General features: G+C 36.6%; 9 protein-coding genes, 1 non-coding gene and 1 pseudogene across 10 annotated transcripts; 8 read left to right on the plus strand and 3 right to left on the minus strand.

Annotated features, from left to right (window-relative positions):
- Positions 1–39,292: 39,292 nt before the first annotated feature.
- On the minus strand, positions 39,293–40,465 carry LOC145121276 (octanoyltransferase LIP2, mitochondrial pseudogene; annotated as a pseudogene).
- A 130-nt stretch (positions 40,466–40,595) lies between these two features.
- LOC145106793 (PLASMODESMATA CALLOSE-BINDING PROTEIN 2-like) lies at positions 40,596–44,531 on the plus strand. Its single transcript, XM_079043723.1, has 3 exons — positions 40,596–41,041; positions 41,153–41,186; positions 44,164–44,531. The coding sequence occupies exons 1-3, from the start codon at positions 40,747–40,749 to the stop codon at positions 44,417–44,419; spliced, it is 585 nt and encodes a 194-aa protein (XP_078899849.1). The 5' UTR covers positions 40,596–40,746; the 3' UTR covers positions 44,420–44,531.
- A 1,039-nt stretch (positions 44,532–45,570) lies between these two features.
- On the plus strand, positions 45,571–48,148 carry LOC145158597 (ER lumen protein-retaining receptor-like). The gene is made up of 6 exons (XM_079077474.1): positions 45,571–45,897; positions 46,574–46,839; positions 46,929–47,044; positions 47,331–47,404; positions 47,707–47,770; positions 47,873–48,148. The coding sequence occupies exons 1-6, from the start codon at positions 45,807–45,809 to the stop codon at positions 47,907–47,909; spliced, it is 648 nt and encodes a 215-aa protein (XP_078933600.1). The 5' UTR covers positions 45,571–45,806; the 3' UTR covers positions 47,910–48,148.
- A 1,221-nt stretch (positions 48,149–49,369) lies between these two features.
- On the plus strand, positions 49,370–52,415 carry LOC145158606 (ubiquitin-associated (UBA)/TS-N domain-containing protein). The gene is made up of 12 exons (XM_079077481.1): positions 49,370–49,656; positions 49,759–49,909; positions 50,154–50,249; positions 50,440–50,516; positions 50,689–50,768; positions 50,890–50,950; positions 51,198–51,265; positions 51,357–51,438; positions 51,544–51,627; positions 51,717–51,794; positions 51,881–52,000; positions 52,100–52,415. The coding sequence occupies exons 1-12, from the start codon at positions 49,489–49,491 to the stop codon at positions 52,274–52,276; spliced, it is 1,242 nt and encodes a 413-aa protein (XP_078933607.1). The 5' UTR covers positions 49,370–49,488; the 3' UTR covers positions 52,277–52,415.
- Positions 52,416–56,045: 3,630 nt separating this feature from the next.
- On the plus strand, positions 56,046–58,722 carry LOC145158618 (uncharacterized). Its single transcript, XM_079077493.1, has 9 exons — positions 56,046–56,607; positions 56,832–56,924; positions 57,037–57,141; positions 57,226–57,378; positions 57,482–57,580; positions 57,667–57,795; positions 57,896–58,075; positions 58,154–58,270; positions 58,362–58,722. The coding sequence occupies exons 1-9, from the start codon at positions 56,242–56,244 to the stop codon at positions 58,524–58,526; spliced, it is 1,407 nt and encodes a 468-aa protein (XP_078933619.1). The 5' UTR covers positions 56,046–56,241; the 3' UTR covers positions 58,527–58,722.
- A 259-nt stretch (positions 58,723–58,981) lies between these two features.
- Positions 58,982–64,059, minus strand: LOC145158610 (O-fucosyltransferase 1-like). The gene is made up of 10 exons (XM_079077487.1): positions 63,735–64,059; positions 63,466–63,643; positions 62,982–63,060; positions 62,803–62,873; positions 62,587–62,675; positions 62,269–62,392; positions 61,847–62,130; positions 61,513–61,642; positions 59,628–60,335; positions 58,982–59,240 (listed from the first exon to the last, which is right to left on the minus strand). The coding sequence occupies exons 1-9, from the start codon at positions 63,740–63,742 to the stop codon at positions 59,727–59,729; spliced, it is 1,572 nt and encodes a 523-aa protein (XP_078933613.1). The 5' UTR covers positions 63,743–64,059; the 3' UTR covers positions 58,982–59,240; positions 59,628–59,726.
- A 6,009-nt stretch (positions 64,060–70,068) lies between these two features.
- Positions 70,069–70,154, plus strand: TRNAY-GUA (transfer RNA tyrosine (anticodon GUA)). Its single transcript is given in 2 exon segments — positions 70,069–70,105; positions 70,119–70,154. It is a non-coding gene; the product is annotated as a tRNA-Tyr (tRNA).
- Positions 70,085–72,661, plus strand: ARPC4 (binding protein). The gene is made up of 9 exons (XM_079043733.1): positions 70,085–70,148; positions 70,256–70,348; positions 70,927–70,992; positions 71,327–71,379; positions 71,536–71,563; positions 71,645–71,719; positions 71,903–72,007; positions 72,102–72,191; positions 72,400–72,661. Exons 2-9 carry the CDS (start codon positions 70,346–70,348, stop codon positions 72,487–72,489), a joined length of 510 nt encoding a protein of 169 aa, XP_078899859.1. The 5' UTR covers positions 70,085–70,148; positions 70,256–70,345; the 3' UTR covers positions 72,490–72,661.
- A 3,203-nt stretch (positions 72,662–75,864) lies between these two features.
- On the minus strand, positions 75,865–77,510 carry LOC145158627 (alkaline ceramidase-like). Its single transcript, XM_079077496.1, has 3 exons — positions 77,362–77,510; positions 76,665–76,933; positions 75,865–76,564 (listed from the first exon to the last, which is right to left on the minus strand). The coding sequence occupies exons 2-3, from the start codon at positions 76,916–76,918 to the stop codon at positions 76,051–76,053; spliced, it is 768 nt and encodes a 255-aa protein (XP_078933622.1). The 5' UTR covers positions 76,919–76,933; positions 77,362–77,510; the 3' UTR covers positions 75,865–76,050.
- A 5,635-nt stretch (positions 77,511–83,145) lies between these two features.
- Positions 83,146–85,130, plus strand: LOC145121285 (uncharacterized). Its single transcript, XM_079057061.1, has 6 exons — positions 83,146–83,510; positions 83,630–83,688; positions 83,783–83,925; positions 84,006–84,482; positions 84,552–84,648; positions 84,736–85,130. Exons 1-6 carry the CDS (start codon positions 83,146–83,148, stop codon positions 85,128–85,130), a joined length of 1,536 nt encoding a protein of 511 aa, XP_078913187.1.
- An 8,363-nt stretch (positions 85,131–93,493) lies between these two features.
- Positions 93,494–103,114, plus strand: LOC145158629 (ubiquitin carboxyl-terminal hydrolase 2-like). Its single transcript, XM_079077497.1, has 4 exons — positions 93,494–93,671; positions 94,411–97,025; positions 97,717–97,917; positions 103,002–103,114. The coding sequence occupies exons 2-4, from the start codon at positions 94,417–94,419 to the stop codon at positions 103,072–103,074; spliced, it is 2,883 nt and encodes a 960-aa protein (XP_078933623.1). The 5' UTR covers positions 93,494–93,671; positions 94,411–94,416; the 3' UTR covers positions 103,075–103,114.
- The last annotated feature ends 29,208 nt before the right edge of the window (positions 103,115–132,322 follow it).

Here is a 132,322-nt window from a genome sequence, read left to right on the forward strand (position 1 = left end):
GGTATTTCAGTTAATTGGTAGGTCAGCTCAACTCAAGGCTTGCATACAGTTTTCCAGGAGCCGCCTCCTGGTCTTTCATACAAACCACTGTTGGATAAGGTGTCTAAGTCCGTAACTATATTTGCTATGTACTTGACCCGACCCGGCATGATCCATTTGGGTTGCACTTCACTGAAACAATTTGTATGGATAATCTTTTGAGAATAGTATATTTATGATTTATTAATATATTATAAGTTATAATATATTAATATGAAATCATATTATTTAGTTAGTACTGATCAATAATTAATTTAGAATTAATTTAGTGATCAAAAGAAACTAATATGGACTCTTGTATATATAGAATGGGCCAAGTTCATTTAGGTTGGGCTAAGCTTGCATGAATAGTCCATGGAGTTTTTAACCCATGGATCCTATGGAAATGAAAGGTCATGGGTGTTAGGGTTTACATGGATGTAACTCTAATCCTCCATACTATATAAAAAGGTATTTGGCATATGAAATGGCACTAGTGTGTGCGAGTATAAAGGGTGGGCCGATTTCTACTTGGTGCATACTATTCTCTCAAGTCTTCTAAGGTGTTTTGGTGATTTGTGATTCCACTTGAGGCATCCACATTATTGGTGCTAGGCTCTCAAGACTCCAAGCAATCAACCACAAGAAAATGTATGTTATTCTACTAAAGTTTTATATTACAAGTACCCCATAACATGCTAGTTAGGTTAAGAACCTTGGAAAATGAATATTTTCATGTATAATAGAGAAAACATAGATCCAAGGTTTCTAGGGTTGCATGTACACCATAGGAGTGTTAGAATGCTCAAAACACATCAGTGGTATCAGAGCCTAGGCTTGTTTTCCTTATACTTGATGCAAACTGCTTGAAAAAGTCGAATTTATGCTCATTGTTCAGTGAACTCGCCGAGTCCATGGGGGGACTCGACGAGTCCAAGTGAAAAATTATCCTACTCGTCAAGTAGGCTCTTGCACTCGGCGAGTAGGAGGCCCTGTGTACGGATTTTCGAGTTTTGCTGTTGGAAATGGACTAGAATCATTACCCTAAACTGTTTTGGACTTATAAAACCTGTTTTTGATGTGGTAATGATTATGCTAATCCATTTACAATGGTTATTATCAAAATTTCAAGTTTTATATGTGTTTATATGATTCTTGAAATTGTTGATATGAATGTTCATGCTTATGAGTTTTAGTAGATCATAGGAATTATTTGCAAATTGTTTGTTAGTGTAATTCTTGATCTAAATGCCAATTAATGGACTCCATAACTTGTCCTCAAGTTATGGAATTCCAAAAGTCTTTTCTTTAAAACCATTAAAACTCATAAGTTATAGAGATGAAGATTCTTGAATAGTTTCAAAACTTGCCCTCAAGTCTTGGAATTTGTAAAGTCTCACACACACTTTAATTCCAAACCCTAGAGTTTTAAAAGTTAAAATTCAACCCTTCTACTTTATAGTATTATAAGTTAATAATATATATATATATATATATATATATATATATATATATATATATATACATATATGTATAAGATCAAGTCAGTCTTACCGTTAGTAGGCCTCATTCACGAAGCCGGTCTATAAGGGGGGTATAAGGTTGTTGTCTATAAAATGGCAGCTTAACGGGTGTCCACTCTCACCCACCGCTTCTTTGACTGGTGGAGGGTCGTTAGCCGAACGGGTAGGACAAAGACTATAATCCTCATTAAAAGTATAATGATTATAAAGTAACTAAATGTTTTATAAATTCCCAATCTTAGTTACTTTAGGAAAATGTGAAAATGGTGCTAACCCATGAAATTACACCTTGTACCTTACCAAGTCGTTGGTGGAGCGTGTGTGGGTAACCGACACACCAACATGGACTAGTAAGTGTGGCAAAGGGTGAATTAATGTTTATCATAGATCGGTGGAGCGCGTGTGGGTAACCGACACATTGATTAGGTGATAATATTAAGGGTACCAAGTTAATTTGCATGGTTATTCACACCTTGTTTGTGATCCTCGGCATCCCAGTCACAAACTTGAGAGGGCACAATCGAGAATTTAAACATACCATTGAAAATTTCAATGAATCTCAAAAGATATAGGAGTTTCAATCCAATTAAAACCTAATAATTTATTTCGTTTTTCATGGTGGAAATTGGTGAATCGTCATTCACCTACCTTCAAATATTTCATAGCTTGGATTACGGCATCCCTCTTCCAAGTTATGAAGTATTGTGTTGGGTTGTAGCCTTAATATTACATTTGGGTGTCTTATTAAGGATTCTATATCTAATCTAAACTTGTCTTTCTTCTTTTCAAATGTCTTCCAACAATGTTGCTTCTGGCTCAAACCCTACCGGCTCCTTCTCTCTCATGAACCTTTGTGGGAGAGTCATCTTTGATGGTTCCAACTTTAATGATTGGATCGGGAACATCAGGATGGTCACTCGTTACGAGGACAAGGAATATGTCCTCGACAAGGAGCTCAAAGAAATTGATGAGTCTATTGCTACTCCACATGAGATCGCTGACTTTAGGGCACATGAGAGAGATGCCACCAAGGTGGCATGTATCATGTTGGCCATAATGACAGTTGAACTTCAGAAGTCCTATGAGGAATTTTACCCTTTTGAGATGCACATGGACCTGATGCACCGCTACCATCAAAGTGCTCGTCAAGAGAAGTATGAAATCATCTCTTCCATGATAACAACCTGAATGAAGGATGGTGAACCCATCACGGGCCACATGCAGAAAATGCAAAGGTTTGTGGACTGTTTGCTGAAATTGAATGTGAACTTCCCCGAGGAGTTGGCTATTGATATCATATTACACTCCTTACCTACTTGTTATGATAAATTTCGGATGACCTATTACATGAACAAGGATGAGGTTACTCTCATCAAACTTCAAGGACTTTTGAAGACCGCCGAAAGTGGTCTCAAAGGCAAATCGGTTGTTACTACTCCTACTCCTAACACCACCACTGTTCTGGCAATCGGGCAAAGTAGAGGGAAGAAGAGTAAGACCCCTTCGAAGGGTACCAAGGGAAAGTATCTTGATGGATCCTCTTCGAGTGGAACCAAAGGTGGTTCTGTCACTCCTTCTTCCAACCCAAAGGAAGCTGAATGCTTCTATTGTCATGATAAGGGGCATTGGAAACGAAACTGCCCCACGTACCTGCAAGATGTTAAGGATGGGAAGGTCAAACCTACCCATGCAGGTATTTACACTATATTTTCTAATAACTCACCGCATACTAATTCTTGGGTCCTTGATATAGGTTGTGGTATTCATATATGTTCTGATTTGCAGGGCCTAAGAAGAAGTGAGGATGTGGAGCTCAGAAAGATAAACTTGATCATGAGGAATAGGAAAGCTTCACCTGTCACCAAGATTGGAGTTTATTTTTTGTTGCTAAGTAGTGGGTTAGTGTTAAATTCGAATAAGTGTTGTTACTCATCTGAAATGGCGAGGAATATTATTTCTTTTCACGGTTTGTACAAACAAGGGTTTACTTTTTCGTTTGATAATGAATGTGGTGGTATTAATGCTTTTTATAATAATGTTTTTTATTTTAAAGCATTACCTTGTGATGGTGTATATGAAACTGTGTCAGTTGTAGATAACTTAGGAAATAATGTGTTGCATATCGATTCTTCCACTAGTTTGGACAAAGCATCCTTGTGGCATTGTCGTCTTGGACATGTCAACAAGAACCGCATAGGCCAACTCCAAAAGGTTGGAGTCTTGGAGTCATTTGACTTAAAGTCGGATGACAGTTGTGAGTCTTGTTTGCTTGGAAAAATGACAAAGTCACCCTTCACTGGTACTTGTGCTAGGGGTGAAGGTTTGTTGGACCTCGTACACACAGATGTGTGTGGACCCTTCAGAACCGCCACAAGGTATGCTAACCGCTTCTATGTGATCTTTACTGATGATTACAGTAGATATGGTTATGTCTACTTAATCAAGCATAAGTCGGAAACCTTTGAAAAGTTCAAGGAATTTAAACAGGAAGTGGAAAATCAGTTGGGCGGGAACATTAAGATGCTTTGATCCGATCGAGGAGGAGAGTATCTTAGCAAAGAGTTCCTTGACTATCTTAAGGAATGTGGAATTGTTTCACAATTGACACCTCCCAGAACATCACAACTTAATGGTGTGGCTGAGAGGCGCAATCGAACCTTGTTAGACATGGTTCGTTCCATGATGAGTCGAGCTTCGTTACCAATCTCATTCTGGAGGTATGCCTTAGAGACTATCGCCCATATCCTTAATCTAGTCCCTACCAAGAAGGTTACGAAAACACTTCACGAGATGTGGACTGGGAAAGTTCCCAATTTAGACCACATCAATATTTGGGTTTGCGAGGCTTTCTTGAGACGTGAGACTCAGGACAAGCTCGAACCTCGTAGTGAGCGGTGTATTTTCATCGATTACCCACAAAATTCTTTTGGTTACCTCTTCTACAAACCCAGTGAGAATTTGGTCTTTGTGGCAATGAGAGGGGTCTTTCGAGAGAGAAAATTTATAAGCCAAGGAAACTGTGGGAGGCAAATTGACATTGAAGAGCTTCAAGAGTCAAGTGGTGAAGGAACCTCAAACCCTAGCAGTCAACCTGAGGAGGAAACTCCTGTTGAACCAACTGACGAGTCTGTACCTCTGAGGCGTTCCAGTAGAGTTAGGAATGCACCTGAGCATTACTATGGTTTCCATATTACTGCGGAAGGTGATACATTTATCAGTGATAGTACACTGGTAAATTTGGATGAACCTAACAGCTATAGGGAAGCCATGGCAGACCCTGAGTCTGCTAAATGGAAAGAGGCTATGGACAGCGAGATTCAGTCCATGTATGACAATCAAGTTTGGAACTTCGTTGACAATGTACCAGGTTGTAAGATAGTCGGGTGCAAATGGATCTTCAAGAAGAAGACCGACATAGATGGTAAAGTGCACACTTATAAGGCGCGACTGGTTGCGAAGGGATTCACTCAAACTCAGGGAGTTGACTATGATGAAACCTTCTCACCAGTAGCGAAAATTAAGTCTATTAGGGTTATGCTAGCCATTGCTGCATTTCATGATTATGAAATATGGAAAATAGATGTCAAAACCGCTTTCCTTAATGGAAAGTTGGCTGAGGATGTTTACATGAGTCAACCAGAGGGTTTTGTCAGTGCAGAGTACCCTGATAGAGTGTTCAAGCTTGAGAAATCCATTTATGGATTGAAACAAGCATCTCGCAGCTGGAATCTTTGTTTTGATGAAAAAGTCAAAGAGTTTGGTTTTTCGAGAAGCGAAGATGAGTCATGTGTGTATGTCAGAACTAGTGGGAGTATAGTTAGATTTTTGGTACTATATGTGGATGACATACTACTCATGGGAAATGACATCCCAACTTTGCAGGAGGTTAAGTCCTGGCTTGGGAAGTGTTTCGCTATGAAGGACCTTGGAGAAGCTGCCTATATCCTAGGGATAAGGATATTAAGAGAAATGCGTAAAAGACTAATTGGACTTAGTCAAAGCACCTATGTGGACAAAGTGTTGAAAAGGTTCAACATGTAGAATCCAAGAAAGGTGACTTACCAATCCAACATAATGCCAAAATGAGAAAGGCTAAGAGCCCGAGTACAGAGGATGAGATAGCTGAGATAAGTCGACTACCATATGCTTCCGCTGTTGGTTCGATCATGTATGCTATGACTTGTACCCGCCCCGATGTGGCCTTTGCTTTGAGCATGGTCAGCAGATATTAGGGGAATCCTGGCAAGGCTCACTTGACTACGGTGAAGAACATTCTCAAGTACCTGCGGAGGACTAAGGATTGGGTCCTTACCCTTGGTAGGAGTGATGACTTGAGAGTAGTAGGGTATAGTGATGCTAGCTTTCAGACTGATAGGGATAATTTCTGCTCTCAGTCGGGCTAGATCTTTACCATGAATGGAGGAGCAATTACGTGGAAAAGTTCCAAGCAGGAGACGGTAGCTAATTCGACATGTGAATCAGAGTATATAGCAGCGAGTGAAGCGACAAAGGAGGCGATATGGCTGAGGAACTTCATCGGAGACCTTGCAATTGTACCAGCTATAAAGGAGCCTATGGAGATTTTCCGTGACAGCAATAGCGCGGTTGCCTTAGCCAAGGAACCGAGAGATCATGGCAGATCCAGACACATTGACAGAAAATATCACTTCATAATACATAAGATAGAAGGAGGACTCCTCATGGCAAAGAGGGTGTCGTCAGAAGAGAACCTGGCAGATCCCCTCACGAAGGGACGGAATAGGGTTAGGCATTTGCAACATGCGAGGCGCATCGGGCTGAAGGACGATATTAGTTTTACAGATTAGATAGATATTTCTGAAACTTGTAAAATGTAATTGACATTTGATGATTAAATAAAAGTTGTTGTTTATTTATAAGTAAGGTGTTGCTATCTTGTGTCAATTGTATACTATTGTTTCAATTTTGCATGTTTTAACTTCTAGAATAATTACTTTATTCAAACTCTCCACAGTCAGTCATATGTTGGAAGTAGGTATGAATCAAGATTGTCATGAATTGGGCTTGTAGATGTCTAAGGTGGTTAGACATAACAAAAGTTGCTACAACATTCATGAGTGCTCATAAGTGCAGAGTATTGGATTAAACCCACGCTCACTTGTATCACGTCATGGAATTTATCTCGAGTGATCGTGAGACGGTAATATCATATAAGTCTTCAAACCTAGAGATATGAGTTGTTGCCTATGAGTTGGTTGTGCATTGATTGTACGAAAACGCATCAGTAACTTGATGTTATAAAACGTGTCTTTGTGTATGATTCAACAAGTAGTAGAACAAGCATATGAGTCGAAGTTTATCTGTTCCTTTTAGTCCTTGGAGGATTAAAAGCGATATTTGGGCCCCTTGATGATTTTGTTTTGACCTATGTGTCGGGCCCGGTCAGAACCAAATTGATGTGTTCAATTTAGTTATATGTCAAACAAATCGGAAATCGGGAAACAAACTGCTAGACAATAGGTATGACATTGTTCCATGTATTTGTCCGACTGATATCTAGAACAGAGGATTATATGATCACTTATCTAAAGTGGCACTTCATAGTTCAACTTAGTTTTAAGAGCTACGATTGGTGGTCGGTTCCTGAAGTCAAGCTTGCAGCTATAGTTATCAGACTTATCCAAGTGGGAGACTGTTGGATAAGGTGTCTAAGTCCGTAACTAAATTTGGTATGTACTTGACCCGACCCGGCATGGTCCATTTGGGTTGCACTTCACCGAAACAATTTGTATGGTTAATCTTTTGAGAATAGTATATTTATGATTTATTAATATATTATAAGTTGTAATATATTAATATGAAATCATATTATTTAATTAGTATTGATCAAGAATTAATTTTGAATTAATTTAGTGATCAAAAGAAACTAATATGGACTCCTGTATATATAGAATGGTCCAAGTTCATTTAGGTTGGGCTAAGCTTGCATGGATAGTGTTGGGTTTTGAGCATACTAACACTCCTATGGTGTACATGCAACCCTAGAAACCTTGGATCTATGTTTTCTCTAAATACATGCAAATTTGATTTCCAAGGTTTACAACCTAACTAGCATGTTAAGGGGTACTTGTAATACAAAACTTTAAGTAAAATAACATACCTTTCTTTTGTGGTTGAATGCTTGGAGTTTTAGAGCCTAGCACCAATAGTGTGGATGCCTCAAGTGGTGTCACAAATCACCCAAAACAACTTGGAAATACTTGAGAGAATATGACGCTTGCTAAAATCGGCCCACCCTTGTTTCTCACACACTCTAGTGCCAATTCTAGAACCAAGGACCTCTTTATATACTATGGAGGATTAGGGTTACACCCTAATACCCACGACTCTTCATTTACCTAGGATCCATGGGTTAAAAGCTCCATGGACTATCCATGGACTTCCATATACTCTTAGCCCATCCTAAATAAATCTTAGCCCATTCCATATATATGCAAGAGTCCATATTTAATTAGTTCCATTTGATCATTGAATTAATTCCATAAATCAATTATTGATCAACACTAATTAAATAATATTAATATATTATAATAAATAATATATTAATGGATCATAAACATCTTATTCTCAAAAATATATCCATACAAATTGTTAGGTGAAGTGCAACCCAAATGGACCATGTCGGTCGGGTCAAGTCATACCAAATATAGTTACGGACTTAGACACCTTATCCAACAGTCTCCCACTTGGATAAGTCTGATAACTATAGCTGCAAGTATAACTTCAAGAACCAACCAGCAATCGTAGCTCTTTAAAAACTTTGTTGAACTATGAAGCGCCATTTTAGATAAGTGATCATATAATCCTCTGTTCTCAAGATATCAGCCGGACAAATACATGGAACAATGTCGTACTTAATGTCCAGCAGTTGTTTCTCGATCTCTGATTTGTTTGACATAGAACTAAATTGAACACATCAATTAGGTTCTGACCGGGCCCGGTACATAGGTCAAAACCAAATCATCGAGGGGCCCAAATATCGCTTCTAATCCTAGAAGGAACAGATAAACTTCGACTCATATGCTTGTACTGACTACTTATTGAATTATGCACAAAAGCACGTTTTATAACATCGAGTTACCAATGCATTTTCGTATAATCAATGCATAACCAACTCATAGTTAACAACTCATATCTCTAGGTTTGAAGATTTATATGATGTTACCGTCTCACGATCACTCGAGATAAATTCCATGAAGTGATACAAGTGAGCGTGGGTTTAATCCAATACTCAGAACTTATGAGCACTCATGAATGTTATAGCAACCATTGCTATGTCTAATGCACCTTAGACAAATCTTACAAGCCAGATTCATGACAGTCTTGATTCAATACTTATTTCCAACGTATGACCGACTGTGGAGAGTTTGAATAAAATAATTATTCTGGAAGTCAAAACATGCAAAATTGAAACAATAGTAAACGATCAACATAGGATAGTAACACTTTACTCATCAATAAATAACGACTTTTATTTAATCATCAAATGTTAATTGCATTTTACAAGTTTCAGAAAACTATCTAATTATAAAAACTAATATCGTCTCTCAGCCCGATGCTTCTCGCATGCTGCAAATGCCTAACCCTAGTCAGTCCCTTTGTGAGGGGATCTGCAGGATTCTCTTCCGCCGATACCCTCTTTGCCACGAGGAGTCCTTCTTCTATTTGGTGTCTTATGAAGTGAAATTTTCTGTCAATGTGTATGGATCTATCATGATCTCTTAGTTCCTTGGCTAAGGCAACGACACTATTGGTGTCACAGAAAATCTCCATAGGCTCCTGTATAGCCGGTACAACTCCAAGGTCTCTAATGAAGTTCTTCAGCCATATCGCCTCCTTTGCCGCTTCACTTGCTGCTATGTACTGTGACATCCCCAATTTCACGGCCAGAAAAGACCGATTTGTTTATGCTTTGTTTTTAAAATCAGAGTGATCTTTTACGGAAAACAGTTGCGGAATTTGTTCCCAAAACAAAATGTGATAAGAATTTATCAAAGCATTTCTTTAAAGAAATGTATTTTCATTAAATAACAAAATCTCGGGATGTCATGTTCCGATACAAACCAAAAGCATAAACAGTATAAAATAGACCTTGCAACAGTTATTTATAACTACTGATCTATAATCCAAAATCTCTCGTCAAGTCCACCAACTTATACTCTTGTGCCATTACCTGTAATGCAAAGAAAACTAAGTGGGTCAGGCTTGGGAGCCTGGTGAGCATATAGGGTTTTCAACCCACAATAATATAATTATTATATTTAATCATCAAACAATCAACCCAATTACCCATCCCCATTATCTTCTTTATTTCTTAATGTTTTACCCTAAGAATCAACTATCCTTTATTCATTTGTTCCTAAGGATTGACCTAAGGAATTGGCACGAAGTCCATTGCTGCCAAAGTTTATCTATTAGGTACTAAATCCATAGCTATCAGGTGCTAACTCCATAGTCACCAAGGTTCACTTAACATGCGCTAACTCCATAGTCACCAAGGTTCACTTTAACAGGCGCTAACTCCATAGTCACCAAGGTTCACTTTAACAGGCGCTAACTCCATAGTCACCAAGGTTCACTTTAACAGGCGCTAACTCCATAGTCACCAAGGTTTACTTAACAGTAGGCGCTAACTCCATAGTCACCAAGGTTTATCTAATAGTAGGCGCTAACTCCATAGTCACCAAGGTTTACTTAACAGTAGGCGCTAACTCCATAGTCACCAAGGTTTATCTAATAGGCGCTAACTCCATAGTCACCAACTATCCCATCTACCCATGTTCTACCCAACATTTTCGTAGATACAAATACTTACATAGTTTAAATCATTTAACACCTGTATAAAACATCAATTCTATGCCCATCTCAAATAGACAAACAATATATAAACACATAACACGTATTTCATAGCAAATACTTCGTATTTATGTGTTAGAAGAAAGTAACTACACACTCACACATATAAACAACAATATACTTAATACATTCAAACAATACTTGTATTATTATCGTGTTTATGAAAGGGACTATACACTCACTTGATCAGAATATGATCGGACAACAGTACGGCTTGTAGAAGTAGTATTCTTCGGTAGATCTGGAAGATCTTCACAAAAACCGGGCTTCTCGCGGGCAGAGCTTCGGCTCGGAAACTCTTTTCTTCTCGGGATCTTCGGGCTTCGGGACTTGCTTCGGGTCTCGGGATGAAACCGGGGCTTCGGGGGGTTAAAATAGAGCTTAGAGAGGGTATCGGGAGTGGGAGAGTAAGAGATGAGCAACCAAACTCGGCTGCCCCTTGAATTCTATTTATAGGGTGAATTTTCTGGGTTCACCTCGTGAGTTTCTAATATTCACCTCGTGAGCTAGGCTCACCTCGTGAACTACATAAGTTCACCTCGTGAGCTCGATACGTCATTGCGTTCGTCATGACCACTTACCCTGGAAGACGTCCATCATCTGTTCACCTCGTGAGTCACTAATGCTCACCTCGTGAACTGACTCACCTCGTGAGCCACATATGCTCACCTCGTGAGCTCTGACACAGCCTTGGGGTTCACGCCCCGAACTTCAGAAATTCATAATTTTCGCATACGAGCTCCGTTTTCGACGTTCTTTATATCCACGTGTAGGTGAGATTATGCTCTACAACTATCGTTTAGACTCCGTTGGCTAATTTTGACTTTATTTTTATTATATTATTTTTAGTAGGCCGGGACAGGAAAACTCCGTTAGAAATTCATAACTTCTTCGTCTGACGTCCGTTTTCGTCTGTCTTTTTACCGTTGGACTACTATCAACGAGATCTTCGATTCTCGTTTAGATTGTTTCGGCTAAATATCGCTCGATCTCATATTCAAACTTCGGGCTGTACACTGCTAAGCCGAAACTTTGAAAAATCATAACTTCCTCATACGAAGTCAGATTTGGGCGTTCTTTTCATGCACGCTCTCGGTTTAACGTATTCTACGACTTTCGTTTAGATTGCTAAGGCCAAATATCTCTCTAACGTAAATTCACTATTTACATCGCGCTGTGTCGTGCCGGTTCTGTCGCGAAACTTCGACAGGTCATAACTTCTTCGTTATAACTTGGATTTCAACGTTCTTTATATGTACGGAATCCTTGTAACATATACTACAACTTAGTTAAGATTATTCATTCTAAATAATCTTCAATCAAAAGTCATTTTTGACGCTTAACGTCTCTAAATTGACTGGCCCGGATCTACGGGCGTTACATGTACTCTGATTCACAAGTAGAATCAGCTACTGTCTCCTGCTTGGAACTTTTCCAAGTAATTGCTCCTACATTTAGGGTAAAGACCCAGCCTGACTGAGAGAGAAAATTATCCCTATCAGTCTGAAAACTAGCATCGTTATACCCTACTACTCTCAAGTCATCACTCCCACCGAGGGTAAGAACCCAATCCTTAGTCCTCCGTAGGTACTTGAGAATGTTTTTTATCGCAGTCCAGTGAGCCTTGCCAGGGTTTCCCTGATATCTGCTAACCATGCTCAAAGCAAAGGCCACATCAGGACGAGTACATGTCATATCATACATGATCGAGCCAACAGCGGAAGCATATGGTAATCGACTCATCTCAGCTATCTCAGCTTCTGTACTCGGACTCTGAGTTTTACTCAGTCTGGCATTGTGCTGGATTGGTAATTCTCCTTTCTTGGAATTCTCCATGTTGAACCTCTTCAACACTTTATCCAAGTAGGTACTCTGACTAAGTCCAATTAGTCTTTTACTCCTGTCTCTCAGTGTCCTTATCCCTAGGATATAGGCAGCTTCTCCAAGTTCCTTCATAGCGAAACACTTCCCAAGCCATGACTTAACCTCATGCAAAGTTGGGATGTCATTTCCTATGAATAGTATGCCATCCACATACAACACCAAAAAGCTAACTATACTCCCACTAGCCCTAACATATACACATGACTCATCCTCACTCCTGGAAAAGCCAAACTCTTTGACTTTCTCATAGAAGCAAAGATTCCATCTGCGAGGTGCTTGTTTCAATCCATAAATGGATTTCTCAAGCTTACACACTCTATTAGGGTACTTTGCATCGACAAAACCCTCTGGCTGAGCCATGTAAACATCCTCAGCCAACTTTCCATTAAGGAAAGCGGTTTTGACATTCATTTCCATATTTCACAATCATGAAATGCAACAATGGCTACCATAACCCTAATAGACTTAATCTTTGCCACTGGTCTCATCATAATCAACTCCCGGAGTTTGAGAAAAGCCCTTTGCAACCAGTCGCGCCTTATAAGTGTGTACATTACCATCCATGTCGGTCTTCTTCTTGAAGATCCATTTGCACCCAACTGTCTTACGACCTGGTACATTGTCAACCAAGTTCCAAACTTGATTTTCATACATGGATTGTATCTCGCTGTCCATAGCCTCTTTCCATTTAGCAGCCTCAGGGCCTGCCATGGCTTCCGTGTAGCTGTTAGGTTCATCCAGACTTACCAGTGTACTATCACTGATAAGCGTATCACCTTCCGCAGTAATATGGAAACCATAGTAATGCTCAGGTGCATTCCTAACTCTCGTGGAATGCCTCAGAGGTATGGGCTCATCTATCGGATCAACAGGAGTTTCCTCCTCAGGTTGGTCACTAGGGTTTGAGGTTCCTTCATCACTTGACTCTTGAATTTCTTCAAGGTCAATTTTCCTCCCACTGTCTCCTTGGCTTATAAATTCTCTCTCACGAAAGACTCCTCTCCTTGCCACAAAGACCACATTCTCACTGAGTCTGTAGAAGAGGTAACCAAAGGATTTTTGTCGGTAGCCGATGAAAATACACCTCTCGCTTCGAGGTTCGAGTTTGTCGTGAGACTCGCGCCTCACGAAAGCCTCGCAACACCAAATCTTGATGTGGTCCAGATTGGGAACTTTTCCGGTCCACATCTCATGAGGTGTTTTGGAAACCTTCTTTGTAGGGACTAGATTAAGGATATGGGCGGCAGTATCTAAGGCATACCCCTAGAATGAGATTGGTAATGAAGCTCGACTCATCATGGAACGAACCATGTCCAACAAGGTTCGATTGCGCCTCTCAGCCACACCATTCAGCTGTGGTGTCCTAGGAGGTGTCAATTGTGAGACAATCCCACATTCCTTAAGATAGTCAAGGAACTCAATACTAAGATACTCTCCTCCCCGATCGGATCGGAGCATCTTGATGTTCCTGCCCAGTTGATTCTCCACTTCCTGCTTAAACTCTTTGAATTTCTCAAAGGTCTCTGACTTATGCTTGATTAAGTAGATATATCCATATCTACTATAATCATCAGTAAAAGTCACATAATAGCGATTGGCATCCCTTGTGGCAGTTTTGAAGGGTCCACATACATCAGTGTGTATGAGGTCCAACAAACCCTCACCCCTCTCACACGTACCAGTGAAGGGTGACTTTGTCCTTTTTCCAAGTAAACAAGACTCGCAACTATCATCTGATTTTAGGTCAAATGATTCCAAAACTCCAGCCTTTTGGAGTTGGCCTATGCGCTTCTTGTTGACATGTCCAAGACGACAATGCCACAAGGATGCTTTATCCAAAGTAATAGAAGAATCAATATGAAATACATTATTTCCTAAGTTGTCTACAATCGACACAGTTTCATATACACCATCACAAGGTAATGCTTTAAAATAAAACACATCATTATAAAAAGCATCAATAGCACCAATTTTATTATCAAATGAAAAGGTGAAACCTTGCTTGTACAAGCTATGAAAGGAAATAATATTTCTCGCCATTTCTGACGAGTAACAACAATTATTCAAATCTAACATTAACTCATTATTAAGCAATAAAGAATAAACTCCTATCTTGGTAATAGGTGATGCTTTCCTATTTCCCATGATTAAGTTTATCTTCCCATGCTCCACTTCTTCACTATTTCTTAGGCCCTGCAAATCAGTACAAATGTGAATACCACAACCTGTATCAAGCACCCAAGAGTTAGTATGCAATGAGTTTTTAGACAATATAGTGTAAATACCTGCATGGGTGGGTTTAACTTTCCCATCCTTTACATCTTGCAAGTACTTAGGGCAGCTTCGCTTCCAGTGCCCCTTTTCATGGCAGTAGAAACGATGTGCTTCCTTTGGGTTTGAAGAAGTAGGAATGGAACCTTTCTTGGTTCCACTTGAAGAGGAGCCATCAAGAGACTTTCCCTTGGTACCCTTCGAAGGGGTCTTCCTCTTCTTCCCCTTTCCCTGCCCAATTGCTAGTACATGGGCTGTAGTAGGAGTAGGTGTAACAACTGATTTACCTTTAAGACCACTTTCAGTGGTCCTTAAACGTCCTCGGAGCTTACTTAGTGTGACTTCCTCCTTGTTCATATGATAAGTCATACGAAACTGATCATAACTTGGAGGTAAGGAATGGAGAATGATGTCAATCGCCATGTCCTCAGGAAAGTCCACATTAAGCTTCAATAATCGGTCCACGAACCTTTGCATTTTCTGCAAGTGAGCGGTGAGGGGTCCTCCCTCTTTCATCCTAGATGTTATCATGGAGGAAATGATTTCATACCTCTCCTGACGAGCACTCTGATGGTACATATCCATTAGATCCTGGTGCATCTCAAAAGAGTATAAATCTTCATAGGATTTCTGGAGTTCTGCTGTAATTATGGCCAACATGATGCAAGACACCTTAGTGGCATCTTTCTCATGGGTAGTGTACTCAGCAATCTCCTCAGGAGTAGCAGTTGACTCATCGATAACCTTTAGCTCCTTATCGAGGACATACTCTTTGCCCTCATAGTGAGTAATCATTCTGATGTTCCTAATCCATTCATTGAAATTGGAACCATCAAAAGTGACTTTCCCACACAAGTTCATTAGGGAAAAGGAGCCTGTAGGGTTTGAGCCAGTAGCAGTGTTGGAAGACATCTGAAAAAGAAAGAAAGACAAGTTTTATTAGATAAAGAGTCCTTAATAAGTCACCCAAATGAAGTATTAAGGCTAGGATCCTACAAACTATTTCATAACTTGGAAGAGGGATGCCGTAATCCAAGATATAAAATATTTGAAGGTAGGTAAATGACGATTTACCAATTTCCACCACGAAAACGAAATAGATTATTAAGTTTTATTGGATTTGAAATTCCTATATCTTTTGAGATACATTGAACTTTCAATGGCATGTTTGAATCTCGATTGTGCCCTCTCAAGTTTGTGACTGGGATGCCGAGGATCACAAAAAAGGTGTGAATAACCATGCAAATTGACTTGGTACCCTTAATTTTATCACCTAATCGATGTGCCGGTTAACCACACGCGCTCCACCGATCTATGATAAAACTTAAGTCACCCTTTGCCACTCTTACTAGTCCTAGTTAGTGTGTTGGTTAACCACACGCGCTCCACTAACGACTTGGTAAGGTACAAAGTGTAATTTCATGGGTTAGCACCTATTTCACATTTTTCCTAAAGTAACTAAGATTGGGAATTAATAAAGGTTTAGTTACTTTATAATTTCATTATACTTTTAATGAGTATTAAGGTCCTATCCTACCCGTTCGCTAACGACCTTCCACCAGTCAAGGAAGCGGTGGGTGAGAGTGGACACCCATTAAGCTGCCATTTTATAGGCAACAACCTTATACCCCCCTTATAGACCGGCTTCGTGAATGAGGCCTACTAACAATAAGACTGACTTATTCTTATACATATATATAATAATTAAACTATTAATATTATAGAAGTATAAGGGTTGAATTTTAAACTTTTAAAATTCTAAGGTTCAATTTGGAAATTAAAGTATTAATGTGTGAGACTGTACAAATTCCAAACTTGAGGGTAAGTATTGAAACTATTCAAGACTTTTCATTTCATAACTTATGAGTTTAATGGTCCATTAAAGTGAAGACTCTTCACTTTATGTAACATCTTATTCTTTAATGACACTTTTAAAGAAGTGACTTTTGGTTATCCATAACTTGAGGACAAGTTATGGACTCCATCATTAGCCATTACGATTAAGAATCATACTTACAAGAAAATTACACATAATTCCTATGATCTTCTAAAACTCATAAGAACATGAACATTCATATCAAAATTTCAAGAATCATATTAACACATATAAAACATGGAATTTTGATATTATCCATTGTAAATGGATTAGCATAAGCATTACACCATCTAAAACAAGTTTTAAAACACCAAAACAGTTTAGGGTAATGTTTCTAGTCCATTTCCAGCAGCAAAACTCGAAAATCTGCATTCAGGGGCTCCTACTCGTCGAGTGCAAGAACCTACTCGACGAGTAGGATGAATTATCACATGGACTCGGCGAGTTCATGCTGCAGAGTGTAGATTTTTGAGCTTTTTCAACAAGTTTGCATCAAGTATCAAGAAAACAAGCCTAGTCTTTGATACCACTATTGGGTTTTGAGCATACTAACACTCCTATGGTGTACATGCAACCCTAGAAACCTTGGATCTATGTTTTCTCTAAATACATGAAAATTTGATTTCCAAGGTTTACAACCTAACTAGCATGTTATGGGGTACTTGTAATACGAAACTTTAAGTAGAATAACATACATTTCTTTTGTGGTTGAATGCTTAGAGTTTTAGAGCCTAGCACCAATAGTGTGGATGCCTCAAGTGGTGTCACAAATCACCCAAAACAACTTGGAAATACTTGAGAGAATATGATGCTTGCTAAAATCGGCCCACCCTTGTTTCTCACACACTCTAGTGCCAATTCTAGAACCAAGGACCTCTTTATATACTATGGAGGATTAGGGTTACACCCTAATACCCATGACTCTTCATTTGCCTAGGATCCATGGGTTAAAAGCTCCATGGACTATCCATGGACTTCCATATACTCTTAGCCCATCCTAAATAAATCTTAGCCTATTCCATATATATATGCAAGAGTCCATATTTAATTAGTTCCATTTGATCATTGAATTAATTCCATAAATCAATTCTTGATCAACACTAATTAAATAATATTAATATATTATAACAAATAATATATTAATGGATCATAAACATCTTATTCTCAAAAATATATCCATACAAATTGTTAGGTGAAGTGCAACCCAAATGGACCATGCCGGGTCGGGTCAAGTCATACCAAATATAGTTACGGACTTAGATACCGTATCCAACAGATAGTCCATGGAGTTTTTAACCCATGGATCCTATGGAAATGAAAGTTCATGGGTATTAGGGTTTACATGGATGTAACCCTAATCCTCCATACTATATAAAGAGGTCTTTGGCACATGAAACGACACTAGTGTGTGTGAGTACAAAGGGTGGGCCGATTTCTACTTGGTGCATACTATTCTATCAAGTCTTCTAAGGTGTTTTGGTGATTTGTGATTCCAATTGAGGCATCTACGGTTGGATTAGTGTCTAAGTCCATAACTATTTTGGTATGTACTTGACCTGATTATAAGCATGGTCCTTTTGGGTTGCCTTCACCATAACAATATGTAGGATGAATTAAGGAGAGAAAGGTTTAATTATGATTTATTAATATATTATGAGAATAATATATTAAAGGAGAAATCATATTGTTTAATTAATATTAGTCAAGAATTAATAAAGAATTAATTTTGTGACTAAAAGAGATTAATTAAACTTAAGGGACTTATTGTGTAATTATAAGATAATTACATAATTGGGCTATGGATCACCTTGGAATAATAGGTTGGACGAATTCTATGGGGAAGCCCATTAGAAATCGTCCAAGGCATGTTCCAGAAGGGGTCCATGGGCTGCTTAGGGCTTAAGCAGTCAGATTAGGGTTTCCTAGCTGTAAACCCTAATAGCCAGCATATATAAGGAACCCTTATGGCCCCAAAAACGTGGTGAATACTTCCTTTAGGGTTTCCAGCCGTTTTGGTGCCTCCTCTCTCCTCCCTCTTCATCCAAGTTGCTTAGTGGTGTTTGTGACTCTATTAGAGGTGCAACACTTGAGGCACTAAGCTTTCTAAAGCCAAGGTTTGATTGTTATTGCTATATAACAAACAAAGGTAAAATCTAAACCCTAATTTCAGTTATAGTTTATTAGATCTAGGGTTTATGGCTTTGGATTATCAATTGCATATTCATTAGACAAACTAGATCCAAAGCTATTAGGGTTTGCATGTACACCATAGGATTGATGTATTGCTCTAAACCCATCAGTGGTATCAGAGCCTAGGGCTGTTTGTTTGATGTATTTGATGCTATAGTTGATTATTCATGCTTAAAATCGAAAATTTTTGGTTTCTGGGGGCTGGACTCGCCGAGTCCATGGCTGAACTCGCCGAGGCCATAGTGAACTCGACGAGTCCAAGCTAGACTCGACGAGTCAGAGTCGCAGATGGAGCAGATTTCGGGATTTTGACCTGTTTTGGCTGTGGATAATTGCCTAAAACGTTTTTTATTAATAAAATCCGATTTTTATCAATATTTGGAGATTATCCTTGCCAAAATAGAAGATAATTGTCAAAATTTAGATAATCTTTTGTTTTATTAGATAAAGATTGATTATTTGTAATTTAGATTTGAATTATCTTGTGAAAAAGTTTCAATTTTCCCCTTTAGGTTTTATAGTTTAAATTTGAACTTAAAAGTTTTGTTTTTGAAATTTGAATAGTTAAACCCTAATGTTTTGAAAAGTTTCAAAACTTGCCCTCAAGTTTTGGAATTTAAAATTTTGATTAAAAGTTAATTTTGAAATATTTAAATTCTAATCCCAAATGTTTTTGAAAAGTTTCAAAACTTGCCCTCAAGTTTTGGAATTTAAAAGTTGATTAAAAGTTTGATTTTGAAATGTTAAAATTCTAAAACCCTCGCATTTTGAAAAGTTCAAATTACACCCTTATGGTTTTGTTAAATTAATTAAAGTGTATAATTAAAAGAGAGTTAATAAATCCATAAAGTTTTGGTTTACATTTAATTAAATTAAAGGTATAATTTATTAAATTAGACCACCTAGTATTTTAAAAGTGTAAAATACACCCTATACTATATATATGTAACATTAAAAGTCTAATATTATATATATATATATATATATATATATATATATATATATGAGTAAAGAGTCAGTCTTACCGTTAGTAGGCCTCATTCACGAAGCTGGTCTATAAGGGGTGTTTAAGGAAATTGCCTATAAAATGGGTATTGAATGGGTATCCACTCTTACCCACCGCACTCTTGACTAGTGGAGGGTCGTTAGCCGAACGGGTAGGATAGGACGAACCTTCCATTATAAGTATAATGAAGTACAAAGTAACTACATGCTTTTACAAATTCCCAAATCATAGTTACTTTAGGAAAAAATGTGTAATTGTATGCTAATCCATGGAATTACACTTTGTACCCTTGTCGAAACGTTAGTGGAGCGTGTGTGGTTAACCGGCACACTAATTTGGGTTTGGCATTAGTGGCGAAGGGTGGCTCGATGTTTATCATAGATCAATGGAGCGTGTGTGGCTAACCGGCACATTGATTAGGTGGTAGTAGCATTGGGTGCACCATGTGATTCGCATGGTTATTCACACCTTGTTTGTGATCCTCGGCATCCCAGTCGCAAACTTGAAGGGCATAATCGAGATTTAAACATGCCATTGAAAGGTTCAATGAATCTCAAAAAGATCTAGGAGTTTCAATTCATTTAAAACTTAAACTTCATTTTTCGTTTTTCATGGTGGAAATTGGTAAATCATCATTTACCTACCTTCAAATATTCTGCAACTAGATTACGACATCCCTCTTCTAGGTTGTAGAGTATTGTGTTGGATCCTAGCCTTAATATCTCATTTGGGTGTTTTATTAAGGACTCAATCAACTTAACTTGAATTTTCTCCCGTTTTGTAGATGTCTAGTTCTGACAATCATGGTCTTCCCAAATCCTATGGAACAAGCTTTCCAAACGAAGATGATATTCCACGATATGATCGAGGAACAAGAAATCATGCTTCACTTCCTACGCCTCCTCCAATTGTTCTCCCTAACCCACAAGTTCGAAGGCTTGAAAAGTTCAAGCTCACTCAAGCCCTTTTGGCAAGTAAACACGAAGATAGGAAACCTGTGTGTGCACACGTCTTAGAGATGAAGTCGCACATTAACAGGTTAAGGATGTTGGGCGTCGAGATTTCAGGTGAGTTGGCTGTTGACTGGGTTCTTCAGTCACTTCCTGAATCATATAGTGAGTTCGTTAGAGAGTACTATATGATGGACCACGACGTGACCCTCATTGATCTCACCTATTTGCTTATAGCTGCTGAATCTGCAATGATTTGGCGTGCTGGTCAAGCAAATTTGTCTGGTGAATCAAACTCCTAAACTTCAATGGACACTGGCAACATTGGAAGTCCAGAAAGGACTAAGTATGAGAGTGTCCCATGTGCTGTGCCAAAGGAGTCCATTTGCTTGCCAAGAGAAGGGGCATTGGAGACGAAGCTGCCCAAACTACCTGAGAGATCTAAGAGATGGGAGAGTCAAGACATATGGCTCTACTTCAGGTAAAACCCATTATCTAACTCTTTTGAGTTCCTATTCTAGACTCTTAATTCATGATGTGATAAGATTACATTTTGATGTATTGTAGGATCGAAGAAAAGAGAGGAAGCTTAAGGGAAGAAGTGAGCTGAATCTAATCGTGAAGAAAGTGGATTTTGATCGCATTGTTTGAAGATTGGATTTTTGAGCTACTACTTCGAGTTAGAATAGATTGCTTAGGAATATGTAAAAGCATAGTTTTTCAGTTGAATTGCATTGTAAGGACAAAGTTTTTCCGCAATAAAATAAAATTTGTTTTTTGTCTTATTTATTTATCCTTGCAATGGTATGTATGAAAAATTGATGTTTAATTGTTTCTATTATTAGCAATAATGGATTTGATTCTTAATTATGTTATTTGTGGAAATGTCGAGAATTTGCCAAATAAAGGAAGATTCTCATCGCCCAAGTTTCAATTGGACAGAAGCTTGGAATCATACAACTTGGTTGCGTGAAGAATGAGAAACTTCATATTTGGAAATTAGACTAATTCTTTGGCAAAGTGTCAAGAGAAGGACTAGGAGATCGAGTACACTAGGTTGTGCGTTGATCAAGTCCACCACAAGAGTGATAAAGATATGCATCATGATTTACTAAAGTTTAGTAAATATGGTTATACTTATAAGATTAAGTATAATTCTGAGTTGATCGAAAGAGTTTCAATCAATAGCAGAACGAATAAGAAGAATCAAGTAGGCAGAAAGATAAAAGTTTATCTATTCTAAGAAGAAGGGAGAGTACCTTTTATTGTGTTTTATGATAAGTCTTAATGATTAAGAACTATTTCTCAATTGGTCCTCTAAGAGAGTCTTAGTGCATTTGCATGTCAAAGAAAAGGAATCGAGAATTATGGAAATAGTTAAATCAATAAGTTAATCATACTTCGTTCCAATATCAAGTCTTAAGAGTCATACTCCAAGATTATGACTTGAGTGACAAGTCTTAAGTAGGTTTATAACACTCGTCAAATGTGGAATTTGGAAAAGTTTTCTTATTCTTGCACATTTGAAATTGGTAAGTTGTGATGTCTTGGATAAGACAAAGACCAACCAAGACCAATTGTGTGAAGTGTTAAACTTGATAAAAACTACACTAACTCTTGAATATTTGTTTTGTCAATGAATGTTTCTTGACAAGAGAATCTTATATGTCAAGGAGTTAGTGGGAGTCTTAATGGTCTTGAAAGGTTTCAAGAACAAATCAAGAGTTAAACCTAGTTGATCATCACTAGCACACGACTTGAGGTTTAAAGCCTATCGTGGATGACATACTCTTTTTCTGTGCCATTACAATTAAGTTAATTATGCATGTGAGTTCTATGAGTTCTCATGTGAATGCATAAAGACAAAGCACCTTGATCAATGGAAAGTACATTGATAAGTAAGGATGAGTTGCTAAACTACTTGGAAGGCATGGTGGGCACTTGTGTTACCATGAGGCAAGAAATCGAGATTGAGCACGTTCGGTCCATATGAGTTTGGATTTGTCGCAAACTTTGGTTTTGGCAAATTCACATGGATAGGAACACATACACTTTAAAATCTAAGTGTCATGAGGTTTCCCTCCTTCATGAAAAATGATTGTGAGGAAATGCTTTCACTAAGAGAGATTTTAAGAAGATAGCAATTGTGATAATTGTATTCTCAAATTCAATTATGATTACGGCATCCCTTTTCATAGCTCGAATTGTGAGATTTGGCAATTGGTCTGAACATTTGAGACTTAGTAACATAAATTCTGAATTGTTTAGACACACATGTGAGCTATCTAAGGCAAAGGTGTATGAGCTTAAAAAGCTTAGATAAAGGCTTATCAAAGAATTAGGTATTAGAAATATGAACTTAAGGAATTCAATAAGCATTGTTTTCTGGAAGTTCAATTGTTTTCTGAATACATGTCAAAGCTAGTGGGAGCATAAGTGTTATGCTGGTAAGAAAATAATCATCATGTTAGTGGGAGCATGATTATTATGATAAGTATTGCAAGTTAGCAATATTAATTATAGAAAACAAAGATTCACTTTGCAAAGTTGAAAAGGTTGAAAAGTTGTTTTGCTATAATTAAGGGAGAGAATATTATACTTCGTTTCAAAATTCTAAAGCTTAGATCGAGAAATGTTAATAAATTTAGTCAAGGATACATAGTGCATTCTCAAAATTCGATTATGATTACGGCATCCCTCTTCATAGTTCGAATTATGGGAACATGGCACATAAAATATTATGGCAGAAGGATGATAAAGTATCACATCTTTATGTGAGACATTATGCATCGTGTCCAATACGCTTCGAGTATAGGATCGATTGCATATGCTATAATATTTGACCATTCTAAAATTTTCCAAATGCCTAGGGCATTAAGAGGGAAAAAGGGACTAGAATCGGTTTTGACTAAAATAATTAAGCAACTATCAAAGGACGATCTGAGGTTCACTGAGGATTTGTCGCTTGTGACTGGTTGGAAGTATAGTACTGGATGGACTATATTGACATTATTATGAATAGATAAGATTCTATTAAGAATGAGATGTCATATGGCAAATATGGAAATGTTTCCATTAATGGGAGTTGGATATTAAGAAATATGTCTAGATTAGAAACTTTTATGCAAAAAGGATGTTCAAAGGAATGTACTTTGAGTGAGAGACATCACATCTATATAATTGTTTTGTAACAATTTCTGATAGAGTACCTTGTGATTTCATTGGCCGAGTCTTTGTGACTGTTGTGCTGTGACTTCACGAAAGGACCGTTGCATAAAATGTTAGAATCTGACATATTCTAAAAGTGGCAAGAATTTGGTATTCTTACACTAATGATAAGGATTGGGAATTGTGAAATGAGTTTCATTGGAAATGTCTTCAATTGATCTATTTCACAAAGTAAGGATCATAGGAAACCAAAGTGTGCATGCTTGGAGCATGGGACAATTTGTTGGATTAGGTGTCTAAGCCCATAACTATAATTGGTATGTACTTGAATTGATAGCAGCACAGTCCTTTTGGGTTGCCCTCAACCTAGCAACTGGACAAGGAAATTATGAAAGGAGAGATATTAATTTATAAGATTAATAAATTAATATATATATATATATATATATATATAAATGATTTATTAATATGTTAATGGATTAATATATTAATTAGAAATCATTATGTTTAATTAATTGTTAGCCAGAAATTAATCAGAATTGATTTTGGGGTTAAAAGAATTAATTATAAGGTGCAGGGACTAGTTTGCAATTATCTAATAGTTGAGTGGAAGGCTCTAGAACCCCCTTGGAAGAGGGTGGACGAAATCTTTAGGGGAAACCCTAATAATTTCGTCCATAGGGGCTTGGATAAGGCCCTTGGGTTTGCTTAGGCCCTAAGCAAAGGATAACTAGGGTTTCCCTTAAACCCTAGATCCCTCAGCTATATAAGGAGCCTCCTGGTTCATGTTTTTGGTCACTCTTTCTTTTGAAGAAACCCTAAGGCCGAGATTTTGCATACTCCCTCTCCTCTCTCTCTCTTCTACTTTCCTTCTTGCTAGTTTGGGTGTGATTCCATTAGAGGCATTACACTTGTGGTGCTAAAGCTTCCAAGAAGATCAAGATCAAGATCAAGGGATTATCAATTGTTTGCTATAACAATTGAAAGGTATGTAAACCCTAAACCCTAGTTTGTTAATTTCGAAATTAGCCTCTCTCCTCTAGGGTTCTTGTTTTGCAATTCAAAGTTGTATGTTCAATAGTTAAAACATAGATCCAAAGTAGGTTGCATGTGAACTTAGGAATTGTTTCTAGTTTATTTGTTGTACCTAAAACCCATCAGTGGTATCAGAGCCATTGTTGTTTTAAATTGAATTGCTACAATTGTTGAATTGCAAATTAGGGTTTATAGCTATTAAACCCTAAAGGCCAAAATTTTCGATTTCTAGGGTTTTGGATCAAAGGGTTTTTTCGAAAACCCTAGCCTCCAAAGAACCCTAATCGAAATTAGGGTTAGGGTTTTGAAAACCCTAGCCTCCTCCCTTGTAAATTTCGAAATATGCTAGAGGATAACTAGGGTTTCTTGTTTTGGATAATTGTTACTTAATTAGATTAATTGGATAATTATCCTTACCCTAATTTTCGAAATTTAGAGGGATAAGGATTAGGATTAAATTAATGGATTAATTTAATTAGATAATCCTTACAAGATTTAATAATTTGATTAATAGTTAATTAAAAGATAAATATTAAATCTAGTTAATTGGTTTATTTAAATTTAAATTTAATAGCTTAAATTTCGAAATTTATAAACCCTTGAAGTTTTAAAATGTTTTAAAACACACCTTATATATATATATTATAATTAAAAGTTTAATATTATATATGTATAAGAACATGTTCAGTCAAATCGCTAGTATGCCTCATTCACGAAGCTAATCTATAAGGGGGGTATAAGGAAACTGCCTATAAAATGGTAGTTGAATGGGTGTCCACTCTCACCCACCGCTTCCTTGATTAGTGGAGGGTCGTTAGCAGAACAGATTTGATAGGACAACTACTTCTCATTAAAAGTATAATGATATTAAAGAAAGTACTAGAACATTATTTTCAAAATCCCAACTCTAGTTACTTTAGGAAAAATGTGAAAAGTATGCTAATCCATGAAATTGCACATTATGCTTTATTGGTCGTTAGTGGAGCGTGTGTGGTTAACCAGCACACTAAAAGGCACTAATAAAGAGTAGTAATGGGTATCTCATAATTGTCATTTTGATGGAGCGTGTGTGGTTTACCAGCACATCAATAGTTAATGATAAAGACAATGAGGTTACCAAGCACATTTGCATGGTTATTCACATCTTGTTTGTGATCCTCGGCATCCCAGTCACAAATAGAAGAGCATAATCTGAGATTAAAACATGCCATTGAATAGTTTCAATGTATCTCAAAAGAATTAGGAATTTCACTTCGTTTGTTTCGTCTAATGGTGGAATTGGTGAATCGTCATTCACCTACCTTTATGAAATTTGCACTTGGATCTCGGCATCCCATTTCTAAGTTGTGAATCTTCATAGTTGGATCCTAACCTTGATATTATATCTTTGGGTTATTCTATTAAGGTATCTTGAAATCTAACTAAAACTTTCTTTTCAGATGTCTACTCCTGGAAACACTTCTGCTTCGTCCTCCTCCAACCAAAACTTCTCTTTGCTCAATATCTGCTCCAAAGTCGTTATGGATGGCTCAAACTATAACGATTGGATGCGCAACATCAAGATGGCTCTTCGTTTCGAGAACAAAGAATATGTTCTTGAAAAGGAGCTCAAAGAGCTTGATGAGAATGAAGCTACTCCTGAAGATCTTGCTGCCTACAAGAAACATTACGATGATGCTACCAAAGTGGCATGCATCATGGTGGCAACTATGTCCCCAGAACTGCAGAGGTACTATGAGGACTACTGGCCTTTCGAGATGAACAAGGACCTTATGGAAAAGTACCATAAGCGAGCTCGTCAAGAAAAATTCGAAGTAGTCAAGTCACTCATGGCTTGCAAGATGAAGGATGGGGAGTCGGTAGTGTCACATGTGCAAAGAATGCAACGCTACATAGAGCGTTTGGTCAAGCTCAATATTCACTTTGATGAGGAATTGGCCATTGACATGGTCTTGAACTCACTTCCTGAATGTTATGGTCAGTTTATTCTAACTTACCATTTGAACAATACTGAGCAGACCTTGGCCCAATTGCACAACTTGTTGCAGACAGCTGAGGCAGGGATGAAGGGTAAAAGTATACCCTCCACACCTACGAGTGCCCCTGTTTTGGCTATTGGACAGGGAAAGGGGAAAAAGAGGAAAGGTCCTCCCAAGCAAAACTGGAAGAGCAAGGCTCAAGCTGGGTCATCTAGTAATGGCCCAAAGGCTAAGCCCAATGGTTCCACTCCCCATGTTTCTGATCCAAAAGAGGCAGTTTGCTTTTACTGCAACCAAAAGGGGCATTGGAAGAGATCTTGCCCACAATATCTGCAAGATATCAAGGATGGCAAAGTGAAGCCATCTTCGGCAGGTATTTACACTATTTATGCTAATAACTCATTATCTTCTCGTTCATGGGTCCTTGATACAGGATGTGGTTTTCATATCTGTTCTGATTTGCAGGGTCTAAAGGAAAGTGAGGAGATAGAGCGAGGAAGGATAAACCTGATCATGGGAAACAGAAAGTCTTCACCAGTAACCAAGATCGGAGTTTATCAGCTTCTGCTTAGTAATGATGTTAGATTAGATTTAATAAATTGTTGCTATTCGTCTGAGATGACGAGAAACATTATTTCATTTCATGCATTGTTCAGACAAGGTTTTACATATTCTTTTAATGATTTGAATGGTTCAATTTCTGTTTATAAGAATGGTGTTTTTATGTTTGAAGCTTTGCCTTGTAATGGTGTGTATGAAACAGTGACTTGTGTTGATAGCCTAGGAAATAGTGTACTTAATATTGACTTGTCTAATAGTGTAGACAAGGCATGCTTGTGGCATTGTCGTCTTGGACACATTAACAAGAAACGCATAGCCCAACTCCAAAAGGATGGAGTGTTGGAATCATTTGACCTAAAGTCAGATGATATGTGTGAGTCTTGTCTTTTGGGAAAGATGACAAAATCACCATTCACAGGGTCTTGTGAAAGAGGTGAAGGTCTGTTGGATCTCATACACACGGATGTGTGTGGGCCCTTCAGATCAACTACAAGAGATGCTAATCGATTCTATGTGACTTTCACTGACGATTATAGCAGATATGGATATATCTACTTGATCAAGCATAAGTCAGAAACTTTTGAAAAGTTCAAAGAGTTTAAGCATGAAGTCGAAAATAAATTGGGCAGAAAGATAAAGATACTTAGATCTGATAGAGGCGGGGAGTATCTTAGTATCGAGTTTAACGACTATCTGAAAGAATGTGGGATAGTCTCACAATTGACTCCTCCTATGACACCACAGTTAAATGGTGTAGCTGAGAGGCGTAATCGAACCTTGTTAGACATGGTTCGTTCTATGATGAGTCGGGCTTCGCTTCCCATTCACTTCTGGGGGTATGCCTTAGAGACAGCCGCCCACATCCTCAATCTTGTCCCTACAAAGAAGGTTGCCAAAACACCTCACGAAATGTGGACAGGGAAAGTTCCCTCGTTAGCGCATATTAAAGTCTGGGGTTGTGAAGCTTTCGTAAGACGAGAGACTCACGACAAGCTAGCAGCTAGAAGTGAGAAATGTGTTTTCATTGGTTACCCAAAGCAGTCTTTTGGATATTTGTTCTACAGGCCTAGTGAGAACGTGGTCTTTGTAGCACGAAGAGGAGTCTTTCTTGAAAGAGAGCTCATATTCAAAGAGGACAGTGGGAGCACTATTGACCTTGAAGAAATTCAAGAGTCAGCCAATGAGGGAACCTTAGATGACACTAGCACTCAACCAGAGGAAACAGTTCCTGTTGAACCAATTGATAACTCATTACCTCTTAGAAGATCCACTAGGGTGAGTGTGCCACCTGAGTTGTATGGTTTTCATATTACTTCAGATGGTGACACATTCATAAGTGACAGAACACTGGTACACTTGGATGAACCAGTCACTTATAAGGAAGCAATGGCAGGCCCAGAGGCTTCCAAGTGGAAAGAGGCAATGGACAGCGAGATTAAGTCCATGTATGACAACCAAGTTTGGAATTTGGTTGATAGTGCACCAGGTCGCAAGACAGTTGGGTGCAAATGGATCTTCAAGAAGAAGACAGACATGGATGGAAATGTGCACACATTCAAGGCTCGACTGGTTGCAAAAGGTTTCACTCAAACCCCAGGGGTTGACTATGATGAGACCTTCTCACCAGTAGCTAAGATTAAATCTATTAGGATATTGCTCGCCATAGCTGCCTTTCATGATTATGAAATCTGGCAAATGGATGTCAAAACTGCTTTCCTTAATGGGAAGTTGGCTGAAGATGTTTACATGAGTCAGCCAGAGGGTTTTGTTGATGCAAAGTTCCCCAATAGAGTGTGCAAGCTTGAGAAATCCATTTATGGATTGAAACAAGCATCTCGCAGTTGGAATCTTTGCTTCCATGAGAAAGTCAAAGAGTTTGGTTTCTCTAGAAGTGAAGATGAGTTTTGTGTGTATATCAAGGCTAGTGGGAGTATAGTAACTTTTCTGGTGTTGTATGTCGATGACATATTACTCATTGGTAACGACGTTCCAACCTTAAAAGAAGTTAAGTCTTGGCTTGGAAAGTGTTTTGCCATGAAAGACCTTGGAGAAGCTGCCTATATTCTTGGGATTAGAATATTGAGAGATAGAAAGAAGAGACTAATTGGACTTAGTCAGAGCACATACTTGGATAAGGTACTAAAGAGGTTTAGTATGGAAAACTCCAAGAAGGGAGAGCTACCTATCCAGAGCAATACCAAATTGAGTAAGACTCAATGCCCGAGTACAGATGTTGAAATAGATGACATGAGTCGTGTACCTTATGCTTCCGCTGTCGGATCGATCATGTACGCTATGACATGTACTCGCCCTGATGTGGCATTTGCTTTGAGCATGGTCAGTCGCTATCAGGGAAACCCAGGTAGAGCTCATTGGATAGCAGTTAAGAATATACTCAAGTATTTGCGAAGGACAAAGGACTGGGTTCTTGTGCTTGGTGGCAGTGATACTTTGAGAGTAGATGGTTACAGTGATGCCAGCTTTCAGACGGATAGAGATAACTTCCGTTCTCAGTCGGGCTGGGTATTTTTACTGAATGGAGGAGCAGTTACTTGGAAGAGTTCCAAGCAAAATACGGTGGCTGATTCTACTTGTGAATCAGAGTACATAGCAGCAAGTGAAGCGTCGAAAGAAGCAGCTTGGTTGAGGAACTTCATCGGGGATCTCGGAGTTGTTCCAACCATCCAGGAGCCTATGGAACTGTTCTGCGATAATGAAGGAGCGGTTGCCTTGACAAAGGAACCGAGAGATCATGGTAAGACCAGACATATCGACAGAAAGTACCATTTCATCAGACATAGAGTTGAAGAAGGCCATCTTATAGTAAAGAGGGTGTCATCTGAAGATAACCCAGCAGATCCCCTCACAAAGGGTCTGAGTAGGGCTAAGCATATTCAGCATGCTCGGAGCATAGGACTGAAAGATGATATTAGTTTTAGTAGTTAGATTAGTTTTTGAAACTTGTAACAAAGTAAATGTAATTGACCTTTGGTGATTAAATAATAAAGTATTATTTATAAGTTTGGCTACTACCTTTTGTCGATTGTTTATTATTGTGTTTCATTTTTGCATGTTTTACTTCCTGAATAATGAGATTATTCAAACTCCACAGTCGCTCGTACTCTTGGAAGTAAGTAGTGAATTAAGACTGTCATGAATTGGATTGCAGATTGTCTAAGGATAGACATGGCAATAGAATTGCTGCAACGTTCATGAGTACTCAGAAATTGAGATTTGAGTATTGGATAAACCCTCGCTCAGAGTATTACTTCATGGAATTCATCACGAGTAATACTGAGACGATAATATCTTATAATCTTGAAACGAAGATATATGAGTTGTAATTTACAAGACGGTTGTGCATTGGTGATACGAAAACGCATCAGTAACTTGGTGTTATAAAACGTATTGTCATGCATAATTTGATGAGTAAAAGATACAAGCATATGAGTCAACGTTTATTCGTTCCTTTTGCCCTAACAGGAAAAGCGATATCTGTGGGCCCCTCGATGATTTGGTGTTGACTTATGTGCTGGGCCCAGCCAGGACTAAATTGATGTGTTCGATTAGAAGTCCTACATCATCACAAATCAGGAATCGGGAAACATAGATTCTGGACAAACAGATTGATTACATTCCATGTCTTTTGTCTGGGGATATCAAGCAGAACGAAGGGTTATATGATCACTTATCTTAGGACACGTAACTGACTGGGTCAGAGTTCGGCAGCAGCTTTTTGGAAGCTACAATTTGCTGGTCAAATTTAGAAGGCATACTAGCAATTATAGTTACAGACTTATCCAAGTGGGAGACTGTTGGATTAGGTGTCTAAGCCCATAACTATAATTGGTATGTACTTGAATTGATAGCAGCACAGTCCTTTTGGGTTGCCCTCAACCTAGCAACTGGACAAGGAAATTATGAAAGGAGAGATATTAATTTATAAGATTAATAAATTAATATATATATATATATATATATATAAATGATTTATTAATATGTTAATGGATTAATATATTAATTAGAAATCATTATGTTTAATTAATTGTTAGCCAGAAATTAATCAGAATTGATTTTGGGGTTAAAAGAATTAATTATAAGGTGCAGGGACTAGTTTGCAATTATCTAATAGTTGAGTGGAAGGCTCTAGAACCCCCTTGGAAGAGGGTGGACGAAATCTTTAGGGGAAACCCTAATAATTTCGTCCATAGGGGCTTGGATAAGGCCCTTGGGTTTGCTTAGGCCCTAAGCAAAGGATAACTAGGGTTTCCCTTAAACCCTAGATCCCTCAGCTATATAAGGAGCCTCCTGGTTCATGTTTTTGGTCACTCTTTCTTTTGAAGAAACCCTAAGGCCGAGATTTTGCATACTCCCTCTCCTCTCTCTCTCTTCTACTTTCCTTCTTGCTAGTTTGGGTGTGATTCCATTAGAGGCATTACACTTGTGGTGCTAAAGCTTCCAAGAAGATCAAGATCAAGATCAAGGGATTATCAATTGTTTGCTATAACAATTGAAAGGTATGTAAACCCTAAACCCTAGTTTGTTAATTTCGAAATTAGCCTCTCTCCTCTAGGGTTCTTGTTTTGCAATTCAAAGTTGTATGTTCAATAGTTAAAACATAGATCCAAAGTAGGTTGCATGTGAACTTAGGAATTGTTTCTAGTTTATTTGTTGTACCTAAAACCCATCACAATTGTGGTTATAATTCGAGTAATAAGTTGATTTTCTGAAACATTAAACAATGAATAATGAGTAGTCAATATGGTGTTTAAATAAAAGGTGTTTTATTTACGCTCAAAAGTTTTGGGACCATATAGGATTAAGAATTATTATTGTGTTTCACTTTGCATGTTTTGACTTCCAGAATAACTAGGTTATTCAAACATCCACAGTCGGTCATACGTTGGGAGTAGGTGTGAAGGAAGACTGTCATGAATATGTCTGTAGATTGTCTAGAGTGTTTAGACATAAAACAAGTTTGCTGCAGAGTTCATGAGTACTTTGATAAGATTAGAGTATTGGATTAAACCCACGCTCACGTGAATCACTTCATGGATTATATCGCGAGTGATTGTGAGTCGATAATATTGTACATTATTGAAACCAAGACGTGTGAGTTGTTATTTGTTGGGCGGTTGCACATTGATGATAAGTAAACGCACCAGTAACTTGGTGTTATAAAACTTATTGTTGTGTGTGATTCGATCAGTAGGTGCAAGCGAGCATTTGAGTCAAAGTTTATCCATTCCTTTTACCCAAAGTGGGATAAAAGCGATATCTGTGGGCCCCTCGATGATTTAGTGATGACACCTAAGCGCTTGGCCAAGCCAGGACTAAGTTGATGTGTTCAATTGTAGTCTGTTGTCAGTCGTCATAAATCGGAAGTCAGGAAACAGTATAGAGAGAATGATCGAAATCCATGTCTCGTGTCTATACGATATCTTGAGAATGGAGGAATATATAATCCCTTATCTAAAGGACACGCGTATCTGATAAGATCAGAGTTGACAGCGGCTTTTGAAAGCTACGATTGCTGATCAGGTTCTGAAGTTATGCAAAATAGTTATTAGACTTATCCAAGTGGGAGACTGTTGGATTAGTGTCTAAGTCCATAACTATTTTGGTATGTACTTGACCTGATTATAAGCATGGTCCTTTTGGGTTGCCTTCACCATAACAATATGTAGGATGAATTAAGGAGAGAAAGGTTTAATTATGATTTATTAATATATTATGAGAATAATATATTAAAGGAGAAATCATATTGTTTAATTAATATTAGTCAAGAATTAATAAAGAATTAATTTTGTGACTAAAAGAGATTAATTAAACTTAAGGGACTTATTGTGTAATTATAAGATAATTACATAATTGGGCTATGGATCACCTTGGAATAATAGGTTGGACGAATTCTATGGGGAAGCCCATTAGAAATCGTCCAAGGCATGTTCCAGAAGGGGTCCATGGGCTGCTTAGGGCTTAAGCAGTCAGATTAGGGTTTCCTAGCTGTAAACCCTAATAGCCAGCATATATAAGGAACCCTTATGGCCCCAAAAACGTGGTGAATACTTCCTTTAGGGTTTCCAGCCGTTTTGGTGCCTCCTCTCTCCTCCCTCTTCATCCAAGTTGCTTAGTGGTGTTTGTGACTCTATTAGAGGTGCAACACTTGAGGCACTAAGCTTTCTAAAGCCAATGTTTGATTGTTATTGCTATATAACAATCAAAGGTAAAATCTAAACCCTAATTTCAGTTATAGTTTATTAGATCTAGGGTTTATGGCTTTGGATTATCAATTGCATATTCATTAGACAAACTAGATCCAAAGCTATTAGGGTTTGCATGTACACCATATGATTGATGTATTGCTCTAAACCCATCATCTACATTATTGGTGCTAGGCTCTCAAGACTCCAAGCAATCAACCACAAGAAAAGGTATGTTATTCTACTAAAGTTTTATATTACAAGTACCCCATAACATGCTAGTTAGGTTGAGAACCTTGGAAAATGAATATTTGCATGTATAATAGAGAAAACATAGATCCAAGGTTTCTAAGGTTGCGTGTACACCATAGGAGTGTTAGAATGCTCAAAACCCATCAACTACAAAGGGTTACCCTCGGTTCTTCCTACAATACATAAACCAAATGGGCCGGAATTGGTGCCTTCGACCCATAGAACAGTGAGGAGACTCACCTCGAATGCAGAAGCTCACTGATAGAAATCCCTAGCTGCTGTCGTGACGACTTCACGAGCTATCAATACCAAAATAACACCCAATCAACAATTGGGTTCCAAACTATGATTCATAATCCATACTTGGGGTAAACTGACCATCTTACCCCTGACCCAACATGAACCAAAACCGAGGCCCAAGCTCAAAACCAAAAAGGTCCAACTACAAGATCCATAAAACCCACTAATGGCCCAATTTTCCAAATTAGGCCCTAACCCTCACATGGGCCTTTCCTTGAAGCCCATTAACATTTCCTAAACCAAAACACACATTCAAAGCTAGCCCAACAAAAACTCAAACAATACAAGCCCAAATGATAGTCCAAACTCGAAATGACACCACAAGGCCCAATTACCTGAATTAGGCCTAAATCCATCATGGACCTATCCTGAGAAGGCCCAATATCCAAAAAGGCCTGAAATATTGAATGGTTAACCTTATCCAACTCCTGGTCCAAGGTCCAAATCCCAAAAAGTCAACAAAACAAGAAGGGTCAACCAGACCGAGTACGCCCTTTATACTCAGCTGGTACGCCCAACGTACACCCTTTGGAGCCAGTACGCGCAACATACCAGATGGGTACGCCCAGCGTACTCCCCTGGACCCCAATATCCTCCATTAAGTACTTAGTCACCTCATCCCTTTCTCCAAACTCTCCAGTTTGATTCCTATGGATGACTTTTCAAGTAAAGTTGGCAACTTTACTAAAATGCATGGCTTAATGGTGCTCTAGAGCTCAAAAGAGCTTAATGGATGGTCTAAACACATGCATGAACTCAAAAACTCCATAAAGCTTACACCTTTATGAATGAGGGACCCTTAAAATGTCCAGATCTACTAGATTGAGCTCTAAAAACAAACCTAGTTCACAAAGACCAAGCAAAAGGGACTAAAATGGCCATAAACCAACCCAAAAGTAGATCTATTCAATGAGTAGTCAAGATAGAGACTTTATACCTCTAAAGTCTCAAAATGGAGATGCTAACACTGGATTTCTAGGCTCTTCTCCAGAGGTTGAGTCTTCCACATTCTTCTTCTTTTGCACAAACCACCAAGAATCTTCTTTCAAGATCCAAGCTTCACCTAAGGCACTCTAGGGTTTTATGTATGTCAAAAGAGGTGGTGGTTGACTTAAAAATATCCAAATGGGTGGTATATTGTTGTTTATATAGGGTAGGAACCCTGAAATTAGGGTTTTACTCTGAAGGGAGTACGCCCCGCGTACCCCTTAGTACGCCTGACGTACTCACAAACCACCCGCGACCATTTAACCTTCTACGCCCCGCGTTCTCAATGAGTACGCCCCCGCGTACTCTTGGAGACCCTAAAACCCTAAACCTAACTTAGCTCTAACTTCTTCGTCTTTGGTTCGTTTCCAACGAACCTCATATCCATGGAAAGGTGGCGAGAATCCCTACACTTCTAACAGCACACCCAAGCTTTAAAACCTCTCGAACAAAACCCGAAATCCATAAAAGACCTGAAATATCAAATTATGATTATACCCTTGACCTCTAAAGACGCAATCAAACACTTGGATCACTTAGACCATAATACCCACACCCCGAGAATGACCAAATTCTTCCTTTCCCAAGGCCATAGGCCTCATGGCCACTGAAGATTGGGTCGCAGCCCCGAATAAAGAAGTAAATCTGAAACCGAGTGTTACATGATTAGCACGAATATTTTTTCAGATCAGCAGTCCGAGCATTTATCTGGTGGTTTCAGCAATTGAGGTGAGTTTCCTTCAGTGTATCCGTGGGTCGAAGGCACCAATGCCGACCCACTAGTTTATGTTGTAGTATGATGGTTGACTTCGTGACAAATGTCGATTATGCTTGTGTTTGCTTGATGATTCTGTAATTCTTTGTAATGATATTATATGGTAGTGGTAGGGGTGAAATAGACTTGGTATCCGGTTGAAATAGACTGAAGGGGATTGTAAGCACCCAAATATGCTTATCAGTATCCGGTTGAAATAGACTGAATGGGATTGCAAGCACCCACATATGCTTGATGGTATCCAGTTAAAATAGACCGAAGGGGATTTCAAGCACCCATATATGCTTGACTGTATGTTTGTATGGTATGGGGTATTTTGGGGAAACTCACTAAGCTCTGTGCTTACAGTTTTAAGTTTATGTGTCAGGTACTTCCAATTCGAAGGGGAAGGGCCCAACCTGATCGCACGGCATCACCCTATGGTTTCCGTATTATGAGATTTTGGGAATTTGTACTCTGATAACATGTTGCTATGATACACTTTTGACTATTTTGATATTAGTATCATATGATTTGAATGAATTTAAAAACAAAAATTTTATCCGTATTTTTGGGTCTTTACATTAGCAAGTACAGACAATCATACATATTTACCAATCTAACAGGTCACTACAACATAACAACATCCTATATACCATGATACACAACCTAGTTGGTTGGCATTGGCGCATTCGACCCATGATGTAACGCCCGGACTCTGGTACGCATTTATTTACAAATTATTCATGTTTGAAAAGCTACTCGACGAGTTGGAAGCCCCAAACTCGTCGAGTAGAAGTTAGTCTTGAACGCGGGATTTCAGCCACCTACTCGACGAGTCAAGAGCCCTCGACTCGGCGAGAAGGCCTGGCAAAGTGAAACCCTAATTTCGGGGTTTTGCACCTTATTTAAGCATCTTAATCCCCACCCTTTGGCCTCATTTACAGCCTCCTTGTCCCAAACCCTAATCCACGAAACCCTAGAGCTTTCCTTGAGTGTGTGAGCCATTTTGAGTGATCTTTGTGCACTTTTGAAGCTTGTGGAAGAAAAAGAAGATAGAAGGCTCAAGAGGGAAGGAGTAGATCCAAGAACTACACTCCATTTGCTACATTTTCTGGTAATCAAGCCTCTAACTTGATCATTCTTTTCTTAGATCTATTTACTTCCATTTTATGAGGGTTTTGGTTCAAGAATCCTGGTCTTTGGGATTTCGACGTCCCAAGTGACTTATATTTCAGATCTGGGATCTAGGAGGGGTTCCATGGCATAAAGGTGCAAACTTTATCACCATGGAAGCCCCATGCAAGCTTTTAAGCATTAATATGGCCTTTTTAGCCCTAAGAGGCCATGCATGGAAGGAAAGCTAGGAACTTTACATGTCCAACTGATGTTTAGAGCCTAGATCTAGTATAATGTGCCTTGGTTTAGGGTATTATGGCTTGTGGACCAAGATCTATGTTCTAGAGAGTTAGGGTTTGAGCTAAACCCATTAAGAAGGAATAAGAGCGGGTAAAGTTGGAAACTTTACCCTTAAAAGTGTATTCCCAGTGTGTAGATGAAGTTTGGAGCTTGGATCTGGAGGGTAGGAGCTTAATCCATTGAGATGGCTCAATCTGACAGGGGAACTCGGCGAGTCTATAGAGGGACTCGACGAGTTGATTTGGGTTGTCCCGTTTTAGCTTAAGGTAGAACTCGACGAGTCGGTGAAGGGACTCAGTGAGTTAAATCGGTAGATCGCGACTGTGAGTAGCCTGGAAACTCGACGAGTCAGGGGGAGACTCGACGAGTTAGATCACGATTTCAGGATCTAGGACTCGACGAGTTGATGGAGCAACTCAACGAGTTGGGTCAACCAGAAGGTTGACTTTGACCCAAGCGTTGACTTTAACCAGGGGTAAAATGGTCATTTTACCCTAGGAAGGATTATCAGATTTTGATTAAGTGTTATTATGAAATTGATAGCCGGGGAGTCGCCGGAGCAGCAGTCAGAGATTCCGCACTCGAGTTTTCAGCAGTCAGCCTTGCGAGGTGAGTTTCCTTCAGTAGGAACGGGTCTACGACACCAAGGCCGACCCGTAGTATGATTATGTTAGTAGCTAAGTGTGGGCGAGGCCCGTATCTCCCAGTTAGCTGAGTGTGGGCGGCGTATCTTACAACTTAGTTTGATTATGGATATATGGTTGATTGATAGAATTAGTTATACTTGTTGTCTGTGTGATACTTGTATGTATGTTTAGTAGCTGAGCGTGGGCGGGGCCCATATCTCATAGCAGCTGAGTGTGAGCGGGGCCCGTATCTCGTAGTAGCCAAGTGTGGGCGGGGCTCGTATCTCATAGTAGCCGAGTGTGGGCGGGGCCCGTATCTCGTAGTAGCTAAATGTAGGCGGGGCCCGTATCTTCCAGTTAGCGGAGTGTGGGTGGGGCCCGTATCTCCATGAGTGTGGGCGGGGCCCGTATCTCCTAGTTGCATGATTACAGTGCACACACCATTTATTCAGCCTGAGATGTTTATACTCTGATATTTGATATAAATTGATATGATGTTTGAGATATTATGACATGTGTTTTGGATAACTACGGTTTTATTAATAATTAAAAACTAAATTTTTGGTCTGTATTTTTTGGATGTTTCACACGAGTACAGTGAGAAGAACTCACCTCACAGTCTGAAAGATAGCTGGACCGATCGATGCTCCAAATATTGTCCCTAAAGGTCACCTATACCATAAAAAGTGACCAATCCTCAATTTACCACTCAAAATAGTCTATTTGACCTAAAGTCAAACTTGGTCAACGACCAACCGTCAAAGGTCAAAATCTTTATTCAAAAATCTTACAGCCCGCTGTCACGTCGTGACCCTCTAGTTGTCACGTTGTGACCTAACGAGACAAAATAGTCGATATGGTTCATTCTCACGTCGTGAGCCATGAATGCTCACGTCGTAAGAAGCGCTCTGAATAGTTTTGGAGAATTAAATTCTTAATCCTTTCAGACCAACAACCAAAACTTCCATAATGTCTTATCTACTCCAAAACATCATAAAGATCATGGCTTTTTGGACATGCATGTCTAATGCATGTCATAAAAACAAACTAGGGCACAAAAAGGAGAAATGACATCAAGACTTATGCAAGAGTCTCAAAACTCAACCACACTTCAGATCTAACACTTATTTTATGAAAAATGGACGTTGGAGATCCATAAAGTTGGCAACTTTATGGATTCCAAACACCATAACACTAAATCCATGAAAGAAAATGTATAAAGAAACTAGATCTAAGCTCATAAACCCATAAAGCTATGATCTTGAAAACTCACAATGCTCCAGAAGGTGTGGAAATGAATGATGGAGAGGCTTAGGTGCTGAGATGATGGCTAGATGGTCTTAATATTTTTTTCTAGAAATCACCACAAAGAGCTCAAAAACCAACTATGGAGTGCTAGGGTTTCAAAGGGGAGTGTTGAGAGGTGATGGAGGCTGAGGGTGGGCTAACCCTAGCCCTCGCCTCCTTTAAATACGGAACAAACCCCCCAAAATTAGGGTTGCCTCTCAGACAGACCTCACGTCGTGAGCACCAAATATGATGCGTGATTTGAACATTCCCCTCACGACGTGACAAGCATCCCCCACGTCGTGAACCAGGTGAAACTCCAAAATTTATCTTAATGAAATGATTACCTAGACTGGGTGTTACAACAAAATAAGAAATCAGTTGTTCTTAAACCACTTCTTCATCAAGAAGCACAATATCAGTCTCTCTTCTCAAATAAGTGAGATCTTTACCAGCAATTCCACAAGGTATAATATGTTTAAAAAACTCAAATCAGAGTCAATGTTAAAAGCCAACCCATATGAGGTAATCCCAGATGAAATCCTAACTCCAATTGCACCAATCTTTCTCTCACGAACCCACACATCAGTCTCACGTTTCCTTTGACCCCATATATAACCGCTAACTCAATCATTGTTGACTCAATAGGTTCAACATATTTCCTTGCGCCAAAACTGATTTCTCTTAAAGAAAGAATATTGTATAGAATTGCTTAATGATGACCATGAAATGTAACGTCATATCCTATTTGTGTGTAGTGAAGGTCAGCACCCATGTTTTTAAATTCAGATTCAGGAACAAGTTGTAATGTGTTCTACGTTTGCCAAGTGTGTATGTAAGTGGGTGTTGTAAGGACAAAGAAGAGGGACCGACCTGCTTAGCTATTGAAGGGAAATAGGGTAATTCTCAATTTTTTGGTGCGATTGGAGGGAGAAAAAGAGTAAGAATTAAGTTATGATCGATCTTGAGATAAGGGGATACCGGATACCCACGCAAGGTTAGAAGTGTGTTCGAATGTGAGTTTGAGAGTTCTGACTTCTTTTATTAATGGTAACGTTGACATGTCAATGGACACCGACTATTACGAATGTTGATCCTTATTAGTAGGTAACTTTCGACTTTATTCCCTAGACTAAAAAAATGACATTTTAAATTAAAACATGAAAGTTTGTAGGGTTCCATACAAATAATTATAACATTTGTTTGAAAATTTATAGTAATAATTATATATTTATTACCATATTTAGATAATATTGACATTGCATTAATACGCACATTCATGGTTTCTATCAATATATTGTTGTAAATAAAAAAAAGTTGTATATTGTGAGTAAAAAATAAGACATTTTGTGTATCTATAAATCTATAAATATATAAATATACTACTATTTAATTGTGTTTGTAGATTTATTTCAAACCATAGCAAACGAACATATATTCTCTCACGAAAGTCGCTTCCATCCCTTCGTCCCACCACCTCTATACCTTTTACCAGCACACACACACACACAAGCGTGACTCTCACTAGTTGTCTCGCTTTACCTCAAAAACGCTCTCTCAAAATGGAGATTCTCTACCAGGCGGTGGTGCTGGTTGTCTTATATGGCCGGATCACGGCGGCGATGTGGTGCGTCGTCAGAAGCGAAGCTTCAAGGGAGGCATTACAGGTGGCACTCGACTACGCCTGTGGTGCTGGAGCCGATTGCGCACCGATACAGCAAAATGGACTGTGTTTTCTTCCGAACACCATACAAGCTCACGCCTCCTACGCCTTCAACAGCTATTACATGCGCAGATCCATGGCCGCCGGATCTTGTGACTTCGCCGGCACCGCCACTATTGCTAAAACCGATCCAAGTTAGTTCAATTTCACGATTCTCTCCTCTATCAATCGCTAACAGAAAATCCAAACATCTTTTTTCCATTTTGTTTCTTAACTAATTCGTTGTTTAATTTCATGTTCTAAAGGTTATGGATCCTGCGTTTATCCAGCTTCTCCAAGGTAATACATCTCATTTCATGTTGGTATAATCAATATCGTCAGTAGGATTTATATTTATTTAATATATTGTTTGGTAATTATATATATTTAAGATACAGATTTTAAAAAAATGGGCCAAAATATTTAAAAATATTACAAACGTTGTTTTGGTGATAAATCAAACTTGCATGTCACGCTTATTTGTATTAATGACATTGTGATCTGGAGGATAAATGTACAAATATTTGTATATAAATATATACTTATATCAAATTCTAATTATATATTGATGTTAGATTCTAATAATATAAATATATTTATATCTATATTAAATTTTAATTTTAATAAGGTATATGTATACGTTGCTTTTGGATAAAAATAAATTTAAATAAATCCAAAAACTACAATCAAATTATGATTTCATATAATAAATAAAGCATAAGTATTGTTTTTCAAATCGTACGAATGTAAAGGCAAAATTAAACTTCTTGAAATGTTTTGATAGGTATTTATGGTCTTTTTATATAATATATTTGTAATTTACTTGCATGTATTTGTTAAACATAGCTAACTATGCATATTACACCATATCCAGAAAGACTACTTTGAGCCATTTATTTTTTAACACATCTAACTATTTTAAGCCATTTATTTTTTAACATAGCTAACTATTTTGAGCCATTTATTTTTTAACATGGCTAACTATTTTTCCATTTTGGAATAAACATTTCCAAATTCTATAAAATCTAATATTTTTTCTGATTTAATCATTTGAGATTTTGATTTATTTAAATCACTACATAATATTTTGAAATCTTTAAAATATCATTATTTAGGATTTATTTGGTTTAACTAATCACATAATTTTTTTTATGATTTAACCATGATAACTTATAATTTTAAAAATAACAACTTTAAAAAGAAATATTTATTCTTCATATGTTTTGTAACTCATTACCGAAAAACATTTATAATGTTTTTTGAAAAAACAACTTCAATGTTTAAATAAAAAAAGTTGCATTAGATTATGAAATTTGACATATTGAATTTGTAACTGAATAGTTTAATAGAAGTTTAATATGTAGAAAACTTTTTGCTCACCTAAAGTTAATCTTTATTTTTGAAGTATATTTAATTGATATATGATATAACGAATATTCGATTATTCATCAAATTAATGTACTTTTAGAATAAAAACAACTTGTGAACTAAATTTGTATAGACGCAAAAAGAACGATTATAGCTTACAAAATATTACATACGATTTTTTATTTCGAATGTAATGATCACTTTATTCTTATTTCTTTCACTTTCCAGAAAAAAAGGAGACGAAAATGATTAAAAATTAAAAGTGATGTGAGACATGATTGTGTTTGGCCCATATTTTCTTTAACTTGGTCCCACATTATCTTTAACCGGTCAAACCGTGGAATGTTCATTTTCATATATTTTTCGTTTTATACTTTCGGCTAATTTGGATATTTCATGAATAAATATTTCTAACTTTGAATTCATTAACATGTTTGAGTTAATTTGTATATAAAACTTTTTTTTTCAAACATAACAATTTATGTTTTAATATGTTATATTGTACGGCTCTATAAAATATAAATGATTGTGGAAGATATAATTGCAAATTTGCAATACATCTACTTGAGGACCTTATAATATCCAATCAAAATTTACAAAAATATAGTTGTATTATTACCCATAGATTTAAAACTTTAGAAAGTATATATTTTCCGAGGGTAATTTGTGGGTAATATGTAAATTTTCTATGGATTTAAGCGTTTTATCCATAAATTTAATGTGAAAATATCATTTTAGTAAAACTTTATAAAGTAAGTTTTTTTTTTTTTTTGAAACGACAAACTAATCAACTCCTAATTATCACCACATATGTTTCAAACGAGACTTGAACTCATAAACTCTCAAATGAGATACTCATTTTTTATCGTTAGACCAAATGTCATTTTCTTTATAGAATAAGTAGATATCATTTATATTAATAAAAGATAAACACGTGATATCGAAATACAATGCAACAATATTATGTTTAGTTCGAAACAACGATTAAAAAAAAAGATGTTATAGTTAATTGGGATATGTGGAGATATATGATTTTGTAAGATATCAGGATAACATAATTTTATCAAAATAATTTTAATCTTATGATGACATGACATGTGCTGAGAATTAAATATAATTTCAATAATATAAATAACACATATCAGGGTAGATTTTTTGATATCACTAGTTTAATTATTCCAAAACGATTGATGTGGGTAAACAAGAAAGAAGAAAGTTAAAATGGAATTGTGCCATTATATGATGATAATGTGATAATCATATTAAAATGCTTGTTTACTATTGTTAATCTTGTATAAAAATTGTGTTTGTTAAAAATTATTTAATTAATGTGATAAAAACTCCGTATTCAAATGACTGAATATTTTTTCTCATACAAATCAGGATTTTAGTATGTATAACCAACGCAAACATAAGAATGCTAATCACAATAATTTTACCGGTCCAAATTCAATGCATACAAAAAAAAAAAAAAAAAAAAAAAAAAAAAAAAAAAAAAAGTTTAAAATTTTATTTTTCATTTAACCACAAAAAAAAAATTAGTTTAACTCTATGACTTTGTTACTTTGTTTTCTAAAGCTATTGTGAGGTTTCCTGGTAATTAATTGTAAGAAAACTATCCGATGAATATTTTCGTGGTAAAGTTTAAGTTTTTTTTTTTTTTTTTTTTTTTTTTTGGTTATACATTGAAAAAGTATTTTGGTGGTTAAACCGAACATATTTCAAACTATATTGATTTTTATATAATTCAAAGTTCTGTATTATGGTGATTTTTTATAAAAAAAATCTCAATGATTAAATTAAAAAATAGTCTTCTAACAGTTAAAGAAAAAAAAATTCAAGCTATAGTGGTTTATATGAAAATTTGGCAACTAATTAACATTCATTTTACTGTGTTTTGTATTGTCAGCACTGCGGGAGGAAGTATACCTACGCCTGGAGGAGGAGCCAGTACAACAAGCACTACTCCTATTTCAAATATTACACCCCCACCGCCATCCGCCACCCTACCACTCTTTGGGAGTGGTAGAGGGTTTAATCCTATTGGCACAGCACCTACATTGGTTGCCGGGTCAAATGCTAAATATTTAACAAAGACTTCTATTTCAAGAATACTGCTTCTAAACATAACATTCTTAGTGTTCAACCTATTGATGTTTTTATAGCATAATATGTCACATAAGTTAGACGATTTAGGACAATTTTGTTGTAATATATGCAAGTATATGTTTGCTACCGTTTTATTTATCTATTTGATCTTGACGAGTGGTTTGCTTTTGTTGAAAGTTCCTTAGTTCAATTAATTGGTTAATATTATAACTTTGATTAGTCCCGTTTGAAAAGAAGATATGTTGCAACATAAATATTACATTGTGGATCATTATTTTATACCATAAAAAACGCAAACATACGATTCTTTATCTTTATACAAAATAATATCAATTTGATGTTTTTGATACCAATCAACATCAATTTTTTCAAATAAAGAGAATTTTATCATTTAAAAAGGTAAATGTCATTTGTAGATGTTCTTATCAATCAATCTTACAACTAATATCACAATATTTATAGAACAAAAGATATCACGTCAAATCTTGAACAAAAGACTTCATGAATTCTCAACCGCCTTGATTAAAGCCATCAACATGGACTTAAATTTATCATCTAAATTTAGTCTATTTTGAATTTTTAAATAGGTATGACAAATATTTGTTTAAGGGTACAAATTATATATCATGGATGGAGTTATTGATAAAAACGACACATTTTTTTCTCACAAATTTGTTTTTATAACAAAGATTGTCCATCGAAACAATAATACTCTTTATTACTAATATTATCTGTGTAAATAAAATTATAAAAATCTTACTTATTTATTTATAACAAAATCTGTCCATCAAAAATAACCAACATCAATGTTCGAATGTCCATAAAAAATAACCAACATTGATCAATGTTAGAATAACAAAGAAAAGTCGAAACAAATGTTATACATTATTAATTTTGGCTAAATTAATATGAGGTATATACGTTAAAAATTGATGATTTAATTGGAGTATTAATTTTTAAAGTTTATAGTATAATAACAATCTTATGTCATTAAATTGTATCAATATAAATTAACCCAATATAAAAATGTGGTACATAATTAGAAATGAAGAAACTTTGGAAAAGAATATTTCTAAAAAATACTTTAAATATGGAGGGAAGTAAATGAAAAAATATGAAATAGTTGGGGTCATTTTGTAAAATTTAGTATGAAACTTCAAAATCAAGGGAAACTTTAAACTTACCTATCAACCACTTCCAATCCATAACTGATTTCTTTATGTTATTTTGCGAACCAAAAAAACCCGACCCGATTCATCTCGCATCTCCCCAATCTCCACACGCACGAACACCGAGCTCAGATAATCGCAGGGACAAAACGATCTTTTCGTCTGTTTTGATCAATCGGGGAGATCTGTTTGAAATCATTCACCCAAGCAGATCTGTTCGAGTTTTTGACGATTGATTTCTTTTCTTCAGAGCCCCAAAAACACAGAGAGAAACATGAATATATTCAGACTTGCAGGGGACATGACGCATTTGGCGAGTGTCCTTGTATTACTGCTCAAGATCCACACCATCAAATCATGCGCTGGTACCCTTCCTTGTTTAATGTTCAATGAGCAGTTACTGAACAGCTGATGATATTAGGTTTTTGCTTCATTTTTTTTCCTTCCTTAATTTGAAATTGTGGGTTTTCTGACTCGAAGGATTCATGAGGTGATCGATTTGTAGGCGATGTGGTTTTTTAGATTACTCGTTGATGAAAATTGTGGTTTTACTGAAATTGTAGCATATAGATGAAATGGGAGAGGTTCAGCTTCTTCTATAACCTTCTGCTATTTGTTAACATCATTTTCGGTTCATTATGGATTATACACAGTGCGACTCCTTCTAAATTCACCTAATATCATATCCTTGCGATTTACAAGACAAAATAGACTCTGCAATGTCAAATGACCTAACAAAAATCCGCATTTGCTTAGTTGTTTGTCAATCCTAGTACTTACTCAATGCAAAAACTCTACAGATTTTAGTATGAATGCACCACTACATTGAACATGTTAAGAACTTTCAGTTGTCATATAACGTTCGTAAATTCCTTTGATCATTTAACATTTTCGTCAAGTAAGATGAATTTCTCACTTCCATTGCATTGTTCATCTCGAATTCAGTTGATCATGTAACATTTCCATCAATGGAGAATGAATGAAAATTGTATAAACAAATACATACAACCATCTTTGATCTCTTAATTCTTTTACATACAGGGGTATCATTGAAGACTCAGGAACTCTATGCACTTGTCTTTGCTACTCGCTACTTGGATATAGTTACTGACTTTATCTCAGTATACAATACTGTGATGAAGTTAATCTTTCTAGGAAGCTCTTTCTCTATTGTGTGGTACATAAGGCACCACAGAGTTGTTCGTAGATCATATGATAAAGATCAAGACACCTTTCGCCATTATCTCCTCATGATTCCTTGTATGCTTTTGGCCCTATTTGTACACGAGAAGTTCACTTTTAAAGAGGTAAAAAAGAAACATTTTTCTATTCAAATATTAGATATTTCACTCAACTTTCAACTCATCATGCAAAAAGCCACCATTTTTTTTGATAGGTAATGTGGACATTTTCATTATATTTGGAAGCAGTTGCAATTCTTCCACAACTGGTATTGCTGCAAAGAACTAGAAACATTGATAACTTGACTGGACAATATGTTTTTCTTCTTGGGTAATAAATTTCTAATTTCTTTCATTTTCTTGATTGGAAGTACTTTTGTTTGTTTGTGTATTATAAGTTATAGCAACTCATTTTTATCTTTTTTCTATTACAGCTATGTACTTTCAATCTTTTTCTTAATAAAACATTATAATTGGTTATTGCTATGATTGAATAGATTTTTCAATGTAGAATTCTGTAATAAGAAGAAATGAAAGTAAGATGCTATAATGAACAAAAAGGTGAAAGAATGTAGCTATTTTATGTAAAGAAACTAAATATTATTGGCTTTTTGCAGAGCATACCGAGGTTTATACATTTTTAACTGGATCTATCGTTACTTCACTGAACCACATTTTGTCCATTGGATCAGTATGTCTCTCTCTCTCTCTCTCTCTCTCTCTCTCTCTCTCTCACACACACACACACACAAGTTATAGTATTATTTAGTTATAAGTATAGAATTCTTTATTACAAAAATGGATCACAGATTAATATTACAGTCTTTCATTTCATTCCATGATGGAATGGAATCAGAATGGAAGATCAGGAATAGTCCAACTCCATTCCATTCCGCCACACAAAATAAACAGCTTTTTTTGTTTTCCGATTCCATTCCTTTTTTCCAATTCCGTCATACCAAACATTACCTAATCCTGCTTTTAATGTTGCAGCATGGATAGCAGGGGTAGTCCAGACATTGTTATATGCTGATTTCTTCTATTACTACTTTGAAAGGTAAGTGCCACATCATCTATCTTTCAACAAAACATAACCAATTAACAATCACTACACGATCTTCTAAAAAACTAACTTTTAATTTTTTTTTGATGAATGTAGTTGGAAGAACAATGTAAGGCTCCAATTACCGGCTTGAAGTTGTCTTTTTTTGATGAATGTAGTTGGAAGAAGAATGTAGGACAATTTCATTCTTTTAGTTTTATTTTAAATGGTTATGTGGTTTTTTTAGCAATTTTCGAGAATGGGGATGTAAGACCACAAAAAGAGGACCTTATATGTATGAGTGATTATATAGTATTCCTTTTGGGTTGACTGGTCGTATCATATCTTCAATCTTCAATATATAATGCAAGTGTGCATTCTTTTTTATTGATATCACTTGTGGCTTGTAAGATCCTTTGATATTGTTTTGTAGGTAGCACACATGTGTTAACATTTCAAAATAATTCAGTTTTAAACCTTAAATGTTTGAGCCAACTTTTCGTTTTGACTTATAAATTTATGTTCTTGTTGATACTATTGTTGCTTATAGTGTTCTTGATAGAAGAAGATGGATGTTTAATTCATATAAGCTTAGCAGACAGATAGTTGTGCAGGTCTCGCGAACCTGCATAAACCATTCACAAGGGGTTTCATCATTCACGTTGGTGATGATTCCCTTTAAACTACTTCAATTTCGGTTAAAAAATGATATTATGTGATTATCAAACCAACATAAACTTGAAATGCTAAAACCACTTCTTAGTATTCAACTAACAATTATGATTATTGCACTAAAACAAAGGTTTATTGATTACTAACTTGTATCGTATTCATGTTTATTAACCGATGGTCCACAAGTGCAAACAAAAATGATGATCTTCACTCCTTTATTGCGGTGAAAGAGATGACGATTTGCCAAATCTTCTCCAAGAAAACCCTCTTTTGTAAAGTTTTTCTCTGTGTATACAAAATTTCAGTCAACAATTTGCAAAAAGGTGAAAAGTGATCTGGATATAGAGGGAGGATGAGGATGCAGCATTTTATCATCCCTAACGGACTTGGGGTTTTCTCCCAAACGACATTAATGAGCTTTCCAGCTAATCAATTGGTAACCGGTTGATTAAAGGGAAACCAGTCAAAAACAAACAATTTAATGCAAGTTTGAGGTAAAATCGGACATAAATTTGAACTTTGGGTAAATCCGACAATTTCGTGCAAACTTGAGGGTTTTTATGACATTAGCTCTACTAAAATTTGTAACTTCATTTTAATTTTCAAAGATTGCAGCTACATAACATGTTATTTTATATGATATTTAGATAAAAAAAACATAACATGATCATAAATACGAATCATATGTTTATAGTGAGTTTTTTTCATATTAAACGTTATTATATATTTATTCCATATTAAACTATCTTAAAATTAAATTAGAATTAGAACTTGTTAATAAAATTAACTTCATCTCGTTTATCTCATCATTTTGAGAACCATATTGAATTATTGGAAGATGGCTTGGGGAAGAAACAAAGACCAAAAAATGATCCGGGTCGTGTCGGGTGGGTATCAGTTTCATCATATAAACAAGAAAGGCCCGAATTGGTTCTTTGCCTAGCGACGGGTAAACGAATCGAACCCAATATTCCCAAACTCCAAATCCAAACCACCGTATATACGCCTCCCTAGATCGCCGTAAAATCATACCGGCAACTGCTATCGCCGCTGGTGTAACAATGGCAGGAGTATCACTCAAGTGCGGAGATTGCGGAACTCTACTGAAATCGGTTGAAGAAGCACAAGAACACGCAGAACTCACCAAGCATACCGATTTCTCTGAATCGACCGAAGCCGTTCTTAACCTAGTCTGCTCCACCTGTGGCAAACCCTGCCGCTCTAAAACCGTACGTATTTATGTAATTTAGTTTTTGTATGAGCTACTTGATTGCCATGTATCGCTGATCGATGAAGATATCTAATATCGATTTCTTATTTCTTTCTATCAGGAGAGTGATCTGCATACCAAGAGGACTGGACATACTGAATTTTCAGACAAGACTTCGGAGACGGCGAAGCCGATTACGTTGGAGGTTCCGAAGAATCAGAGTAGTGATGATGTTGATATGGTGGATGCTAGTACTACTGGCGAACCAGAGGGTACTAAACATTTGCTTCTTTGGTTCTTGATTGTTTTTTTGTTCTACTTGTCAATTCTTTCTGAAGATTTGGAGTTGATTCCACTCAAAGTTTTTGGAAATAAGAACCATTTGATTACAAAATTGTCTTAATCTTGATCTAAGTGACTAAGATGAACAAATATATGATTCTTTGGTCTTTCTTTGTTTCAGCATTCATGATTACCCCAACTAATGTCTAGTTTCCTTACATGTTTTTTTCTTAGAAATGGTTGTTCCTGATGTTGACTTAAAGCTACTAGAGGAGCTTGAATCAATGGGTTTCTCAAAGGAAAGATCAACCCGGGCACTTCATTTCTCTGGTGAGTGGGCTGAAGTCTTTGATTCAAGGTTTCTTTCCAGACTATTTCTATCCATGCTTCTGTACCATTTAACTAAGGTTACTATACTTACTGGAATTGGATTTTTGCTATATAGCAGCTGGCTAAACTGAAGTGGTTATTAGTTTAGTAGCTTTTACATATTGCTTTTATCTAACATATTTGTTTCTAGGTAACTCAAGTCTTGAGGCTGCTGCAAATTGGATTGTTGAACATGAAGAAGATTCAGACATAGATCAAATGCCTTTGGTACTCTTACTCTCTTTCTCTCATACTCACTTAACATTGCTTATTCCAAGAAATCAGTTTGTTAATATTTAACATGCATCTGTTTAAACTTCTTTTTCTTTTATAGTATCAATTGGGAAAATAATTTATCAAGCTCACTTTTTTACTAAGTTTTATGTTACTCTTTGCTAAGGTGTCTGCCAAGAGTAAATCAGAGCCTTCCAAGCCTTCTCTTACACCTGAAGAAAGAAAAGCAAAAGCACAAGAACTGAAGTATAATTTTTTTATTCTTCTTTCTTTATCCGTTTATTAAAAATTTTGAAAATGTTATTATTATTATTATTTTTTTCACTTCTTTAATTAACTCATATTTTGGTCTTTGTTTATATTTAAGGGAGAGAGCACGCAAAAAGAAAGAGGAGGAAGAAAAGAGAATGGAAAGAGAAAGAGAGAAGGTAATTATTTATTTTTCTTGAAAGATAAATAATCCCAAAACTTAATTTCAGTTTTGTAAAATTGTGTTAAATTATACATTTATACTCTTGGTTCTTAAAGTGGCCTTCATTTTGTGAAAGTTTTAACATAATTTCATCCAATATTCCAAGTAGAATGTGTAATTTGTTCTTCTCTTTTAAGTTTTAATAAAGTAGAAGGGTATTTACGTCATTTTGTATCATATACTTAATATAAAATTATCTTTAGGAGCGGATACGAATTGGGAAGGAACTACTTGAAGCAAAACGCATGGAGGAAGAAAATGAAAGAAAACGGTAACTTTATTCTTTTCTTTTTTTTTTTACTCCAAAATATTCAATTTTATATTCGTATCTCCTAAAGGAATTTTTTAATTGTATTGTGCAGTATTATAGCCTTGCGTAAAGCAGAAAAAGAAGAGGAAAGAAGAGCTAGAGAAAAAATCAGACAAAAGTTGGAAGAAGATAAGGTCTTAAATTCTTAATATAACAATAATAATAATTAATAATTAATTAATTATTACTATAAATCTGGTTTTTTCTGAAACTAATTTTGTATATATGATTTTTTCCAGGCTGAAAGGAGGAGGAAGCTTGGATTGCCTGCAGAAGACCCCACTGCACCTAAACCTTCTGCACCTGTAGTTGAGGAAAAGAAGGTATTTTTTTTTAATATATTATAAATTTTTACATTTAATAAAAATTAATATTTTTCCATCACAATTTGAATATTGTTTTGTTATTACAGAGTTCATTGCCAATCAGGCCTGCTACAAAATCTGAGCAAATGAGAGAGTGTTTAAGATCTCTTAAGCAAAGCAATAAGGTAAAGAAATAATGAAAATATATCAAATTGGGTTTTGAGGTTATATGCAAATTTTATATTTAATTTAACTGTTTGATGTATACTAGGATGACGAAGCAAAAGTGAAGACAGCATTCAACACCCTGTTGACTTACATCAAGAATGCTGCAACAAAGCCAGATGAAGAGAAATTCCGCAAGATCAGACTTAGCAATGCTGCCTTTCAGGTCTCACAACTTTTATAAAAAAATAAATAAATAAAAAGAATTTTTCACTTTAAAAAAAAAATTATAATAAACAAATTGGTATTTTTTTACGTTTAACAGGATAGAGTGGGGAAATTGGAAGGTGGGATTAAGTTTCTTGAGCTGTGTGGATTTGAAAAAATTGAAGGGGGGGAGTTCTTGTTTCTGGCTAGAGACAAAATCGACAGAGCAGTGCTGAATTCAGCTGGAACTGAATTGAACAGTGCCATAAATAATCCCTTTTTTGGGGTACTTTGAATTTTCATCTTATCTATCTATCTTATCTCATATTTTAAAATTACTAATTAACATCAATCTTGGATTGATTCGTGTTAAATCCCTCGTGAAAAACTACTTTGTTAAAAATAGTCATGATTGCAACTGTTTTTTTGGTTAATATGTGATGATGTCTGTCTAAGTAAAGTGTTGAATACATTAGCATGTCCCTTTTTTTAACCCAATAAATTGAGTGAATGAGATAATTTTAGAAACCAATGTTCATATTATTTATTAATTTAATAATGTTCATCAACTTTGATCAAAATAAGATGTGTGGAAAAAAAAATATACGGAGGGGAAATAGGTAAAGAGTTGGTGTCATGTTAAGCCATGTTTTTTTGGCTTAACCCTTTAATTTATTTTGCCTAGATTAAACCAAAAACAAAACTACTATATATTGTTGTCAAGGTCAAGTGTTTAAGCTATAAAGTTTGTTGTGTGGCTCGAGAAAAGGGAGGGACTATTTTTGTGTCACGTCATCTTTTTAGAACAACTTATATATGCACCAACTATTTTGCTCAAAAAGCTACACATTTCGTCTCATTATATTGATGTTTAATCATATTTCACTAAATATCTTACATATGGATGAACCTTTTGCCAATTATATTGATGTTTAATCATATTTCACTAAATATCTTACATATGGATGAACCTTTTGCCAATATGCAAATGGAGAACTGAATTATACTAAGGATACGTTTAGTTACGGAAAAACAGTTTTCATTTTCTATTTTTCGTTTTCCCTTTTCAGTTTTCATTTTCCGTTTTCATTTTTCATTGAAAAATTTAGAAAACGCGTTTAGTTAAAACTTATTCATTTTTCATTTTCAGTTTTAGAAAATTAGAAAACGTGTTTAGATGTGTATTTTTCTATTGGTTTCCATTTTTAGAAAACAGTTGCGGTGGTAGGGTGGGGGTGGGGGCGGTGATGGTAGCGGGTCGGCGGCGGTGGTGGTGATGACAGGCGGTGGTGGTGGCGGCGGCAATCGTGGCAGTGGTGGTGATGGCGGTGGCGGTGGTGGTGGTGGTGCTGCTGCTGCTGATGGGGGTAGTGGTGGTGGTGATGGTGATGATGATGGTAGGTCGTTGATTGTGGTAGTGGTGTTGGGTGGGTAGGTGTGTTTGTGGGTGTGTGGGGGTGGGGGTGGGTGGGTGGGTGTGGGTGTGTGTGTGTGTTTTTTTGGGGGGGGGGGTGGGGGTGGGTGGGTGTGGGTGTGTGTTTTTGGGGGGGTGGGAGTGGGTGGGTGTGGGTGTGTGTGTGTTTTTAGGGGGTGGGGTGGGTTTGTGTGTGTGTGTGTTTGTGGGGGTGGGGTAGGTGTGGGTTTGTGTGTGTGTATGTGTGTTTGTGGGGGTGGGGATGGGTGTGTGTGTGTGTGTGTTTGGGGGTAGGGGTGGGTGTTTGTTTATGTGTGTGTATGTGTGTCTGTTTGTGGGACGGGGGTGGCGTTGTGTTTGTGTATGCGTGTGTGTGTGTGTGTGTTTGGGGGGTGGGGGTGGGTTTGTGTGTGTGTGTGTTTGTGGGGGTGAGGTAGGTGTGGGTTTGTGTGTGTGTGTGTGTTTGGGGGTAGGGGTGGGTGTTTGTTTATGTGTCTGTTTGTGGGGTGAGGGTGGCTTTGTGTTTGTGTATGTGTGTGTGTGTGTGTGGGGGGGGGGGGGGTAGGTGTGTGTTTATAGGGGTGGGCTAGGGAGTGGGTGTGTGTGGGTAGGTAGGGGTGTGGTGGGTTGGAGGTGTAGAGGTGGGGGTAGGTAGAGATGAGAGTGAATGTGTGTTTATATTTTAGAAAAATTTTGGAATTAGAAAAATGTGGAAAACAATAATTATTGGTTTTCCAAAAATTTCCAACTTCTTTGTAATTTTAGAAAACGGAAAATTTTCATTTTCCGTGAAAAATTTAGAAAAATAGACGAACTAAACGTGTTTTCAAAATTCTCATTTTTCTTGGAAAAATTTTCTGGAAAACGGCCCATTTTTCTGCAACTAAACGCACCCTAAGCTTCCGCTACCAATATAGGCAATGTATTTTGTTGTCTCTCCGTAATAGCAATTTGGTTACTTACATATTCTTAGCAACGATAATAATTTTTTTTACCACAATGAGTCAATGACAATCTACTTGTATTCTTTTACCAATACTAGTAACGTACCTACACTTTACTGTCAATATGGATAAGATATGTTAATTGTTATAGTTTACTACTTATTACCGGCCAAGAACTGTAAGTGTAATGTTGTTATTGGTAAAAAATCATAAGTAAATTTTATTATATATAATAAAAGTATGTTGCCTATTATGGAATGTATAATGCTATTATTGGTATAACAAACGTATGTTTGTGGCTATTATGGATAAATTCTACCCATTTATCTATAATGGTTGTACGAGATAAGTGATTTGTATCCATATTAAAATAGGTAAAAAATGTTAGTATACTTTTACATTTCTTTCAATTTTTATCACATTTTTATCATATAATATATATTTTTTACAATTGTATTATTTCGTCATCATCTTTAACCAAAATATCAAAAAATAATGGTCGATTTGGACGCTTTGTCCATTTGTGAAGAAGAGATTGAGACAACATATCATCTCTTTATCAAATGCATTTTCATTAAAGAGTAGTGAGACAAAATTCTTAAATGGTAGGACATTACCCTATTACAATCTCATATGATTTTTGACCCGTTGAGGACGACCTATCACTTGTTGGGTACCAATACTATCAAGTACTGCTTTGATACAGTCGACCTATCATTTTTTTGGGCTTTATGGAGTTTCGGAATGAGACCTTTTTCGGTTCTTCAAAGCCAATAAAGGATGCTCTTTTCCTAATATTGTTACTCATCTTTTTTTTGGCTTTCATGTAGGCTTAAAAGATAGATTAAAACGGGTTGTTTAGCTTACAAATGGTACTTTGGTTTTTAAAACAATTTGATGTATGAATACTTTTTCTAGTCTCTCGCTAGTCCTTCTCGATAAGATCTTATTGTTGTTCCAAAAAAATAATGGTAGATTTTCAAGACGACAATGAAAAGAATAATTCGATAGAAATAATGTTATCATCTCATGTAATTGATGATATGAGACTGTTTTATTCAATATATTACATATTCAATTTTTGATTAAAAGGTAAAATATTGATTACGTGTATGGGTTGATGTCTCATATGTAGGAGATCTTCAATGTGTGCTCATGGTTTTTTATTTTGGATACACTGAAAACAATCTTGCTACCCTCGACTAGACTTGGAAACATTTTGTGTCGTGTCAAGTTGAAACATTAAACGAGTTGAAAGAGGTTAATTTTAACCTTTTCCATTTAATTACTGTGTCGTGTCAACTCGTTTCTTTCCTATTGATTTTGTATGGGCTTAACAAGTTTTTGAAACACTAAATTGATTGAAAGAGTAGGAGTTGGGATGTAGGTCACCAAAAGGAGTGGGACAAAAACAAAGATATAATAAAAAAAATGGAAAATGAAAATTTTAACATAAACATCCAATTTACCTAAAAAAAATTGAAAAACCTACATATAAATAAATAGAAAACTTTCAATTTTCAATTTAACCATAACTCTACACGATTAATTTTCGTATTGTATAATAAATCATAATTGAACATGTTAGAAATTTCTTACTCAAACTAGTTTATTTGTCTTTTTAAGTAAATTTTTTTTTTTTTGCCTAATTCTACTGTATAACATTGATTCTGTTGTTGCTAAGTGTTAAGTTTAACTGAATTTGGAGTGTCACGTGGCTGTAGAAACCAAAGTACAAACCATCATGGTATCGAGCACGAATTTGGCATGTGACCAGTTTCCACGAAGAAGACGATGACACAAAGACCACACTCTCACATCTGTCACAAAAATCGGAAGAACAATCCACACACACACAATTCCTCCAAACCCTAGCGAAGATCTCGAAAAAGATCGAAGAACATGGTGAATAAACGAGTACCTGATTGGCTCAACAATTCCATGTGGTCTGCTCCGACCACAACCACTCCTTCACCACCTAAATCGCAATCCCAATCGTCGCCGTCTCGATCACCTTCGCACGCCGATCGCATCGATACTTACCCTTCCAAACCTTCCTCCGTTACTTCTTCGGATTCTTCTATGAACGAACCGCGTGAAACGTTACCGTCGACCAGTGTAATTAGACCCGAATCCCCTTCTAAACCAGCTCCGGCTTCAGCTCCGAGGACGGAAGTTAAGGATCCGTTGACCAGTAGCGATAGTAGTGGTAATGACGTTAGTTCTTCTGTTGAAGACGATTCTCGCCAGGCACAGCTATCACAAGAGGTTAGAAATTGTTTACATACGCAGTTAGAATTTGGTTATTTAGGGTTGTAATTTGTTCATCCTTGTTGATTCAATAAGGAACAGAAGATTAATTGAGTGTTATGGTAATCTAAATGTGATCATATTGAAATTAAGAAGGAACAAGAGGAATCAGTAACGATAACAAACCAATATGTTCCTTGAGCTGTTAATTTGATTCATCTGTTTACTTCTCTCTAATGTAGCTTTCGAGGAAGATCATAAATATGGTAGAGCTGAAAAGACTTGCTTCACTGGGCATTCCAGATGGTGCTGGTATTCGATCCACTGTTTGGAAGGTTCAGTTACTTTCTGCTGTAGATATTAAGGCATCACAGCATCATTTTCTTTATGATTTCTATCCTATTTCTGGAATAGGAAGGTTAATTTGTAATATGTGCATGTTTTCAGCTGTTGTTATCATATCTTCCCAGTGACAAGGGGCTTTGGTCATCAGAATTGGCCAAGAAAAGGTCTCAATACAAGCATTTTAAAGAAGATCTTTTGAAGAATCCAGTAAGTTTTAGTTAATATTACACTACTTGAAGAGCTTTTTGATCATATATATGAAACACTCATGATATCATTATGGCTAGTCAGTCAGAAGTCACTAGAAAATTGGAAGAGTCTACATCTTCTCAAAATGGTGAAAAGACAAAAGAGGGCAAGGGTTTACTCTCAAGGTCTGAGATACCTGAGGATGAGCATCCTCTGAGTCTAGGGAAAACAAGTGTATGGAACCAATTCTTTCAGGTATAATCTTCAGCAACATACTTTTGATGAAATGATTTTTTTAGTTGTTAACATAACAGAATAACAAAGATTAATATTTTATTTACTTCTCTTAATTGTATAGGACACTGAGATCATTGAGCAAATAGATCGTGATGTGAAGCGCACTCATCCAGACATGCATTTTTTCTCTGGTGACACTGCTTCTGCAAAAGCTAATCAGGTAATTAACTGACCAAAGGTTTTGACTTTTCACACTTTTTGATCTTATCAACATATGAAATGATGAAAATAGCATTTTAATTTCAGGATGCTTTGAAAAATATACTGATTGTATATGCAAAATTGAACCCGGGGATACGATATGTGCAAGGGATGAATGAAATTTTGGCTCCTTTGTTCTATGTGTTCAAGAATGATCCCAATGAGGATTTTGTGGTAAGTCTAAATATGTAATTTTCCATCAAGGGTTTCAATTGCACCAAACACTAGAAAACAGAAGGAAAAAATAAACAAGGGCAAATTTGTAATTGTGCAGGCGAATGCTGAAGCGGACACATTCTTTTGTTTTGTTGAATTGTTAAGTGGTGTTCGTGATAATTTCTGTAAGCAACTTGATAATAGTGTTGTTGGCATTCGTTCAACAATTTCAAAAATGTCACAACTTTTAAAGGACCATGATGAAGAGCTATGGCGACATCTTGAACACACAACAAAAGTAAGAAAATTTATAAATTATTATTTAATGCTCTATTCTTAACAACAATCTTGTTCTTGTTGACATTTATAATGACAGGTGAATCCGCAATTCTATGCATTTAGATGGATTACACTCCTCTTGACTCAGGAATTCAATTTTGCAGACATCCTTCACATATGGGACACACTTTTAAGTGATCCCGAAGGTCCACAGGTATTGGTAGAAACTTAATATAATATGTTTGTGGGTATTTATAATAAATATAAAGTAAATAAATAGAAAATATATATTTGTAAAATTGCAGGAGACCCTTCTTCGGGTATGCTGTGCAATGTTGATTCTTGTGAGGAGACGTTTGCTTGCGGGAGATTTCACAGCTAATCTTAAGTTACTCCAAAGCTATCCATCCACAAATATTAGTCATTTGCTCTATGTCGCAAATAAGCTACGTTCTCATCCACTTCTTTGATTTTCTATTCCCTTTTTATTATTCTTGTATTGTTTAGACTATACATCATTTCAACGGTTTTTTTTTATTGTTTTTGTTTTGATTATTTTTACATAACCCATGTTTTGTAAATTGGCCGACAAGTATAGCACGCTGGGGTGTTATAGTAATTTACTAGTATTGAATTAACTTTATATTGACAAGACAACTTGGTATGTGTACGTGTATCGTTTTGTATTGATTTTTTTTTTTTATGTATTTTTATATGTAATTATAAGCAAAAGATGCAAATGCAAAGCTTCATTTGGTTGGAAAAAAGGGTAATAAATATTAAAAGATGCAAATATACATAAAAACCACCACGGGTTGTTTTTGCTTTTCCTATCGATGCATCAAATTGTTTTATTATTGATTGGATACTTAAAAAGATCACACTCTTGAGCCAATTTACGGCAGGAAGTCATACATCAAATTGATTAAATATTCAAAATATCACTCATTAGGCGTTATAATAATTACAAGTAACTATCATTCATAAGAAAGAAAAAAAAGTAAAATTAAAATAGAAACCTTTCTAAAATATATGTAATGTTTGTATCATGTAATCTTGTTGATATATAGCACAGTAATGCACACACATTTAAAACAACAAAAGAACACCATTATTCTCCTCCATTAATTCTCTGTAAGCTTTTGTAACCATCCATCATTTCTCCATATTTTTCTGCTAAAAACCTGAAATCGATCATATCATCAACCATAAAAAGAAACATATTTCTTTTGTCACACACCTATCTACCCTAAATTTATTTTAATTACAATTCATGGAGTTTTTATTTATAAATTAAACTTCACAAAAGCTCATTAAAACCCATATTTCAGTTAATTTTTTTTAAAAAAACTGTAAATTAAAATAACGACCTTCCTTTAAAAAATATATGTTTTACTGCAATATTTCATTCCATTTCAAGATGTAATGAAAAAGAATGACATATTGAAAGAAATCAACAAAAGCACATCCACATACTATCTCCAAATTCCAAAACCCATTTTTACAACTGATTATCTAATCATTTTTCACACACAATAAACACAAGAATAAACAATAAAAATAAAACATACCTTAGTTTCTCTACTAGATGTCAGCAAAACCCTTTCCACGATAACTTCTCATCACCATTTTCCTACACCAAAAAGACTAAAATAACCATTACAACACATCTATTCATCACCACTAGAGCCAGAGCTCACATTCATCAACCTCTCCTCCAACACCTCCATCATATTCTCCTGCGGACACCCATCCTCCCCCGTCACCACCCCCGCCCTACAAAAACACTCCGGCCAAGAATTCGTATAAAAACTCTCCGGCGACACCCGTTTATGGGGCCCACCAAAATTCGTCCGCCCCATCACCCGCCTAACCGCCGCCTCAAACCCCACAAACTCCCCCTCCTCCCTTTTAATAAAAAGCGGTGCAAGATTTTTGCGGTCAGGCCGGATGTTTGAGCGGAAACCGTAGTACAAGCGGTGGCCAAGAAGGTTGTTTGCAAAGTTGCTTGGACCATCATAAGTTGGCATGAAAATGTCTGAAAGCAGACAGACCATGTAGTCGACGGCTGAACCGATTAAGCCTTGTGTGTTATCGGTTAATAAGTCGTTTGAATTTGATGAGTCAGTGTCGGTGTCTACAAGTGTTGTGTGGTTTTGGAGTTTTGGAAAAATGGCTCTGAATGGCTTCATGAAGCGATCACCGCCGAATAGTTCGCCGGCTGCAAGATATATTCGGGTCGAATTGTCAAATCCCATTGCCCGTAACACAAGCCCAACCTATAAGAAATAGCAATGTATTTTCAATTTTTGGATTTTGTAATTTAGGGTTAATATTGTAAAAGACCCTATATTGGGGGGGGGGGGGGGGGGGGGGGTTCCGATTTTGCCCTTTTAGCAGGTTTACAGGTAATTTTTTTCCAGAAAAGCCTCAACCTCTTTTTTTTTTGGGAAATCTCCGATAAAGTCCTGATATTTTGGGTCGGATTACAGTTTAACCCAACTTTTATTTTTCGAACAGAAAAGTCGCGATTATTTTATATTTTGCCCAAATTTACAAAACAGTACTTATTTTTTAATAGAAAATGATAGATTATCGTATAAAATTAGATAATCAGGATTTTTCTGTTCAAAAAATAAATGTTGGGATTAAACAGTAAACTGATCCAAAATATTAGGACTTTATCGGAGATTTCCTTTTTTTTTTTTTTTTTTTTTGCAAAAAAACCCTCACATTAGGCAATTTTTTTCGAAAAAAATAGAAAAATATAAGGCCTTTTATAAGAAAAAAATATAGTTGAGGTTTAATCCGTGAAAAACCCCAAAATATAGGGTCTTTCAATAGAAAAATATTTTGTCAACTATTTGTGTAATGGAGCATCCTACTTTTATTTATTTCTATTGAAGTATTGTGCTATTTAACTTTTTTTGTTAAAATCTATCAAATAAGGCAATTTCGAGTGCTGTAATTGGATAATTTTTTTGAAATGCGGTGTACTAATAAGAAACACTATGAAAGTAAACTGGATAGATATTTTGAAGTATAATGAAAATAAGAAAACGAGATTGAATATAATATATTGTAATACAAAGAATGAAAGGAAGATGGTATAACACACAATATTAAAATAGAAAATACTCTTTTTTTTTTTTTCCATTCAGTGTTGTCTGGAAAAATGATGTCGAAAAATATTAGATAAAATGAAGGCACATTTGGGGAAATGGAAGGAAAAAATTAAATGAGGCAAATTTGTAAAAAGCTTGAATTTAATTGGGGAAATCCTCATTTCTCTAACTTTATCTATCAAGTGTTCTTTCTGCATTAAGTTTTAAGTTATGTCTCTGTCTCCATTATGTCAAAAAGAAACAACACCTAAGATGGTTTAGAAGTTAACTTTTATCTAGAAAAATTCAAAACTATTGAATATATTGTGAGAATATAAAGTAAAGGGTGTACCTCTTCAGGAGTTAGAGGACACTTTCCAATAGCTCTTCTTTCACTATAAACAAGTTTCTTTTCAGCAAAATTTTCCTTACGATATTTCATCAACACTTTTTGTTCATGTGGAGAAAATATATCAAAACATCTGCAAGAAACAAAAAACAACAAAGTTTAGCACACTACAAATATCCATTTAAGAACATGGTCCATTTAACAAAATAACCACCTTTTTTACCCTTTTAAGTGGTTATTTTGTTCAAAAAGTGGTCAATTTGTTAAATGGGACCCACCCCATTTAGTCATTTTTGTGATCATCTCTAAAAAATGATATGACTAAATGGAAACTTACCCTGCAAATGCAAGCATATCCTTTTCAAACCGAAGATGTATAGACATGAAGTGACCTTGAGAACGAAGTTTAGCAACTATTGATTGACTTAATTGCATGATATGTGGCTTAAATCTAAGGGCATGATAGTTGACTCTGCATCTCAACCGTTGATATTCAGGATTATTGATCTCTTCAGCTAATCGATGAGAAAAGGGTGTGAGATAAATAGCACCATGTTCCTTCATTTTCTCTAAAGCAGTTGTTGTATACCAAGTGATAGAAGCATCTCTAGGGGGTCGAAGCTATGGAAATAGAAAGAACATCGAGGGTCAAGGGCAAAATAGTCATTTTGGAGAAAAAGGGTAAAAGGTGTTGCTATAAGAATACTGAATATTGAGATAAATGTAAAATTATCTTGTAGTAAGAATTAAGAAACACACCTGAAAAGCTTTAATCTTCTTTGTCTTTCCATTCTTTCGAATTTCAGGAATACTTTCAACAATTCGCACATCATAACGCAATGCTCTGATGAAAATATCAACATCATAGAGACCTTGAAAACCACTGTGCCAAAACAAATGTAAAGATTCTCTCTTTAGCAAAGTTTTCAATCTAAAATTACATCTATTGCCATTAGCCCATTACTATGAATCACAAAATCCCAATAGCATTCCCTTTTGTCCTGAACAAGATTCCTCTATTTTGCCACTATTTAAGGGTATTTTAGACATTTCACTAATAGTAAGACAGTTTCATACCTGTCATCATGCCAGTAAGAATTCGTATCCAGCTCAGGCAACACAAGGGTGGCATTCATAATTCTTGCAGCAAGTACTGCATTACAAATCTGCATAAAGTGATGTGATTTTCACCTAATTAACTCCATAAGAATGTGTCCAAAATAATTTTATATTTAAAAAAATAAATAAAAATAAAGCATAGTATTATTAGTAAAGAAAGAATAATGAACATACTGCAGTTCTTTGCTGATTTAAACCACCATTGCAACGAACACGAAGAAACCCATTGCTTTCATTTGGAGGAGCTAAAAACATTTCAAGATTAGAAATCAAAAGATCATTCAAGGTATCAAGCTAAATTATAATTTATAACAACTTTAGGCAAGTATTTTAAGGACCTCAAGAGCACATACGAGGCCAATTAGATCTAGGAGTGGATGATGGTTTCCAACCACCAGAATCAGCAGGATTCCATAGTTTCTGCACATTAATCTGCTTAAAAAAAGTTTAACTCAAGTCAAACTACAATATTTTCAGCACAAGAAATGGTTGATGAAGTAAACTACAAGAAAATTTTACACCCATATGTGCTTGATAATTAGTTTTAGAGGTATTCATTACTTTGTGAATTTCTATTAGTTAAAGTAGTAATAGGCTGCAACTAATTACTCGAAATTATTATTTGGTAAGGTAGTCAAATGGAAAAGATGATGCAAACGAAAATTGATAATCATCACTTCAACGGAATTAGAGGTTCACTTTGAACATATCCAAACACCCCTAAATCCCCTGAACCCCCCTGCTAATAATTTGAAAGGAGCTTAAAATTCATGATCGCGGTTGCACATTGACAAGCATAGGAAGGTTAAAATGAAAAGGGAGTTGTTAAGAAGTGACCTCAGATGGGGATTCTGGCGATAAGTAATTGGTCTTGCTGGTGGAGATGACGATGAAGTAGATGATTAAAATAACAATCAGAAAAGCCACAATCGTGAATCTGCCGAACAATCCCTTAACTTGTTTCAGCTGGTGTCGATTATAATATGGTCTCTTCAACATCATTCCTTCTCCAGGCCTGAGTGAGATCCACAAACCCACCATCAGAAATCTTAAAATCACGACTAATTGTTATAGAAATCATACGAAAGACTGTTTCATTTAGTTACCTCCTCATTTCAGGAGATACCCAGATCGAAATGGAGGAGTCTGAGTGAGTAGAGAAGGATTTGGTGGAGGATCTGATTTCGGGTGGCGATAAGAACGATGATGTTGATGATCAATGAACGTATACTGGAGTGTAATTCAGGTGATCGGGGCAAGATTTAAGAAAACCAAGGATAGAATCAAATGGATTCCAGTTCTAAATCGGGGTGTTATTTCTTAATGACGATGACCACATGTCGGTGATCATGAAGAGGGGTTCCCAGGGTTCTAGCATGGCGTGAGTCACCATCTGTTTACCTAAAATTTCAATGATAAGTCCGCAACGTGGCAAGTTTGGTGAAAGTATGTCTCAGTAAAACTTTTTCATTTAGTCCCATGATAATTAGAGAAACCGCTAAAAACAAGAGAAAATTCCGAAATACTCCATTATTTATAATGCTTTAGATGGACACTTTATCTTTTGATATTTTCATTATTTGATAAATAAGATCGTTATAGTCAGGGGCGAACACGGCAAGTAAAAGTAGGGGCCGAAACCGAATGTCTAAAAAAAATCCAAACATATGTATTTATTATTTAGTTAAATTGTTGATGTCAATGATATTAACTAGAGAACATATAAATTCCTTTGCTTTAGATTATTTTTATTAATAAGAAAATATACATTTCTAGAATATGAATAAAATTGTGATTTGATCATAAAATATTATATTATATCACGAAAAGCATTTATTTGACAATACATTGAATAGGCAAAAAGCAAAAACTGACAAAAACTTAAACGCTACAGGCTTCTCTCATTTACAACAAGCAAAGACTTTTTGTGTTCATAGTTTCAAAAGTTATAAAAGTAAAAGACGAGAATTCATAAACTAAAGATTGAAACTGTTAAAAGATAAAAGATAGAAATCTACATACAAGGAGACCTTGGAAACGAGATGGGCAACAGACGTTTTCGGTCAGACATAGAGGCGACGAAGAGTTAGGTGCTGTTTGTTTTTTCGAAGCGAAAATTCATGAAGTCTGCGGACCACCTCTGCAATCCTCTGCAGCAGAAGAGGTGGAACAAACGGCTGCAGCCCATAATAAGAAGCATGTTTGTTTTTTAACATCTGCAGACTGCTGCAGTAAACTGAAATTTAAATAAACTTAAAATAGTTCTCAACACCGAAATTTTAATAATTCTAGTCTTAAAACATTGAAAGAGTACTAAAAATAACATGTAAAAAAACAAAATATAAAACTTTAAAAAAAAAATTTACAAAAATATAAAAGAAGTTAACAGCTTTATTCTAGAAAAAAAAAACTAATTTTAAAAAACATTAAAAAAAATAATAAAAAAAATTAAGAAAGCATTGCAAACGATGTGTACAAAGTTCGTAAAAAATTACACACGTTAAAAAAGATGAAACTGAAACTGAAACTGAAAATATTATTAACGGAAACGGTAAAAAAATTAAAAAAATCAAAGTTTTTTTTTTTTAATCAAGTTAAAAAATTTTGTGGAAACTATAATAAGAAATTGTATCAAATCCGTAAATAAAAGCTTTTTTTTTTAATAAAAATGTTTAAAAAAAATAAGTTATACCAAAATTCTAAAAAAAACTTCAAAAAATTGAAAGCTGAAGAAGTTTGAAGAGGCAAATCAAGTGCTGCGCCACGAAGCACACACGCAGAGGTTTTGTAGTCTGAAGTCTTCCAAAAAACAAACTGCTGCGAGAGGGAAAGTGTTGCGCGTGTGCTGCGCCGCGCAGCAGAAAGTGGTTTGAAGAGGTTTTTCTAAAAAAACAAACAGCACCTTAGAGTTTCCGGCATTGTCCGGCGTCAATTTTAAAGCGACGACCAAAGATAAAAGTCTTAATTGAGGTTGATTACTGGGCTTTTATCTATTAGAATTTAGAAGAGTTTACTTATTTATTTATTTGATATTTTTATAGACTCCCGATTTCTCAAAGATCAATTAAATTTTGATATCAAATGTTTTAGAACCTTAGTAACTTACCTTTTTTTCTCAATTTTGAAATTGTGTCGATACATTCTTTTTTGGATAGCATAATCCACAGCCCATTTCAAACACATCATCAAGAACCAAACTCGTCAACATTTTTAGGAAGTTATTAGGCAAAAAAGAGGGGGGGGGGGGGGCATGGCCTCCCCTAGCCCCTTAAAGGATCCGCCCCTGGTTATAGTAAAGATCAAATCATTCAAAATGAACTAGCTTTTCAAATCTGTTTGTATTATCTTTATTTGTGCAAGATTTCATTATAAGTTGTGGAATAATTTCAAAGGTTAATAGCATAAAAGACACTCAATTTACACAAAAATTCTAATTTGACACTGTGTTTTTTTTCTCAAATTTGACACTGTGTTTTCCAATTTGTTACAATTCTGACCACTTGACCGGTTAACCAGGTTACATGCTGACGTGGCATGATGACGTGTCAGTTTTTATGACGTGTCATGATATGCTGACGTGTCAAAATTGAATTTTTTTCCACAAAAAACACTAAGTTTTCACTTTTTTCGATTTTGACACTAAATTTAATTTTTTTCTTTCAATTTTGATACTATTTTTTTTGTTCCAAATCGAACATCATTTTTTTCCAATTTTGTTCAATATTGATACTTTTTTCTATTTGAAACCGTATAAATATTTTTTTAATACATTTAAACTGTATAAATACGTTTTTTTTTCAGTTAAAAACCATAGTTTTGTATAAATACAAAGTTTTTTTTACATTCAAACCATAATTTTATGTATAAAAATGTATTATCGTATTTTATACTATAAATACGCAACTTTAAAATAAGTTTGGAGGCGTGTAGTCGATCAAAACTCGGATGCCAAGTTTGCAATTCATGAAATTTTTACGTCTTATTAGAAGCTTATGGTTAGTTTGATTCTCATGATATAACTAATGCATATTTATACATTATGCTTTATGCTTTAAATGTAGTAAAAAAAAAACACCTTATATTTAAATAAAAATGTGGTTTTTAAACGAAAAAAATATATTTATACGGTTTAAAATGTAATAAAAAAATATATTTATACGGTTTCAAATGGAAAATGATCAAAATTGAACAAATTTAATAAATGATGTTCGATTTGGAAAAAAAAAACATAGTGTCAAAATTGAACGAAAAAATTAAACTTAGTGTCAAAATCGAAAAAAAGTGAAAACTTAGTGTTTTTTGTGAAAAATAAATAAATTTTGACACGTCAGCATATCATGTCAGTATACCACGTCATCAAAACTGACACGTCATCATGTCACGTCAGCTTGTAACCTGGTTGACCGGTCAAGTAGTTAGAATTGTAACAAATTGAAAAACACACTGTCAAATTTGAGAAAAAAAAAAACACAGTGTCAAATTAGAATTTTGATGTAAACTGAATGTCTGTTTTGCTTTTTACCTTAATTTCAACTTCTTAACTATTATTGTAGAAGTAAAATTAAGAGGAAAAAAACATTTTACTTGGAATAAGAAACAAGACCATCATTATCATATACACGGCACAAGATCACAAAGCCAAAGGTAAACCATGGCTCATCATGCTCTTTTTAATTTGTGATGGATAGATGAAATAGTGATATTTTATGAGGTTTTTTGTGATCCATAATGGTTGATTTTCTAGTTGAATTGGCAAATATTATATAGGCTTGATTTCAGGATTTATGGATAAATTTAGGTTATGCATGAGTCTTTTAGCATATATAACGAATTTCCTAGGGTTTAAAAGATTAAAAACTTAAATGTCGAATAAAAACTAAAAAGGTAAGACTAGATCACGTTAAAATCTTAATATCCTAAAATCCTAGTATGGATATTGTTTCATGATAGGTAATAGTAAAATCAAGATCGTTTTCTTTTTGTAGGATGTTAAAATGGTAAGATCTTAACAACTATAATTTTGAATGGTGAATTTTAATAAAAATATCACAAAAGTATATTGTGTTGTAGTTTCAGAATAATCTACAACACAACCTTTAAGTAAAAAAAAAGATTAAAAATTACAAAATATAGTGTGTAATTAAAATGTATTGTATATATTGTGAAATACATGACTTTTCAACATTTGCGGTCTAAAACTTTGAATACAAGAGGAGAGAAAAAAATAAACAGATTAACACGTCACGTCAAATAGACATGACAAGTTGTAACCGGATGAAATCTAACCTAGTGGCTATATGCTGACAATCTTGGAACTTTAACGCCTAAAATAGTATGATTTGATATTTAGTAACCAAATTGACACTTTCATGATTAATTATACCAATAATCCATATATATATATATATATATATATATATATATATATATATATATATATATATATAGAGAGAGAGAGAGAGAGCTAGGTTCAAATGTTTTTAGCAACTATTGTGTGCATGTATGCACTAATGAAAATTCAAGAAAAAAATAAATCATTAATGTAAAAAAAAGGGTAGATGAGTCATTTTGTTTTTATAAACCAAAAATAAATTCTTATATATTTGGTATATCCCTTAAATCACGTCTACTATTATTTGACTTTTTTCAAACCATCATCTCCACAACCCTAATACAAATCGCCGACCTTTTAAAAAACCAAGAAATCGATTGTCGGCGGTAAGTTTCTTCACTCTTCTCCTCTTTATCTCTATAGAATCTGTTGGTCGCCGATTTGTTCTGTTGGTGGTGAAGCACGGAGGCATGTGGGCATCCGACGGGAGCAGTGGTGCTCCGATTCCATCGAATTGGATTCCTCCGATTCATGTTTCTGGCTTCGATTCTTGTATACTAGGTACGATTCACCTTATTAATTCAGACCCCTTATTAATTCTTCAATTACATGATTCTTGTAGTAATCAATTTTCAAATTTCTACCTATTTCCATCGACTTCCACCTACAGTAATCAATTTCGAATTTTTAGTTTTGCTTCTCTTCTACTCTTCTACTTTTATTCGGAGGCATGTGGGCATGCGTCTACTGCTTCCTGATGCGCTTACTGGAATTGAGTTTGTAGACATACTATTGTTGGAATTCTACTTCTAAATCAAATATGTTGCTGGAAATTATGTTTATAGGTAAACTATTGCAAGTAAATACAATACTTTTGAACCTTGTGGTATGCATTCTAAATCAAATATGTTGCTGGTAATTATGTTTATAGGTAAACTATTGCAAGTAAATCAAATATGGTTTTTGGCTTGTTTGATGATAATGCCTAACAAGTGTTTGTTGAAATGCCTGAAAGAGAATCTAAAGAATTTAACATTGTGGTATGCATTCTGTCAGAATTACTAGCAACACATGTTTTATGTAATTGTTTAAAAGATAATTAATTTGTCTATGTATTATTTTGGTTCAATTTGTGATTTTGAATTCCAAATTCTATTCTCCCTCGTTATTGTATATTTGAAATCTAAAATTATATTAGCAGTAAATACAATACTTTTGAATGTATTCTATGTATTCTGTTAGAATGTATTATGCCAGAATAAAATCTATGTATTCTGCCAGAATGTATTCTGTCATATTCTATGTATTCTATCAGAATATATTAAGTGATAGTTAATTGCAAGTAACATGTTTTTAACCATTATTAGTTTTTGTTGTATTTGTGATAGGAATGGCTGGAAGAATGCGTTGAAGACATAATAGGAATAACTTGAAGAATGAATAAAGTTTGACCATACTCACAATTTAAGAATGTTGTTATTTTTTAAGAATTTTATTCATTGTTGTTGATATTCTTTTAGAATATGTATAATTATATTAAAATGTATAAGAGTTTTAGTCTGTAAGAATATGTATGAATTTGTATTTATGTTCGGATGTATAAGAATATATTAGAATGTTGTTATTTTTCAACATCTGATTTAAGAATTTTGTTTTTCTTCAATAATATTCTATTAGAATAAAATTCTGAAAGAACATCATTCTAACAAAAAATATTCTGATAGAATAAAATCGGTTATGTTTACAAATTACGTTAGAATTAAAATTGAATTAATTAAAAAAATTTAGATTTTTTAAATTAGGAGAATTAATTATCCTAAAAATCCGAAAATTTCCTTTTATAAATGTAGTTAATTGTCCAAAATACCCTTTTGCTAAAAATTATGTGATTATATGGTACATGTTACCCCATTGTAATATAATACACTCTCAAATCATGTCCATTGATTAATTCCATCCGTTGGTCCAGATCTGTGCATTCTGGCACACAATAGTTAGTAAAAACAAAATAACCTAAGCCTATATATATATATATATATATATATATATATATATATATATATATGTTAGGTTGGTATATAGTGTACCTATAAGGTGATTTCAACAAACCGACCTTAGCTCAGTTGGTAGAGCGGAGGACTGTAGTGGTAACATAGCCATCCTTAGGTCGCTGGTTCGAATCCGGCAGGTCGGAAATTTTTTCGTTCCATTTTTTCTCTTTTTATGAAATTTTTTCCTTCTGAATTCCTTAAGTTTTGTCATCTTTGATGTCCTTTCTGATTCTTTGAATTTTAGTTGTTCTTGAACGTGAAATTAAAAGGAGAGAATCCATTGCTGAGCCAACTCGATCCATTATCATCAACACCTTTCCTATTCGTTCTATCTATGGTAAGTGATCTATAATCGATTTCGCAATCTCTCTCACTCTTAACACGTACACACATTTTCAAACCCTAGATTGATTGAATCTCTATCGTTAAGCTATTCAATTCCCCTCATATCCATCTGAATAAGTCGAATCTCCGGAAATAAAGTAAGAAACTCTTAGGAAACTGTATGTGTAAGTACTAGTATTCCTTTTGGTGATTAAATCCATTTTTTGCCTTTAGTAATTTTGTGTTATATTCAAAACTTTTACCTAATTATGAACTCAATCATCGTTCATAAGCATTTAAGTTGTTCAGGATAAACAATTTGAACAAAAAACTTACTCTGTATCCTGAATTACTTCACCAGAAATGAGTAAATGATTGCTAATCATAAGGATCATTAAATGCAGGTGAAACATAACGACATGACTAACATGATCTATGTTTGTTTCATATCCTGCAACTCTTCCTCTTCCTTTTCATATATCCTCTCTAATGGAGTTTGAATACTTGTTTTTGCTACCATTTTAGGAGATTTGTTGCCAAATTTATGTATCTTATGTGTGTTTGTTGTAATTAACTCATGATATTTTACAGGCAAGCTCATTGAGATTGTATTTGACTTGCATACGAAACACTCTAGAGGCTGCCATGTGTTTGCAGGTATACAATGTTATACTATATAGTTTACATTATTTGTTGAATTATGGATTTCAAGTCAAAATCTTGGAAGCAATAAATGCTTTTAGTTGAACATTTAGGTCTTGTTTCTTTTTTACCGACTTAATAGGTGCAGAGCTTAAGTTATATATGGGTGTATCTTTTTTGATTTAATGCACAATGAATGACTCATTTACTTTTTTATTTAAACATCATTTATCCAGACAACACTGTATCCACACAGTACTTAATGGGAGGAAAAAGGAAAAAAAGAAACAGGATCTGTAACTATTAATGCATACTTTTTCTCTAATGTTGTTATATTCTCTTGTTTCAGAATTTCCCTTGTCAAGAAGTTGAAAGACATAATAAACCCGAAGTTGAAATGAAGTATGTAACTTCAATTTAGCTTCTTCTTCTTCTTCTTCTTCTTCTTTTTTTAAGTTTATTTTTATATCATTTACGCCTTGATTAAAGGATGAGGTAAAGAAAACCATTTGTGTCAAATAGAGTTATGATATACTTATTTTTTTCAACCATTTACAGGACAAGCCCGGAGCTTCTGCTCAATCCTGTAAGAAAAGATTCTTGTTTTTTTTTTTTTTTTCAGTTGATTATTTATATCATTATTTTAATGTTGATACTTACATTTCAGGTTGTGATTTGTCGAAATGAGGCTGAAAAATGTTTGATTGAAACATCTATTAATTCACTTCGCATAAGCCTCAAGGTAATCACACTAAATGTTTAATTTACATCATTATAATTTATTTCGGGAAAAAGATTACTGGAATGGAATTCAATTCCATGCCTTCTAGTTTTCTGTTTAGTATATAAATATAGCTTTGGAATTAGAATGTTAATAATGGTAAATGACAAAATTACCCTTCATTGATTTTTAATTTGTGCATAGGTGAAGCAGGCAGATGAGCTTGAAAACATCCTAACCAAAAAATTCCTTAGATTTTTGTCAATGAGGGCAGAAGCTTTTCAAGTATTAAGGAGAAAACCAGTACAGGTGTACACACACTTACACACTTACACACACTCACATATCTTTAAATAAGATCTAATTATGACCCTATATCTCTCTCTTTATTTTTATTTTTCAGGGTTATGATATTAGTTTTCTTATCACTAATTACCACTGTGAAGAGATGCAGAAGCATAAGCTTATCGACTTCATTGTGCAATTCATGGAAGTAAGATTTTAATCAACTCTAGTTATCTTTGTTTTTTATTATTAATGTATAATCTGTTAACTAATCAGATCTATATATTTTTTGGTTCACACTTGTATGTTTTTTATGTTGTAGAATGAGAGATGGTATATAAACATCTGTGAATAAAATCATTTTGATATTTATAAACATGTTTGGTTTATAATTATTATGTGGTGTTGATTTGCAGGATATTGACAAAGAGATAAGTGAACTAAAACTGTCAATGAATACAAGGGGGAGGTTAGTGGCAACTGAATTTTTGAAGCAATTCATCTGAGGACTGAAGTAGTTCATTTCTTTGTGTATTTTGATGAAACAATGACACTATTATTCAGATGTTTTCTTTTTTTATATCATATATGTTTGTTGTAGTTTGATTTTTGTGGATTTATTTTGTTTCAAGTTAGGTACAGTTGGAAAGGTCCCTTCTTGAGGGTCATTTTGGGAAATTTACAATTTTTTTTTTTTTGGTAAATTTTAATCTAGGGTTTGCTTGTTCTACATAAAAAGTGATGGTATTGGTTTGTTCCAAGATATTATTACTGTCGAAAGGTAATTAGATGATTTTTTTGGACTTAATGGACTTAACAGAAACATGACTTAATCCAGTAAGCTATACATATTGATGTTTCTTTTTAAAGAAATAGAGGCATTCGCCATTGAGTTGTAATGCAATTCTAATTCGAATGTGAGTATGTGACATAATATTTCTTGGGTGGGGTGAATTAGTGACTTCATGGTGTTATTCTAGACGTTTATGAATTTTCCAATTTTATTGGATGGAGTTTAGCTGATTAGATGTATAAAAAAATTCATTTTGAATAGTTAATGGGAGGTCAAATATTTGGAATCGAAAAAAAACTAACTTTTTACAATTCTCCATTGGGAGATAATGCATTTTTTGGTCGAATAATTCAACCATTCAATATGAACTAATTGTTTTTTTTTTTGAGTTCATCTTTAATACAACTAACTCCTCTTTTAATCAAGAGGATGATATTTTATTTCTCTTTAATTATAGTAAAACTTTAATATTTGTTATTTATTACCTAGTTAATTTCTTTTAATAAATATTAAATATTAAGTTCTTAATTATAATGTAACATTTTTGGTATTATAATATTTTTTATAACTATATACCTAAGAATTTATTGTCTTTCGTATTTTATTACACCGTGTTTCTATAATTATTTTTCATCTTATAAGTATTTTTGGTCATTATATCGGCAAAAAGGTCATCCTCACAAATATTTTGACAAAAATATTATTACTATCTTGTAATTTTTTTTTTCTAAATTTTCAATATTTTTTGTCATCGGATGTGTGTTCAAATATACATTTATGTCTACTATTTTACGGTGATTGTTGTAATATATTTCTTTCGTTTAATTGTCAAAATTTTTGTATTTTAACATGTTATTTTCATTAAATATTTTTGTTGTGTAAAATATCTTTTAAAAAACTGATGTTTATGTAAAAATGACAATTTTGGATGATAAGGTTTTTATAATACATTTAGTATAGACGAGGATAAACTAGTTAATCATAGATTTTGTTTTTCCAAAATGGTCAATGATTGAAGATGATTTAAGTTAATAGAGTTTTGTTTGATAAAGTTAGTGGAAAACTGATATGAAAAAAAAAAACCATATATGATGTCAATGTTTACGTTAAAGCTTGTAACCCACCTTACGTAACATCATGTTTACATTGAGCGGTGTGCATGCGTCAAAGGGCTTGTCAACTCACCCTCAAGACTCACCTTCACACACCCATATCATATAGCCTAAGTGCAATATGTTTTTAAGTTTTTGTTGATTTTTTTTAATTAAAAAAAACATAGGTTTGCTATACAAACATTTTTTTATTTTACTCAAGTATCATATTAACTTTCAAATGCCTTTTAACTTGTTTACTATGAATTTATATAATTAGGATACAACTTATATATTATGATGTGTGGGAGATTAAATGTGAAAAAAAAAAGATTAAGGTGGTGTTTGTTTTTTCGAGAAAAGCTTTCGGACCACTTTTGTCAGCCTGCATAGACGTTTTATCTTATATATTGTTTGTTTTTTAGAAGACCATATATTTTTTTTTAAGTTTGTACGTCACAAACATTTCTCACATTTTCTAAGGATATACAAATATAACAAAATATTTAAGTAAATTGTAAAGGTCTCGTTAAAACGAGCCAACTAATTATTTTTTGAAAAACAAAATCAAAATTTTATATGTTTTATCTTTTCAAAAAGCGATAGTTTTAATTTCTAAACATAGTTTTTGAAATAAACAATTTCGATTTATCATTTTGAAAAATAATCATTTGTTCTATTAGCAAGGTTGTCAAGGTCCCGTTCTTGATCGTAAGATCTTAAGATCCTATCTATGAAAATCGTTCCGGATCGTAATAAGATCGCTTTATATGTAAGATCGCGAAAGGTATCATAGGATCGTAGGATCGGGATCCAATCTGATCCTACCATTCTATGAAAACTGAAAATTTGTAATATGGTTTTCCTTTTACTCATTTATTTATTGATCGATCTCCTTATCCATAAGTCAATCGGGAATAACCTCATTCAATACATATTTTTATGAACCGTAAAATGATTGATAACGCTTCTTAGAGCATCTCCAACCCACTCTCATTTTTTATTATTTCTCAATTTCTCTCCAACCTTACCCCATTTATTTCCCCATTTTGGGGGGAAATAGTATAACACCATATTGAGGATGAACTTTGATTTGTTGATTTTAGTCCATTTTTTTTTATATATTTATACATTTCTGGTTTTTTTATCTACTAATTATAATTTAAATGTAGAATTTAATACTTATAATATTGTTTTATGTATTAAATTATATTAATTAATTATAAATATAAAGTTTGTTTTTTGTTTATCAAATTCATATTGAAATTTTAAAACAAGATAACGTATTTTACAAAAGCTTATAATTAAGTGTTATAAATATAATCTTATTTATTTAATATTATTGTAATGAAAAAAAATATAGATTATATATTTGTTAAAACCAAATTAATAGAAGGGGTGTGTTTGACAATTTATATAAGTTAGAAGAATGGAATATACTTTTTAGAGGTAAAAATAAGATAAAAAATAGAGTATGGTTGGAGATGAAACACTATTTACCCTATTTTTTACTTCATTTTTGAGGGAAAAAATGAAAGTGTGTTGGAGATGATCTTATGTTTGTTTGTTTGTTTATTTTTATTTTTATTTTTTTATTTTTTCTTATAAAGATCACTATACAGATCATCAATTAATGAAGATATATTAGATTGAAAGAAGGGTTTCATGACTTTCAAAACTTCATTTGCAATGCAAAACTTCATCAGTTAATGAAGATATATTAGATCATCAATAAAGCCTATTCTAACTATCAAATTCATTCATTTTCTTCTTCAAGAATTAACCCATGAAATTGCTATTAAACGAATATTTGGATTCAATTTTGTTTTTGAACATATTAGATACTATATTCAATTTAAATTAATAGCCATGTCATTAATTCAATTTTTCTTTTTATTATTTATTATGGCACAATTTAAATCTATAAAGGTTCCCAAACATACAAGTCGATTATTATTTCTAAACATCACTTAATGAGACAACAAAATAGGCCCCTAAATCACAATATAAGGTAAATTAGTTAATAATCAACAACACACAACACAAAAAGATAACCCTTTAAACATTTGCAAGTATACTCAATAACCTTTATATGAAAACAAAAGGCTATATATATTATCTAGTAACCTAATTTATACTATACTAAAACTTATATTTCAATATTTAAAATCTATATATCAAAATCACTGAGCCTTTGGTTTTTCGATTTTAACGTACGGAAAAAACCCCATAAAATACACAACCCGTGGGTCCCACCCCCTTTGTTGAGCCCGACAAAACATCAAAAATTCATTCGCAAAATACGAATTAAACGCCATGAACACATGCCACAACGCATGCCCTTGTGGATTAAACTCCCAAATAGAAATCTTCCTACAAAAAACCCGATCAAAACCCCAACATGAAAGGCCAAGGAATAAAGTGATGAGGTAGAGTTTTGCTAGATGTTTTGCGTTCTTATCATGTGTGTGAATGTAGTATTTGTACATTCTCGGGATGCAAAGAAGACAAAGTGTTATGTAATGAGCTTTGAAACCAAAATTGGAACGAATTTGGGAATGAAAGATTGCAAAAAGGACACCATAGAGGAAGAGAAAAGTGGGCATTGTGGTTTTGTAATGCCAATGTGGAGAGTAGAGGATGTAGATGTATAATAGCATTTCCCATACCATTGGTGTTTCATCTCCTTGTTGTTGCCTGAATTTAAGTACAAAGTTTTGATCAATAATAGCAATCTGTTTTTATTTGTTTGTGTGAATTTGTTTCAAATTATGAACTTCAATGTAAGGTAGCTTACAGTCGTTGCAGTGTAGCATGAAACAACATGCTCCCAATAGCAAGGATCATATTGGAGATGTGAAGTATGCTGAATCTTTTCTCAAACTGCTGACTTAATGCAATCACAAGTCCAATAAGTGCCAAAACAATGCTTGGGATATTTGAAATCGTGTTGTAAAATTCAGCAATATATGAAGAGTGCGCATAATTCTGTTCACACCATTCTGTAGTTGATGTAACAGGACCCCAAAAACTTGATGTTGCAAATGCCATTCTTCAAGTAAATAACTACAGGAAACAGCATCAAGATTATTGATACATATACTGATATACACCCTCAAATTCAAAATCAATACCAATTTCTTTGCATTTTTGTCTCATTTGCAATACTTGTATGATTTGAGATAGATATGGATTTCTCGATGAAGATTTAAAGTGTTTTGTGAAATTAAAGCTTAGCAGTTTAACGATGCACAAAATAAACCAAAAGAAACATGAGCGTATGGATCCAGATGCTTCTAGACAATATCGATCAGAGCATTTCAAACTTTTTTCATCGAGCATTTACATTTCAACAACAGAATAGCAAAAAAGCAAATTAAACAGCCCTAAATCCATCCATTCCATGAACACTTACACTTCAACAATGGAATCTAAAGATGAACAATAATCAAAACAAAAAATTACATGTACCGAAATAAGAATAGAGATCATACCACTAGTCAACTTCGATTCTCTCTCCCTTCCGCCAAAATCGTACGAATGGAGAGAAATAATGTGTAGGCTTTATGATTCGCAGTCGCACAGCTCTCGATTTTCTGGCGCACGAGAAACAGAGGATGAATTTTGAGTTGTTTCTGAAAAAAAGCGTGACACGTATTTAAAGGAATCTTTAAAACCGCTGGTTTTGAAGCGCGTGGTGGAATCTGATTTGTTCTGCTAGGCTAGGAAGCGAGAGTCGGCAGATGCGCGTAGCGGATCACCACCGTTGGATTGGAACGATTTGCGGTTAAGATTAGCGCCCCAATATCTTGATGGTGGGACAATTTATTTACCCACGGAATGCAAAAAAGATACATTACTTACAACAAAGGTATACATTTTTAGATTAAATTACAAAAATGATTCCTCTTTTTTTTTTGCACTTTTGTTTATAAAAGTTTTTCTTTACAAATTAAGTCATTATTTAGTTGTTGTTTTTTTATTTTATTTTATATTTTTTTTATGATGATGTCGATCCTCTAACCTTGTTACCACTTTTATGATTATGTATAGTTAAATTTTATTAAATTTAATGTTTTATTGATATTGTTATACTACTTTGGGACCACCTATTACCTATAGGCTATAGGGTAGGAAGGTAACCTATATTTTCTATTGTTCAAACCAATTTTGGAGAAATCGGATTGGGCCCATTTAGGAGGAAAAAGTAGGCCTTACTCGAAAGAGTTTGGTTTTTATTATTATTATTATTATTATTATTATTATTTGTATAACTGATCTTTTGGTCGTAACAATTATTTTTAACTGATATAGAAAACAAACTTCAGTAGTAATTTATTTACAAATTAAATATGTATTTGTATTATATTTGATTTTAAATACAAACTGAAAAAATAAGAAAGCAAATGTGAAAACATAAAAACTGCGAAACCAAATACAATTTTTATTTGTTGCTTAATTCCTTGTCATCTTGACATGGGGAAAATACTTGAAATAGACAAAAAACGGAGGTAAATTTATAAATTTAGTCATAAAAAAAGTTTTTTCCAGATATAGACACGCATTCCGCGGAGGACCCTCCGCGGACCTCTGCGGAACGATGAAATCTCCGCGAAGAGGGGGTAAATTGGTAATTTCCACCGTCTTTTTTTGAGAAAAACCCTCTTTTGGTCCCCACTGGTCCCCGTTCCTCGTCCACCCTCCGCATCGCATCGGCTACTCGAAGCTTTGATCGAAGAATTCAAATCCGGCGAGGACTTCAACTCCGACGAGGACTTCAACTCCGCCGAACACTTCAACTCCGACGACGACTTCAACTCCGGCGACGACTTCAACTCCGGCGAAATCAAGTCGCAGAGGTCTTTCCGTCACCGATGGACCCCGAATTCCTCGATGGATATGGTTCCCGGGTATTTCTCACATTCTCATCTAATTGTTAATGTCGAATATGATTCAAATTAGAGGAAAACCCATTTGATTTCATTGAATATGTATACAGAATATGATTCAAATTCCCCAATGTAATTTAGGATTTTTAGGTTTACAGAATATGATTCAAATTGCGGATGATCCATTCCGCGGAGGGGGACGTCAGTCCGCAGAGGCTTCTCCACGGAGTGATGTGTTTCCTCAGCGGAATGCTATAATCCAACATTGCAGCCTCCGCGTAAGCTAGATGTCACTCCACAGAGATGCCTCCGCGGAATGACCTCTAGCCTCCGCGGAGTGATGGTTTTTGCACAATTTTTATTTTTCTGCTTTTAAGTATGTTGCTATTTATTTCATAATGGAATAATTTTTTTTTTCAATTAGTAATTTTTAAATGAAATAATAATTGTTATTTTTTTGTTGTGTAGCACGAAGATCTTAATCAAAAAGCGGATTTAACTTTGAAAGGCGTGGTGGGGACTATCATTAAAGACTATTTTCCGTGCCTAACACAATCACAACGAGTATTATTCGAAGCTTCCCCCTTTAGAATATTCTTAGGAATGCATATCCCACATGGTGATCCCTTACTTGTACATAAGATGATGTTGCACGAAGTAAGGTGTCAACAAATATTTGAGATGGGAAGGTTTATGTTTGATGTAGAGGGGATCCAGTTGGGTTTTGGCGAAACTAAATATATTTTGATTTGTGGTTTAAAAGTTGGTCCTTATGTGGATTTACTCCATGACGAAAAGGGTCAGTCAAATTCAAATCTCCGTGCTCGGTTGTTCCCAGAGATTTCTGATGCACGTTTGTGGCTGAAAGATTTAGAAGACTTAATTATGTCCCCGAATTATTTGGCACTACAAGATGAAGATGTTGTGATGCTTATCCAGCTTGTTTTTATGTTGAAGGGTCTACACGGACGGGACGTTAAAACGGGCATTCCTGCAGCAGTATACAAGCTTGCTGATAATATAGATGATTGGAACAGGTATTACATTTAAAACAGGCATTCCCGCAGTAGTATGCAATGCACTAATTATAATAAATAAATTGAAAATTGCAGGTTCGCATGGGGTACGTATTTCTGGAAATATACTTCGCGTATGATGCGTGGAATGTTTAAGAAAATAGAAGAGTTTAGAGAATTCAAGCAGGCCAATCCCGAATCGAAGAAAGTACACAAATATACCGTTCCCGGTTTTATGCTTCCGTTTAAGGTTAGTTTCTAATGCATTTTAATAGTTATCATTGTTTAGTTTTTTATACTATAAAAATTTGAACTTCGTTTTGTATTATATAATAAGTTTGTATCATGACTTTTATAGTATAATAGAACGATACTTACATTTTTTTCATAGATATGGATTTTGGAGACGTTCCCAGAGGCAACCAAGTTTTTTATACGCACGCCGACAGAATTGTCACGGATGAGGGCGTGGAGAAGTAAAACACCGTTGAATTGGGTTCAATGTTGTCGAATAATGAACGTGTCTGTGGTATGGTTTTTATATTAACAATCATCTATATTTACAAATTCCAAATTATTTTCATGTTAAACTAACAATCTGATTTTTGCAGCCTAACAACCAACCTATTAATGTCGAGGCAAACCCGGAGGAGCTGATGTTGCCGTTTTATGTTCGTTATGTCAATTGGACTCTTAACCCTGTAGAGTCTCCCCCACGGCAACATAGTCCCGTCCAAAATAGTCCACCTCCTATTGCCTCGCCTGCTCGAAGAAGGATGTACAAGTCCGAAATACAAACATCTTCGACTGAATCTACCACAAATGCTTCTTCCTCGCAACATCTTGAAACAGAAATAAGTTATATGTCACACGACACATCAAGATTGGCAAAGAAGAAGAAGACGAACACAAAGGCATTAGTGAAGCGTCTACTAGGCGTTGTGGCTGACTTAAGTTCTAAAGTAGACCGTGTATTACAGAAAAAAGATGAACGCGACACAAATTTTGAACCAGACAGAAGGTTTCGAGAGGAGGAAGAGATGATAAATGAAGAGGAGGAAGAAAAATCTTACCATGATACACATTTTGACTATGATAATATAGGTAGTCATGGTTTGGAGGGGGAATTTGAGTCTACACCTACGCATGTTGAGCCATCATTGGACGTGGGTGAACATCTCACAAAAGAAATGACTCCTATTGTTAGGCCGCAACAGAAGAGGGGTGTTCCATGGTATCAGCGGACTCCGTTCACAGTGGTACAGAACTCATATTTTAAATTTGGTATATTTTTTAAATATTAACGTATTGATTATTATTTAACATGATAATTTTTTAGATGCAATCCACACCAAAATTGAAGAAAATCACGAAAGCAAAGAAAAAAAAGTGGTGAAGAGTCCTGAAAAAGCAAATGAAGACATTGTGAATGAAGAGAGTAATGTTGTTTCAAATCATCTCCTGCTCGACAGTGTTGAAGCTGCCAGTACGTTGACTTTTTGGAAAGAATGGAATAGTATCTCTTCCAACCTGAACACTAAACATAAGCTGCATATGCTGCCACTGGATGTGGAGTTTTGGTCGAGGTTACTTGCAGTTACTGACGCTGGGTGGTTAATTTCTTCGGTAACATTCGTTAAATATAAATTTTAACTACATTTTTAGACGATAATTTATATAAAAAATTGTAACATTTTTATCTTAAAATGTACATCATATTGCGATATGGAGTGCCTTGCTCATGGAAAGACGGCCGACGAACGCAAGGTGGACGATATTCCCTCAAGAACTTAATTTGCAAAACGGAAAAACATATTTTCTTAGGAATATTGCAAATGGTGTCGGAGGCCATCCTAAATGGACGGATGTGGATATGGTTAGTTAAGTTTATTAATTATTTATTTTATATAGGAAACGAATTAATGACTATTACATTTGTTTTTGTTTGTAGGTTCTATTCACCATAAACGTTCCTCATTCCCATTGGTTTTTGGTAGTGCTACATTTAGATATTTGGAAAGTACACATATATGATTCAGCACGATGTATGAATTACTTCACAACGTACTTGACTGGTGGAGAATTCAAAAGTTTTGGGGATAGTATAATCGAAGAGCTAGATGCGATTGACTACTGGAAGGATTTCCCCGATGGACACAAAGATAACGCAGTTGTGGAGTTTATTGACATTGTAGACGCGCCACAACAATAATATATTGCTAATAAAGGGGATTGTGGAGTATTCGTTATCATGTATATGGAAATGATTGCTTCGGGGGTACCGGTGAAGAGTGATAAGCCATGTAGAGATGCGGGATTTCTCTACAGAAATAGGATGACAAATATTTTTTGGGATACTAAATAACTTGATGTTTGGAAGTTTGTATACATTATTATGAAATACTTGTTTTTAGTAGTTTTGTTTAATATAAACAACTTTTGTATCATATATTTTTTGAAACATAATTCACCAACATATATTACGATACATTAAAAACAAAACAAACATTTGAAATTACATAATAACATTACAGAAAACATTGCAAATAAAAGATGAACGACAAACAAACATTACATAGAACATTACGAATAAAAGAGTCGTCTACATGAAAAAGGGTTTATTTCTAACCAGATTCCAAACGTCCGTATACTCGAACTCGGTTTCATCAAATTGGCACAGGTAATATCCGTTCACGTATTCAAGAAGTTCTTCATCATCAGCATCAGAGCATCGCATTTTCTCATAATTGTAGCATCGATTGTACCATGTGACTTTAGTCTTTATATCCATCCATTTACTAACAATATCGGGTTTTAGTCGTTTTTGTCCTTGTCCCACGTTAAAGTTGAACAAAGCTACTAAGCGGGACCATTCATCACCAAGAAGGCAATTAAGGGGAGCTATTACCAGCAGACCCTCGTAAACGGTAATCCAGCATCGTGTTAAGACCAACACCTCTGTTGTCGTCCATGGAGATGTACCATTAGTTGGAGCAGACAGATTAGCTGCATTAGTTGACAAGTCAGTAACGCGGACTGACAAATACCTATGCGGACTGACAAGTCAGTAACGCGGACTGACAAATAGCTATGCGGACTGACAAGTCAGTAACATGGACTGACAAATACCTATGCGGACTGACAAATAGCTATGCGGACTGACAAGTCAGTAACGCGGACTAACAAATAGCTATGCGGATTGACAAGTCAGTAACGCAGACTGACGAACAGCTCTCTGCGGAGTTGAAGGGTCTATATATTGTCATGGATGATCGTTAGATATTTGCGGACTGTCATGTCTATATAAAACGACAAAAAATTATGTATCACTTCATCTAATCTATTTTAGTTCATGTAGTTTGTATGTTTTACAATGGGTTCAAACCCATGGACCGCTAACGAGTATTTGCTTCTAACTCGTGCATATATTAATGTCTATGAGAACACCAGTTTGGAGGATAGAATGTTTTGGGTCCTATTAACGAATACCTTCAACACTGACGCTGAAACCACCATAGAAAACCATCGCAACACGCTTGATATAGTTGCAAAATGGTATGAATTGAAAACAGAAGTTGTGTTATTCAACGATCTTTATAATAAGATTGAAGACGATCATGTGAATGATACCGAGGAAGACATCTTGGAGGCGGCTAAAGAAGAATACAAATCCATTAGCAACGGACAGAGTTTCGACTATGAAGCCCCTTGGAATCTTTTGAAAAATGTCCCGTTTTTGTAACTAGTACTGCGTTTTGTATTGTTCTTGTATTGCTTTATTTATATGTAATATGGTATTTATCCTTTTTTTTTTATGAAAAATAATTCCCATGTTTAAAAACCATACATTCAAACAGGTTACGCGGACTGACAAATAAGTTACGCGTACTGACAAGTCATTTACGCGGACTGACAAGTAAGTTCTGCGGAATAATGTATACTAATTCCTTATAAATTGGACAAGCATTTCCATTTTTACAAGGTGTCGAAAGTTGTGAAAATGAGTTCAGTCAATCAGGTATTAAGAAAAAGTTTCTCCAGCCTACCGACTTTTTTCCTTAATCTGCAAAGAACCAGTCCTAACACCTACACGTACATTACGAAAGATCAGTACAATCGTTTCCAAATCTGTTTCGTCGCATTGGGATGTATGGTATGTAATCCCTTATAGTATATAAATATTTAGTTATTTCAAGTTGTTACATGCCTAATCTAACACATGTTGACTTACAGATTCGTACGTTTCTCACGTCTATGATACCAATCATATTCGTTGGTCAAGTACCTCTAATTGGGGCATATGTAAGATCCATGTACATTGCGGTTGCTTTAGATGGAAATCATGAACCCCTTCTCATAGCGTTTGCTTTGGGAACCATAAACCGTGACAATTCATGGTTATGGTTCATGAGGAGGCTTAAAGAATGTTTAGGTGACAATACAGAAGTTGGTTTCATAAGCCATATGTCTGATTCTATAGACTTTGTAGTTCAAAGAGTCTACCCTGATTCATATCATGACTATTGTTGTAAAAATATAGCCGAGAAAATACGCGCTTCCATTGGAAGCAATACAGTCGTACAACAGTTGTTCTGGAAGACTTGTAAAGCGTATAATTTATCTCATTTTTATGCAAGTTTGAACAACTTAAAAAATGAGGTTAATGGGAATGATCTTCATTGGCTTGACAATATTCCCATTGCAAAATGGGTACGGGCTTGTTTTCCAAGAGTACGTTTCAATGTTAAATTCATTGACATTCCCGTTGTTGTCAATTAGTTTAAAACAAACACGCATGAGTTTCCAATAACAACAATCATTGAAATGGTCCATGACTCGATGCAAGCAGTGTATCTTCAACGTGCTGCGTTTGGAGGTAATTATACGTTATGACATCACTCAAATGGTGAATTGATATGTTATTATACATTATGACATCATAATTTTTGTTTTTTTGATTCAGTTCATTTCACAAGGTATTTTCATGGTCTTCTAACCCCTTATGCACTTAAGGTGATTCATAAAAGATTTATCCACTCGGATGGTTGTAGGATTACGCATATTGTTGGCGACAGATATGAAGTGACTAAATATTCAACAACCGAAACTGTCCAATTAGACCGTGGTATTTGTAGTTGCGGTAAATGGCAAAAATGCGGTATACCTTGTGAGCATGCTATAGCTTCACTACAAAGACTCGAAATTGCAGAAATCCAGCAAATGGTAAATTTAAAGTTAAGTACAGCGGTGTATCGAAATGCTTATCAAACTGAGACGGTCAATCCTATTCCAACCCTTAGGCATTGGGAAATACCAGTTGAAAGTGTTGTGGTGTTACCTCCACGACAATTCAATTGAACTGTATTGTATGGATCACAACGAATATTAATTTGTATTCAGTTCTATGTTAACGGTAGTTGTAATGGTCTGTTGGTGTTCTTTACTTTTTAATAAAAAATGTTTACCTTTAAATAAATAACTGTATCCCCATAATTGTAATGTATGGATGACAACGACTAGACAAACAGCTCTGCGGACTGACACACATTATTGCGGACTGACAAAAAGCTCTGCGGACTGACAACAGCTCTCTGCGGAGTGGAAGGGACTATATATACTCATGGATGGTCGTTGGATTTTTGGTATAGAGTTATAATATTTTTTTTTAATTTTAAAATGAGTTCATCTTCATCTTTGTATATTTGCTCGTGCAACGAAGTTGATTGTTTCTATTGTGATCTGATCGACCCTTTTCTTGCCTCATCACCAAATTTAAGAGAGTCGTATATGTTGGAGGATACTTTGCAACAACTACAATGGGCTGAAGAACAAAAAAAAAAGATAAAGACTCATCTCGAGCTCTCACTGAACGTCGTGACCTCATTGCGGCGGAGTGCAAAGAGGTTGAGGAAAGGACGACGATTACTAAAAACAAAATCAAAGATCATGAGGAATGGATAAAAAAAGTAAGAAGAATATCAAACTGTCTGAAAAATGGCTTGCTGACAAGGATGCAGAAATGATAGAACTTGGTAGCCAAAAGGACCGTATGGAAGATAAAATAAGAATTAGGGACGACTACATAACAATGGAGAAATAAAAGTATCCTTTGCAATTCCCTTAAGTTAATTACTTTTGTTGTACGTTTACTATATGTTTCTGGTTTATTGAATGTATTATCTTCGAGTATTAGTTATTATTGTACTAGTAATTATGCACTAATATAATCATAATATTACCCATCATCTTTAAAATAAACACACCATTTCAAAGTACACAAATTAATGTCCTCTAAAACAAAACATAATTAATTATAAATACAACATCAATCATTCAAATAAAACGTTGAACAATAGTCTTCTCTCTGCGTCCCACTCGTCCAACACGTCTCTTGTGTCCTGTGTGTCTGTAGCGTCTCCTGAGTCCCTTTCCCTTTCCCTTTTGTGTTACTACCTGATGTCACACTACTTTTTGTAGCCTTTTTTTGTTTCTTTGGGACCAATGCCGGACAAGTCACTGCATTATGTGTTGTACTATCACATCTACTACACCTTCTTACTATAGGTTCCTCACCTTATGACGGGATACGATTTCTGTTTCTCGGTCTACCAGCTTGACGTGTATTCATTATCGGGGGTTTAACAACCATCATCTCAGCAGGAATCTCCCAATCACACGGTTCTGGAAGGGGGTAAACCGGCTCCTCATACGTACTTCGGTACGTTTCCATTTTGTAAGCATCTATAGCCAGATGTCCGAAGTTAGTTTTTTTCAAGTGCTTCAAGACCATTATGACATGACCACAAGGCAACCAAGTTCCTTCCCAATATTTGCATGTACAAGTCTCTTGCCTCAGATCAACTATGCCACCATGTTTGAAATCATGAACTTGATATATTGCATCTGAAACACCAGAAACGGATCATCCTGTCGTACGCTCTTCATTTTTACCAACTACTTTTTCAGCCCACTCGGTTAGCACTGTTGAATGTTTCCCTGTAAAGAAGATTTATATAATTAACTTATTATTCGACCTAATTAAAGTCCAAATTAAATTCATACCTCCTTCGATGCGACGCTTGTTACACCATTCCTGTGAAAGACGACAGAAGAACTCAAGAAGGGGTATTATAGGCATCTTCCTTGCATCTACAGATAAAACATTCATGGACTCTACACTGTTCGAGGTCATGTAATCGTACCGTTTCGACAGCGAATATGCTCTAGTCCACTTAGCACGGGGAATTTTATTTAGATACGCTGCTACTTGCGGCCTAGTAGAACTAAATCTATACCACAATTCTTTAAAAACATTTCTTTTGTAAGCTTTCACAAGCCTCCAAAACAACACTTTTGTTTTATCATTTTTCCTAAACCTGTGTACTATGTTTCCTAGTAGATGAAAAGCACACAAGCCATGATGAGCATGTGGGAAAACATTTTCAATACTAACCCGAATTGCATCGGCCCTATCAGTGACAAAAGTCAATTCTTGACAATCACCAACACATTCATACAACTTTTCAAGAAACCATGTCCAAGTAAGACCACTCTCTTTTTTGCATATTCCGTGCGCAAGGGGCAGTATCTTGTTGTTCCCATCCATAACTACTGCATGCAATATGGTTCCCTTAAAATCACCCTTCAAATGGGCACCATCCATAATTATAACTTTACGACAAAAACGTTTGAACGCTCGTATCTGCAATATATTAAAATGGAACACATAAACACTCTATAGTTTGTTTTAAAAAAATTATATATTAAATAACAACAAGTTTTTTGTATTTACCGTGCTCCCATCGGCATAAAAACAACACTCGAAACAATCTTCAGAATCTTTTTGAATATAAGCCACTGTACCGGGATTATGCTTCTTCAAATTGTGAAAATAAATAGGAAGTTTGGAAAAAACATTCTTCAGAGGATCCCAACAACAGTTCCATAGCATATTGTTTTGCACGCCAAGCTTGTTTGTAATCTACATTGATTTCCAGCAAAGCATTCAAATCCCTTGATATTTCATTAGGCCTCCAAACCTTGGAACGAGTTTTTCCCATAATCTCATGCAATATAGTACCCATCACTTTTTTATTAGCATGCTTATGATTAGGGTGTATCTGTAATGACGAACATGTGTGCACGTTGTTGAAAGTCCTGATTTCAAATTCATCAGTGGGATCAAGGCGTTTTGAATATAAACGCCAACAACAGTTCTCAATTTCACAATATACCTCATAACGATTTTTGTTAGAATGTTTGGTCTTAAACTGAAACTTTTCTCTGGTTGCTTTAAGACTCAAAGCAAATATTAGTTGTTGTTTGTTATCATATGTTTGACGAACAAACATATCATCATTTAGACCTAAACTGTGAAATGGTCCGGGTTCAACAATAGGATCAGGACAATCATGTATGGGAGGCATACCGTAAAATATGTCTGAAGCTTTTTTCCCGTGTGTTAACTCATCTTCTGACCATCCTTCATTTGACTCTTCACCGTCTGACAAAGTTTTTTCAGTCAGTCTTCCAAACTCATATAAATTTTTTTCTTCAACCGTATTCACTGCCACAGTTTCTTCTTCTGGACACTCTTCAACATTATCAGATACAACGTTTTCAACATTGTATGGTACAACTTTCTGAACCGCTTCTGTCTGTTCGACCAATCCCTGAAACACCTCTAAATACAAATGTACAATCTCCTTCGTTTCAGAAATTACATTTCTGAGTTGATGAACATCTGCTTCGTCTAAAATATTCATAACATACCCATGAACCGGGTGTTGAAATGACAATGATATATTACTATTGAACACATTAGCCTTACTTTTGACCAAATCAAACAATATTCGACGATCAAAATTTGGCGGAAGCAGTAAACCTAAGTTGTTAAACTTTGGTCTAACGTAGGTGTTAATATCATTACTTATCTGTCAAAAACCCCCAGTACATAAAATAACAAAACTCATATTTTTTTTGAAAATCAAATGAAAAGAACTGATCTATCGACCAAATGGAGCTAAAAATATGAAAAAAACACTTTGTATCAAAAAACCCTCTAAAATGGCCGTTCCAACCACCCATTCCGCGGAGACATTACTCTCTCCGCGAAGGTCCTCGTCACCATCTCCGCGGAGGTACTTATGACCTCCAAACAACTCCCTCCGCGGAGGTCTTATTATATCCGCAGAGGGCCTACGCGGGGCACTATTTTAAACGGTAAAAAATCAGAATTTCGAGTGGTCCGCGGAGATGACGTCATTCCGCAGAGGTCCGCGGAGGGTCCTCCGCGGAATGTATGTCTATAGCTGGAAAAATCTTGTTTTATGACTAAATTTAGAAATTCACCCCATTTTTTGTCTATTTGTGGTATTTTCCCTAATTTCTGTGCCTCTTTATTTTGACGTTGTCTAATTCTTGGTCATCTTTCTTATTCATTTCAATAGATGGATGTGATATTCCGAGTGCAATTTCTTTTTAATGTATTAACATGGTGTATTTGTTCTATGCTATCCAAACGATCCTTCAAAAAATGTTGACTTCCATTGATTAGGATGTGAGTCTTAACATATGTGTTAATATTGCCTTGCCAGTAAGAGAAAAAAGAAATTTGAAAGCTACTAGAAATGATTAGATGTTTAGTAAATCTTGAGTTATGTGATGGCCATTTAGTTTGTCCATGCTATGTTGATATCAAATATTATCAAAAAGTGTTTTAAATAGTTATGCCGATTGTGTTTCCCGTATCAGACACTATCTAATTGATATTTGAAAATAACACATTGTTTCGGTATGTGTTGTGTAAGATGTAGTAGAAAACACTATCTAATTGATATTTGGTCCCTCTTAATTTTTACCTACCGTTAGAATTAAAAAAATGTAATTTCCCTAATATACTTTTAGAATTTAAAACTATAAGGAACCAAAGGTGTAATTTCCTAAATAAAAAATTAGAGGGACCAAAAATATAAATAATCAATTTTCTTTTAGAATTAAGACATAATTTCAAAATCGGTCTTTATGGTTTTAAAAAAATTGCATGTCGAGGATAACTTTAGTAAAATTGTGTTCTTATGGTTTCAAAATCTTGCATCGTTGCCCCTTCTGACTAACTTTGTTTGAAAATAAGGTTAAACATTTGTGAAAAGACCACTTTATCCCTCTTTATTTATTTTACTAATTTATTATCTTTTTCTTTTATTATTGCCAGCCACCCACCTTGAACTTCTTCTTTGGTGCTGCTACCTCTTAAGTGGAAATGAAGCAATTTGATAATGGACTGATTTTGTAACACCCATAAAAATCATGCCAAATTTAAACTTTTTAAAAACATTTCAAGACCATTAATCATTACAAAACTTGTTTTCAAAATAGTAAATATCAGAGTATCCCAGAAACACAGTTATAAATGTGAGGAGCTGTACGATCACGTCTTTGCCTTCTCGCGATCATCTGATGTACCTGAAACAATACTGAAACTGTAAGCCCAAAGCTTAGTGAGTTCCCCCAAAATACTGATACACTGCAAATAACAACATGTACTGGGTCCATAGCTTTACCGACTGGATTACCCATGGGCCCACAGTGTGAGTCTGGCTTGCTTTCTGGGTCCACAGCTCACATCTGGATTGCCTCCGAGCCCACAGTATGAGTCTGACATGCCCTACCCGGCCCTCAGCTCGCATCTGGAATGCTACCGAGTCCTCAGTATGAGTCTGGCATGCCCTGCCCGACCCTCAGCTCATATCTGGAATACCTTAGGGTTTGTTGGCTACCGCACAGAGCAGTACAACCTCAACCCAAACCACATAATATGTCGACATATAACATAACTAATGCACATACAGATAATCAGATAATAACACAGGTAGCCCTACAGATCTACCAAACTGGCATAATAACTAGCATGCAAAACTGACTCATACTCAACATACTACCAACTGCTAGGATAACATATCCAATGGGCCGACATTGGTGCCTTCAACCCCTTAGTATAGTGATGATAACTCACCTCTCAACTGACGAATCGAAGTGATAAGCTCAAACTCTCGAACCACGGACACAAACTCCACCACCTATATTTACCATAAGATCATTTCCATAAATTTCCAATTTACCAAAATACCCCATAAGTCAACTAGTTAATCCTTGGTCAAAGTCAAGGTCAACGGCCAAGGTCAACAGTCCATGCTGACCCGACTCGTCGAGTGCAGTTCACTGGCTCGTCGAGTCCTTCCAGAACTCGAGAAGTCATGAAATCCCCAGTTGACTCGTCGAGTTTTTCTGCAACTCGCCGAGTTCATGCATGTCCAAATGTCGGGAAAACCCTAGCTGACTCGCCGATTCAGCCTACTGACTCGCCGAGTCCATGCATAAATCCTTGCACGACAATCTTCATCGGACTCGCCGAGTTGGCCCTGCAACTCGTCGAGTCCCTTCGGTCCTTTCTTCATTCAGATGCTTTTAAGCCACCCAAAGCTCCATATTGCAGATCAAGCTCCCCAAGGCATGTTTATCACATAAAGTTGAAAAATTTACATGCATGCAAGGCTCTAAAGGCTTAGAATATCAAATCCAAGCTTATAATGGGGTTTAACTCAAAAGGGGAGGTTTATACTTGCTAAAGCTGGAGACTTTATAGCTATAAAGACCAAGATAAGCTCAGATCTGAAGTTGCAACTTCAGACCCTAGCCCATACTCAAAAATGGCTAATATATATGCTAGGAAAGCCCTAATCTTAAATATAAAGAGATCTAGAAAGAGGGAAGGTCAAGGTAACGACTTGTTACCTTCAAACTGATGCCAATAAGCAGAAGGGTCAGATCCACTAGCTCCTCTTGCACCACTCCTCTTATACTTCAAGTCTTATTCTTGCAAATCACCTTCCAAGCTTGAAAATCACACAAGAATGGAGTGCACACACGAATTAGGGTTTCTAGACTCACAAGGGGATGTAAGGGGATGCTAAGGGGGCAAAGGATCCTTTAAATAGGGTGTAGAACCCCGAAAATTAGGGTTTCATCCTTCAGCTCCAACTCGTCGAGTCGTGTCCTTCGACTCGTCGAGTTGGTCACTTAAACACATGGCCAAAACGTTCCTACTCGACGAGTCAGGGCATCCAACTCGTCGAGTAGACCTTTCAATATGAAAAATAAAGATGTAAAACTAATACCCGAGAGTCGGGGCGTTACAGATTTTGTCCGGAATCACACATACATCTTGGTTCTTGATTGATATGTGTTAGACAAAAGGATTGAGGACCATATATACAAGAAAGAGTGAGATTTTTGATTGAAAATAAACACTTAGCATAAAAATAATGTAATACCGTAAATTTATCATCAACATAAACAAACCTGAATTAGAACTTGTAGTGAGAATCAAAACATATATACAAGCTAGTTGTCGGAGACGAGGGCATAAGGGCCTTGGGATGGTGTTGCAGAATACACAATCCAAGATCCTTACAGAGTGTGCATTATACCCGTGGGTAAATCCTCCATGGATCATACGGAGAGTATATAATACTTGTGGGTAAACCATATGTATGGATTCTAGCTCAGCCACCAGGAGCCATCTGCGCCAGAGGTTTTCCAATAAGAAGCCATCCATATGAGTCATCCACCGAAGGGAAATGTGATCGGAAAGAGAGGCACACATAGAAAGAGAAGGGATGTAGAGGGATAATGTTATATTATATTTAAGGGGTTGTTAAATAATCCTTTAGAAATAATAAAATAGAAAAATAGAAAAAAAAGAATGGTAAAATGGCCATTTATGTGTTTTAATGATGTAATTTAATATAGTTAGCCAAAAATACCAACAATACAATAGTTAGAAACCACATGGGCAAATCTGAAACTTTTTGAAAGATTTTTTTTAGAACAACAACGAAATAAATTAAAGAAACCAAAACTAGCTAGGAGCTAGCAAATACAAGAACAAGGCATAATTGGATTGATTAACCTAGCAATCCAATTGATCCTAGAGTTAGAGTTTCAAAAAGTAAACCAACGAAAAGAAAAATCAACAATATTATCAAAGATAAACTGTTTCCGGTACTTTGAAGACCGAAAGACAAGTGCATTCTTATACGTCCAAAGCACCCAAATGGTAGTCATAAACACCGTTTCCACAATAACTCTTTCCATTCTAAAAACCGGACGAGCATCAATCCAACTAATCATCTCCGAAGGCATAGAGGAACAACGAACCTGCAAGTCTAGCCACAAAGAAATACGATTCCACACTTGAGTAGCCATAGGACAAAGAAAAAACAAATGATTAATAGTCTCTGTCCTAGCTTGACAACAAAGGCAAAGAATCGACTCCAAATCCACTCATCTATCAACCAGATTTGTCCTTAGAGGAAGTCTATCTAACATAAAACGCCAAAAGAAAATATTCACTTTAATTGGAAGTCTCTCTCCGTAATTTACAAAAAGGTCTATGTATATTTTTTTATAGAAATGGTTCACATTATATTTTTTTATTCCATATGTTTAAAAAAATTTAAAAATAGTCCCAACCTAATAGCAAATTTACAGATTATGTCCCTCCCAAAACGTAAATAGACTTCTGGTGATGGCGTTCTTGCGAAGCGGTGATGGAACAATTTCTAGTTTCTAGTTATAAATAAAATAAAAATAATCATAAATAATATTTATTTAAATAAAAAATTGAATTGGATTACTAATTTTTAAACTTAGGTAGAAATGCAGAATTGGGAAAACTAAAGAGACGACTGGCAAACCCTCGCCCCACAAGCCCTTGAACTGTTGAACAACATCCCTTTACTGAAGACTGAAGACCGTAGTCACAGCTCTGGCGTCTGCTCCCCGGCGTTGCCCGCCGCCGATCCGTTAAATTCAGCCTCCTTCTCTAGCGGCTTCCAAGTAAGTTCATTTTCTTTTGTTTATTCTTTTTGGACATCTAATTTCCAATTGGTATAACATGTTTTTGGTTACTATGAAGTTCATGATTTGAATTTTTTTGGAGTATTTATCGTTCGTTTCGATTTCATCGGTTTTCTTAATGGATGTTTCAAATCAGAAACTTACATCTGAACAGATTAATTGATTTGAAACCCTAAACCACTAATCTATCGTGCTTTTGAGACTGTTTATAATCAAACTGGAGTTGCGAATTTCGATTATGGATGATGTACTAATTCAATTTTAATATAAGTTTTGTGTAAGATATCCTGTAACTACAACATGAACTTGTTCCTATTAGATGACATTGAAGATATTCTAAGAACAGATCTTAATACTTCAGGAGAAAAGTAGGCTTTTTATGTAAAGTGCCTATCTTATTTCATTATATAATACTTATCTTTATGGATTCCGGAATTGCATATAATCAACATTGCTTATATCATTTTGGATTTTGTACTTATAAGAAAATGGACATCCACATATGAATAGTATGAAAATAACATAACACAGAGATTTTGGGAAAAAAAACTATCATCCAGTCTATGCCAATCTTTGAATTTACAGATTACATTATGATTCTAAACTTCTTTCTATCATATTGGTTGGAAAATACCATTAATCTCTAACAATGTACTTTCGATGCTATCTTTAGCTATTCAGAATTGTTGACCTTTTTATTCAACTAAAACATTTTCAGATTTTAATGGGGAAAAAGGTCAACAAGAAGGCAGCCCGCAGTGCTCAAAAGGACAAACAGATTCCATCTTTTTCTCCCAAAACAGTTTCACAAGACATCATTCCATCCATTGATACAGTCATCAATGGAGTTTCTGTTATTAAAGAGACTAAAACATGTCCTCATCTTGAAAAGGGCATCAATTTTGAAAACTTTTCCTTAAAAATAGCATCACTTGAGTCTCACAAATGTGATGATTGTAGAGAAAGTGTGAACGATAGAAGGACAAAAAAGGGAAAAAAGAATAAAGGAAATGGTTCAAAATCCGATTCCAATTCCAATTCCATATGGGTATGCTTGGAATGTGGTCATTTTTCATGTGGTGGTGTTGGGTTCCCAACAACCCCTCAAACCCATGCAGCACGCCATTCAAAACAAAATCGCCATCCATTAGTTATAAAATTTGCAAACCCTAATTTAAGATGGTGTTTCATTTGTAATACACTTATTCCAGTTCAAAATGGAGAACAAAAAGACACATTATCCGAATTTGTTAAAGCATTAAAGACTCAATCGTTAGAAACGCGTAAAGATGTTGATGATAGTGATACAGCCGAGGTAAATTCCGTAACTACCCTTGAAAATGGTGGATACATAGTAAGGGGTTTAGTGAATTTAGGGAACACTTGTTTCTTCAATTCGGTTTTGCAAAATCTTTTAGCAATGGATAAATTGCGGGATTATCTCTTGAGACTTGAGGGAACTTTAGGGCCTCTTATGGTGTCTTTAAAGAAACTTTTTGTTGAAACTAGTCAATCAACAGGGGGCAAGAATGTCATTAATCCACGAGCCTTTTTTGGGTGTGTTTGTGTCAAGGCTCCACAATTTAGGGGATTTCAACAACATGATAGTCATGAATTGCTTCGATGCTTGCTTGATGGAATGTGTAATGAGGAATCTGGTATAAGAAAACGTTCTCAAAATGGTAATGCTACTCAAGAACATGTTCCTACTTTTGTGGATACCATTTTTGGAGGACAAATTTCTAGCACTGTTAGTTGTTTGGAATGTGGGCATAATTCGGTAGTATATGAGCCATATTTAGATCTCTCATTACCTTTACCTACTAAAAGATCTCCTCCATCTAAAAGGGTTCAGTTGGTTTCTAAATCCAAGAAAACAAAACTTCCTCCAAAAAGAACAGGAAAATTTCGGTCAAAGAATAAAAAGGAAAAGGATTCCAAAGTAGGCCAAAGTTTTATGAAAACTTCAATCATTGAAGAACACTTGGGACCCACAAAGTCTATTGAACCATGTGTTAATGGGCAAGTTGAGTCTATTGTTTTAGAGGAAACCACATCATGGTTGGATTACCTTGAACCAACTTCGGAATCATGTATTGAAGACATGTCAGGAATTCATGATTCTGGGAATAGCAATGAAGTTTCTTGGAGAGACGAATCTCATGTAAAAGTTCAAGAATCTGAAGTTACCTCAACTACGGAATCACGTAATGAAGACTTGTCAGGAATTCAAGATTCCGGAGATAACAACGAAGCTTCTTGGAAAGATGAAGGCTACTTAAAAGTTCAAGAATCTGAAGTCGTCTCAACTATGGAACCACGTAATGAAGACCTTTCAGGAATTCAAGATTCCGGAGATAACAATGGAGTTTCTGGGAAAGATGAACCCCAGTTAAAAGTTCAAGAATCTAAAGTTACCTCAACTACGGAATCAGGAATCCAAGATTCCGGAAATAGCAACGGGGCTTCTCGGAAAGATGAACCCCTTGTAAAAATCCAAGAATCTGATGTTACCTCAACTATGGAATCACAGAATCCGGACCCTTCAGGAATCCAAGATTCCGGAAACAGCAGCTTAGTTTCTTGGAAAGATGAAACCCAAATAAAAATCCAAGACTCTGAAGTTACCTCAACAACGGAATCACATAACAAAGACCTATCAGTGATTCAAGATTCTGGAAATAACAACGAAGTTTCAACAAGTGGTGGCAATGAAATTACAAAAGAACCCTTGGAAGTTGATGGGTTTGGAATTGGAGGTCTGTTTGATGAACCTGAGCTTGATGTAAAACCCTTGTCAAATGGAGATGAAAAAAAAGGTTTAATGACTACAAGCAACAGTGAATCTGATCCTGATGATATTGATGACAATAATTCTCCAGTTTCAGTGGAGAAATGTTTGGCTTACTTCACTACCCCTGAGCTTTTAACAAAAACCGAACATGCGTGGCAGTGTGAACAATGTTCAAAACACCAAAGGATGAGACTAAAGAACAAAACCAGGGGTAAAAACGGAATTTCATGTGATTCAGGCGTTGATCACTTGCTTACCAATGGGTTTGGGAATCAGGATGCTGAATCTTGCAGTGTAAACAAATCCAATGGTGAATGTAAGAAGCATGAGTCAGATAGCAGCGAAGATGATGACGTGGATTCCAAGAGTGCCAAGGTGGCGAGAGATGCGTCTAAGAGGATTTTGATCAGTCGGGCCCCACCGGTTTTGACTGTTCATCTGAAAAGATTCTGCCAAGATGCTCGGGGGCGTTTAAGTAAATTAAATGGCCACGTCAGCTTTAGAGATACAATCGATCTTAAACCCTACATGGACCCTAGGTATGTTTCTTTTCTTATACTAAGGCTATGTTTGGCGTATTAGCTGAAAAATTAGCTGCTAACTGAAAAGCTAGCTGATAAAAAATGACATTTGGGCTATGTTTGGCGTATTAGCTGAAAAGTTAGTTGATAGCTGAAAAGTTAGTTGATAGCCGAAAGGTTAGCTGATAAAAAATGGCGTTTGGTAAAACTAGCTGAAAGATATAAAATGACATAAAAAGACATGTAAAAGAATGTGTTTATATAATTAATTAAGGGGTATATTTGGAGTTTTTTAAAAAGCTTATAAAAAGCTAGTCTAAGTAGCTTTTCAAACAGTTAGCTTCTAAGCTAATTTTTGGCTTGCCAAACATGACAACTTAAAAAAGTTCGAAAAATAAGCTAGCTTATCAGCTGGTTGTGGCGTGCCAAACACAACCTTGGTAAAAACTAAGATTCAAAATGATATAAAAGGACATTTCCTATAATGAGTTTTCTATAATTAATTAGGGGTATATTTGGAATATTCTAAAAAAGTTAGTCTAAACAATTTTTTAAAAAGCTAACTTAAAAGCTATTTTTTGGCTTACCAAACATGACAATTTAAAAAAGTTTAAAAAATAAGCTTAGCTCTGGCACGCCAAACATAGCCTAAAACTCTATTACATGACAAGTGTTAAAATGACCAAATTGTCCCTTTGATTTATTGCAGTTGTTGTAAAGAAAAGGAGACATATAAATACAAATTGATGGGAGTGGTGGAGCATTTAGGGTCAATGAGGGGAGGCCATTATGTGGCGTATGTGAAAGGAGGTGATTGCATATGGTATCATGCCAGTGATGCGTATATCCGTGTGACTTCTTTGGAGGAAGTTCTTCGGTGTGAGGCCTACATTTTGTTCTATGAAGCAATGTGAGTTTAAATTTTTTGATATTTTGTTTATTTAATTATTTTTAAAACTTCAATCCTTTGATTTTTCGGTATTCTTTTTGGGAAATCACGGGATGTTGTCAAATTTTGTCTCATGAGTATACAATAGAGCGATATTTTTCATTGCTGTTTTAAATTAATTTCTTGTAACTTTTGATTTGATATCGAGGAGTTAATGGCTCATTTACAGCCATAATTTTTGTTACTTGTAATCTTTGATGTTATTTGAATTAGGTTTGAGCTTGCTTTGATAATTCATATAACAAGGGAATAAATGCAAATGGTTTGAAAAGTTCAACAATAATGTTCCATTAAATCACCAAGTAAATTCATTTTCAACTAAAGGATTTGGACCATAGTAGTTCTTACAATAAAACACTCAAGAAAGCACCAAGTTTAAAAACTAATTCACAATCAAGTTTCTAACAAAAATGATTGGTTTTTACTCGAGAACGTGTTGTTTTTTTTTATATGATTTTAATACTTTAGCCACTTGTTTGTGAAGTATATTTACAATACATTATGTAACTTAATATTATTTTTCGCGAATAGCATAACCCTTGTGGTCGGTTTGATTATTCCTCATGCATAACTGAACGCATGTTGCTACCACAGTGTTGTTTGTTATATAAAATAAGTTTATGATATTATATAAATATGCTATTTACCCTTTCTACGCATTCTTGTATCACAAATATCTCGTAAAATACATTAATTTCGCGAAGTGTTCTTTATTGTTATATATGATAAGTTTTATTGGAACCAAATGGCATATTTTCTATCGTTTTTTCATTATTTATATTTAATTTATTTAAATTAATAATGAATTCACGATAAAGTAACATTATAGTACTTATATTTATATTTAATTTATTTAAATTAATAATAAATTCACGTAACACTAACATTATAGTTCGGTCCCCTCGTTCCCTTGCTTTGATCCTCTGTGTCTTTAAAACCTTCCTTAATTAAGAGGAGAATTCCTTCGTACTTGAGTGTCCCAATGAGCCTGTAGGCAAGGTCATTCCTATTTTAATGCACGACATGAGGTTGTCTATCTCACTAGTATTTGAATTGGAATGCCAAGCGGAGGAGTGCAATTGACTTATCGCGCTATCCGACTTGTATGTGAAAAGTATTTCGTACTCGTAATTGATCCCTTCCTAGCGAAAGGTATGCTTCAATGAAAAGAACACAACACTAGTAGTGCCCCTTTTGACAACCAAGTTTGGTAGGCTTCACGTGGCTAGGAAGGCATAGTCCCATGCGTCCGTTTGTGGATCGCGGTTCGTCAGCAGAAGCATTCTCATCTTCCGAAGAAGATGAAGCTACTAAGATAGGAATTAGGAGTTGCTTTTCCGGCTGATAAAGTTATTGAGAAAGCCAACAATTCTATCCGTTTATTCCGAATATCTTAGATCGAACATTACACCAAAATTCACAACTCAAATTCTTGATTTAGAAATTCTATCAATCAATGGCTAGTCAAACTTAGAAGAAAGAAAGTCAGAACCTCCATGACTAGGACAAAAAAAGACGAATGGAATCCTTGCCTTTTGCCTCTATGGCCATCCAACCCTCTCAAGAAGACCATTAGTTAGAGTACTTTCTTTCTTTCGTCTAAGGGTGCCTAACTCCCGCACCGATCATTCACGTGGGAGGGGGGGGGGGGACTGTGAAGTGGGTAGTTTATTTGGAGCGGATGCCTCCTAAAGAGTATGGTCTAATGGTGCACTTTTGTAAGAAATAAGGATGAAAGGACCATAAGTGACAGGTGAGGAAAGTTAGGAGCTAGATAGAGGGTCAACTACCCCATTTTGCGGGGAAGAACAATTTAGAGTAGGGAGGAGAGCACATATGGCTATTTTTATGATGAAAAGAAGATCTAGAATTGTTTTTGAAGTCATCAAAGTATCTGGAAGTCAGGGTTGGAATTTAGCACTTAAAGGTATCATCTCTCACTCTTATCACATCCAGATTTGAACCTAAGGTTTGTGTTGAGCCAAAATCCGATGATGGTGAGTAAACTGATTGTTAAATTCTTGATTCATGATTGAATTTTATGTTAGAACTCCCATCCTTCATTGAATCAACTCCAATTTTGTTTTAATGAAGATTTGGTTGAGATATGGAGATTCACGCGCCATTAATGGAGAAAAACTCCTTGAACCATGAATTAAGAGGCGGCGGTTAATTGAAATTATGATTTCAATGATTCAAATCTAATCCCATATGATTTAGAACATTGATTGTTCATTAATAGTTATGGAGTGAATCAATTGAAGCGACCTCTCTTAGATATAGCTTTGTGAAGAGTTTCATGGATGTAATCCCCAATTCCATTCTATGAATTCCAAAGAATTAAGCTCTATGAGTTATTTTAAGCTATATAAATTATTTTTTAGGGAATTATTGATAAAATAAGAGCTTAGATGAATCATTGTTGGCGATTTGATAATTAAGAGATAATAAGACCTTTGTTGTTATTATGATGTTCATATAAGCATCCTACAGCTTATATGACCTGTAAAGGTCTTAATGATTAAGTTATAATAAGGAAAAGATTTGATTGAGTCAAAGTAATGTTAATATAACTTTAGGTCATTAAGATCCCATGGTAAAGTTTGATGCATAACGAAATCAAGAATGGCAAAGTATGATGCCTTAATAAGAAATTTGGCATGAATGCGTAGTGCTGCAACATTACACGTCAGTGTTATGTTTTGACTTGGAAAAACATGGCCATGTAATGAGGCTGTGAAGGGCATTATACGATCGTGTAATGCCAAGGAGAAATGTTACATGTGCCTTGTACTGTTCTAAAAAGGAAAATGCTATCTTGAGTTTGGCTTATCCGTTTTGTGTCCCATTCTTCTAACACTCTCTTATAGATAAAATATAAAAATAAATTAGAAAATAGGTTTGAAATAAGTCCTAAGGTTATTTTGGTCAATTTAGTAACCAATGCTTGGTATTGTTTATAGATGGTTGTTGAGGTGAAGTGAAGAGTAAAAAACATAAGAGAGCATTCAATAAGGAGTCAAGGTGAGTTGTAACACTCGGTTTTGGATTTGCTTTTTTATTCGGGGCTGCAACCCAATCTTTAGTGGTCATGAGGCTTAGGGCCTTGGGAAAGAAATAATTTCGCCCTTCTCGGGTGTGGGTGTTATGGTTTAAGTGATCTAAGTGTTCGATTGTGTCTTCGGAGGCCAATGATATAATCGTAATTTGATAATTTGGTCTTTTATGGATTTTGGGTTTTGTTCGGGAGGTTTAAGGCTTGGGTGTGTTGGTAGAAGCGTAGGGCTTCTTGCCACCTTTCCATGTATATAAGGTTCGTTGGAAACAGACTTAAGATGATGAAGTTATGGCATTTTGAAGATTTTGGCAGAAACGGCCCTTACTGGAAAAGGCTTGCGTTTCAGTCCCATGCATGCATGGCAGAAGGCACATGCCTGGGTGAGTATGCCTAACGTAATGGTCAGAGTGCCAAACCCTAATTTTTAGGGTTTGGGCACTATTTAAACATCTTTATGAGCTCAAGGCTCTTTCCTTTCTCAGCCTCCATTACATTCTAGCCTCATTTCGGAAACCCTAATCTGATCTTGAGTGTTTGAGAGATCTAAGTGTGCTTTTTGGTGTGTATTTGCTCATTTTTAAGAAAAGGGTGCTTGATGCTAGCTTGTGGTTCAAATGAGGACGTTTAATCTAGACTTTTGGCTTCATTTCCAACTAACTCAAGGTATAAAGTTCTCATCTTGACTTCTTATTGTGCAAGTTTGAGTTTAGGGCAAGATTAAGGGTTTTTATGGTGTATTAAGTTCTCCTTGTGAGTTTGAGCCACTCCAGGAGCTTGGAGTGATAGATCTTGCCTCTTCTGATGTTTCTAGTTCATAAAAATGCTTGCTTGATGCTTAGAAATGGTCCATGCATGTTCTAGTTAGATTATATTGGGTCTTAATGGATTAAGTTGGTTGTTGGGTCCCATTGAGTCATGTAAATACATAAAGGTGCCGACTTTATGCTTTAAGAGCGTAGTTGGAAGGTCTTCTGAAGTTTTGATGCAAGGACTTAACGGAATAAGACGTGTTTTGAGTTTTGGAGAAATTACGGTTACCCCCCGTGTAACTGATGGTACGCCCAACGTACCTTCTTTTGGTCGCAATATGGAATTCCTCGAGTACGCCCAATGTAGCTGAGCGTACGCCCCGCGTTCGTCATCAGATGGGTTTTGGGTTTGTTTCATTTTGGGCTTCGTATCCTCGGGCCACTTTGTTGCTTTGGGCCTTTTGGGCTAATTGAGATTTGTTATTGACTAAGGAATTATTGGGCTTTAGGATAAGGCCCATATGGGGTTGGGCCCAATTTGGAAAATTAGGCCATTAGTGGGCTTTTATGGATCTTGTAGTTTTGGGCCTTTTTGGTTTTGGGCTTGGGCCTCAGTTTTGGTTCATGTTGGGTCAGGGGTAAAATGATCATTTTACCCCAAGTAAGGATTATGGATCATAGTTTGGAATCCAATTGCTAATTTGGTGTTATTTTGGTATTGATAGCTGGAGGAGTCGTTAGAGCAGCAACTAGGGATTTCTTTCAGGGAGCTTCTGCATTCGAGGTGAGTCTCCTCACTGTTCCATGGGTCGAAGGCACCAATTCCTACCCTTTTGGTTTAGGTATTGTAGGAAGACCGAGGGGTAACCCTTGGCAGTTTGTATGAAAAACCAAGAGGCGACTGTTGGCAAACTGTATGCAAGACCAGAGTCTGAACTCTGGCAGTTAATTAGTTAAGTAGTGTAGGTTGTGTGCTAGTTGTCTTTGTGATGCTTGCATGGAAGATCCGGAGGTGGCTCATGGCACTTGTCTGTAAGACCCAAGGTTTTGGCCCCCGGCTTGGCAAGGAAGACCACGAGGCGGCTCGTGTCATAATGACAAGACTATGGTTGGCACATATCACTTTTAATGATTGATTGGATATGAATGTCACGTATGGCTCGTATGATATGTATGGTATGTGGTATTTGGGGAACTCACTAAACTTTGTGCTTACAGTTTGTGGTTTATGGTTTCAGGTACTTCCGGTTCGAAAGAGAAGGACCTGACTTGATCGCAGCGCACACACCTATGTTTTTCCGCAACTTATGATTTTGGGAGTTACTCTAATAATTGTTTTAATTTGGAATATCTTAATGCTTGGATAAATATAAATGGATGTTGGAATTTATATATTAAAAATGAAAATTTTACCATTGATTTTCGGGATGTTACATGAGTAGTATGTAATGCATGTTCCATAATATCAAGTTTTGATATTATTATAATGAAATTGAGTTGAAGGGTTTACATAATTACTTTCTATGTGTTACTTATATTCTCATTTACTTGTCCATTTCATGGGTGTAGTTGCATGTTGCATTATACTCTTTCTATTATGATGGAATTTAAATGTTTATATTTGATAAATGTTTTTAATAGTTAAGAGTAATAATTTTCAAAGATTTTAAAGATAAGAGTTATGTGTTTTGAAAAGATTTTTGAGGAACTCATCATACGTAAACGATTGAATTAATCCTTAGCTACAAACATGGTGAAGTCCTAGTATTACTCTCTAGGCATTCCTAATGCCTAACATATTACTTTTTAACATGTATCTAGGTTCTAGTAGCATGTGGGGACTATAGAATTCGTGACATTTTGAAGGCCATTGTTTGTAGTCTTTGCTTATCTTACGTATGATATTTAAATTGTTAACTCTCCTCTTAAAATTCTTTGAAAAATTATATATGTTTTGGGAATTTTTTAGAGTATTGGGACAAAATTTCCGCAAATGATGATTTTTACTTTAAAAAGTAATTTAAATGATTTTGAAAATATAAAATCAAAAGAGGGGTGTTTCACTATATCATAATGTGAGGTATTGGTGTAGAGATTTTTGTCGTAGACATGCATTAACCAATAAAGAAAAATTTAACCATTCACGTGAAAAAGCTTCAGAACACCATTAAGCGTAACTATGGTGTCTTGAAAGAACGATTCCATATGTTAAAAAGTATAACACCATTTTCTTTGTTATACAAAGCAACATCACCATTATATGTTTTGTGCTTCATAATTTGATAAGAAAAAAGGGTTTGTGCAATGAGTTCTTTACTCAATGCGGTCAAATCCAATATGTCACTTCTAAATAACCATTTGCACGTTGATGATGATGAAGACGAGGTTGAACCACATGGTAGTGTAGTTGATCGAGAACGTATGGCTCGTTTATGGGATGAAATTGCAAAACAATTAAGACTATCCCCATTAGCAATCAAATCCAACCCAAATTTTCTATAAAAAATTAATATATTTCTCTTCCACCTATACAACTCAATCCAATCAAATTATTTACATTCATTAGCAACCCAACCCAATCTATTTTATATTAAAATTTTATATTTATAAAACTATATCAATATTAGTTTTATTTTGAAGAGAAAAATAAATTAGGTATTTTGATATATTTTATTTTATTTTTTATTAAAGATAAAATTTACTTATAAACAAAAATTAGTTTTTAATATAAAAACTAATTGGTTTCTTCTAACCAAGTTGGACACGTGGGCATAATTTCCGATACAATCTGAGGCAAGCTAAGGGCATGATCCCGAGCTAGTTCACCAAGGATTGTTTGATTCTTATTTTTTTAATATTTATTTTTCAACGAGCGGCTCGTAGGAAACCCCCAATGGGGGTACTCTAATGCAAAATATAGAATGAATGTTTTTTTTTTAAATTGTTATTCTGGATGTATGAATTTTAATTTCAGCGTTTTAAAACTATACTTTTTTAAATTTCAATGCTGAATTTTTTTTAAGTTTAAAATACCAGTTTATTTAAATTTCAATTTATTTTAGCAGCTTCCGGGTTTTTGAAAAACAAAATGTTTTATTCTTGTAGACTACATACTTTGGTCAATTTCTTTTTCTATAGACGTGATCTACAGAATGCAAACATTTAACCTCTTCAAAATAATCAACACTTTAATACGTCTGAAGATCAAGACAAACAAGTGTGGGAGCTTGATAATTCTAGTTTATTTTCGGTTAATGGGGTTAGGGTTAAAATGATGATCCGATCTTTCCCGATGGAAATGGTGTAAATAAACAAAACATTTGACCTAATATGTCTTGCATTTTAAATGCAATAGTTTATTTATTTGTTGATTCTTAGATACGTGTATATTCTTTTTTAAAGATTAAAGATTAGTCTTATTAATATTCACTTTCTTATTTTTGAATCGAAGTAATTTATGGCGGGTTAAATGTTTTTGTCAACATTTGACCTTTTTTTCTATAAATTTTTGTTAAATATGAAAAACCTTATTTGTTATTAGAATGTAAAATAAATGAGACTTGATATACTTTTAATAGAACAAATATAAAACTTAATTCTATTTACAGATCATGTGTTTGAATTCTAAACCTATTTTATATATGGAAAAATCGTCATTATTAAGTTTGTCTCTTTTAACAGACTACTAAATTATGTAATTAGATTATAGTTTTCTAAAAACATACATGGTTGTTAAATATCATTTCCTTCATGATTCATATTCATTGAGTATATAAACTAAAAACAAAAATAAATACATCTTTTAGGTAAGTTTAATGTTAATTTCACTTTGTGTACATTCTTTCATTGAATAAGCATAACGCCACAAGTTTTTTTATTATAATATTATACATATTTGAAATAAAAAGATGATCACATAATATTCTGTTAAAATTTGGGTAGGTGTGTAGGTGTATCACCACACGCCATAAACACGTAAATGGCTATTCATGTGACTTGGAACACTTTTGTTAGGATTTCACAAAGTCAAATAGACTTGTTTAGCATAAATAAATTGCAAGTGCAAATGGATATTATTCTATCCCAGGGAAACTAAAATATTCACTATTTTAATCAGTATAACAATATGAGTTATTTGACAGGATCAACAAAAAAGATGACAGCCATTTAAAAAAAAAACAAAGAAAATGACACTTGACAACATTCTTTTTAATTGTACAACGCATTATCAACTTGTGCATATTCTATCCCAGCGAAACTAAAATATTCAGTAATATTAGTTAAGAAATAACTTTAATCAGTATAGCAATATGAGTTATTTGACATGATCAACAAAAAAGATGACAGTCGTTTTATAAAAAAAAACAAAGAAGATGACACTTGACAAAAATCTTTGTAATTGTACAACACATCATCAATAGAAAGACAGCATACCAAATTACTTTGGTTTAACTGTTTGTCAGATAAGCAGTCCTGAACAAAGCTGTGAAAAACAACCAAAAAATCAACAATAGAAAAAAGTGATCAGAAAAAACGAAAAACATGAGAAAGAGTGTTGATTTTTCACATAATAGCAAACAATACTTTTGATCATCATAATTCACCATAAATCTTGTTATAGTAAACTTTTAGCAACAAAACAACACAAAGTACATGGTTCAAGTATACCTTTTGTGGATGAAGTGTATGAGTCGATTTCTTATTATTGGATGAGTTAGAGTCTAAAGGGGAACCCCTATAATACAGTAGCACCAAGACTATGATGCAAGCAATAAGACAACAAGCTTCTCCTTCCTTTGAGAGGGAGATGAGAGATCGAGATAGATAATTACCACAAGGAATAATTACCGCGAGGAAGGGGGGCCGTTCTTAATTGTGATCGGTTCTCTCTTATTTGGTGTGTTAGGGAAATCAGAAGACACTTGTTAAGAATCAAACAGATCTAGTGCCACTTCCCAAGCTTTGATGACCATTGTTTGGAAGTAATGCAGATAACACACGAAACCAAAATCACACAAAGACACAATATTTACGTGATTCTGCCAAGGTGACCCACGTCCATGGGCAGGAGGGGAATATTCTTATTCATAGAGTTCTCAAACAAAGATTACAAGTACAACCAACAGAGATTTGACCTACCCACTAAGGATACAAAAGACACCGACGAACCCAAACAAATGACTAACACACATCCCTATTTATAGACTAGGAATAATACCTAAAATCCTAATGAGCTAATCCCATTAATCCATAGGCTCATGAAAGGTGTCAATCAATCACATTTCACCATGCAACCGCTTCTGGAACCTTCATCACTGAGATACATTGCATAAGCATCATTCATAAGCATCTTCAACTTATCAGCGTCCTCCTTGAGCATCTTCAACTGATAAGCATCCTCATTGAGCATCGATCTTCAACTTATGATCATCCTCCTTGAGCATCTTTAACTGATGAGAATCCTCTTTGAGCATCTTCAACTGATGAACATCCTCCTTGAGCATCTTCATTGGGTATCGTTCATGAACATCATCGATGAGCATCCTCTTCTCAAGTGGCACGCACACTCTAAAATGGTGCATCCTTTCATCATGGAGCATAAGTGATGCTTCATTCCCTTCATAGGTGCTCTACTCCCTTCTTTGGTGATCCGTTCCTTTCTTAGATGCTCAATTCCTTTCTCATGTGCTCCACGTTCATTCAAGTTTTCCACTGAACGTAGATGCTCACACGTGATCTTTGATGCTCACGTATGATCTTTGATGCTCACTTATTATCCTTAATGCTTACACGTGATCCCTGATGCTCACTCGTGATTCCTGATGCTCACTTATGATCCAAATGCTCACTCGTGATTCCTGATGTTCACTTGTGATCTATGATGCTCACTCGTGATCCTTGATGATTACTAGTGATTCCAAGTATTGCATTGAATTCCAAATGCTTCAAATGGTCAAGTCACATTTAACAATCTCCACCTTGACTTGAGTATCCTTTGAACTCTACCTGAAACTAAGAACTTCCTCCCCCATCTTGCCATCCATCCCTAAAGGGACTTAACTCCTGTGAACATCAATCAAGTCCAAGCAAACCTTGAACTTCTCTCTTGGAAATGACTTTTTCAGCAGGTCTTCTGAATTCTCCTTGGTATCAAACTTTTAAATGAAAAACCTATCATATAACACAATAGGTTTCTCCACTTTCAAAACAAGACACATAATGAGGCCAATCGCCAATGATATTCTTATCTCTAGATCACCTTCATGGTCCGAGTCTATCGATCCAACCAAGGATGTATGTCGTGCATTAGAACCATACACCAAACAAACATCAAATGTTCCCTTCAAGTGTCGCAGGATCCACTTGGGCGCTTCCCATTGAGTTTTACCCAGATTGCCTCAAACGGCCAAAGAACTACCAACAAGTTTAGACTGGTCATGATAGAACGACCACAAGAGTTTCTCAATATAGTGAGAAATGTATAACCATCATGCTCTTTTATCCCTCCTAATATCCATCACTGTTATCTTCTTTTCAACTCCTAAATCCGGTTTACCATCATTCACACGAGTGTAAGTAGGTCATCCAAACATTCGTAACCCATAATAATCAAAGGGTTTAACAGACCACACATCTTGAGGAGTCTTAAATTCAGTTACAGTTGATGGAGATTTATTCACCAGATAGCAAACAATGTTAACTGCTTTCGCCTAAAATTAATCTAATAAATCACCAGATAATCGCATGCAGTGAGCACGCTCCATCAGTGTTTGTTTCATCTGTACTGCCACTTCGCTTTGTTGTGGCGTTTGTCGTATAGTGTGATGCCTCACTATACCTTCTGTTTTGTAGAAGTTTTCAAACAAAGCCTTGTAGAAATCCAACCTATTTTTTTCTGAGTGACCTGACTTGGTTCTAGTCTGTTTTTCAACCATAGTCTTCCACTCCTTGAACTGCCCAAACACTTCATCTTCATCTTTTCTCTTCAGAAAGTACACCTGAACCTTCCTTGAGTTCACATCGATAAAGGACACAAAGTATTAACATCCACCATGATACTTCATAGGATAGGGACCCTATATATCCAAGTGAACATACTCGAGGATCTTCAAGCTTGAGGGTTGAACCGAATTGAACTTCATCCTTCTTTTCATCTCTTGAACACAGACTTCACTAGGTTTAACTTTTACAGTTACATCTCTACCAAAAAACCCATGTTTACTCATTGTTATACCCTCCTCACTCAGGTTCCCTATTTTATGATGCCATAGATCTATTTATAATCACACTGATCCAAGGATTGGGATGCCACCACCGTTCCCTAACCGTACCGCCTTACAGGAAATAAATCCCATGATTCATCTTTCCCTTCATAACCACAAGAGCATGTAACACCAGTAAATTCAAGCTACACATAATTAGTAATAATTATTAAAATTAAAATCCTTGAACATGATAATCTGTAGTCGTGTGCGCTGCAAACTATATAATATAAGTTTGATATGTTTTGCGGAATATACATTGTTATTGGATTTAAATAATTGACCCATTAAGGGAAGATGTATTATTTTTCTGTGACTATGTACAACTCTTATTGGATCATGCAACGTGTGTTGACACTTGTTTCTTTTACTTTGTGCCATTTGTGCCATATGATCGGTATAGGATAGTAGAAGCTTGGCTTGGTAAGATGGGGTTACGTTTAGGTATAGTGATTCGGGAATAAATTATGACACTTGTACTTGCTTTATTTACTATTGTACTTTGCTTGCACTATATTTAAATGGTTTTGGATGATTTTTTAGAAAGAACTTAATGTTGTGGTTTGCTTTCAAATATTTTTAAGCAAGTTAAGTTTTTCTTTAAAAATATTTTAAAATTAATTGAAAAAAAGCATGGTAAAAATCATGGCGTTACATCGGGTTCTACTTACTCCTATATATCATATGAATTTAGTGCTAAATTGAATGTGCCTGAGAAATTGAAGCCTTATGGTGTAAAGAACTATGAAGTCAATACTTTGAATTGGAAAACGAGGTGACATCGACTTTTCTAAGGGTAACATGTTTTTACGCTTGTGAAATATGTGCACCACTTATCCAAATGACTATGCTATGTAATTCATGTTTTTTGGATGAGGAATGACCGAAAACATGATCCGTGAGTCGAATCAAACCCCAATGGGAACAAATTGAAAGGAGATTTAAAAGACGTACTGATTTGTGATCCAACTAGTGTCTAGAATGCTTTTGTACCACGATCGAAACAATTGGATCACAAAGAGCTTCACTTTAATTTCTCATTATAATTCCTATAAATATGTATACAATTGCTTCAAAGAATTTATGTATAGCGAATTGTATATGATGCTACTCATTCCCTTGTCATCGACTTCACATTTACTTTAAAGTAGGGGTGAGTGCGGTGCGGTTCAGTGTGATTATTGGCCAAAACCTCACCACTAACCGCAAATGCTGTTAATCCATTTTCAAAACCGCTTGGTGCAGTTATTTTTGCAGTGCAGTTAGGCGGTGATTTTAATGGTGCGGTTTTGTTTTTTTTTGTGTTTCGGTTATTAAGCGCATGGATTTGGTGCATTTATTTTGTATGGTTTTTAACCGCAGTTTAGAGTTCAAACGGTTTTAAGAGTTCAAACATATTACTTGTAATAATAATAAAAAGAATAAGGAATAAGACAATTAACTTAAATCACAAACAACTAATATCTTAAAAACGTGAAATCAGCAGTAATGAACAATAAATATCTTAAAATTGTGAAATTTCATCTTTTTCCAAAGTTAAACATAACAACAAAACAACATTTTTGTCTTCTAAAATTTTATCCTTCTTTCATCCATGAAACTTGTCTTATTATTAATATTTAATATATTAAAAATTATTAAAAAAATTGTATATAATATATGCGGCGCGGTGCGGCTTTTTTTGCGATTTTTGAAAACTAATAACTGCACCGCACAACAAATTTGCGGTTTTTGAAAAACTGAAAACCTCACCATCGATTTTTATCGCGGTTAATTTTAGTTGCGGTGCGGTTTTTTGTAACAATCGGTTTTAGATTTGCCTTATTAATTGGGGCTGCGGCTCAATCATTAGTTGTCATGGGGATTAGAGCTTTGGGAAAGGAAGGATTTAGCCCATTTCCGATGTAGTTGCTATGATTCAAGTGACCATGTATTCGATTGTGTCTTCGGGAGCCAAGGTATGACTGTAAATTGATATCTCGGCCTGTTATGCATTTTAGGCTTTATTCGGAAGGTTTTAAGGCTCATGTGTGATGCTAGGAGCGTAGGGCTTCTCGCCACCTTTTCGTGGATATAATGTTTGTTGGAAACAGACTTAGGACGAGTGAGTTATGACACTTTGAAGGTTTTGGCAGAATTAGCCCCTAATGGAAAGATGTGGCGAATCAGTCCCATGCATGCAAGGAGGCATGCACGTGGTTGGCTGGGTACGTCCAGCGTAAGCTGGGGTACGCCCAAAGTATAAAGGAGTATTGTCGTGAGTGGTTCTTGAGTACACCGGGCGTACAAGGAGGTATGCGGGGCGTACTCCCTTCAGACCCAAACCATAATTCCTCTACTTGTGCCCTATATAAGCCACATTATATCCTTCCTTAGGTCATCTCAGATCATGCTCCACCCCTTTTCACGACCATGAAACCCTAAATGACCTTGGATGAAGCTTGGAGCTTGAAAGAAGACTTTTAGTGTGTGTGTGCAAGAAGAGAAGGTGGTGTTCAATTGTTGATCTTGGAAGGGAGCTTGTAGATCCAGAAAGTTCTCATATTTTTCAACCCATTGGAGGTAAAAAGCTCTGATCTTGACCTTCCATTTCATAGATCCTCTTTTGGGTTGCTTTTTGGCCATTTTTAGCCTTTTGCTTGGTCTTGGTGAGCTAGAGTCGTTTTGGGGACTCAAACTTGTAGATCTGGACATTCTAAGCCCCCTCTCTCATAAAGGTTCAAGCTTTGTGAAGTGTTTGAGTCCAAGCATGAGTTAAGACCATCCACTAAGCTCTTTTGAGCTCTAGAGTCCCATTAAGCCATGCGTGTTAGTAAAGTTGCCAACTTTACTTGAAAAGTCACCTATAGGGGTCAGACTGGAGAGTTAGAGCAAGGGATGAAGGGATTAAGTGCTTATTTGGAGAGAGTTGGACTTCAGAGGAGTATGCAGGGCGTACGTCTGGTACGCTGCGCGTACTGGCCCAAAGTGGTGTACACTGGGCGTACCATCTGGGTACGCAGGGCGTACTCGGCCTGGTTGACTCACTTTGTTTTGTTGACCTTTTTGGGCCTTGGACCATGGACCAGGAGTTGGTTAGGGTAGCCCATTTAGTATTTCAGGCCTTTTTGGAGATTGGGCCTTCTTGGGTTAGGTCCAAGATGGATTTGGGCCTTTTTGGGCATTGTGGGCCATTTCAGATTCGAGCTTTCTTATGGGTTTGTAAGTACATGGATTTCGTTGGACTAGCTATGGACATGGGTAATTATTCAGAAAAAGTAAATGGATTCAGAAAAGGTAGTCCCATGTAAGGGTTTGAGCCCAATCGGAAATTGGGCTTTTAGGGATCTTATGGTTTTGGACCTTATTGGTTTTGGACTTGGGCCTTAGTTATGGGTCTTGTTGGGCCAGGGGTAAATGGTCATTTTACCCCGAGATTGGAATATGGTTCATGGTTTAGAACTTAGTACTAATTGGATATTGTGTTGGAAATTGTCAGTTTGGGAAGCCGTCAGGGTAGTAGTTAGGGAGTTCGGGCAGCGAGCTTCAACATTCGAGGTGAGTTACCTTCCAGTAGAGGTGGGTATAAGGCACCAATGCCGGCCCACCAGTAGGTGATTATGTTTGGGATGATTGTCTTTGTGATAATTGTCTAGGTTGCTACTATCTGATATGCTTTATGTGCTAGGATGCTATGATATATGTGATAGTAGTAGTTGGGGTGAAATAGTCCCCGGATACCGGTTGAAAGATACCGAAAGGGTAGGTCGGGCACCCAAATATGCTTGACAGTATATTTATGTATGTTATGCTATGTTATTATGTGGTAGGGGTAGGGGTGAAATAGTCCCCGTTATCCGGTTGAAACAGACCGAATGGAGGCCATCACCCAAATATGCTAGGCAATTATCCGGTTGAAAGAGACCGAAGGGGAGGCCAGCACCCAGATATGCTAGGCAGCTATCCGGTTGAAATAAACCAAAGGGGAGGCCGGCACCCAGATATGCTTGGCTATGTGTGTTACTGTATGGCATGTGGTATGATGGGGGAACTCCAATTCCTCTACTTGTGCCCTATATAAGCCACATTATATCCTTCCTTAGGTCATTTCAGATCAGCCTCCACCCCTTTTCACGACCATGAAACCCTAAATGACCTTGGATGAAGCTTGGAGCTTGAAAGAAGACTTTTAGTGTGTGTGTACAAGAAGAGAAGGTGGTGTTCAAGTGTTGATCTTGGAAGGGAGCTTGTAGATCCAGAAAGTTCTCATATTTTTCAACCCATTGGAGGTAAAAAGCTATGATATTGACCTTCCATTTCATAGATCCTCTTTTGGGTTGGTTTTTGGCCATTTTTAGCCTTTTGCTTGGTCTTGGTGAGCTAGAGTCGTTTTGGGGACTCAAACTTGTAGATCTGGACATTCTAAGTTCCCCTCTCTCATAAAGGTGCAAGCTTTGTGAAGTGTTTGAGTCCAAGCATGAGTTAAGACCATCCATTAAGCTATTTTGAGCTCTAGAGTCCCATTAAGCCATGCATGTTAGTAAAGTTGCCAACTTTACTTGAAAAGTCACCTATAGGGGTAAGACTGGAGAGTTGGAACAAGGGATGAAGTGATTATGTGCTTATTTGGAGAGAGTTGGACTTCAGAGGAGTACGCCGGGCGTACTGAGCCAAAGTGGTGTACACTGGGCGTACCATCTGGGTACGCAGGGCGTACTCGGCCTGGTTGACTCACTTTGTTTTGTTGACCTTTTTGGGCCTTGGACCATGGACCAGGAGTTGGTTAGGGTAGCCCATTTAGTATTTCAGGCCTTTTTGGAGATTGGGCCTTCTTGGGTTAGGTCCAAGATGGATTTGGGCCTTTTTGGGCCTTGTGGGCCATTTCAGATTCGAGCTTTCTTATGGGTTTGTAAGTACATTGATTTCGTTGGACTAGCTATGGACATGGGTAATTATTCAGAAAAAGTAAATGGATTCAGAAAAGGTAGTCCCATGTAAGGGTTTGAGCCCAATTGGAAATTGGGCCATATATTGGGCTTTTAGGGATCTTATGGTTTTGGACCTTATTGGTTTTGGACTTGGGCTAGGGGTAAATGGTCATTTTAGCCCGAGATTGGAATATGGTTCATGGTTTAGAACTTAGTGCTAATTGGATATTGTGCTGGAAATTCTCAGTTTGGGAAGCCGTCAGGGCAGCAGCTAGGGAGTTCGGGCAGCGAGCTTCAGCATTCGAGGTGAGTTACCTTCCAGTAAAGGTGGGTATAAGGCACCAATGCTGGCCCACCAGTAGGTGATTATGTTTGAGATGATTGTCTTTGTGATAATTGTCTAGGTTGCTACTATCTGATATGCTTTATGTGCTAGGATGCTATGATATATGTGATAGTAGTAGTTGGGGTGAAATAGTTCCCGGATACCGGTTGAAAGATACTGAAGGGGTAGGTCGGGAACCAAAATATGCTTGACAGTATATTTATGTATGTTATGCTATGTTATTATGTGGTAGGGGTAGGGGTGAAATAGTCCCCGTTATCCCGTTGAAACAGACCGAATGGAGGCCATCACCCAAATATGCTACGCAATTATCCGGTTGAAAGAGACCGAAGGGGAGGCCAGCACCCAGATATGCTAGGCAGCTATCCGGTTGAAATAAACCGAAGGGGAGGCCGACACCCATATATGATTGGCTATGTGTGTTACTGTATGGTATGTGGTATGATGGGGGAACTCACTAAGCTTTGTGCTTACGGTTTTCAGTTTTGGTTTCAGGTACTTCGTTTTCAAAGGAAAGGAGCCGGCTCGATCGCGACACATCACACTATATTTCCGCACATGAGATCTTGGGGATTACATTCTGATATTGTTTTATGATAACATTTTTTGATTATTTCTACTTTGGTTTTGACATGGGATGTTATTATGGATGCTTCTATACTAATTGGTTTTATAATAACTTAATTAAAAATGAATTTTTTTGGTCTTGAATTTTGGGATGTTACAAGTTGGTATCAGAGCCTTGGTTTGAGGGATTCAGACATACTCTCGGGTGTGTCTGGACTCAAACTAAGGGCTTGGTATGAAATTTTTTCAAAAGTAATCTCATTTATAAAAAGAAGTTTGAAAAGAATTTGAAAAGAGAAAAGAACTTTGAAAAGAACAAGGTATGTGATGCGTGCAATCAGCCGGGATCAAGTAAGTTTTCCCAAGATACCCATAAATGTTATGATATGTTATGTTATGATATGATTATGAGAACACATGCTAGATTAGGGCTAAGGATCTAGTAAGGATGTCTAATATGCCTATTGTATGTGCTTGTAGACCTGCATGATAGTACTGATCAGTTTGTGATAGGATAGCATGTTTAGGTTATGCCTGATTGTATGAGCCTTTGTATTGTATGTATAGATTCCTGATTAGAGGATATAATGGTTTGATTGGAGGATGATGGTTAGATTTTCCATTGTCTGAATGCTGCTTGCTTTGTGCTTTGTGGGACTCCTAGTGATGTGAGTTAGCTACTAAGTGAATATGCTAAGTCACATGGGACACAAGCCGGATAATCTCAGAGTAATGGACTTGACCCTATTGCGCAGCTCTCGTCTGAGTCTAACTGTTCTAGGGATGAGTCTTTTACTCGAAGGATTATCCGATCTCTGTTGCATGTGGCTATGTTAATAAGGTAGCTAGTTGACATTACTGGGAATCTTTCAGTGGCTGAGGACTGGGTAGGTTCGGGAACCTAGGAAAGCCTAGGATATGCTTTAGTGGGTTAGTAGCGAGGTTTAGTGAGACTTGGGTGCATCAGTTTGAGGAAGTGACTTGGATGATTCGGGAGGATTGCTGAGGAAAGTATGGATAGGTGTGGAAGGTAGTATTGGGCCCATACTACTGAAAGCACAGGATCTATACTCGAATCGGTGAGAGTCTTGGAGAATCTGAGAAGCTTCGAGGAGAATTTCGTGACCCGGTTTGGGGACAGAGGATGTTCCAGCTATTGCAGCTCAGCCATTGGCAAGTGAGCTAGTGAGTGTGACAGGGTGTCAGACCCTGGAGGATAGGACTCCCAAAGTCCGAGGATGCGAGATCGATTAAGAGCACTTTGAGAAGAGAGGGTCATGCCAGATGCATATAGTAGGGGGTCCTGAAGAGAGACCCAAGCCTTCTGATCGTCGGGTGAAAGCCCAGCAGGGCCGGAGTCAGTGCAACACGTGCGGGAAGGCACACAAGGGAGTTTGACGTTCCAGGTGTTTAGGCTGCTACAAGTGTTGCGGGATTAGTCAGGTCAGCAGAAGGATTCAGGCTCTGCAGTGTCAGACATGAGAAGTCAGAACTCCAGTAGGCGATGTTGCGGGTATGTAACCTTGCATTCTTTCAGTTTTATCTGCACATTGTTGTGGGAATTGTGTTGTGGTTTGGAATACTGTAGCATGATGAATAAGTGTATCCCTGGTTTATTTCTTTTCTCTTGTTGGGATTAGATCATCAAATATCGTCATATGCCAATTGGATACCGTGAATTACTAGTGGTTAGTGTAAGATCGTTTCCCTTTTTCTGGTTTGGAGTGTTCAGTATTCTCTCAGTTCATAGTATAGATTTGTCGCGGGGCAGTTAGGGGATCATCTGAAGCCCAAAGCATGTGAATCCTTAGAGTTCTTGGGTAAGGAGGGTCCTATTGTTAGCTCCTGTCATCGAGATTGGAAGGGAGTTTTGCACCATGTCCTCATAATGGTCGAGGTATCTCAGGAGGAGGCGATCAGGAATCCTTCAGATGATTGCGGATGTGTTATTTTCTGCTACTTCTAGGTGGGTGTTGGGGTCTGTGCAGGAGTATTATTTGGAAGATCCTTGGTCAGGAATTAGTGGAATGATTCTCCAGTGAAGTCAGAGTTCAGTGGTTCTATCATTTGTTCGTGTATGGTCGACATTTGCCTATGGAAGAACTTTGGAGTTCAAGGCACTCCCGTTGCTAGGAAAGGATTGGTAGCATGAAGATAGTGGAGTCAGTTGCGGGTGTTAGATGCATAAGTGGTTGGTCATTGGATGTTCAAGAGAATTGTATTTTCGCATGGACTGTGTTCGGTTAGAGTTCAGTAGTGCTGCAAGATTGGAAGTGGGAATGAGGATTCGTCAGCCAGAGTGAAGATTAGGGTCTTCAGTTGACAGCATGGGAGATGGATTGAAATGTCAGACTGGACCAGATTTCAGGAGTACTCATCAAGGTTTCCGAGGATGGGCGATCTCAGGGTTTAACTGATAAGTGATCGCTAGCTTTGGTAAGCACAGTTTGTCATCAGTGGATTATTAGAAAGCAAGAAGGATTGGGAATCCTTCAATTCTCACGTGTCGTGAAGACTTAGTCGAATCTAAGTGGGGGAGAATCGATCAAGTACTCAAGAACAAAAATAGGTGTGAAACCAGGATGAGTTTCGCATCCCCGTCAGGGGGAAAGGCGGTCGAGTGGCCGTCTAGGTTGAAGATTGGGTGAGTTGGGAGTTCAGAAAACGTTCCAACGTTTGTTTCATGATTTTCCTTGGCATCAGACAACAGATTTCGGGAACCATGTTGGGGCTCCAGTTAGGACTCAAGTTCAGTTGAGTGTTAGGTCGAGTGCGTGTTCGAACCAGTATGGAAAGTGTTGTAAGACTGTGGGGGTAGCCGTAGCATTCACTAACAGTCAGATAGTATGGAAAGTGTTGTAAGACGACGGGGGTAGCCGAAGCATTCACTAACAGTCAAATAGTATGGAAAGTGTTGTAAGACTACGGCTTAGCCATAGCATTCACTAACAATCAGATAGTATGGAAAGAGTTGTAAGACTACGGGGGTAGCCGTAGCATTCACTAACAGTCAGATAGTATGGGAAGTGTTGTAAGACTGCGGGGGTAGCCGTAGCATTCGCTAGCGGTCAGATAGTGCTAGAATGTTGTAAGTCTGCGGGTGTAGTCGTAGCATTCGCTAGCTGTCAGATAGTGCTAGAATGTTGTAAGTCTGAGGGTGTAGCCGTAGCATTCACTAGTTTGGTAGATATGTCACACCCCCAAACCGAAACGACAGAAACGTTCGGGGGTGGAGGACGTCATGTGTAGTATCACAAAAATTGCATCATAGTAATCAAAGTAACCACAACCATTACATTAAATATAATAAAGGTATCTACATCTGTTTGATTCATATTCATATACATCAAAAGTAGCAGAAAGATAAAGATGTGACTCTCTATACGCTCCGTCTTCTCAAAAGTTGTGGGAGTACCTGTCTACTGATTTCCTGAGAATACAAGCGGTTTTGAAAAGAGTATCAGCATTAAAGCTGGTGAGTTCATAAGAATGTTTTTGTAATGAAAACCTGTCATTGAATCTGTAAAAATGTTTGTATGCTTTACAAGAAAATCCAATATTTTCTAACATATATGTTTGTTACTGTGTTAGTTCGTGTGCCTGGTTACCACCAGCTGTATTGTATATCGTTATTTTGTATGAAAACCCTTTGTATGAAAACCCTGGCTACTTCCAATAATGTATAGATGTTCTGGTTGAAAACCCTGGTTACCACCGGTATGAATAGATGTTATGTTTAAAAAAAAAACACTGGTTACCACCAGTATGAATAGTAGTTTCATTACTTAAAATAAAACCATGTATTGTATTCCTGGAATCCTCCATTGTAATGTATAGTAGTTCTATTAATTAAAATAAAACTAGATGAAGAATGAAATCTCGTAAACAAAAATGTTAGTTTATACTATTGTGAGTCGTATAACCATGCTTGATATGACTGATGACCTCTACGACGTTCTTCAGGCGTCGGACGATATGATATTTTGTCACCCCAGGCATGCCTGCCTAACTGTAGCTAGCGGTTTAGGTGTGGGATTGTCAGTCCCGAATAGATCTATTCACAAATCTCACGCTCTCTCTCCAGGAGACTCTGGTTACACTAAATGATAGGATTTAACCTGTACCCCGAAAGGTACAATTGAAGAGTTGTCTCACAATGCTGTATTAACTAGTTTACGTGTTGTTCTGTATTGTTCTCTTGTATTTGACTCCGTTTGTATATTTTGTAGAGTAATAATAATTATACTTAAATAATTATTTAGTGTTGTACTCTTGAAATCCGAAAGTAGTAATTTATATTATAAACTAAGTCTGTCATAGTTTATATGTTTATCAATGTATAAGCCCTGAATTTGTAAAACTGTATATTGAAACCCTAAACTATACCTATTATAGTTTGCATGTATGTTATGTATTTGGTTCATATATTGATCTGAAAACTATGTAATTTTGGCAGTAAGTTGAAAACATCCCTTATGCTCAGCATGTTATAAAAGGGATAAAATGTCTAAATATTTTATAAAAATGTGGAAAACGTATGGTTGTATCAATTGCATCAGTTTTAAGCGTGTTGAAATCCTTTTTGTATAGATTCACAAAATTATTTGTGTTTGACTTGTATCCCCCCTGAAAACGTTAAAATAGTAAATGCATAGGGGTATGAACTCACTGTTAGTTGTGTGAAAGTGTCGGACAACGAAACTGGGAATGAAGACCCCCGGGTTGATGTACGCGACACTTAACGGAATCCTAATAACAATTAAATACATATATGCATTTTATTAACGAAACCATTAATTAAAGTGTTGGAAAAACACTTGCTTTTGGTTGAGGAATGTTACCGGGACTCGATTGAATCGGAAAAAGCGGGTTTTCAGCCAAGTCCACGACTTGGGAAGGTTTGCGGCCGTGAAGGGGATTATGGCCGTGAACTATTCTCGGCCGTGAACGGTTTACTGCCCTTGAAGGGTTCACGGTCTTTGAAGGTTTGAAGGGTTCACGGCCCGTTCTTGATGAAATATGAAGATTTGAAGGGTTCACGGCCGTGAACTCAAGAACATCAATGCTTGATTTGATGAAAAACGGATGTTTGATGCTCCAAAATGAGTTCCAAGGCGGATAGAGTGATAGATGAAGAGAAATATTGTGTTTTCGTGTGATGATTTTTAGAGAGAGAAAGGGTGTTCATGGCCAGAAAAGTGTAAATGAGGGTAGGGGTCGCGTATATATAGGCTGGGGGTATGGTCGGTGGTGGGGTCCACCAACTGTGAACAAGTTTACAGTCGTGATCGGGTTCACGGCCGTGAACACCAGTCAGACCGGTTTTCGTTGATTTTCGAAGTAACTCAGGTTTTCGCGCGATTTTGGTCCCGACTCTTATATAAAATTTAGTTATATATAACTTAAATGATTTTCCAAACCATAAGAATTTGACGGAACTAAATAAAAATTCAAAATTTATTTAACGGAATCGGCTAACGTTAACAGAAAAAGGTTCGGGTTGTCACATCATCCCCCCGATAGAGGGAATTTCGTCCCGAAATTCAAACATAGAATACAAATCATGGACTCGGAAAAATATGGGGGTACTTCTGTTGCATTGAATCTTCTCGCTCCCAAGTGAATTCAGGTCCCCGCTTGGCATTCCAGCGAACCTTCACTATCAGTATGCGACTTTGTTTCGTTCGTTTGACTTCCTGATCCATGATTTCGACTGGTTCTTCCACGAAGTTAAGGTTCTCGTTGATCTCGATCTCATCAAGAGGGATCACAAGGGTTTCGTCGGATAAACACTTTTTAAGGTTCGACACGTGGAAGACAGGATGAATGTTGCTAAGTTCTTGGGGGTAAACGAAGTTTGTAAGCTACGTGACCGATCCTAGCGAGGATCTCGAATGGTCCTATGTATCTCGGATTCAGCTTCCCACGCTTTCCAAAGCGTATCATGCCTTTCCAGGGTGAGACCTTTAACAAAACACGACACCAACCTGGAACTCGAAAGGTTTTCGTCTTTTATCGGCGTAGCTCTTTTGTCTATCTCTTGCAGCTTTTAATCGTTCTCGAATTTGTACGATCTTTTCTGTGGTTTCACGGATGATTTCTGGGCCAGTGAGCGAGCTATCAGGGACTTGACCTCTAGCTAGCTGCATGTCACCCACCTCAGCCCAACACAGAGGGGATCTGCACTTACGACCATAAAGGGCTTCAAACAACGCAACCTTGATACTGGTATGATGACTGTTATTGTAGAAAAACTCGACCAAGGGAAAATGGGTGTCCCATGACTTACCAAAGTCTATAAAGCACGCTCTCAGCATGTCTTCTAGAGTTTGAATGGTTCTCTCACTCTACCCGTCGGTTTGTGGATGGTAAGCTGTTCTCATATCCAGGTTGGTACCAAGAGCCTTCTGCAGTGATTGCCAAAATCTCGAGGTGAATCTGCTATCCCGATCGGAGATAATGGACACATGCACACCATGCAGACGAACTATCTCTTGGATGTAGATTCGTGTAAGTCTCTCCATCTTGAACGTTTCTTTGATTGGTAGGAAGTGGGCGGATTTAGTCAATCGGTCGACAATTACTCAGATGGTATCGTACCCACTCGGAGACTTGGGTAACTTAGTGATGAAATCCATCGCAATCTTTTCCCACTTCCACTCAGGTATTTCTGGCTGTTGAAGTAGACCTGAGGGCTTTTGGTATTCCGCCTTCACCTTGGTGCAAGTCATACACTTGCCCACAAAGGTAGCGATCTCTGCTTTCATGTTTGGCCACCAATAAAGCTTTTTGAGATCCAGGTACATCTTATCCGAACCTGGGTGAACGGAGTATCTAGTCTTGTGAGCTTCGTTCATGACAACCTCCCTACAACCACCGAACTTTGGGGTCCAGATCTGGTTCATGAAATAATAAACTCCGTCTCCCTTGATCTCTAAGTTCTTTTCCATTCCCCTCAAGGCTTCATCCAACACATTCTCTGGTTTCAAGGCTTCGAGCTGAGCTTCTCTGTTTTGTGTGGACAAGTGGGAATGGATGGTCATTGTAAGTGCCTTCACTCTATGACATGGATATTCTTTCCGGCTGAGGGCATCTGCTACCATATTGGCCTTGCCGGGATGATAGCGTATTTCACACTCATAATCACTGAGTAGTTCTACCCACCGCCGTTGCCTCATGTTCAACTCTTTCTGATCGAAAATGTGTTGTAGACTCTTATGGTCGGTGAAGATGGTGCACTTGGTTCCGTATATATAATGTCTCCATATCTTTAATGCGAAGACCACTACTCCCAACTCCAGATCGTGAGTTGTATCATTGACTTCGTGTGCTTTCAGCTGTCTCGAGGTATACGCAATGACTTTCCCCCGCTGCATGAGCACACAACCTAAGCCCTGATTGGGCGCATCGCAGTAGACAACAAAGTCCTCCGTCCCTTCAGGCAGAGACATGATAGGTGCGCTGCATAGGGCCTGCTTAAATGTTTGGAACGCAGTGTCTTGACTTTCTCCCCAACTAAAGGTTACACCTTTCTGAGTTAGGGCGGTTAGAGGATTAGAAATTTTGGAGAAATTCTGGATAAACCTGTGATAGTAGCCAGCGAGACCCAAGAATTGACGGGTTTCTGTGGGTGTCTTCGGTGCTGACCAATTCTCAATCGCCTTGATTTTGGAAGGGTCCACGTGTATGCCTTCCTCGCTAAGCACATGACCGAGGAAAGTTACTTTTCTGATCCAGAATTCGCACCTTGAAAACTTTGCATATAATTTCTCCGCCCTTAAAGTTTCTAGAACTAGCCTCAAGTGTTGTCTATGATCTTCCTCGCTTTGGGAATAAACAAGTATATCATCAATGAATACTATCATGAACTTGTCTAGGAAGAGGCGGCACACTCGATTCATCAGATCCATGAATACCGCCGGTGCGTTGGTCAGACCAAAGGGCATCACTACAAACTCGTAGTGACCATACCGAGTCCGAAATGCTGTCTTAGGAACATCACTTTCATGGACTCGCAACTGATGGTACCCTGATCTCAGGTCTATCTTTGAGAAGTAACCAGCTCCTTGGAGTTGATTGAAGAGGTCGTCGATTCTGGGAAGAGGGTAACGGTTTTTGATGGTAAGCTTGTTCAGTTCACGATAATCTATTCACATCCGAAAGGACCCATATTTCTTTTTCACGAACAAGATCGGGGCTCCCCAGGGTGAGGAACTTGGTTTTATGAATCCCTTGCTGAGTAGTTCATTAAGCTGGCTGGATAACTCTTGCATTTCTACCGACGCTAGACGGTATGCGGATTTAGCTACGGGGGTAGCTTCGAGGATTAAGTCGATTCAGAACTCAACTTGGCGCTCGGGAGGGATTCTGGGAAGATCTTCGGGGAAGACATCAGGAATGTTGCAGACTTCGGGGATGCTCTCGAGGTCTTTAACTTCCTATTTCTCATTAACAACATGAGCTAGGAATGCATGGCACTCCTTTCGCAGATGTTTCTGGGCTTTGATGCATGAAATGATACGAAGGTTTGAGCTGAGTTTATCACCATAAATAATGAGGGCTTTGCCAGATGGCAGATTGAGGCGAATGGCTTTTTCATAACAAAGGATATCAGCATGATTGGGGCTCAACCAATCCATGCCAATGATGACATCGAAGCTTTTTATGGAAACTGGCATAAAGTCGATTGGAAAAGAATGGTCGTTTAAGGTAAGGGTACAGCCTATGAATACGTCGTTAGTGCTCTCTTTCTTTCCGTTATCCATCTCGACGGTGAATGTTTCGGTTAAAGGTTGGGGTTTATGCTTGAGTAGATGCTTAAATGCATGACTAACAAAACTCCTCTCCGCACCACTATCGAAAAGAATACATGCATAAGAGTTGTCGAGGAGGAACATACTCGTAACTACGGTGGGATCAACGACTACTTCCTCCTGGCCCATAAGTAGCACTTTCCCCGTGTTTCCAGCTGTTGCCTTCGGGCAATTCCTCTTGTAATGCCCGGTCTCTCCAAAACCATAGCAGGCTCGGCCTACTCCCGCTCCGGGACCTTGATTGGTTGGTTGTGCTGGGGTCTTGCAAAAACGAGCTGTGTGTCCCTTCTTGCCACAGCTGTTGCATTGCAAATCACGGCAGGGTCCGTGATGATGAAAGTTGCACTTGTCGCACCTTGGAAGAGTACCATCATATCTACTGGAAGGTGCTTGGGCGGTTGGAACAGTAGCAGGAGTAGTAGCAGCATGGACTGCCACTGTTTGTTGTTTCTTGGAGGGCTCCTGCGAAGACTAACCCTTACGCATGTTCCAAAACTTTTTATGTAACATCCCAAAATTCAAGACCAAAAATTTCGTTTTAAACCATTAGTAAAACCATAAATGTATTCATCATATGAAAATCATAAGTCACGTATCAAGGTCACATGTCAAAATATATCAGAGTATGAACATCCCAGGTTAAACAAATGGTGTGTGCACGACAATCTTCTCGAGCTCCTCTTTTGAAACCTGAGTACCTGAAACCAAAACTGAAAACCGTAAGCACAAAGCTTAGTGAGTCTCCCCAAACTACCACATACCATCTACACATATCATGCAACTAGGAGATACGGGCCTCGCCCACACTCGTGGAGATACAGGCCTCGCCCACACTCCGCTAACTGGGAGATACAGGCCCCGCCCACACTCCGCTATCTAGGAGGTACGAGCCCTGCCCACGCTCCACTGACTGGGAGATACGGGCCTCACCCACACTCCACTATCTTTGAGGTACGGGCCTCGCCCACGCTCAGTTACTTCGAGATACGGGCCTCGCCCACACTCGGCTATGATGAGATACGGGCCTCGCCCACACTCAACTACTAAGCCCAACATACAAGTATCACAAAGACAACATGTAAAGCTAATCTATTGTTCATACATCATAATCAACTACTACTATGAGATACGGGCCTCGCCCACCCTCAGCTACTACGAGATACGGGCCTCGCCCACACTCTATGAGAAACGGGCCCCGCCCACACTCACATTCCTAACAACACATACATGTATCACACAGACAACAAGTATAGCAATCCAATAATCTGACTGTTATCTATACTCAGATAATAATGAGATACAGGCCCCGCCCACACTCAACTACTAACATATCACATATACAGGCTGACCTTGGTGCCTTAGACCCGTTCCTACTGGAAGAGGACTCACCTCACAATGCTGAAGTCCTGCTGACAAAACCATAGTTGTTGGATGACAGATTCCCAATCTGTCAATATCAAAATAACACCCAATTAATAATTGGGTTCCACTACATAACTATAAATACATACTTTGGATAATTACTACATTACCCCTAGCTTGGCTTACCCAAGCCCAAGGCCTAATCCATAGGCCCAAAGTCAACTAGGGATCAAAGCCCAACATATGGCCCAACTTTCCAAATTGGGCCCAAACCTCTACATGGACTTCCCTTAAGGTCCAATTGTTCAGTCCAGTCCAATGTGTCTCATTCTAAGGGCCCAATATCATACAACCATCTAGGCCCAAACTATGGCCCATCTATGGCCTAATTTTCCAAATTAGGCCCAATCCTTTCACATGGGCCTTACCCTAAAGCCCAACTAATTACTCTAGTCCATTTGATTATTCTTGGATGGCCCATTAATAAACCAATTACCAAAACCCAATCGAAAGGCCCAACTCAAGGCCCAAGTGAAACTAGGGTTTCACATAAAATGACGATTAGGGTTAAGTGTTTCTTACTTAACCCATTAAGTCCTTTACTCTACTAGATCAATGATATGGAGAAATTGGGCTTAATACACAATCCAATCTCAATGGCCCAAAAGGCGGGTCCAATAAGTCTGAGGCCCAAATACTCATAATTAGGGTTTTCTAAACCCTAATTAGGGTTTCCACCCAAACATGGCCCAATAGGCCCAAAATTAATCTCTAAGCCCATTAGGGTATGCTAGGTCCATTAGGGTTTTTGCTAGTGGGGCACCATCCACTACCACCTCGGGTAGTGGTGGTCAATGGCGGTTCACGGCGGCGGCCACCACCTTACGGTGGTGGTTTGAGCTTCTTTACATTATTCTTTTGGCAATTACAGTTACAATGCTTTAATCCAAAATAAACACACACCACTAACTAACTAACTAACACACACAACCACCCTAACGGTGGCCGGCGGTGGTACGTGGCGGCAGCCAACACCTCACGGTGGTGGCGGTGACTTTTCTTTATTTTCCGACCAAGCATGGCACACACAACACACACATAACAAAAATACACTTCTATACTCAAGAGACGGACCCAAATCTCCCACCTACGGGGGGGCCGAGACGGCAGTGGTGCGACGGCCGGTAACAACTACGCTTCGATCGGCGTCGGCGGCGGCTGGAACGATGGCGGGTTGTGGTTGACGAAGAGACTGAAGAGGAGGCGGAAGGTGGCGACGAAAACCGTAACACTAGCGACAACAGTAGCGTCAGTGGCGGTGCTAACGACGACAACCACCATGGCCGCCTGCCATGGTGGTTCTTCACTACTCTTACTTGGCAGATTCCATCCCCCATGAACGAACCCACTTCGCGAGCCCCAAACAACGCTATCATACATCGGTGATGACCTAGGACGCAACCCGCACAACTCCCGCAAGACGGCAGGCAGCGGCCGGAGGTTACTATCGTCACAGTGAGGTCGCATGGCGGCTGGAACAGATGCGACAGGTGCACCAGCCTCGGAGGCTTCCTTGCAGCGCTGTTCGTCACCGGAAGGAGAGTAGCGGCGGTGGTGACTCAACAAAGGGAGCGGCGGCCCTGGGTGGGGGAAATAAGGTGGAGGCGGCTGATCTCCTCATTTAGGGTTAGGGTTGGACTGGAGGGGTGACGGTATATATACCCTGATCCCCTAACTTGTTCCCATAATGACATAAGTAGTCCCTCTCTCTAGAAATATTTTGCAAACTAACCCAATATTTACCCTTTCAGCCCTCAATAATAAAATTCATTACAATTTAGGTACGATAATTACCAAACATACCTTTGCCTCTAAAATTCTTCTCAAAACGACCCCATAACTTACTAAACAACCCCCCCAACTATCAAAATTCTTCACAAATTAGTCTGAGACTTACATTTATTAATTTATTTAAATAAACAGCGCGTTACATTTTATTTCCACCACTCGCCTTTGGTGGTTCGGGAACGGCTGTTACTGTTTCTTGATCAACCCCATGATCTATAAGATTTTGTGCTAGACACTTGGCGCTGTCAAACGTGAGAGGTTTTGCAGCCGAGACATTTCCTTGAGTTGGGGGTGTCAATCCCCATATGTACCTCTCGATTTTCTTTCTTTCCGGGGTGACCATCCTGGGACATAGAAGAGCCTGGTCGCAGAACCTAGCAGTGTACGCAGCAATGTCGGAACCCTTCATCTTCAGGTTCCAGAGCTCGTGCTCCAGCTTTTGCATCTCGCCTCTTGTGCAATACTCCGCGAGCATAAGTTCTTTTAAACTCTCCCAACCCATGACATTGGCTACCAGCAGATTTAAGGATTTGACTCGACTATTCCACCAAGTCAGTGCTCTATTGGTGAAGGTGTAGGGGCAAACTTCACCTTGCTTGCCTCGGAGCACGCACAAATCTCGAAAATTGATTCGATCTTCTCGAACCACCGGGTTAGGGCAATAACACCTCCATTGTCGTTGAAGGATTTGGGTTTCGCATTCATAAAGTCTTTGTAGGAACACTCCTGCTGGTGTCCCTGACCACCCTTAAGATTATGGGGGTGGGTACCACTTCCTGATCCGCTAGAGCCACCAGGATTGATTTGCGACATCGCGGCAGCCACAATGGCTGTAACTGCTGCCTGGAACATGGCAGGATCGAACTGAGGAGGTGGTGGCGGCGGATCTGTCGGGGTATTGTTGCTCTTTCTATTGGGTCTCTTCCTGGGAGGCATCTTTCTCTAAAAGATGCAAGGGGAAAATGACGATAAGCCTTATACTGATCATGAATCGGATATTTTCGAGCAAGATACATCTAAATCCTACAGCGATAACAGAGATCTACAATAAAGGTTTACTAACATAAACAAGGAATTGCAGGTCTTTCATTTGTGAGGATTAGTACTACTTGTAATAATTCTGTGCAGTGTTATAAAATACTCCTATAGTATTTTAACTACGTGCTTCATTAGTATAGGATTTGGTGAGTTTTAGACTTGTCGCAACACCACAGTCACTCCCAAACACATGTTGGTCATATCTCGGACAAATATAGTTGATTAGGTTATATTGGAACCACATATGACTACATAACTATTCAGGTTTAACCGTAGTGTCCAACTCGCCCTAAATAGTTTTATGTAGTTCTTACTGTGTTATAGCTTCTTGTACGTATGTATAGTTGTATACTTCTTGTAAAATACTTAGATTTTAAAAGCATACTTTTAGTTTCAGAGCACTTCGGCCCTTTAGTGTTTATAGTTGTATACCATGTAAGGTTCGGTATACTTATGATAGTTTCATTTTATTTACTTCTTTTTATAGTTTATTTTAGCACATTCCATCTCATTTTAGTTAATCTTCATGCATATTTTCTCTTTTTGTTATTTTTCTCCTTTACCGGGTGCTTTCCAGTCTTTTGAGCTTATTTGCAGGATTTATCGAAGACTATTTGTCATTGGAGGCGTGGAAGGAGTGCGGGACTTATGGAGGCTTGCAGTTTGCTTGTGGACTTGAGGTGGTGCGATTGAGCTTGGTGCTTGCATAAACAAGAAATCAATTTGGACTAAATTTTTGAGCGAGAATGATGATGAGGCGACGCGGAATCAAGTTACGGAAGATTGAAGGAGCATTGGATCAATCATTGGAGGCTTTGGAATGACACAAATGGGCTCTAAAGAGTTATGCATGTGGGCTGAAGTGTGAATGAGAAGATTGGGCTAGATTGTATGTTAAATGGCCCAAGTCCCACATTCAGCGTGTCCCACGCGGTCTGCGTGGACCCATACGCGGTCCGCGTGAAATGTGCTGACTCGATTCCGAGTTTTGACTTGTTGACTCCACTTGTGGAAAGTTGGTGGGTAGCTTTTGTGCAACTTTTTGAATCCGAAAATGAACCTTATCTGCTGGAGTTTTGGAGCATTTTTGATTATTACCACTTGAAGAACACACACCATTTTCTCTCAAGAAGGCTTTGGAAGATTTGAAGATTAGTGTAATTTCTTTCCATCTTGCAACTAGAACAATGTTTGGTACCACTAAACCATATTACATTTCTTTTACTTTGGCCATGCTTGGCTAGATTTTCACTTGGTTGATTAGGGTTTAATCCCATGGATGATTGGTTGTTTTGAAGACTATTATTATCTTGTGTTTGAAATTTATGGAAATGTTTTCTAGTTAAACATCTTGTTGTGTTTATTTATCTTTGATCATGAGCTTAGATGAATGAATGCTTATTTTTTGTTGACTAATTTCTTGGTTAAGTAATGGACCCTCAAATTAGTAAGCAACAAATGGTTTATATGTTTGTTTTCATTTCATTTAGACCATGGAAATGTTTCCTCCATAATGATAATGTTAGCATTTGATTATCTTTTGGACTTGGTAACTCTTAGAACTTAAAGCTAATTGATTTTCACAAGATTATATGCTTCATTGATTTTGTGACTTTAATTAAGGAAATGTGTTAAGAGCTCCTCTAGCCATTTTAATAACAATGAAGGGTTGAGGTAATTTGTGCTTATGGATTGCTATAGCCAAGTTAAATTAATTCACAAGTGTTATTCTATTTAGTCTAATGATAAGTCAACCATGTCATCCATGTGGTGTACCCAAAATCAACCAATTTTGCTTCATTGAATTTAATCAAATCTTTTACTTGTTTACTTGTCATATTCAAATTCTAGCTAGTTTTAATTTTACCTAACAATAAAAAAGAACTAAACCCCCCCATTTTACTTTTATTTTTGTTTTACAAGTACTTGAACAAGTGATTTACATAGAGATTTAAATTGAACCAATCTCCGTGGATACGATCCCTTTGCCACTATACACTATTTTAGTGTGTAATATTTAGGGTATTTATTTTGTTGGCCTCGACAACCACCAACTTAGTTCACTGTAAACAATAGCTCTGATACCAATCTGTCACACCCCCAAACCGAAACGGCGGAAACGTTCGGGGGTGGAGGACGTCATGTGTAGTATCACAACAATTGCATCATAGTAATAAAAGTAAACACAACCATTACATTAAATATAATAAAGCTTTTTACATCTGTTTGATTCATATTCATATACATCAAAATTAGCAGAAAGATAAAGACGTGACTCTCTATACGCTCCGTCTTCTCAAAAGCTGCGGGAGTACCTGTCTACTGATTTCTTGAGAATACAAGCAGTTTTGAAAAGAGTATCAGCATTAAAGCTGGTGAGTTCATAAGCATGTTTTTGTAATGAAAACTTGTCATTGAATCTGTAAAATGTTTGTATGCTTCACAAGAAAATCCAATATTTTCTAACATATATGTTTGTTACTGTGTTAGTTCGTGTGCCTGGTTACCACCAGCTGTATTGTATATCGTTATTTTGTATGAAAACCCTTTGTATGAAAACCCTGGCTACTTCTAGTAATGTATAGATGTTCTGTTTGAAAACCTGGTTACCACTAGTATGAATAGATCTTATGTTTAAAAAAAACCCTGGTTACCACCAGTATGAATAGTAGTTTCATTACTTAAAATAAAACCATGTATTGTATTCCTGGAATCCTCCAGTGTAATGTATAGTAGTTCTATTAACTAAAATAAAACTAGATGAAGAATGAAATCCCGTAAACAAAAATGTTAGTTTATACTATTGTGAGTCGTATAACCATGCTTGATATGACTGATGACCTCTACGACGTTCTTCAGGCGTCAGACGATATGATATTTGTCACCCCAGGCATGCCTGCCTAACTGTAGCTAGCAATTTAGGTGTGGGATTGTCAGTCCCGAATAGATCTATTCACAAATCTCACGCTCTCTCTCTAGGAGACTCTGGTTACACTAAATGATAAGATTTAACCTGTACCCCGAAAGGTACAATTGAAGAGTTGTCTCACAATCCTGTATTAACTAGTTTACATGTAGTTCTGTATTGTTCTCTTGTATTTGAATCCGTTTGTATATTTTGTAGAGTTGTCTCACAATCTTGTATTAACTAGTTTACGTGTAGTCCTGTATTAACTAGTTTACGTGTAGTTCTGTATTGTTCTCTTCTATTCTCGGTCGTGAACGGTTTACTGCCCTTGAAGGGTTCACGGTCTTTGAAGGTTTGAAGGGTTCACGGCCTGTTCTTGATGAAATATGAAGATTTGAAGGGTTCACGGCCGTGAACTCAAGAACAGCAATGCTTGATTTGATGAAAAACGGATGTTTTGATGCTCCAAAATAAGTTCCAAGGCGGATAGAGTGATAGATGAAGAGAAATCTTATGTTTTTGGGTGATGATTTTTAGAGAGAGAAAGGGTGTTCGCGGCCAGAAAAGTGTAAATGAGGGTAGGAGTCGCGTATATATAGGCTGGGGGTATGGTCAGTGGTGGGGCCACCAACCGTGAACAAGTTTACGGCCGTGATCGGGTTTACGGCCGTGATCGGGTTCACGGCCGTGAACACCAGTCATGCCAGTTTTCGTTGATTTTCGAAGTAACTCGGGTTTTTGCGCGATTTTGGTTCCGACTCTTATATAAAATTTAATTATATACAACTTAAATGATTTTCCAAACCATAAGAATTTGACGGAACTAAATAAAAATTCAAAATTTATTTAACGGAATCGGCTAACGTTAACGAAAAAAGGTTCGGGTTGTCACAAGATAGCATGAGCGTGCTGTTAGATCGCGAATGGAACAATAGTACCCACCAGTTCGGGTGCAACAATGAGGATATGGAAATTCACAAATTGGATTACGGAATTACCCAGATGGGTTAGTTCTGGTTGAGTCAGTGATAAGACCGCGGGAACACCATGGCGGTTATGGGAACAAGGAAGCAATGGATCACATGAGGTCAAGTTATGATATAAGGCTACTTTTAGTCATGTAGCAATCACTTTCAGTCTTGGAGTTGGTGACGTCGGGATTCGACGTATGGATTCGAATGGTTGGATCGCGAGGTTGTTAGAGCCATAATGGCAAGATAACGGATGACAACTACTGTGAGATGAGGATTTCGTTCGAAAGTCGTGAAGGGCAACTGTATGGGAGCCTTTTGGCTCAGTGACTAGGTAGGAACCCGATATTTCAGATGTTTGACAGACGAATCGAGACCGGGAAGCTCTCAGTGAGGTTTGGAAAGCAGCCGGGAGGTAGTTCAGTGTTTCAAGCAGATCAGCGTTTCGGGCAGTTCCAGTGTATCAGGCAGTATTAGTGTTTTTAGGATTTCATGAACGGACGGTGTAACTTATCGATTGGGAAGCGATAAGTCACT

The sequence above is a fragment of the Lactuca virosa genome, chromosome 1, assembly GCF_052849685.1.
Source record: "Lactuca virosa cultivar CGN04683 chromosome 1, Lactuca_virosa_CGN04683_v6, whole genome shotgun sequence".
NCBI lineage: Eukaryota > Viridiplantae > Streptophyta > Magnoliopsida > Asterales > Asteraceae > Lactuca > Lactuca virosa.

What these genes read in the sequence shown, in the direction of transcription:
- LOC145106793 (XM_079043723.1), top strand. Translation starts at nt 40,747, where the DNA reads ATGGAGATTCTCTACCAGGCGGTGGTGCTGGTTGTCTTATATGGCCGG. An exon ending in TATTGCTAAAACCGATCCAA is followed by an intron (nt 41,042 to 41,152) that starts GTTAGTTCAATT and finishes CATGTTCTAAAG; the next exon opens with GTTATGGATCCTGCGTTTAT. An exon ending in GTTTATCCAGCTTCTCCAAG is followed by an intron (nt 41,187 to 44,163) that starts GTAATACATCTC and finishes TTGTATTGTCAG; the next exon opens with CACTGCGGGAGGAAGTATAC.
- LOC145158597 (XM_079077474.1), top strand. Translation starts at nt 45,807, where the DNA reads ATGAATATATTCAGACTTGCAGGGGACATGACGCATTTGGCGAGTGTC. An exon ending in CACCATCAAATCATGCGCTG is followed by an intron (nt 45,898 to 46,573) that starts GTACCCTTCCTT and finishes TTTTACATACAG; the next exon opens with GGGTATCATTGAAGACTCAG. An exon ending in ACATTTTGTCCATTGGATCA is followed by an intron (nt 47,405 to 47,706) that starts GTATGTCTCTCT and finishes TTAATGTTGCAG; the next exon opens with CATGGATAGCAGGGGTAGTC.
- LOC145158606 (XM_079077481.1), top strand. Translation starts at nt 49,489, where the DNA reads ATGGCAGGAGTATCACTCAAGTGCGGAGATTGCGGAACTCTACTGAAA. An exon ending in AACCCTGCCGCTCTAAAACC is followed by an intron (nt 49,657 to 49,758) that starts GTACGTATTTAT and finishes TCTTTCTATCAG; the next exon opens with GAGAGTGATCTGCATACCAA. An exon ending in GAAGAAAATGAAAGAAAACG is followed by an intron (nt 51,266 to 51,356) that starts GTAACTTTATTC and finishes TGTATTGTGCAG; the next exon opens with TATTATAGCCTTGCGTAAAG.
- LOC145158618 (XM_079077493.1), top strand. Translation starts at nt 56,242, where the DNA reads ATGGTGAATAAACGAGTACCTGATTGGCTCAACAATTCCATGTGGTCT. An exon ending in AAGATCTTTTGAAGAATCCA is followed by an intron (nt 57,142 to 57,225) that starts GTAAGTTTTAGT and finishes ATGGCTAGTCAG; the next exon opens with TCAGAAGTCACTAGAAAATT. An exon ending in GTGATCCCGAAGGTCCACAG is followed by an intron (nt 58,271 to 58,361) that starts GTATTGGTAGAA and finishes GTAAAATTGCAG; the next exon opens with GAGACCCTTCTTCGGGTATG.
- LOC145158610 (XM_079077487.1), bottom strand. An exon ending in AGAAGATTAAAGCTTTTCAG is followed by an intron (nt 62,131 to 62,268) that starts GTGTGTTTCTTA and finishes CTATTTCCATAG; the next exon opens with CTTCGACCCCCTAGAGATGC. An exon ending in GATATGCTTGCATTTGCAGG is followed by an intron (nt 61,643 to 61,846) that starts GTAAGTTTCCAT and finishes TGTTTCTTGCAG; the next exon opens with ATGTTTTGATATATTTTCTC.
- ARPC4 (XM_079043733.1), top strand. An exon ending in CGGAGCTTCTGCTCAATCCT is followed by an intron (nt 71,564 to 71,644) that starts GTAAGAAAAGAT and finishes CTTACATTTCAG; the next exon opens with GTTGTGATTTGTCGAAATGA. An exon ending in TCATTGTGCAATTCATGGAA is followed by an intron (nt 72,192 to 72,399) that starts GTAAGATTTTAA and finishes GTTGATTTGCAG; the next exon opens with GATATTGACAAAGAGATAAG.
- LOC145158627 (XM_079077496.1), bottom strand. Translation starts at nt 76,918, where the DNA reads ATGGCATTTGCAACATCAAGTTTTTGGGGTCCTGTTACATCAACTACA. An exon ending in CATGCTACACTGCAACGACT is followed by an intron (nt 76,565 to 76,664) that starts GTAAGCTACCTT and finishes ACTTAAATTCAG; the next exon opens with GCAACAACAAGGAGATGAAA.
- LOC145121285 (XM_079057061.1), top strand. Translation starts at nt 83,146, where the DNA reads ATGGGTTCAAACCCATGGACCGCTAACGAGTATTTGCTTCTAACTCGT. An exon ending in ATATTCCCATTGCAAAATGG is followed by an intron (nt 84,483 to 84,551) that starts GTACGGGCTTGT and finishes GTTGTCAATTAG; the next exon opens with TTTAAAACAAACACGCATGA. An exon ending in TCAACGTGCTGCGTTTGGAG is followed by an intron (nt 84,649 to 84,735) that starts GTAATTATACGT and finishes TTTTTGATTCAG; the next exon opens with TTCATTTCACAAGGTATTTT.
- LOC145158629 (XM_079077497.1), top strand. Translation starts at nt 94,417, where the DNA reads ATGGGGAAAAAGGTCAACAAGAAGGCAGCCCGCAGTGCTCAAAAGGAC. An exon ending in AAACCCTACATGGACCCTAG is followed by an intron (nt 97,026 to 97,716) that starts GTATGTTTCTTT and finishes GATTTATTGCAG; the next exon opens with TTGTTGTAAAGAAAAGGAGA. An exon ending in ATTTTGTTCTATGAAGCAAT is followed by an intron (nt 97,918 to 103,001) that starts GTGAGTTTAAAT and finishes TTATGGTTTCAG; the next exon opens with GTACTTCCGGTTCGAAAGAG.